The sequence below is a fragment of the Neltuma alba genome, unplaced genomic scaffold (genome assembly GCF_004799145.2).
Source record: "Neltuma alba isolate B1F8T4 unplaced genomic scaffold, ASM479914v2 tig00010614_pilon, whole genome shotgun sequence".
NCBI lineage: Eukaryota > Viridiplantae > Streptophyta > Magnoliopsida > Fabales > Fabaceae > Neltuma > Neltuma alba.
This window is the reverse complement of record NW_021635471.1, coordinates 631289-775467: the sequence shown is the minus strand read 5'-3', so window position 1 is coordinate 775467 and position 144179 is coordinate 631289. Positions and strand designations below refer to the sequence as shown.

The following is a 144179-nucleotide window of genomic DNA, read 5'->3' as shown; positions in this document are numbered from 1 at the left end:
GAAAAGATCAGGACAAGAGTCGGTGTGGCACCTATCCAAGAGAAAATGGTTGAAAATCGCTTAAAATGGTTTGGACATGTGCAAAGAAGGCCCTTGGAGGCCCCGGTGAGGAGGGTGGATAAAACAAAATGGAGTCCCATAAAAAGAGGCAGGGAAAGACCGAGAAGAACGCTGAATGAGGTCATTGAACGAGACCTTCTAATCAACAACATATCTAAGGATTGGGTAGTTGACAAAGCACGATGGCGTCGTGTGATTCATGTAGCCGACCCCACCTAGTGGGATAAGGCTTGTTGTTTGTATAATATATCAATTCACTTTGTCTCCCAAATTTATAACTTTTCCCTAAAATATTCCTATTGATTATCAGGGTTTCCCATCCAGGGGTAGTGCACATTATTAAAAAAGATAGTTTAGGAAAGTTGACATGCATTTGTTATAATTAACCAACTTAACTAATTTCTTCAATTTCACCAAATTAATCATCTAGCTCTTATATTAAAGATGAGGGGTAATGCATTATAACCACAAGCACCTAATTTCACAGCAAAACCAGGAAAGCTCTCATTTTCTAAAAACACAATGTCTACGAGGTGAGGATGTGAAAGCCATGGAATTAGAAAAGGACATTTAATCACACTCCAATTGGTATTCATCCCAGACCTGCAAACAGAAATGAGGTTGTATTTTGGAAACAAGATAAATTAAAAATGTCATGAGGATAAAGCACTGACCTATGTTTCAGTTTCACACGCGTAATGTTACAGAAATTTGCTGAGTGTTTTTTCACCTCTCTTTTTTTCCCCCCCAATTAACCAGGTATATGCATATGCACTCAGGCTTCCAAAAAGGAAAAAGACGGCAACTGTTGGTGGAAAACAAAAATAAGTAAGGCCCAATTCCAATTTATTTGCAAATAAATGAAGAACCAACCACCGTCGGATCATAAAATTGTTTTCGTCGCTTCACAAGAATAGATTGGTACATATTACAAGGGTACAACAGAAAGTTCAATTACGATATACGCAATTAAACAATCCAATTGACATGGACCCAAGTATCTAATCTTCTTTTATAGTTTTAGGAGACCCCTAGCAATCATTTCATCAAGAAGGTTCTCTGCCTTATCATGGTCACCTTTTTCCAGAAGTGCTCCAATGATTGTTTCAAAAGCTACAAAATCTGGGAGGCATCCATTCTCTCCCATTTGAAAAAATAATGCCTTTGCCTCATCAAACAAGCCCTCCTTACAAAATTCATTGATCATAGCAGTATACGCTTGGACATCCAAAGGATAGCCTTTGACTAAAAGATAGTGAAAAACCTGTCGTGCAGTATTTAACCTGCCCCCTTTGCACAAGCCATCAATAAGAATGGTATAGGTGTAAATATCAGGTTGTATTCCTAGGACACCCATTTTTTTAAATAGCATAATTGCTTCATCAAGACGCTGGCTCTTGCACAATCCATCTAATAAAACACTATAGGTAACTCTATTTGGAAAATGACCATTATCGTGCATCTCATAGATCAGGTCTTGCACCTTTGAAATTCTTCCTAATTTCAATAGGCCATTAATAAGAGAAGTGTATGTGACAATATCAGGAACCAAACCTTTGCAATGCATCTCTTGGAAGAGATCCATGGCTTCACCAACCCTATTAATTTTACATAACCCATTAATCACGATATTGTAACTGAAAACATTGGGCACCACATCATTTTTTATCATTTTATTGAGAAATTTCTTTGACTCATCAACATTATTCATCATACAGTACCCATCCATCAAAGCACTGTAACTAATAACATCAGGCTTTATGCTACTTTTCATCATCCTACCAACTATTGCCTCAGCTTTGGTTATACACCCTTTTTTACAAAATGCATCTACCAATATATTAAAGGTATAAATACAAGGAGTGATGCCTTCCAGCCCCATTTTATTTAGCAACCACGTGGCTTCTTGCCATTGATCCATGCAACAGAAACCATATATTAGAGAGTTATAGGTAATAATATCCCGAGATATTCCCCTCTCAGTCATTTCATGATATAATTTTTTTGCCTCAATTGCAAGCCCTTCTTTACAAAGACCATCGATTACTGTGTTGTATATAACTAAACCAGGCTTAACTAACCCTGTCTCCATCTTTCGAAGCAATTCAAGAGCAGCAGACGTTTTTCCAATTTTACAGAAACCGTTAATCAGGGTGCAATAGCTTACCTCATCTAACTGAAATCCTTTTGCCAATATGTCATTATGAAAGACAAGGGCTTCTCTAACGTTAGTATTAATGCATTGACCTTTCAACAGAGTATTTAACGTTATTATATCTGGCTGATAGTCCATCTTGAGAATCTTCCCTAGTATAGAGAAAGCAAAAGACATATTGCCCAAATGGCAGTAACAATTGATTAAGATGCTCAGAGTAAATAAAGAAGGCGTGAATCCCTTGCATTCTGCTTTTGCGAAAAGGGAAATAGCAGTTCGGTGATGCTTCATCTTCGCGACAGATCCTAGAATCTTATTAATACGAACTATAGAGGGTTGGGGATTCATATGAAGCAAGCTATGAAATGAAGAGATAGCCTCTTCAATGCTCTTAGGATTTGGCGAATGGGAAAGAAAACGGAAATTGGGGCTAACCGCATGAGGCAGGGAAAGAGATGATGCAGAGAAGGCGTACCTTAAAGCCCTACCGGAAAACATATTCGCTTTCAGAAACTGGGATTGCTTTGAGGAGGAAGTCAGCAACAGTGATAACGTGATTGCGAAGCTGAAGAACCGTTTTGTAGGTTTTATGAAGAGAAGAACATTTATTTTAGACAGGTTTTATTAAAATATTTATTTATTACTCCTTGCTTCAAAATATAAAATAAATTTTATCTATTTATGTTGATAAAAAATTAATTAAAATCAATTTATAATAATAAATATGCCCGGCATATATTTTTTTAAATATATTTTAATTAATAAAAAGAATAAATAAAAGATACAATAAATAAATTTAAAAAAAGGAGAACATATGTTAGGGATAAAATTGAAAAAAATTTCATTAAATATCTAGACAAAAGTGTATGTTATTTTATACAAAAAATATGCTCTTCCAACAAAATTTATCTTGTATTTTGAATCGGATGGAGTATTATTTTCACAATCTACTAAGTTTCTCAAAATAATCAGCATTTGTTTTCATAATATCACATATTACTATATCATTTAAATTTATAATTTAAAACTAACAATAGACATTTATAAATACATTTTGTTAAGCATATATTTATTAACAAGTTTTTTATATCTAAGTTAATTAAATTACTTGAACTTATGTATATTTTACATGTTTCAAGTTTAATTATTCTTCAATGTTAAAATGAAAAATAAATTTTATTTCAAATTTTTAAAAAAAATGGCAAAAAAAGTTAAAAATTACTAAATACTAAATAAGGAATTTAAATAAAAATTTGTTAACATTTGCAAATTTAGTATTGTTAATACCAAATAAAGTGTTGTTAACAAATTTAATGTGAAATTTAGTAATTTTCAACTTTTTTTGGTCATTTTTTCATTTTAAAAGAAGACTATGTTTTATAAATTTAAAAGATAAATTAAAAAATATAATAAAGGACCTATAAAAAAATAATATTTATTTAGAAAGATCTTAAAAATTGTAGTTAGTTAGTAGTAGGACTGCATATGGGTAAGGCTAGGCAGGGTAAGACCCTTGCTCGATGCCCAGCCTAAAGAATAAATGGGTTAGAAAATACAGCCTGTTACTCGACATGTTCATGAAAAGCTTTGATAAGTTAGGGTTGGGTAAATGCGGGTTGGGTTGAGCGAGTTTCTATGCCCAACAAATCAATATACTGTATTAATTAATAATTTATTTATATCCTTCTAAATAATCTAATGTAACTTTATATTAAAATAGCACTTTAAACTTAATTATACTACTAAACTACATTTTCTAGTAGCTAAGAGAAGTGGACTAGAATCAGAAAAATAGGCCAAGCCTGTCGGACTGATTTGTTTAAACTCGTTTAAGTTGCGGGTTGGGCTTATAATTTAAACTTAATTGCTTTTCTAGTTTCTAAGATTTCTTAACCAAATATGAGCATCTTTTTTCCCCCCATAACTCCCAAATACTCATAAGAGGATGGAAACATATTTAAAAAAATCTTTGTTTTGGTTTAATAAATTTTTAAAATATCTTGATCAGCTTTTAATTTTAACCAAATAAAGAGACAGCAGTTTTAGAAAAACAAGAAGCAAAACAAATTTTAAAATAACTCAATTATCCTTCCATAGGCTATCGAAGTTATGCTCAAAATAAACCATATATAATTACTTATCTACCAATATACAAATTGCCAATAGTCACAATGTTTGCAATAAAAAAACGAATAGTCATATAGATCGCAATAAATGATAAGACATCTAACTCTCAAAATTATTTAAAACTACATAAGTATAATAAACACTAAATATTGATGCAATAGTACATTTGATTTAGAAAATAAATATGAGGGGAATAAAATTATATATATTTTTCTTGATAGGGCCAACTGATGCCCAACCCTGTCCAATAATTTGCCCGACTTGAATATGTCCAATATTTCTTTCAAGGCATTTTTATAGGGCGGGCTGGGCATTTTTTTGAGTGGACATAGCCGGCAACTGGGCTCTGTGAAGACTCCTAGGTAGTAGGACCAAAATAATTTTAGAAATATAGAGAGACTAAATTGCCCCTAAGCTTCTCTGTCCTTGCTCATTTCGGACACCTATACTCTTTAATATTATACTACTTCTGGCCCTTAATATAAGAACTTATAGGCTAATTTGAATAAATTAAGAAAGTTTACTAAGTTAGTTATTTGTAATAATTAGGTATTGTCTTATTTAAAATATCCTTACTAATTATATATATTACCTAATATAATTTGATGGGATCTTTAAAATGTGCAACTATTATAAAGATTATTTTTAAAAAAATAGATAAATATAAAAAAATAAAGTGGATTGAAATTTTATATATAAAACCAAATTGAAGGAAGTACTCTCCCAATCCTTAATATAAGACCTTTTTAACTAATTTGATTAAATTAAGAAAATTATGTAAGTTAATTAATTATAATAAATATGACATGTTTTTCCTAAAACATTATAATCATCTTCCTTAATATCTTATTTTCCTCTTCTACTTGATTATAGTTGAGGAAGTATTCATAAGAATAATTTTAAAAAAATTGATAAATATAAAAAATAAATCTTATATTTAAAACGAAAACCAACTTAATAATTGGATATTAAGCAGCGCAGGAGCATTATTTTTCAACCCAAACCTCAATTTGTGTGTCTCTTCCCCCGACGTGGCTCTATTTCATCGCAATGGTTCCATCTTCTGCGCTTAAAACAACCAGAGAAACCTGGGAAAGGTAGGCACGCAAGATCGAGATCAAGTGGAACAAACCAGCAAGCATTTTGTCACATTCTCATAACGCAAATTATAGGCCTCTTCCGCAAAGCCGCCAAACTATATATCCCTTCTCTGCAATTTCTAGATCCTCGTCGTCGTCATCTTATCCCAATTCGGTGAAGTCTGCTCCTCCGGCTACCATGACCCCAACATCATCATCATCCTGCTGCCTCTTTGGTCCTCCTTCTTTTTATCGGATCCTACATCGGTTCATGATCCGGAAAGAGAATCGGCGATGTCTCCGCTTAGGCGGGATGCGAAGAGGTCATGAAGGTGCCGGAGGAAGAGAAGAAGTTGTTTTTTTTTTTTTTTAAATTTTTAAACTTGTCATTGTTTTTTTTTAATTTTTAAACTTGTCATTATAAGCTGTTTAGACTGTTATTAAGACTTTTTAGTAATTATATTTTTTTCTTTATTTAAATTCTACTTGTTGGCCCAAAAAAAAAATCCTGGCCTGTGATATCCTGAGCTAGGAACAAAAAATTGGGTCAAACACTAGACCAGTTAAAGCAATTGTTTAAGGCTTAATGGGTTAGGTTAGAACAAGGAAAAAAAAACCAGACCAGACTAACCAATTCAACCGGAAAACCAGTGAACCGGTCTCCAGTCCAATCTGGTTCAAGGAAAAAAAACCAGTTACCTATAGAACCGGTAATTAATAGGTCAAGCTGGTATTAAACCTGTCAACCTCCCGGTGTGGGGGGTCGACCGATTTAATTTTTTCCCCACCCAATGCCCAAACGACATCATCCAACTTAAAAAAAAAAAAAATTCCAGGGCTGTTGTTCAATTCCCCTGGTCCCTATCTCTTGGCCAAAATCCCATTTCCATCTTCGTTGAGCTCAACTGTTCTCCTTGCCCTAAATCCCTTGCATCACCGTTGAGTTGCCTTGGAGAGTGGAGACAGCAGTGCAGTGGTCGATTTGTAGTGGAGACGGAGGCATGGTGGTTGACAAAGATTCCCATTCCCTTCTTTGTTGAGTTCATTCTAGTCTACTGTTCTCCCTGCTCCAAATCCCTTGCAGTGCCATTGAGTTACAGTGGAGAGTGGAGACAGCGGCATGTTAGTCGACTTGTGGCAGAGACGAGGCATGGTGGTTGATTTGTCGTGCATCGTGGAGAGTGGAGACAGAGGGGGCACGGTGGTTGCCTCTCCAAATCTTGGATTTTGCTCCTCGCCTAGTTCAAATTCTTGGTTCAAATTTAATCAATCATGCAAGTTTTGGCGCATTGGGTAAGCTCAAAAAACATTCCCTCCCCTTTTAGCTAGGTTGTGATTTTAGGGATAAACTAATAAATATCTCTGATCTCTACCTTTCTCCACTGGCCGAGAGGTTTGAGAAATGGGAAGTGAGGGAAGATAAAAATCTCTAGCTAAAGTTCAGTTATTGAACACTCGAAGCTACTTGAGACTTCTGCCTTTCTGCTTTGCTTTCTTCCTTTCACCAGATTGCCCCTACCTTTCGAGTTTCTTCACTAACTGAGAGGTTTGGTTATTTAAGTACTTGTAGTGGAGACAGAGGCATAGTATTAGATGTTGGAAAGATAATTGATTATTTTTTGCTTTCTCCACTCTGTTGCTGGTTAGCTAATAATTAGAAGTGTTAGAAATTAGAATGATGAATTGATGATTGCATTAAATTATATTATTTTAATATGATCGGTCTGACCAGTGACCAGTGACCATTGACCGACTGCCTCGACCAATTTAGTTCCTGGTCCAGTTTTTTGTTCCTTAGGTCAGAATCAATTCGAAGTCAAACTGATTATATTAAAATATTAGAATTTATTTAAAATAAGTTAAAATATTAATATTTTAATTATAATAAATAATATTTAATTTCTAAATAATTACTCATATTATTTTTTCCCCTCTTATCTTCCTCTTTCTCCTCCTAGTGACCCAATAAATTCTCTCCTCTGTATTTTATTTTATTTTTTTAACTCTCTTTGTTCCTTCTTTCCACATTTTTATTCTCTCCCACGTGATCACTAGCACTTCGCCTTATGACCTTTTCTCCTCTCCCTAAGGGCCAAACATACGATTCACGAGGAGATAAAAAAAAAAATAGATAAAATTAATCACTTGTATGTCACCCTTCGAAGGAACATGAAAAATTACATTTTTTTGTTTGATTTGAGGGGAAGGTAGGGGAGAGAGGGAGAGGGAAGATTTTATCCTCACTTTGTTTGGTTTGATTAAAAAAAAAAGAGAAGAGGATATTTAATAATCTCTTGTTTGGTTTAAGGAGGAGAGAAGAAGGATAGTAATAATTAATTTATTATTTTACCCTTACATATTAGTTTATATTTTTTTATTAATATATTATAAAAATTAATTTATATTTTAATTTAAATTATATAATTTAATGAAAATTCTGTCTTATCATGTTAATATATGCATTAAAAAATTAGTACAGTAACTTTTTATTCTAATTAATACAATAATATATTTAAAATAATCAAATTGACAAATTTTATATGTTCTAAGAAAAATGAAATTTTATTCTCTTTACGCTATCCTTTTTTCAGCTTTAAAATATATTTAATAAATAATATATTTATAAAAAACAATTAATTTTATAATATTATAATTTTTTGTTTAAATAAATTTTATTTTTAAATAATTTTTTATAATATATTTTTTATTTTTTATTTACGTTAATATATTTTTTATTTGAAATAAATATTATAATAATATATTTTATGGATAGTAGTGAAATATTAAAAAAACTATAAGGGTATAATGGTCTAAAAATTTAAACCCCTCCAAAAACCCCTAATTTGAAGGAAGCTAAAATGGGGAGAGGAAGAAGAGGGAGGGGATATTTTGGCTTTTCTTCACTCTAAAAGTTTTAACCAAATGAGGGGAGGGGCTCATTTTTCCTCCTCTCTTTCCTACCCTCCCCTCAAACCAAACAGGCCTGGCACGCTCGTATCACGGGACATACATAACTTCTTGCCTCTTTCATCTTTCCTCCTTGAACGTGCAAGATGCAGATTCTTTTTCCTCCTTCAGTCCGGATCAGTCCATCACAACTTCTTTCATCCTTGAACGCACATCAATTACTCATTACACTTCTTCCTCCTTGCCTTCGACGAGCAGAGGTAGGGCATGAGTAGCTCCCATGGCTTTTCCACTAAACAATGAGCAAGAAAGAAGCTTTAATTTTTTTTTTAAATTTTTAAAAGGCCAACTCTCATGGACTAGTAGGTTTACTCGGCGCTCACCAGTTTTCCTGATTCATACCGATTTATTCCGAGTTGATCAGATCAGAGGCCTGTTTACAAGTTAAACTAGAGTGGGTTCATTGTTTTTTCAATTTGAACTGGCCGGTTGGATTTGATTTTTTCGTGCATTAGTTCCTAAGAGAGCCCATGAACACTTCATGGATAAGAGGAAAAGAGTTTTTTTTGTTCTTTCATTTAACTTTGAATAATTTTTTTATTATTTAATTTTATGAAGTATTTTTTAGTCATATAAGCCCAATATTATTAATGTTAAATGATGATTTTTTTATGTCAATTAGTGTTATTTTAAAAGAACTAAACTTATTGTACCAACAAGAAGATTAAACTTAGCTTGTCAATATTTAAAAATATTTTATTAAGAAAAAATACATATGCAGGTCCATGTACTTTTATCTCATTTTTAATCAGGTCCCTCAACTTCTTTTTTTGTTTTTTTTTTTATCGAATCCTAATTGTTTTTTCAGTTTGTGACGTCAGTCCTTCCCATTAATTTAGGACTAACAGTGCTACGACACCGTTTATTTGTAGGGAAGGTGGCTGATGGCTCTGGCGCCGCTGCGTATGGGGCACAATATTTAAAAAAAAAAAAAAACATTAAACAATCTGATTCCCTACACAACGTAGATTCTTGAGGAAGGAGGAAGGCAAGGTCGTCGATTGGTTGCCAAATTCATTGGCTTCTCATTCTTCGAACTTGCTATCGAATAGTAAGTGATCTTGTTCTTCTTCCTCCTGTTGGCTTTTGATTCTTTAAATCTAGATTCTTCTCATGCTTTAATTGACCAGCAAAAAATATTCTTCTCATTCTTTGAGAACGATTTCTGGGCACTTAAGCAAGAGATATAAATAGATTCGAGTTGCTCAAAGTTTTGATCGGCGTTGAACAGGAGGATTTTATCAGATTTGGGTCTTGTTTCTGACTCTTCTCACTCTTCCTATGTAGATAAAAAATGTTTCAAAATGAATGTGGGCGTTTACTGCTATTTAATTGGTTGATGCTTGCTCAACTGTGATAGTTTTGCTAATTCAAGATTGTTTATTGCTTCTTTTTAACTACAAAGACACTCAATTTGACAACTTAGAGTTGATTTTAGGGAAAATTATTTCGAGGAATTAAACACAATATCATTCCAATTTCTCAATTTGACCACAGTGAAGTTTTGAATTTGTAATGTGCTTTGTTTTGCTGTGTAGGAAGCTTGGTGCTTGGTTTCTGATAATTTAAGTGCAAGATCAGTGAGTTTGGTTGCTGATAATTTAAGCACAAGAGCATTGAACCTGGTGCAAGTCATGCGAAGAATAGGCTGATGTTGATTGCAGTTGAATAGGACTGTTAGTTGTAAGTTCTGAAAGTGTTAGATACTGTGTGTTGTAATTTAAGTGGTAGATGAACCTCTTTTTATCGTAATGTGCTGTATTCCAGTGCAGAAACATTGAACAACTTTACGGGTTGTGCTGTTTTGATACGTGAAAAGTGCCTTCATGTGTTTTTTTTGAACATGGCTTTAATTTATATGCCCATATTTTGCTGTTGCTTTATGAATGGGGGAATGACTATGTATTTGTTAGTTAAATTCTTTTGGATGCTATTAAATGACAACTTGCAGTTTACCTTTAGATTTACCCCATTCTTCCAAAGTGCCAATTACATATGCATCTGGGAAACAACACTTAATCTACATCAAACAGGACTTTCAAAACCTACAACTAATAATCCTATTCAATTGCAATAGCATCAGCCTATTCTTTACATGCGTTGCGCCAGATTCATGGATCTTGCACTTCAATTATCAGCAACCAAGCTCACTGACCTTGTAATTGCAAGTTTCTTGCCTAAGCTCTCTCATCTTGCACTTAAACTATCAGCAACCAAGCACCAAGCTTCCTACACAGCAAAACAGAGCACATTACGCATTCAAAACTATCTTATAATAGCAAAAGCTTCACCAAGCTTCCGACACGGCAAAACTGTGATTTTTAGTATTTTTATCTTACTCATACCAGGTACTAACATTTGGATGAAAGGCTGCAACATATATGGTCCAGTTAATCACATCTTTATGGTAGAAAAGAAGCAATAAATGATCTCGAATTAGCCAAAAAAAAACAAGAAGAAGAAGCTATCACAACCCTCAAATCAAACCCAAGCAAGCATCAATCAATTAAATAGCAATAGAACCCCACATTCAGTTTGAGACATTTTTTATCTACACAGGAAGAGTGAGAAGAGTCAGAAGCAATACCTACAATCGTATCGTCCAATCCCGACCAAAACTTTGAGCAACACAAATCTACCTAGACCTTTCGAGTAAGTACTCAGAAAGTGTGTTCAAAGAATGAGAAGAATTGAAATTTGAAGAATCAGAAGCCAATGAGAGGAAGAAGAACCACATCCCTTACCTATTCGATGACGAGTTCAAAGAATGAGAATCCAATACGAGTGTGACGACAAGTCAACGACCTTCTCTCTCCATTCTTCGCTACAGCAAATCGACGGCGTTCTCTTCCTCCTTCCTCACAATGGCAGTCCATGTCGATGTGTCTTGCTTCAAATGTTCGGCACACAGAGTCATATCAGCCACCTCCCTCCAAATAAACAATGTTAGGGCTTTGTTAGTCTTAAATTAACAGTAAGGATTAATTACACAAACGGCTAAAACAATAAGGATTTTAGAAAAAAGGGGGAAAAAAAGTTCAAGGACCTAACTAAAAATTGTGTGAAACTAAAAGTATATGCAGATTTATTTTCCCTTTTATTAACATTTAAAATTTTAACATCGACTTGTTGAGATTGATAGTGTTAAAGTTAGAAGATTGAAAAAATGTTATAAAATCACAAGGTTAAAATAAAATTATATGTAAAATTTAAAATAAAAAAAAACGTAGACTTTTGCCATCATCTTCTCTTCATGAACTTGTGTGAGAAGTTCTAATTTACTTACCAACCGTCTCTGTTTTTTTTTTTCCGGAATAATTACTGTAAATCAACTAAACACTTTTTGAGCCCTTAGCTTGGGATTTCCCCCTCTCTACTTTATTTTTACTTTCAGAAAGAGTGCTGATGTCTTGTAGCTTTTCTCCCCTTTTGTTGCCTTTTTCTTTTTCTTGTTTAAAGTCAATAAACATTTTAGCTTTATAATGTTTCCTTTTCTAGTTTCTACTTTTCTTTTTTCTTTATTTCTAGTAATTAGTCAAAAAAGCATTTGTCTCTCTCCTATCCTGCCACTCTTTCACAGTACAAGCCTTTACGATTCTCACATGTAATTTAATAGTCGATAGATGGAGAAATTATTAAATATTTATTACAATTAGTTTTTCACATGGTTCGATTATTGATTAATTTTTTTAAAAGTGAATAAATTATTTATTAAAATGATTAATTATTTGAAAATTATCCGGACTTGGTATTGAAAGAAGTCAATTTAATTTATCACAAGTTTCAAAAAAAATGTTCTATTAGTTATGTGTGTGTGACTTTGATGTGAGTATTTGCCAAGGTTCCACCACAAAATGACAAAATAGCCTCCATGGCACTAATGTTTAAAATCCTTTTTTTTGAGTAAAAACTGAATACCATTAAGAAAGCGTATAAAATCTCCATAATTAATTAATATTGAAACTCTATTTTCCTTCAAATTCAGTAATTAGTGTGTTTTCAAAGACCTCTGTTACTAATTACTATAGCCTCCTCTTCCTCCCTCCGTAGTTTTTTTTTTTTGCTCAATATTTCTATCCCATTACTTATGATAATCTGTAATTATTTATCTTATTAGTTTTTTTGTCTTTTCCGGAAAGAGGATAATTAATTTATAGATATTTAAAAAAACAGTTAATGAGTTATTTATAACAAATATATATTACTTTTCTTAAAATGCAACTCTCAATTATTTGGATTGGAAATTACCTCCTTGATAACAAAAAAGAAAAAACCCACTTAATATATGTAAACAATAAAGAGAATTCATTAAAAAAGTTTATAAATTCAAAAGGTGAAGTGAAAGTGAAAATATTACATTTGGAATCAAAGTAAGTGTCTTTACTAACTTCTACACTTAGAATCAGAAAAAAATATTTTAAAAAAAGGGTTACATGGGGGGGTCTTTATCCACGACGTTTAAATTTCTGAGCCAACGAACCTATTGTACTCTTTCGATTCTTAATATAAGATTTATTTAATTAATTTGACTAGATTAAGAAGGTAGGATAAGTTATTAACTATAAAAAATAAGATATAATTTTCCTAAAACATCATAATCATCTTCCTTAATATCCCCTCTCTTCTGTTTGATTATGGTTAAGTAAGTATCCATAACGATAATTTAGAAAATATTGATAAACATGAGAAAGATGTCTTGTATTTATGTTCAAAATCAATTCAGCAATTAAGTCTTATATTAAAGACCGGAAGCGTATATGTATATATATTAATAATTAACTTTGTTGGCAAAAAATATTAATAACTAATAAATACTAATTCATAATAAAATTTATTAAAAAAAATTTCAACAACTAATTCAACATCATATGCTCTAAGATCACATCTAACTCCCAGTACTAAATATAATATTTAGTTTATAGTATAATTTATATTGTAAACTAGATTTTATGTCAAAAGTTGATCCTCAATGAAAGACTTGTGTTTGAATAAAGCACATATACTTTACTTTATTATGAATCGTAATCAACTTTGGCATATATTCTATATATAAAACTATGAGATGTTTCTAAGATTATTTGCTTCGCACTAACTTTCTTTTGTGTGTTCTTACACAATCACATGCCTGCTTTGTTTATTTGAGGACCATATAATGCTTTTTGGTCGCTGCAAAACAACATGCAAAAGACACATAGTCTTCTTAGGTCAAAAAAAGACACATAGTCTTCCAAAGCACCTTCATACACACGTTTTGTAGTTTTAAATATATTAATTTATAGAAATTTTTTTGAAAAAATTCAAGTTACTTGTTTATTAAAAATGTGGGTTGATTTTTTCAAAATAGTCATTTTAATTATTTATGTTAAAACGTTTTTCCCGTCAATTTACATTCAAAAGTACTTCGTTATTAAAACAAACTCCTTTAGTATATATAATTAATAAGGAGAATTCAAACAAAAAACTATAATTTAAGAAAGATAACAAATTAAAATATTATATTTAGGATCAAAGTATAAAAAAAATGATGACAAAATTGAAGATGAACTTTTCCCATTCTAAAATTCTCTTGAGGATATGTTTGGCTCAAAGGAGGAGAAGGGAGGAGAGAAATTTTAATAGAAGATAAAAGACAAGAAGGGATGGGAGGGATTTTAGCATTAGTTGTTTGGATTGACGAAAGGGGCGGGAAGGAGATGTATTTTTTAGGTTACCTTGTTTAATTTAGGAGGGGCAGGAAGAAAAAAATATTTTTATTTTGACAACTTTGCTCTTATCTCATTTAAGTTGTTTCGTTGAAACTTTAAATATTTTTTTTGAATTTCTTTGGGTATATGAATTAATATTCAGAAATAGATATATGACAAAATTTAAATTAAAAAATTCCAGATGCAAACATCCATGTTATATCATTAATTTGAATTACTATTTTCTTAACCTAAATTATTTTCTAATTGCTATTTTTTTTGCCTGCTGCTAATTGCTATTATGAACACATAAGTATGCTCTAATATTAAGAAGACTAAATTGTTTCAATATATAATTTTCGGTTAAATTAAATCTTCTAGGGAGAATATCATATAAAGAAGTTTGAAATTACTAAATCCCAAATTATATTTGGTAATAATATTTTAATATATTTTGACAATACTAAATTTATAAATAACAATAATTTTTTTTAGGAATTCTTTATTTAAGATGCAGTAATTTTAAACTTTTTTTTTTCTGAATTTCCTTTTTCATTTACTACTTATTTACTACTCCTCTGATTTTTAATATACAACTTAATTAGGGAGTTAATGTTAGCCATATATGTAATATTTAGTTCATATGTTAAAGAATTTTCACTCAAAATTAACCCTATTAATATTCCCTTAAAAAGTAAGAGAGAAAATTAGAGAGATGTTTATGGTATTTTATAAAAGCCATATCATATTAACTAATTTAATGAATATTATTAATTTATTTAAATTAGTTAATTAAGTTTTATATTAATAATATGAGAAGTATTTAAAAAGTAGGAAGACTGAAAAAGCCAAGTCACCAATTATGCCAAACAAACAAAGAATATTAATGTAAATTAACGCCGCAAATTGATGGCTTTTTTTCTTTCTGCGAGCCAGGCTGGCACGAACCTTCTAAAGTCTAAACTCATCATACATCGTATTTGTAACTTTTGACCAGTTATGTGTGATTCTTCGCTGGCCAAAAAATTTAGGAAATCACTCTGAAAATGATTAAAATCACCAAAATAATCTTGGTAATAAATGAACAATGTGAAATTTAATGTTACTTTTTTTTAATTAGAAGTTATCATTTACTAATTATGGGATTTTTTTTAATAATAACACTTCTTTTTTAACACTATACCAGTATAGTGGTTTTTTCAAAACGTTTTTGCATAGTTTGGTCAAAACTTTTTTTTGCATAATTTTTAATTTAATTGAAATTTAACAAATTTGTCCATAAATATTATTTAAACACTGTATAAGCAAGGTTATTTATGATTTGCGGGGTTCAAAATTAATATCTTTTGTCAATTAAAAAAAATAAAATATACAAGAAATTACACTATAAAATATCATAAAAGGGCTATTTTTAATATCGTTACTCATCATTCAACTTATACAATATATAAGAAAACCAACTTAATGATAAAACATTTATCGAGTCTAGCAAAAAAGTAGTGATTCGTGACAAACTAATATTTAAATTAACTCCAAATTTTAAATCTTGTAATACTCCATACGTTTGAAAGTGGGTTGGATATGATATTATAAGATTTGAATATATTTAATTAATAAGATTTGAATAATATCTTGATTGATACTTGAATATATTAAATTAAATAGGGAGCATCATAATGAGATAATAAAGTGGAGGAATGAATAATTAAGTGAATCTTCTATTTAAGATAATATAATCCATTAGAATTTCAAGTTTAATCAGATATACTACTCTGTGTATTGGGAGAGAAATTTCTAATTCTCCTTATAAAATCTACTTATGTTTAGTGCTTGTCCATGGCTCGGATAGAATTGCTTTTAATAAGAAATTAAGTTTAACCCTAAAAAAAAATTTATAATGACTTATATTGCTTAAAAGAAACCAATAAAGAATGCGATACATTATTTAAATTTTATTTAACTTACGGGTTTATTTGATTTTGTATTAGAATTTCAATAATTTCAAAAAAATAATAAATTAAAATATGAAAAAAATCACATCAATAAATATAAAAATAAATAAAAAATTTATTTATTTGTTGCAATTTTATTAATATATAAAAAATTATTTTATATCACAGATGATTTACCAATTTTGATCCAAACAAGGAATTTTCAAACAACGTGAATCATATCATCAATAATTCATTGCATGGGCTCCTTGGCCCCCACATGTGGGAGAAAATCATTCTAAACTTTAAATTATTTTATTTAAATTACAGGCATTAACAGATTATGAATCTGACTTTTGTTTTTCTTTTTAAATTATATTTATTATATATAGACAGCCCAGCTAGATTGAGATGGGAGCATATTATATATTTAAAAAACATAGAAAGAAAAACATTCAGATTGAGATCTGAACAACTTTTCTGATGCACAGGTTGTTACCCTCTCAGGAGGTGTCATATTTAAGGATTTTATAATAAAAAATAATAGAAGGATTTTTTGTGTTAGGTATAGTTTTGTAATCTTTAATGTAAATATTTTTAGTTATAAAACTATAGTTCAAAAAAAATTTTGATTTAAAAAAAAGATATAAATAACAAATACTCATATTTATGAAAATATGAGTTTTTGTTATATAGGAGAGTTTGAATTGATAACTATTATATATATTTTAGTTATTTTTTGTCATTTTAATTAATTCCAAAATAATTAGTATATTTATGTTCTTTACCCAGATATTTTGGCTATTAAAAATGAATATTATTATTGTTGTTGCTGGTGCTTTGCTTTTCTTTGGTGCAACTTATTATTATTGCCTTGTTAGTTAATATGGATATGATGAGGTGGTTCAAAGTTGAAACTACCAGGGGTACAGTAAATTAATTTAATTTTATGTAAATATCTTTTCACAATTAATTTACTGGTGTTGTTAGGAAAAGAGGGTTCTAGCCATATTTGCAAAATTAAAGGATTTAAAACGTTATAAAATAGCAAAACTAAAATAAAACCTAAAATATAATTAAATGATTAAAATAACTTTTCTGCTCCTATCAAACAAGCATATAATTGTCATACTTTAAATGAAAATAAAATTAGACTTTAAATTTATTTTTAATTTCAATTTTACTCAAAACTACGTATAATGTTACACATGGATTTCAAAAATTAAATCATATTATTTGATGAGACAAAATCATAATATTTGCGGCCTGTGAATATTAATGACTATTATTATATTATGTATCAAAATTTTTTTGCCATTAATTATGTATTAAAAAATTAAATATACGATGAAAATCCACAAGAGTAATAATAATAAAAAAATAATACTATTCCGGTCCTTAATATAAAATCCTGTTTGACTTTTATTTTGGTATTAAATATAAGAACCCAATCCACTTTGTTTCTCATATTTACTCAATTTTTTTTAAATAGTCCTTCTAATAATTATAGTTCTAATCAATACACTTGATTAGCAAGGATATTTTAGAAAAGATAACACCTATTTAGGACAAATAATTAATTTAACTTACTTCTTTAATCTTCTCAAATTAGTCAACTGGCTCTTATAATTAAGATAGGAGGTAGTAATAATTTTGGAGGGTAAATACGTAATTTAATTGAGCAGTACAGACAACACAGTCAACATTAGATCGAGCTTCACATGGCTCCGTACTGTCTTCCTGCTTAGCAAGTGCGTATATGTTCTGCCTCCGTAGTTTTCTTGCGACACTGCCAAATGCTTGTGCCTTCCTTCCCTCACCCCAACGTCCATTTCCGCTCCAATAATTGAATTCTTTTTCTTACCTTCTGAGATATTCCCATCAACCCCACGAAGTTCGATTCCATGTTCTTCTATTTGTTCTTTATTCGCAGAATGGATTTTATTTTCCTGGAAAATTAAGCCAATTTTCCATCGGAACCAGCACTTTTGAGTTTTTCAGTGTTACCCAGATCCTAATTTCTGGTGTTTTCTTAACCCATTATCTGAATTCTAGATGCATCCGATCAACTTTTGTTCCACCTCACAGAGTTCTACTTCATGTTCCTCTTTTTGTCCTGTATCTGCATCTTGAATACTGGTTTCCCGGAAAATTAAGCTAATTTTCCATCGAAACAAGCTCCTTTTAGTTGTTTTAGTGATACCTATATCCTAATTTCCAAATTTTTCTTCCTCCATTGCTTAATCCTTAGATATTTTCCCCATCATCTTGCGTCCCACCTCTCAAAGTTCTAGTCTAATTTGTTTTTTTTTTTTTTTTTGGTCCTGTATTTGCTGTATGAATATTTTCTGAGGGAAATTGAACCCAGTTTTCCATGAAAACCAGCTGCTTTCTGTTATTACAAGAATACCCAGATCCCAATTTTTAGTTTTCATCAGCTTGTTGGCTTGGGTTCCGCCTTCAACAAAATTCTAATCTGTGTTCCTCTTCTTGTTTTTTTTTTCCCTTCCTCGTATTTTCGGAATGGACATTACTGTGCGGGAAAACTAAGCTCATTTTCTATCCAAACGAACTCCTTGCTGTTATTCTAACAACACCCAGATCCTAATTCCCCATTTCTTCAATTTCAATTATCTGAAATTTTCAAGTCTCTGTGAGTTCATCACTCACCACTCAAATACAAAGGGAGCAAAAAATTTTCATCTTGTGAAGATGACCCACATTGTTATATTTCTTCTTGGACTGTCTTTCGCTGCATTATTTTCAATTCTTGTTTTTTATGTCTTCTTTTACCGCAAAAGAAGAACAACCCATGAGATCAAAGACATTGAAAGCCCAGGATGCAAATATGAAGATACAGTGCAGAAAGAGGACTTGGTGATCTTCCAAGGAGGTGAGAACCTCACAATATGTGACATTCTTGAAGCTCCGGGGGAGGTAATTGGGAAATCCAATTATAGCACACTTTATAAGGCCTTGTTGCAGCGATGCAATGCAGTGAGGCTTCTGAGATTTTTGAGGCCAGTGAGCACTACAAGGGATGAAGAGTTGGTTGATGTGATTGGAATGATTGGAGGGATAAGGCATCCCAATTTGGTTCCTCTTGTCGGATTTTACACAGGGCCAAGGGGTGAGAAGCTTCTTGTTCATCCCTTTTATGGTCATGGGAATCTCACTCAGTTCGTAAGAGGTAATTGATTCACTGATTGATTCTCTCGCATTTTGTTTGATTTACTCCTTTGGATCATCGTGCTTGAATTCTCGGGAAATCCTTCTTTATCTTTCTTCTGCGAAAAGTTCCTACTTTTATCATCGTGGTCTAGATTTCTGAACATGGCATGGCTGCTTAGTCTTGAATGATTATAAAATCATTTGTTTAATTTGTGTGAGTTAATTTTGGTTAGGTTACAGAATGTTACCAGTATCTCGTGTGTGCGTATATGTGTGTGTGCGCGCGCGCGCGCGTTTGTGTGTGTGTGAAGCTACAGTACTCTTAGATTCGAGTACTCCAAAGCAAACATTGTTTACTATTTTCTTTTTTAAATGAGTTTGGTTTGGATTCATAGCTTTGCCTACAAGCTTTTAATCTAAACTTTAGAGATCTGAAAGTAAAGTCAGAAACTCAACACTATGAAAAGATGCAAAAAATCATAGATAGTTGAATGACAGCTTCAATATCAGATATTTGTCTTATTTACTGAGTTAATAAGCCTTGAGATCATCTTAAGAAGCTTGAATTAATATTTTGGTGGGATATATAGTACATATAGAAAATTCCCTATTGTTGTAACGGTTGGCCCCAGTTGGTCCATTGTATCTAAGATTCTATTTCTTGGTGCTTCCAAGAGGAACTTAAGACATGTTGCTATAAAGAGATGCCATCTCCATCGGTTTTCATATGCTGATCTAGAGAGTTGATGATGTTCTGTGTTCTTGGCCTATGATTTGTGTGGACTTAGTACTGAGTTTTCTGATTGAATGGCATATAACTGGTCCTTTTGTTGGGCATTGCTAAGTTCTATTGTCAATATAATGGCGTTGGTTTTTCTTCTTTTGTACATGTAATTCATCTGCTTTTATGTTTTGGTCTGATTCAGAAACCCTGGTGGATTTACTTTCATTGCAGTTGCATGAGATTCAAAAGTTGAAATCTGTATCAATCATGGCTAAGATTCAAACAGCTATATTAATGACTAATATGCATTTGTATTTCCTTGTCTTTTCCCCTTTCTCTTCAATGCTTAACTGTATTATCACTTTTTCTTCTCTTTTTATATATTGTTTTGTTTATGGATTTGCTTACTATGATTTGTGTAATGCATCTCATTCGCTGATCAAGAATGTTTCATGAGCAGATGGAAATGGCGAGTGTTACCACTGGGCTACGATATATCGACTAACCTTTGGCATAGCCAAAGGACTAGAGTATCTTCACACTGGACTTGAGAAGCCTGTGATCCATGGTAACCTCAAGTCAAAAAACATCCTTTTAGATCGCAATTACCAGCCCTACATCTCGGATTTCGGCCTGCATCTCCTCTTGAACCCTACTGCTGGCCAAGAAATGCTTGAAGCCTCAGCTGCTCAGGGTTACAAGGCACCTGAACTGATTAAAATGAAGGATGTTAGTGAAGAGACTGATATATTTAGCCTCGGCGTGATCATGCTTGAGATGCTTTCTAGGAAGGAGCCTATCAATGAGCATCCGACCCCTGATGAGGACTTCTATTTGCCAAATTTCATGCGAAATGCTGTGCTTGGACACAGAATATCTGACTTGTACCATCCAGACATTCTTCTCAGCAAAAGCAGAGACAATGGAGGCCCGGTTAGTGAAGAATGCATCCTCAAGTATTTTCAACTTGCTATGTCTTGTTGTTCTCCTTCTCCTTCATTGAGACCAAACATAAAGCAAGTCCTTTGGAAGCTTGAAGAGATTATCAAGTAAAATCCATGTGTGACTTTGAAGAAATTTATTTGAACACTAGAAGGCATGGACCACTTGGAGGAAAATGATGGGTAGATTTTCTGAGAAAATTTCTTCTGTGCCCTTTCGTGCCTCTACATTTGACAGCTAAAATTGCATGCTATGGCACACCCATGAATTTCTCATTCTCTTGAAAAAGAGAGAGTGAAATAGGAAACCATATAAGGATTTCAGAATTGTTGATGTTGATGTTTAGGGTGAAAGTCAAAAGGAAGATTCTTGTTTGAAACTGAAGCTGCACAATTCAAGGCATTGAATTCGGATCCCAACATTACTGATGTGAATTGGATTATGAGATTTTGGGGTTCTTCTTTTATGATAAGATCAGAGAGAGTGTGACGATGACAGGAACATGAAGATTTTCCATAAGGCTGTCAATTTTATTACTATTTTTCATACTTTAACTGGGAAGTTTTGATGGGTCATAATAAAGTTTATTTCATCTTTAAGGATGTGTTCCTCAAGCTTGTGAAAGGGCAAGCCACATCAGATTTCTTATTAGACTTGAAGTGTAAAGGAATATGAATGATTTGAACCCTCCCTCTTCTGTCCCCCTCACAAAGTCCCACATTTTCCCACCTTAGGCTAGATAGTTAAGTGATGAGAATTTAAGTTTGTTACTTTTGATTCCTTTATTGTTGTTAAAAAAACCTAAATATTTAAAAAAAAAAAAAGATCTAGTGTTTTCTTTGGTCAGATCTCACATCAATTACACATCTTATAATTTATAAAGTGATAATTTTGCTTTATATTTCTAGGCACATCTATGCTTTATATTAACTTTAATTGATTAACCGACAGGTAAAGAAATGCCCATATATAGTGCCAACAACACTTCAAACAGTGCCCCATTAGAAACATATTGGCTTAAAGTACTGTTTGGTTTAATTGAAAGTAGCTCTTAGGAAAATATTTTGGATAGATATGGGTTTTACAAATATTAGCAAGCTTAATATTCTTTAGTATGTATTCTTTTTTCCAAAAACTACCAACGCAAAACACGACTTTTTCGAAGAAATATTTAAGTTTATTACTTTTTATATTATGTATAACTTATTTGATGAACTTATCATTTAATAAACAAAACTTCTCAGTTATTATTCTTAACTCGGCATTCATAACTTGCAGTTGGAGGAGGGTGGGGGTTAGGAGGTAGGTATGGATCAGACTTTTGCTTCTCATCTGGCTAATGATCATAGAGATAAAGAATGTAATGAATAATTAATAAATTGACATATCGCATAATGATAGGGACATGGAATGAATTTTAGTTAAATTTATTTATATAAATCTCATAATTAATATTTTATATATACTTTATTTTAAATGAATTAATTGCATAAAAATTGAGAACACACACACTGGATTGAAATGTTAGCCCATTGGATTTGGAGAGGTCATTAGAGTAAGTTTATGATGAATTTCATGACTGAAAAAATTACTTATGTCATTAGTATATAGCATGGCTAATAATTTGATGAGAAACAATGCATATAATATATTTTTTATACAACAGAAAACACATAATATTTATTTTTCTGATATTATTCAAGTAAAAAATTATTACTTCTTCGGGTTCTAAATTGTAAAAGTTAGTATTAATTTTTTTCTTCTAAATATAATATTTGAATTCACTTGTTTTTATAAATTCATAATTATTTTTTAAATTCTTCTTATTGATTGCACATATATATTGATATGATTTTTTATCGAAAAAATAGTTTTCAATACAAATAATTAAAAATATAGTTTTAAAAAATAAACGTGTTTTTAAAGAATAACCAGCTTAATTATTTTTCCTAATATTTTCAAATTAATTATCAAATTCCTAATAATTTCTTTCATTAGCTTTCAAATTAAGAAAACAAAAGACCTTTTTAATTTATGAATTATTTATTATTTTCATGTTATTCTAATTCTTGGTATCCAGCAAAAAAGTCCAATTGATATAATCTTTTGAAAATTTGGGGGTGATGTTGGAAGAGGGTCCCGAGAAACCATAATTTCTTCACAAACGTTGGGGACATGTGGGATAAAAGGACACATACAGAAATCAAATTGAGTATCCTATAATGCCCTTTCTGTTATGTTTCCTAGTCATAAGTTTTCCATTGCATGCATTTCAATTTCCTTACAAGAAAATTTCTCTCTGTAGCTCTTTATTTTATTTTAAGTGGTGATATTTAAGACTTCAAAATCAAAGGGGAAATCCCTGGTCCCAAAAAAAAAATCAAAGGGAAAAAATTAAGGGAGAATCCCAAAAAAATATATATTTAAATTTAAAAATTTTAAATTAGTCTTGTTTCCTACATTTTAATAACAATTGACAAAATTTAAAAAGAAAATGATAAGAAATTTTTATAATTATTCTTGATTTGAGTTCTTAAAATTTTGGAATTTTTTCAAAAATTAATGTCCTATATAAATATAATAAAAAATTAAGTATTAAAAAATAAAGTGGGTCATATCACATATCCATTAGGAAAAATAAAATACCCCTTTCTTATTTTTTTAATGTTAAAAACATCAACCCCTCTTCAGAAATCATTGCCAATGACCCCGTTGGCTATCGTTATGGTGGTTGCCAGTAAGTTTTTTTTTTTTTCTGTGGTAGCAACTTTTTTTTGCCGTGGAAAGTTACTTGAGGAAAGGGGTAGGGGGATTTGAATTTGATCCCACCACCCCATAGTCATTTGAACCAACCAAAATGAGAGGTGACTATTAGGCCACAAATAATTTCTTAACATTGTAATGTGAATAAAACAAAAGTTAACTCCTTTATTCTAACTCTAGCTCATAAAAACAATTTATCTAGGAGTGACAAGTTTTAAATGAGAAATGATAAGTTTAAATTTGAGATTAACAAGCCGTTTTTTTTTATACATACAATGAAGTAACATGTGAATTAATTAAAAATGACAACAATTTATCTAAAAATGATAAATCTTGATAAAAAATGACAATTTTAAACTTGATAATGACAAAACTTTTTTTTTCTAATACATAACGTGAAATAATATGTGAATTAATTAAAAATGATAACAATTTATCTCTTAATGACAAGTCTTGATTAGAAAATGATAAGTCTAAACTTGAGATTAATAAGGCATTTTTTCCTTATACATAACATAAAATAACATGTGAATTAATTATAAATGACAACAATTTATTTGATAAGGACAAGTCTTGATTGAGAAATGATAAGCTTAAACTTAAGATTAACAATGTGTTTTTCTTAATACATAACAGGAAATAACATATGAATTAATTAAAAATAATATTGTTAATCCCAAATCTAGATTTATCATTTTACACTCAACTTATCATTTCAGGATAAATTGTTGTCATTTTTAATTAATTCACATGTTATTTCACATTATATATTATAAAAAAATGCCTTGTTAATTTCGAGTTTAAACTTGTCATTTCCTAATCAAGACTTATCATTCTCAGATAAATTATTGTCATGAGTTGCAAAGGAGTTAACTTATATGTGTTGTTTGCATTACAATGTGAAGAAGCTATTGGTAACCCAATGTTCGTCTAATTTTTCGGTTGGTCCAAATGACCATGAGATGGTAGGATCAAATTCCACCCCATCACTTTCCTCAAATAATTTTTATGACCAAAACAAAAATTGCTAAAAACCCCTGCCAACAACCACCATGTCGGCGGCGGTTTCCATCAAGGGGTTGAATTTTTTTTTTTTGAAAACAAAGTGACATTTTTGTCTTTTTTTTCTGAAGTTTAAAATTTTAATTTGGATTTATTTCCCTCCCTGTCATTTTCAACATTTTTCACAAAAAAATCTATTATCTTCTTTTTTTTTGGATAAAAAGGGGAAAATTCAATTCATACTACTAAAAAAGTGTTCAAGCATATTTACAAGACAAATAAGTCGAGGAGAAGGTATGTGCGTATAGATGTGCATATTATTCGTGACTTCTATGTAACATAACTTATTGTAATTCTTATATTTGTTTTTAATTTGTTCTTGAATCATTTAAAAGACTGTAAAAAATACTTTATAAAATTAAAGTACCAAAACAAAACATTATGTAAAATTAAAGGGCTAAAAATATAGTTCTAGCCAAATTTATATATGAACTAAATATAATTCAACAAAACAGAATTATTAAATGGGTTAACGTGCATATTTGCTCAAGAAATTTTTTACTTAGGAGTGCTGGGCACTCGGGAGTTTTTTTAGGGTGCAAATATGTTTCAAAAGTTTAAAATCATAACAATAATGTCTTATACTATTAGGAAACTAATATTGATTGTTAAAATAATAACCTTGATCATTAACATTTTTAGCAGTAGGAAACAATATTATTATAATGTTAAATTTTTAAGACAAATTTACATCTAAAAAGACTTTTACAGCTCCCGAATAAAAACTTATGGGGAAAGTTCCCATTATTAAATTAGCAATCTCACAAATTGCTGTTTTTTTCAACTCAAACCATCATTATTTCAGGCTGAGAGGGAAAAAAATTCAAGCATCTTGATTGCCTTGCCTAAATTGGATTTCAATACCATACTTAAAAGTTTTACATATATGTATTTATACTTTTCCGGTCTTTAATATAAGACCTAATTATTGAGTTAGTTTTAGTCCTAAATATAAGACTCATTTATCATATTTATTAATTTTCTCTAAATTACTTCTATGGATACTTCATTAATCATAACCAAGTAAAAGAGGTAAAGAGGTATTAAGAAAGATGATTATGGTGTTTTAGGAAAAATATATCACATTTTTTATAATTAACTAATTTACCTAAATTTCTTAATCAAATTAAATTAATTAAATAGGTTTACTTCGGGGTGGCTTCTCTTCATGACGCAGAATATAATGTTGAATGAATCTTATTACTGGTTTTCGCTCTCATTAGGAATTTTGTCGCCTCCAACGCAAAGGAAAAGAAAAGCAGAGCCACGTTAGCCGCACTCAAATAAGTCAAAAAGCATCCTCTTAATAATTTGCCTCTAACAAGTCACCAAAAGGAAAAAACAATTCACCTTTAACTCAAAAGATGTCGGCCGCTTTACTGTAACGCACTGTCATCTCCAAATATTGCTGTGTCAAATTATTTGGCTGAAGAGCTCTTAGCTTTCCCTTGCTTTGGCATTAGGCGCACGTCTCTCTTTGCTACCATCAATCCCTTACTGTTCTTCTTCTTCCTCATCCCTTTTCCTTCTAATTCACACCATGGCTGCGGAATTTGTTGGTGGTGCTGTTTTGTCTTCCTTCCTTCAAGTTTGGCTTCTAGTGAAACTCTTCACTACTTTCAAAGTAGAGGATTGAATGAGACTCTGGTCAAGAAGTTTTTTTCTTCAAAAAAATTCATTATCATCATCTTTTGTTTTTGGTAAAAAAGGAAAATTCACACTACTAAGAATGTGTCCAAGCATATTTAGTCGATCATAACTTTGTTTTCCATTAGTCTACTATTAAATATTAACATTTTCTCCTAAAAGTGGCATTTTCTCCCTGGCAACTTCGTGGTGCTTTCTAATTCACTTCATATGATGAAGATGTTAGATATTTTATTATAATTATTATTTAGATATATATTAGGAAATTAATAAAATACTCTGAGTGTGGCCCTTTCAGTCAAACAAGGCCCAAGCCCAGTAGGGTTAAGCTTTTCAGTCCATATATGTGTTGATAACTCTCTGATGGTGAGACACACAACAATTGAGTTGACGGCTGAATATTCTGTGAGCGAGTGAAATACCTATCTGCTCCCTTGAGGTTCCCTGACTGGTGACGGCTAATCCAGTTGCCATCACTGTGCCCTATTCCAGTCAGAAGAGACCTGAACAATTCTTTTCTTCTAACTGTTGTTCTCTTTTGCAGCTCTATTCCCCTATCTTAGATCCCGAGATAATTCAAGATAAGTCAAATGGCAAGAGGTACACAAAAATTCTTCCGCTGTATTATTTTATGAGAAGATTCACATCTCTTTATTGTTTAATTTATTTGTATTGTGAATCTGTCTTACAGAAGAAATCTTGAATTTTCTTACTCGTTTCTCTCCTTATTTCTTTCCCATGTTGATATAATTTGGAAAAGAGAAAAAGAGAAGTCGTGTGGCACAGACCAAGACACGTCTCCTTATTTCCTAATGTATTTTAGTTTGCTATAATTTGGATTATCACATTTTGGCAAATCGGCATCAAACACATGGCACTGACCCAACAAACCGCGTTATACCAAGACACATCTCCATGCTCTGTTGAGACCCTGACTTCCAGTAATTCATTCACCTTTAACTCAACAGATGACGGCCACTTTCTGTTGTGTGCATCTCATAACATTGCTGTGTATTGTTTGGCCACCTTCCTTTGTACTGGCATTAGACTCGCTTCTCTGTTTGCTGTCATCGATCCCTCACTCTTCTTGATCATTTTTTTCTTCCTACCATGTCTGGTGCAGATGTTGGCATTGCTTTTCTCTCTGCCTTCCTTCAGGTGGCTTTTGACCGGTTGGCTACTGGAGAAACCCTTCGCTACTTCCAAAACAGAGGATTGAATGAGACTCTGGTGAAGAAGTTGAAGATCATGCTGATATCCATCAATAGTGTCATTGATGATGCTGAGTATAAGCAGTTCAGTGATCCAAATGTGAGGGCCTGGCTTTTGGAGCTCAAAGATGCTGTGTACGATGCTGAGGATATCCTGGATGAGATTAACTATGAAGTCTACAAACGCAAGTTGGAAGCCGAAGCTGAAACTCAAACTAGTGTTACTAGCAAGGTACGAAAATTCTTCTTTGCTTCTGCTGCTTCATTTGACCAGGAAATTGGATCAAGGATGAAACAAATCCTTGAAAACCTTGAATTTCTCGAGAGCAGAAAGATTGGTTTGGGTTTGAAACAGGGTGTAGTAGGTGGAGCTGTTGGATTTGACAAAAAGTGGCAGACTGAGACAACATCTTTAGCGGATGAAGTTGGAATATATGGCAGAAATGAGGATAAAGAAATTATCTTTCAACAGTTGAAAAATGACCGTCACTTCTCTGTGATTTCAATAGTGGGCATGGGTGGGCTGGGTAAGACCACCCTTGCTCAGCTTGTTTATAATGATGAAAGGGTTAAGAGAGAATTTGACCATAGACTCTGGGTATGTGTCTCTGATGACTTTGATGTTTTGAGGTTGACAAAAATAATTTTCAAGAAAATCATGCCGTCTAATGATGACACAGGAGATTTAGATGCACTTCAAAATAAGTTGAAGGATTGGTCGTCTAAAAACAAATTTCTCATTGTTCTTGATGATGTTTGGTGTGCTAATTACAGATCATGGGAAGCTTTTTTAGCACCTTTCATAGTTGGGGTTGTGGGAAGTAGAATTCTTGTCACTTCACGCAATGAGAAAGTTGCGTTAGCCTCCCGCTCTGATGAAAGATATCACCCAAATCAATTGTCACATGAAGATGGTTGGCTATTATTTACAAAATATGCATTTAGCAACTGTTGTCCACCAATGAATTTTGATCATGAAGAAATTGGAAGAAGGATTGTTAAAAAGTGCAAAGGTTTGCCTTTGGCCTTGAAAACAATTGGGATTCTCTTGTATAGGAAATCATCTTTGGAGGAATGGAACAATGTTTTGAGAAGTGAGATATGGAACATTTCTTATAAAGATATTCTTCCTGCTTTGATATTGAGCTATCATTATCTCCCTTCTCATTTAAAGCGATGCTTTGCTTATTGTTCATTATTCCCGAAGGATTATGAATTTCACAAGGAGGAATTAATTCAATTGTGGATGGCTCACAATTTCTTACAAGCCTCTCAATCAAATAAGTCAATTGAAGAAGTAGGCAATGAATACTTCCAAGAACTTTTGTCAAGATCTTTTTTTCAGGAGTCTTCTGTAAATAAAGCATATTTTGTCATGCATGATATTCTCAATGATTTGGCAATTTTTGTATCGGGAGAGCTTTGTTTCAAGCAAGAGGTTAAAGAGGTGGCATATAATTTAGAAAAAACCCGTCATCTATCTTTTTTGGATGATGGACCCAGAGAATACCAATGTTTTGAGAATTTGCCAAAAATGAAAAAATTACAAACATTCTTGCCTCTTATGTTTGGGAATTGGACCTCAAGTGACCTAATATTTGATCAATTGTGTAAGTGCAAATGCTTGCGAGTTTTATCTCTAGCTTTCAATAAGATGATTAAGGATATACCTGATTCTATAGGAAATCTCGTACATCTACGGTGGCTTGATCTGTCTTATTGTGGAATTGAGAGACTTCCTGAGTCAATATGTCTTTTGTATAACCTACAAACATTGAAGTTGGACGGGACATTTTTGGTTGAGTTGCCAGCTGATTTTCATAAATTAAAAGATTTGCGGCTTCTAGATTTACGATTCACTATGTTGAAAAAGATTCCACCAAATATGGGAGAGATGAAAAATCTTCAAGTTCGTCTGACATCATTTGAAGTGGGCAAATGTAATGAGCTCAACATCAAACAATTAGGGGAACTCAATCTTCAAGGAGAGCTTTCAATTTATGAGTTGCAGAATGTAGTTCACGGAATGGATGCCTTACAGGCCAACTTGAAAGAAAAAAGGTACCTTGAGGAGTTATGCTTCGAATGGAATAAAGACACTAATGATGATTCTCAGAATGAGAGGGATGTGCTAGAGAAGCTCCAACCTCACCAAAATTTGAAGAAACTATTGGTCGATTATTATGGTGGCACAAGGTTTCCAGATTGGTTTGCTGATAAAACATTGTCCAACGTAGTGGAGCTCCAGTTAAAAAGTTGCAAGTATTGTTTTGTGCTGCCATCATTAGGCCTTTTGCCGTCTCTCAAGTCACTACTCATTGGAAAGTTGGACGGCATTGTGACTATTGGTGCTGAATTTCTCGGAAATGATTCTTCTACTGTTCCATTTAGATCTCTTGAAACCTTGAAGCTCGAGGGAATGGTGAATTGGGAGGAATGGGATTGTAGCACTGCCTCAAGGGCCTTCCCACGCCTTGAAGAACTTCGTATAAGAAACTGTCCAAGGCTGAAAGAGAATTTGCCCGAACAACTTCTTTCTTTAGATGATCTTGTTATTGAAGATTGCCCACAACTTGTAGCTTTGGTTCCACGAGCCCCAGCAATTCAACGGTTGACTCTTGGAAACTGTGGAAACGTGGGGTTGGAATATATCCCATCCACTCTAAACGAACTCTGCTTTCGTGGACCATGCACGAATGTGAGTTTGCTTGAAAAGATTGAGCAAACCATTAGTAACTCCTGTATTGAAGAGGTTGCGATTTGTGACTGTCCGGATTTGGAGTTCCCATTGAAGCAACATCATGACTCACTTCGTCAAATACGGATAGTTAGAAGTTGTGGGTCTCTTGGGACCTTCGCATTGGATCAAGTCCCTGCACTTCAGCATTTGTATTTGTGTGAGTGTAATAATCTTGAAAGGATTTCTATTTCAGAGGGGCAAAACCATGGGAATCTTACAAGTTTAAGCATTAAAAAGTGTCCAAAATTCGTATGCTTTCCGAAAAAGGGGTGTTCTGCCCCTAGGCTGGAATATTGCTGCTTTGAAGATTTGGAGAATTTGAAATCAGTACCTGAGCATATCAACATTTTTGCTCTGTCTCTTAGTAAACTAGGTATAACAGATTGTCCACAAATGGAATCATTGCCAGAGGGGGGTCTGCTATCAAAACTGACGCATCTTCATATCAATAGATGCCCGAAACTGTTTGCATGTCGAATGCATTGGGGTCTGCACAATTATGATTTTCTACGTGACTTGACCATCAACGGTGATGATGTGGTGGAGTCTCTACCTGAACCAGGACTACTCCCAGCTTCTCTTACTTCTCTTTGGATCTACAACTGTTCTAATCTCAGAATGTTGGACTGCAAGGCTCTTTGTGAATCGCCCTCCCTCAAATATTTGAATATTGTGAATTGTCCGAGACTCCAATGCTTGCCCAAGGGGGGCCTCCCCAGTTCCCTTTCTCTGTTTCGAATTGCGGGAGACTGTCCGGCGCTTAAACAAAGATGCCAGAAACCAGAAGGGGAAGATTGGGAAAAGATTGCTCACATCCCTTATGCTGAGATTTATTAGCCACCCCTCAGGTATCTTTTGCTGTGTATTTATTCCTATACACATATTCCTTTCTGTTTAACGCAATCAATAGAAAAAGTATACATTGGTGATCATACCTCTATTACTTTATATTCGCTCTCTTCTTAAGGTTGCTTCAAAGTTTCTCTTTGCTTGATTACCTGAGAACTACATTCCCATTATAAAACTAAGAACTCCTTTCACATTAACATCTATATATTTGAATTCTAAAAATTTATTCCGGTATTCTTTCTTGTTGGGGGCAATAACAAATTCTGGTATTCTTTCTTGTTAGGGGCAATAACAAATGAGATTACTGTCACTGGAGTTCCCAACCTAAAACATTGTCAATGGAATCACTGAAGATGCTTTTTTGTTCTGTGGCTTGCCGTGAAGATCTCTTCAGGGGGTAAGCACACATACTGCAAGGAGATTTGAAATGAATTATTTACAAAAGTAAATCTCCATTGCTCACAGTGTCGAATATTTTTCAAATACTGATATACGATCGCTGCACGCTTTACAGAGAGACTTAAATGAGCAGAGCTGAAAAAGGAAAGAAGCTGTTGATGATACTATCACGGAATTGTTATGCTTGATGGATCTTAATTATTTTCTGATGCCTGATAGGAAAAGACATGGGAGAGCTAAAATTTTTGAAGCAGAGATTGATTGAATTTTTTTTTTTTTTGGGGTTCTTTAAAGAAGTATTATGACTTTATGTAGTCGGATTCAATGAAAATTCTTAGAAAAATGGTTTACATGTTTTCTTTTTCAAAAATATCAGTTAATAATAAATCTTAACACCTAGAAGGTGGAATATTATAGACGATGCTATTAAAATCAATCCGCGGAAAATATTCACTTCTATTTTGGTACACATTTTTCTGATCCAAATGTGAACAAAATTTTAGTTAGTAAATGTAACCTTAGTTGATACTTTTTCCCAATCCCTGCAACTTTCTCATTATTTTTCTTTTTTCCCCCTTTTCTGCTTAGGCTATGACTACATGTATTAACAACCCTCGTTTTATTACTATTAAAAAAAAAAAAATCTCTCCATGTTGTGGCAGGTTGAAGTTTCATGCTTTCTTGGCTGGATGGAAATTACAAGATGAGAAATATTTACTTGATTGCACATTGAGCAACTTCACACTAATTTTGCAGAGATTATTTGTTTGTCAGAAATCATCTTCTAAAATCAAGAGCCAAACTTGAATGTCCAACAGCAGAATCAAACACTTTTACACTTGATGATGGATCCCACCCTACATTAGACAAACTTGGCAATTAAGGGTAATTGTCAATACACAAGAAAAATCAGTATTTAAAACACCACCAACCACCTTAAACACCGTTTTATATATATATATATATATATATATATCTATATATATATGCACTTTATTTTGAATGAATTAATTGTATGAAAATTGAGAACGCGCAAACACTGAATTGAAATGTTAGGCCATTGGATTTGGAGAGGTTATTAGAGCAAGTTTATGAACTTCACGACTGAAAAAATTACTCATGTTGTTAGTATATAACATAGATAATAATTTGTTGAGAAAAAACATATATAATATATTTTTTATACAACAGAAATTATATAATATTTATTTTCCTGATATTATTATTCAAGTCAATAATTATTGCTGCTTCGGGCTCTAAATTGCACAAGTTAGTGGATGATTCTAGTTTACTTTGTCCTCTAAATTTATAATTATTTTCTAAACTCTTCTTATTGATTACATATATATATTGGTATGATTTTTTTATGGGGAAAATAGTTTTCAATGCAAATAAATAAAAAAAGTAGTTTTGAAAAAATAAACACGTGTCTTTTTTAAGAATAACTAGCTTAATTATTTTTCTCAATATTTTTAAATTAATTATCAAACTCCTAAGAATTTTCTTTCATTAGCTTTCAAATTAAGAAAAACAAAAGACCTTTTTCAATTTATGAATTATTTACTATTTTCATGTTATTCTAATTCTTGATATCAAACAAACGAGTCCAATTGATCTCATATTTCAAAAATTTGTGGGTGATGTTGGGAGAGGGTTCCATAAAACCATAATTTCTTCATAGAAGTTGGGGACTTGCGCGTACCGAAGGCAAATTGAGCATCCTTCATAATATAATTTTGAGAGTAAAAGATATACATAAGGTGTGGATTCGAAATTTAACCATTTGCTTAAAGGATGAAATCCCCTATTATTTATGCCAATCTAAATTGGTAAATTTGTTTCCATCATTATTATTGCAATATAAAATTTAAATTTAAAAATTTGTCAGTCGTGTTCTAGTGTCTGAATCATGTGTTGGTCCCAAACATAATTCGTCCTTTATGGTTAAGAATTCCCAAAATCAATATCAATTAAAAGAAACGGCTTTTATAATATTTAAATAGAGAAGCAAAAATGGAAAATAGCTTACTTTTAAGAAAAATTCATTATTTTAATTAGTACTATTGATTATACCAATAATATAATAGTATTGTGTTGATTAATTTAATATTATTTTTTTACGTATATCTGTGCATAAGTTTAGAAATTAGTTCCCTCCAAACAAATTTCGTTATTTAGACTAACTGTCCTTTTTTTTTTTTTTTTAATTAAGCCATACAACAGGATAAAGTTAAGGAAATACATATTATCAAATTATTAGTTGAGATGGTAAGTAATCTCATGATGAGAATACAAGTTTAAATTTTGAAAAACATACTTGTTAGAAGGACTTTAACTTTAACGCTTCTGATTTGATGAAAATTAGTTTCTATACTCTGAGTTTAAACAAAAAATCTAAGAGGATATAATAGTTCCAAAACTAACAAGCAGAACTAAAATTTCAATGGTTGAAGATAGTTGTAATTTAATTTTTTTTAGTATGAATTCTTTAAATTCAGGTGTCTCATTGTCTAAACGTAATTTGCAAGGTCAATACAGTTCATTTGGGAATTTTGAAACACAATAATTATGTTGGTTGTTTGGTAAGGTTGATTTTTCTTCAACGTCTTTTTCTTTGGGCTGGTCTTCCTAAGGATCCGAAGAAAAAAGAAAAAGGATAAAAAAAATTAGTACTTCTTTTGATGATTTATTAATTATATTTTACTTAATTAAAATAATATGAACATAGAGGCGATTTTAATTTTTTTAATTATCATATATTTTATTTTTTCGGTGACAATCATATATTTTATTTTAATAACATTATATATACTATATATATTTTGAAAAAAAAAATTCTTCATTGCCTTCTTTTTTTTTTGTAAAAGGGGAAAATTCATACTACTGAAAAAGTGTTCAAGCTTATTTACAAGACAAATAAGTCGAGGAGAAGGAATGTGTGTTTTACATGGGTATATTATTCATGACTTGTACATAATATAACTTATTATAATTTTTATATTTTTTTTATTTGTGGTCGAATCATTTAAAGGACTACAAAAATTATTTTATAAAATTAAAGGACCAAAACAAAACATGATGACAATTAAAGGGTTAAGGATATAGTTCTACCATGATTTATAATTAGAAAATTTCTCCCTTGTGCAATGCACAAACTAATATATTTGATTAGATTTGAAATTCTAATAAATTGTATTATTTAACATAGCTCAAGATTCACTTCTTATAGGAATATGATTTTTTTATTCATTCAAATTGGATTTGAATTAGAGATGTGAAATTTAGAGGCAACAGATAAAATTTAAAATTATTTATTTATTTTTCATTTAAACCTCCAATCGATATAAAATTTAATTATGATGCTCCTTATTTAATTTAATATATTCAAATCCCAATTAAGATATCATTCAAATCTGAAATTAATTATTAATTTTTTTATTTGAATGAAATTCCATTTAATTATAATATTTTCCATTTAGTTCAATGTATTCAAATTGCAATCAAGATATGATTTAAATATTATTAATTAAACATATTTCTGTTTGCTTGATTGCCTGAGAACTACATTCCCATTATAAAACTCAGAACTCCTTTCACATTAACATCTATATATTTGAATTATAAAAATTTATTCTGGTATTCTTTCTTGCTAGGGGCAATAACAAATGAGATTACTCTATCCCTTCAGTACCCAATCCAAAGCATTGTCAATGGAATCACTGAAGATGCTTTTTTGTTCTGTGGCTACCGTGAAGATCTCTTCAGGGGATAAGCACACATACCGGAAGGAGATTTGAAATTAATTATTTACATAAATAAATTTCCATTACTCACTGTCAAATATTATTCAATACTGATATATGATCACTGCACGCTTTACAGAGAGACTTGAGTAAGGAGAGCTGAAAAAGGAAAGAAGCTGTTGATGTTACTATCATGGAATTGTTGGGCTTGAACATTTGGAGATTGTCTACAATTGAAATCTTTGTTTTAAATCTCTAAATTTCTTCAAGTGAAAAGAGATACTGATACGTATGCTTTAGAAGAACTGATTTAGTATAATGAGTAGAATTTTAAAGCTTTGTTTTATATTTTAAATTTTTTGATAATGAACTTTGTCTTTATATGGTCGGATTCAATGAAAATTCTTCAAAAAAAAAAAAAATGGTTTACATGTTTTCTTTTTAAGTATCAGTTAATAACAAATCCGAACACCTAGAAGGTGAAATATTATAGACGATGCTGTTAAAATCAATTCGCGCAAAGTATTCCCTTCTATATAGGCGTAATGGATTGGAACTGTTATGATTTTTATATGATGATCTTCTTTTTTTTTTTGGCCAAAAGATTTTTATATTATGATCTAAAATCACACATTTTAGTACACTTATTTCTGATTCAAATGCGATAAAATATTAATTTTGGTGTTAATCTCTCTCCATGTTTTTACAAAATTTTAATTAGTAAATGTAGCCTTAGTTGATACTTTCTCCCAACCCCTGCAACTTTCTCCTTATTTTTCTTTTTCCCCCCTTTTCTGTTTAGGCTATGACTATATGTAATAACTCCCGTTTTATTATTATAGTTGATCTTTTATTGGGAAAAAAATTATTTTCTCCAGGTTGTGGCAGGTTGAAGTTTATGGTTTCTTGGCCGGATAGAAATTGAAAAATGGGAAATATTTACTTGATTGGACAAGGAGCAACTTCACACTAGTTTTGCAGAGATTTGTTTGTCACAAATCATCCTCTAACTTGACCACTCACTACCAAGTATAGCAGCTCAAAAGAAAATAGCTTTAGTTTATTAAATACGACAGATAAACTTCCTCTAACTGACATGGGTTTTATTTTTCGCTAATGGAGGGGGAAATTAAAGGGTGTAAACTTAGAGTAAATGATGCCCCAAAAAATGAAAGAAATAAAAAAGAAATAGATTGGCTATCATTTGTTTCCTTCTACTTTCATTTCATAGAATTCTTCTCTAAAATTAAGAGCCAAACTTAAATGTGCAGCAGCAGAATCAAACACATTTGCACTTAATGATGGATCTCTCCCTACATTATACAAACTTAAAAATTAAGGGTCATTGTCAATACGCAGGAAAAATCAGTACTTAAAATACCACCAACCAGCTTAAACGCCGATTTTTTTTTTAATATATGCTTTATTTTAAATGAATTAATTGTATAAAAATTGAGAACACACACATTGGATTGAAATGTTAGGCCATGGGATTTGGAGAGGTTATTAGACTAAGTTTATGATGAATTTCACTACTGAAAAAATTACTTATGTCATTAGTATATAACATAGATAGTAATTTGTTGAGAAACAACACATATAATATATTTTTTATACAACAGAAATTATATAATATTTAGTTTACTCATATTATTATTCACGTCAATAATTATTACTCCTTCGGGCCTTCCATTGTGAAAGTTAGCAGATGATTTTTCTTCTTCTTTTAATTATAAGATTTTAGCTTATTTTCTCCTCTAAATTTATAATTATTTTCTAAACTCTTCTTATTGATTGCATATATACATTGATATGATTTTTTTATCAAGAAAATAGTTTTCAATGCAAATAATTAAAAAATAGTTTAAAAAAAAAAATAAAACACGTGTTTTTTAAAGAATAACTAGCATAATTATTTTTCTCAATATTTTTAAATTAACCGTCAAACTCCTAGTAATTTTTTTTCATTATCTTTCAAATTTAAAAAAAAAAACAAAAGAACTTTTCAATTTATGAGTTATTTATTATTTTCATGTTATTCTGATTCTTGATATCAAACAAACGACACCAATTGATATCATCTTTTGAAAATTGTGGGTGGTGTTGAGAGGAGGGGCCATCAAACCATCTTTTCTTTTCTTTTTTGCTTACGTAGGTATCCACCACTGGTAGCAGTGACTAATCCCTTCACTGCGGGAATCTCTACTTAAGGGCAAAATATAGGCTACAAGAGCATTTCCATGCCCAAGGGTGGGGGATTCGAACCCCCACCGAACTAAGTGAAGTTACCACTAGGCCACTACCGTGTGGTTAAACCATCTTTTCTTTGTAAGCGTTGGGGACATGTGGGACAAAAGGACACACAAGGAAAACAAAATAATGCCGTTTTTATTATATTTCCTAGTCACAAGTTTTCCATTGCATGATAAAGCTATGAAAATAGACACTAACAAGCCCCTGGTTAAAATAATAAACGGCAGTCTTTATACTCTGACTTATACAACCAAAAAAAAAAAACCAAGAAAAGACAACACTTTCAAAACTACCGAGCAGAACTAATGGTTGAAGATAATTGTAATTTTAATTTTTTTTATTATAAATTCTTTAAATTTAGTTGTGTCAGTGTCTAAAAGTGGTATTGTTAAAAATTTGTTAGGAAATAATATATGAATTAATTAAAAATGGTATTGTTAATCCCAAGTCTAAATTTGTCACTTCACAATCAAGATTTATCATTTTAGGATAAATTGTTGTTATTTTTAAGTAATTCACATATTATTTCATGTTATATATATAAGGAAAAAAACGTCTTATTAATCTCAAGTTTAAATTTGTCATTTCCCAATCAAGACTTATCATTTTTAAATAAATTGTTGTCATGAGCTGCAAGGGGAGTTCACTTATATATACACACACACATATATATATTGTATTATAATGTTAACAAGCTATTGGTAGCCAAATGGTCATCTATTTTTTTGGTGGTTGGCCCAAATGACCATGAAGTTGTGAGAGCAAATTCCATCCCACTACTTCCCTCAAATAATTTTCATGACAAAAAAAAAAAATTGCTAAAGAACCTTGGTGGCAACCACCATGCCGGTGGCGGCCTACGGTCGACGATGACTTCCGATGAGGGGTTGAATTTTTTTTTTAATAAAATAAAGTGGTGTTTTTGTCATTTCCTTTGTATTTTAAAATTTCAATTTTGGATTTACTTTCCTCCCTATCATTTTCAATGCCTAACTTCCTGAATTAGAAATTCACAATTTCATGATTCTTTTTTTGTCATTTTTCCTAAGAGATATGCTTAAGGTGCGGATTCCAAATTTAACCATTTGCTTAAATGATGAAATCCCCTATTATTTATGCCAATCTAAATCGGTAAATTTTTTAATTATTATTGTAATATAAATTTAAAAAATTTTTAGTCGTATTCTAGTGTCTAAAGCATGTGTTGGTCCCAGGTATAATTCATCCTTCGTGGCTAAGAATTTCCAAAATCAATATTAGTTAAAAGAAACAGCTTTTAGGAAAATATGCATTAATAAATTGTTGTTGAGATGGTAAGCAGTTTTATTTTATAAGGAGAAAAATACAAATTTAAATTCTGAAAAGTGTGCTTGTTAAATGTAATTATGATGGGTTTTTTGGTATAATTGACTTTTTTTCACTTTCTTTTTCTTTGTGTTGGTCTTCCTAGAGATCCAAAAAGGAAAGAAAAAGGATAAAGAAAATTATTGCTTCTTTTGATGATTTATTAATTATCTTTTACTTAATTAAAATAATATGAATATGGAGGCAATTTCAACTGTTTTTTTTTAAATTATCATATGTTTCATTTTTAATAACATTATCTTCTTGTGTTTTTTAAAAAAATTCATTATCTTCTTGTTTTTGTTTTGTAAAAAGGGGAAAATTCAATTCATACTACTAAAAAAGTGTTCAAGCATATTTACAAGACAAATAAGTCGAGGAGAACGTATGTGTGTGTACATGTGTACATTATTCATGACTTCTATATAATATAACTTATTATAATGCTTATATTTGTTTTTATTTGTTCTTGAATCATTTAAAAGACCGTGAAAAATACTTTATAAAATTAAAGTACCAAAAAAAATATTGTGTAAAATTAAAATACTAAAAATATAGTTGTAGCAAAACTTATATATAAACTAAATGTAATTCAACAAAACAAAATTATTAAATGGGTTAATATACAGGTTTGCTCAAGAAATTTTTTACTTAAGAGTGTTGGGCACCCGACAGTTTTTTTGAGATGCAAATATGCTCTAAAAGTTTAAAATCATGACAACAGTGTCCCATACTGTTAAAAAACTAATTTTAGCTGTTAAAATAATGACCTTGATCGTTAGCACTATGAGATAATATTGTTACGATTTTAAACTCTGGGACAAGTTTACATCCAAAAAAATTGTCAAATACCCATAGCTCTTGAGTAGAAACTTTTAAGGGCAAATTCCCATTATTAAATTAGCAATCTCACAAATTGCTATTTTTTTCAACTAAAAACATCATTATTTCAGGCTGAGAGGGAGAAAAAAAAAATCAACCATCTTGATTGCCTTGCTTAAATTGGACTTTTATACCATAGTTAAAAGTTTACATACATACATACAGATATATATATATATATATATACACACACACACTTCTGCAACTTCGGGGGGCTTCGTCTCTTCATGATGAATCTTCTCACTCGTTTTCGCTCTCTCATTAGCAATTTTGTCGAGCACTGTCCCCCCTGCACATGGGAAAAGAAAAGCAGAGCCACGTTAGCTGCACCCAAATAAGTCAAAAAGCATCCTCTTAATAATTCACCTTTAACTCAAAAGATGTCGGCCACTTTACCGTAACGCACAGTTATCTCCAAATATTGCGGTGTCAAATTATTTGGCTAAAGAGCTCTTAGCTTTCCCTTGCTTTGGCGTTAGGCGCACTTCCCTGTTTGCCACCATCGATCCCTTACTCTTCTTCTTCACCTCTTTTCCTTCTAATTTTACTCATATTTAAATAAAATTTTTTTCAGACTTATTGTATTACATTCTTTTTTCTAATTAGTCACTTCAAATCCGTGCAATATTGAACACAACGTTATTACTGTCCCATCAGATAATCTATAATAAAGCAATCATCTTTTCTGTTAAAATGTCTTATTAGGCTGAAGTAGTATATTTTAATATTCTGATTTTTAACATAAAAACTAATTGACTAATTTGAATAGGTTAAAAAATTTTTTTATGTTAATATTTATAATAAATATGTATTGTCTCTTCTAAAAGACCTATGTTAATCAATTGTTATTTGATAAAATATTTAACATGTATAACAACTACAAGTATTATCTTAAAACAAATGTATAAATATGATAAATAAAATAGATTAAGATATTTTATCTAGATTCAAATTAAAAGCCAAATTAATTTTTATACCCCGGTAACATATTAGTTGTATAATAAATTTATACACGTATGTCCTGTGCAAAGTTAGTTAATGCCAATACGTGGTCCTGTTGGGGGAAACAGAAGTTAAAAAGTCGTGATAGCTGTAAGCCAGAGAGCTTTCACCTTCCATTCAAAAGATGTCGGCAAGTATATGTATCTTGAAAGTCAAAAAATTGCACCGTGTTAAATTATTTGGCCAAAGAGCTTTTAACTTTCCCTTGTATTGGCATTAGACTCGCTTCTCTGTTGCTGTCATCGATCCCTGCCTCTTCTTGATCATTTTTTTCTTCCTACCATGTCTGGTGCAGATGTTGGCATTGCCTTTCTCTCTGCCTTCCTTCAGGTGGCTTTTGACCGGTTGGCTTCTGGAGAAACCCTTCGCTACTTCCCAAAGAGCGGATTGAATAAGACTCTGGTGAAGAAGTTGGAGATCATGCTGATATCCATCAGTAGTGTCATTGATGATGCTGAGTATAAGCAGTTCAGTGATCGAAATGTGAGGACCTGGCTTTTTGAGCTCAAAGATGCTGTGTACGATGCTGAGGATGTCTTGGATGAGATTAACTATGAAGTCCACAAACGCAAGTTGGAAGCCGAAGCGGAAACTCAAACTAGTGTTACTAGCAAGGTACGAAAATTCTTCTCTGCTTCTGATACTATGTTTGACCAGGAAATCGAATCGAGGATGAAACAAATCCTTGAAAACCTTGAATTTCTCGAGAGCAGAAAGATTGGTCTGCATTTGAAACAATTTAACAAAGGTGGAGCTGATGGATTTGAGAGAAAGTGGCAGACTGAGACAACTTCTTTAGTGGATGAAGCTGGAATATATGGCAGGAATGAGGACAAAGAAATTATATTTCAAAGGTTGAAAAACGACAGCCACTTTTCTGTCATTCCTATAGTGGGTATGGGTGGGTTGGGGAAGACCACCCTTGCTCAGCTTGTTTATAATGATGAAAGGGTTAAGAGTGAATTTGACTATAGACTTTGGGTATGTGTTTCAGATGACTTTGATGTTTTGAGGTTGTCAAAAAGAATTTTCAAGAAAGCCACGGAATCTAATAATGACATAGAAGATTTAGATGAAGTTCAAAATAAGTTGAAGGATTTCTTCTCTAAAAAAAAGTTCCTCATTATTCTTGATGATGCTTGGTGTGATGATTGCATATCGTGGGAAAATTTTTTAGCACCTTTCATATGTGGGGTTGCGGGAAGCAGAATTCTTGTCACTTCACGCAATGAGAATGTCGTGTTAGCAGCTGGCTCTAATGAAGAACATCACCTAAAGCTATTGTCACATGAAGATGGTTGGCTATTATTTAAAAAATATGCAATTCGCAACTGTTGTCCACCAAAGAATTTTGATCATGAAGAAATTGGAAGAAAGATTGTTAAAAAGTGTAAAGGTTTGCCTTTGGCCTTGAAAACAATTGGGAGTCTCTTGTACAGGAAATCATCTTGGGAGGAATGGAACAACATTTTGGGAAGTGAGATATGGGAGATTTCTTATAATAATATTCTTCCCGCTGTGATATTGAGCTATCATTATCTCCCTTCTCAGCTAAAGCAATGCTTTGCTTATTGTTCATTGTTCCCGAAGGATTATGAATTTCGCAAGGAGGAGCTGATTCTATTGTGGATGGCTCATAATTTCTTGCAAGCCTCTCAACCAAATAAGTCAATTGAAGAAGTAGGCAATGAATACTTCCAAGAGCTTGTGTCAAGATCTTTTTTTCAGGAGTCGTCTTCTATAAATGGAACATGTTTTGTCATGCATGACATTCTCAATGATCTGGCAATTCATGTATCTGGAGATCTTTGTTTCAAGCAAGAGGCTAATGGGGTGGTGGATTTTTCAGAAAAAACCCGTCACTTATCTGTTTTGTATCACGAATATGGAGAATACAAATGGTTTGAGAATTTGCAAAAAATGAAAAAATTACGAACATTCTTGCCTCTCCCAAATAGGTGGGGTTTCCTGTGGACCTCGAGCAACCTAATATTTGATGAATTATGCAAGTGCAAATGCTTGCGAGTTTTATCTCTGGCTTCCAATGGCACAATTGAGGAGATACCTGATTCTATAGGAAATCTCATACATCTACGGTGTCTTGATCTATCTAACTGTAAAATTAAGAGGCTCCCCGAGTCAATATGTCTTCTGTATAACCTACAAACATTGAAATTGGTCGACTGCGAACTTTTGGTTGAGTTGCCTGCTGATTTTCATAAATTAAAAAATTTGCATCACCTAGATTTACGATTCACTAGCTTGAAAAAGATTCCACCACATATGGGAAAGCTGAAAAATCTTCAAGTTCGCCTGACATCATTTGAAGTGGGCAAATGTAATGAGCTCAACATCAAACAATTAGGCGAACTCAATCTTCAAGGAGAGCTTTCAATTCATGAGTTGCAGAATGTAGTTCATGGAACGGATGCCTTACAAGCCAACTTGAAAGAAAAAAGGTACCTTGAGGAGTTATGCTTCAGATGGAATAAAGACACTAATGATGATTCTCAGAATGAGAGGGATGTGCTAGAGAAGCTCCGACCTCACCAAAATTTGAAGAAACTATCGGTTGAGTACTATGGTGGCACAAGGTTTCCAGATTGGTTTGCTGATAACACATTGTCCAACGTAGTGGAGCTCCGATTAGAAGGTTGCAAGTATTGTTTCGTGTTGCCATCTTTAGGCCTTTTGCCTTCTCTCAAGTCACTACTCATTGGAAAGTTGGATGGCATTGAGGCTATTGGTGCTGAATTTCTCGGAAGTGATTCTTCTACTGTTCCATTTAGATCTCTTGAAACCTTGGAGCTCGAGGGAATGGTGAATTGGGAGAAATGGGATTGTTCCACTGCTTCAAGGGCCTTCACATGCCTTAAAGTGCTTCATATAATAGATTGTCCAAAGCTGAAAGAGAATTTGCCCGAACAACTTCTTTCTTTAGATGATCTTGTTATTGAAGATTGCCCACAACTTGTAGCTTTGGTTCCACGAGCCCCAACAATTCAAGGGTTGACTCTTGAAAACTGTGGAAATGTGGGGTTGGAATATATCCCGTCCACTCTAAAAGCACTCTGCTTTTGTGGACCATGCACGAATGTGAGTTTGCTTGAAAAGATTGAGCACACCATTAATAACTCCTGTATTGGAAGGGTTGAGATTCGTGACTGTCCAGATTGGGAGTTCCCATTGAAGCAACATCATGACTCACTTCGTGATATACGGATAGAGGGAAGTTGTGGGTCGCTTGGGACCTTTGCATTGGATCAGTTCCCTGCACTTCAGGATTTGTATTTGTGTGAGTGTAATAATCTTGAAAGAATTTCCGTTTCAGAGGGCCACAACCATGGGAATCTTACACGTTTAAGCATTACAAAGTGTCCAAAATTCGTATCCTTTCCGAAAAAGGGGTATTCTGCCCCTAGGCTGGAATATTGCTGTTTTGAAGATTTGGAGAATTTGAAATCACTACCTGAGCATATCAACATTTTTTCTCCGTCTCTTGGTGAACTACATATAACAGATTGTCCACAAATGGAATCATTGCCAGAGGGGGGTCTGCTATCAAAACTGACGCATCTTGATATCAACAGATGCCCCAAACTGTTTGCATGTCGAATGCAATGGGGTTTGCACAATTATGATTTTCTACGTACATTGACCATCGACGGTGATGATGTGGTGGAGTCTCTACCTGAACCGGGACTACTCCCAACTTCTCTTATTTCTATTTGGATCATCAACTGTTCCAATCTCAGAATGTTAGACTACAAGGCTCTTTGTCAATCGCCTTCCCTCAAATATTTGACTATTGATAATTGTCCGAGACTCCAATGCTTGCCCCAGGAGGGCCTCCCCAGTTCCATTTCTTGGCTTCAAATTGGCGGACACTGTCCGGCGCTTAAACAAAGATGCCAGAAACCGGAAGGGGAAGATTGGGAAAAGATTGCTCACATCCGTGAAGTTTATATTTATTAGCCAATCCTCAGGTATCTTTTGCTGCGTATTTATTCCTATACACATATTCCTTTCTGTTTAACGCAATCAATAGAAAAAGTATGCATTGGTGATCATACCTGGATTATTTTATATTCGCTCTCTTCTTAACGTTGCTTCAAAGTTTCTCTTTGCTTGATTACCTGAGAACTACATTCCCATTATAAAACTAAGAACTCCTTTCACAATAACATCTATATATTTGAATTCTAAAAATTTATTCTGGTATTCTTTCTTGTTGGGGGCAATAACAAATTCTGGTATTCTTTCTTGTTAGGGGCAATAACAAATGAGATTACTGTTACTGGAGTTCCCAACCTAAAGCATTGTCAATGGAATCACTGAAGATGCTTTTTTGTTCTGTGGCTTGCCGTGAAGATCTCTTCAGGGGGTAAGCACACATACTGCAAGGAGATTTGAAATGAATTATTTACAAAAGTAAATTTCCATTGCTCACAGTGTCGAATATTTTTCAAATACTGATAGACGATCGCTGCACGCTTTATAGAGAGACTTAAATGAGCAGAGCTGGAAAAGGAAAGAAGCTGTTGATGATACTATCATGGAATTGTTATGCTTGAACATTTGGAGATTGTCTAAAATTGAAATCTTTGTTTTAAATCTCTAAATTTCTTCAATTATGTGTGTTAGTTTTGATGGATCTTAATTATTTTCTGATGCCTGATAGGAAAAGACATGGGAGAGCTAAAATTTTTGAAGCAGAGATTGATTGAAATTTTTTTTTTTGGGGTTCTTTAAAGAAGTATTATGACTTTGTGTAGTCGGATTCAATGAAAATTCTTAAAAAATGGTTTACATGTTTTCTTTCTCGAAAATATCAGTTAATAATAAATCTTAACACCTAGAAGATGGAATATTATAGACGATACTTTAGTTAGTAAATGTAACCTTAGTTGATACTTTCTCCCAATCCCTGCAACTTTCTCATTATTTTTCTTTTTCCCCCCTTTTCTGTTTAGGCTATGACTACATGTATTAACAACCCTCGTTTTATTACTATTAAAAAAAAAAAATCTCTCCATGTTGTGGCAGGTTGAAGTTTCATGTTTTCTTGACTGGATGGAAATTACAAAATGAGAAATATTTACTTGATTGCACAATGAGCAACTTCACACTAATTTTGCAGAGATTTGTTTGTCGGAAATCATCTTCAAAAATTAAGAGCCAAACTTGAATGTCCAACAGCAGAATCAAACACATTTGATTAAGGGTAATTGTCAATACACAAGAAAAATCAGTGTTTAAAACACAACTAACCAGCTTAAACACCGTTATATATATATGTGTGTGTGTGTGTGCGCGCCGTGCGCGCGCTTTATTTTAAATGAATTAATTGTGTGAAAATTGAGAACGCACACACACTGAATTGAAATGTTAGGCCATTGGATTTGCAGAGGTTATTAGAGCAAGTTTATGAACTTCACGACTGAAAAAATTACTTATGTTGTTAGTATTTAACATAGATAATAATTTGTTGAGAAAAAACATATATAATATATTTTTTATACAACAGAAATTATATAATATTTATTTTCCTGATATTATTATTCAAGTCAATAATTATGACTCCTTCGGGCTCTAAATCGCACAAGTTAGTAGATGATTCTAGTTTACTTTGTCCTCTAAATTTATAATTATTTTCCAAACTCTTCTTATTGATTACATATATATATTGGTATGATTTTTTATGGGGAAAATAGTTTTCAATGCAAATAAATAAAAAAAGTAGTTTTGAAAAAATAAACACGTGTTTTTTTAAGAATAACTAGCTTAATTATTTTTCTCAATATTTTTAAATTAATTATCAAACTCCTAAGAATTTTCTTTCATTAGCTTTCAAATTAAGAAAAACAAAAGACCTTTTTCAATTTATGAATTATTTATTATTTTCATGTTATTCTAATTCTTCATATCAAACAAACGAGTCCAATTGATCTCATATTTAAAAAATTTTTGGGTGATGTTGGGAGAGGGTCCCATAAAACCATAATTTCTTCATAAACGTTGGGGACTTGCGCGCAACGAAAGCAAATTGAGCATCCTTCATAATTTTGAGAGTAAAAGATATACATAAGGTGTGGATTCGAAATTTAACCATTTGCTTAAAGGATGAAATCCCCTATTATTTATGCCAATCTCAATTGGTAAATTTGTTTCCATCATTATTATTGTAATATAAAATTTAAATTTAAAAATTTGTCAGTCGTGTTCTAGTGTCTGAATCATGTGTTGGTCCCAAACATACTTCGTCCCAAATATAATTCGTCCTTTATGGTTAGGAATTCCCAAAATCAATATCAGTTAAAAGAAACGGCTTTTATAATATTTAAATAGAGAAGAAAAAATGGAAAATAGCTTACTTTTAAGAAAAATTCATTATTTTAATTAGTACTATTGATTATACCAATAATATAATAGTATTGTGTTGATTAATTTAATATTATTTTTTTACGTATATCTGTGCATAAGTTTAGAAATTAGTTCCCTCCAAACAAATTTCGTTATTTAGACTAACTTTCCTTTTTTTTTTTTTAATTAAGCCATACAACAGGATAAAGTTAAGGAAATACATATTATCAAATTATTAGTTGAGATGATAAGTAATCTCATGATGAGAATACAAGTTTAAATTTTGGAAAACGCACTTATTAAAAGGACTTTAACTTTGATGCTTTTGATTTGAAGAAAATTAGTTTCTATACTCTGACTTTAAACAAGAAATCTAAGAGGATATAATAGTTCCAAAACTACCAAGCAGAACTAAACTTTCAATGGTTGAAGATAGTTGTAATTTAATTTTTTTTTAGTATGAATTCTTTAAATTCAGGTGTCTCATTGTCTAAACGTAATTTGCAAGGTCAATACAGTTCATTTGGGAATTTTGAAACACAATAATTATGTTGGGTTGTTTGGTAAGCTTGATTTTTCTTCAACTTCTTTTTCTTTGGGCTGGTCTTCCTAAGGATCCGAAGAAAAAAGAAAAAGGATCAAAAAAATTAGTGCTTCTTTTGATGATTTATTAATTATACTTTACTTAATTAAAATAATATGAACATAGAGGACTACAAAAAATAACTTATTGTTTTTATTTGTGGTTGAATCATTTAAACGACTACAAAAAATTATTGTATCAAATTAAAGGACCAAAACAAAACATTATGACAAATTAAAGGGTTAAGGATATAGTTCTACCATGATTTATAATTAGAAACTTCTCTCTTGTGCAATGCACAAACTAATATATTTGATTAGATTTGAAATTCTAATAAATTGTATTATTTAACATAGCTCAAGATTAACTTCTTATAAGAATATGATTTTTTTTATTCATTCAAATTGGATTTGAATTAGAGATGTGAAATTTAGAGGCAATAGATAAAAATTTAAAATTATTTTTTTATTTTTTTATTTAAACCTCCAATTGATATAAAATTTAATTATGATGCTCCTTATTTAATTCAATATATTCAAATCCCAATTAAGATATTATTCAAATCTGAAATTAATTATTAATTTTTTCATTTGAATGAAATTCCATTTAATTATAATATTTTCCATTTAGTTCAATATATTCAAATTCCAATCAAGATATTATTTAAATAGTATTGATTAAATATATTTAGATTTAAAAATTAATTAATAATTTTTTTTCATTTTTAGCCACTAACGAAAATATCATTTAATAATGATGCTCTCCATTTAATTTAATATATTTAAATTTCAATCTAAGATATTATTTAAATTAAAAATTAATTATTAATTTTTAATTTAAGCTTTCGATTGAAATCCTACTTATTTAATTTAATATATTCAAATCACAATCAAAATAATATTCAAATTTTATTAGTAAAATATATTTGAATTTTATAATGTATAATGTTATACCTCACTCATTGTCAAACAGTGAAGTGTTACGAGTTTTCAAGTTGAGAGTTAATAATGATTGATGATAATTGATGTAGCAGAGCCGCGTTAGCGGTAACGTACATTCACTTCCAAATATTGCTGTGTCAAATTATTTGGCTAAAGAGCCCTTAGCTTTCCCTTGCTTTGGCATTAGGCGCACTTCTCTGTTTGCTGCCATAGATCCCTTGCTCTTCCTCTTCTTCACCTCCTTTCCTTCTAATTTTCTCATATTTAAATAAAAAATTTTCCAGACTTATTGTATCACATTCGTTTTTATAATTAATCACTTCAAATCCGTGTAATATTGAAAACAACGTTATTACTGTCCCACCAGATGATTTATAAGAAAGAATTCATCTTTTCTGTTAAAATGTCTTATTAGACGGAAGTAGTATATTTTAATACTCCGATCTTCAATAGAATTAATTTACTAATTTGAATAGATTAAGAAAATTTATTATGTTATTATTTATAATAAATAGATATTATCTTTCCTAAATGTCTATGCTAATGAAGTATTATTTAATAAAATATTTAATATGTGCAACAACTACAAATACTACCTTGAAACAAATGTATAAACATAATAAATAAAATAGAGTAGGTATTTTATTTGGAACCAAATTTAAAATCAAATTAGTCATCATATTAATTGTATAATAAATTTATACACATTTGTCCGATGCAAAGTTAATTAATGCCAATACGTGGCCCTGTTGGGGGATAAAAAGAAGCAGAATAGTCGCCATAGCTGCAAGTCAGAGAGCTTCCTCGCAATAATTCACCTTCCATTCAAAAGATGTCGGCAAGTATGTATATCTCGAAAGTCCAACAATTGCATCGTGTTAAATTATTTGGCCAAAGAGCTTTTAACTTTCCCTTGTATTGGCATTAGACTCACTTCTCTGTTGCTGTCATCGATCCCTTCCTCTTCTTGATCATTTTTTTCTTCCTACCATGTCTGGTGCAGATGTTGGCATTGCTTTTCTGTCTGCCTTCCTTCAGGTGACTTTTGTCCGGTTGGCTTCTAATGAAACTCTTCACTACTTCCAAAAGAGAGGATTGAATGAGACTCTGGTGAAGAAGTTGAAAATCATGCTGATATCCGTGAACAGTGTAATTGATGATGCTGAGTATAAGCAGTTTAGTGATCCAAATGCGAGGGCCTGGCTTTTGGAGCTCAAAGACGCTGTGTACGATGCTGAGGATGTCTTGGATGAGATTAGCTACCAACTCTGCAAACGCAAGTTGGAAGCCGAAGCTGAACCTCAAACTAGTGTTTTTTTTTTTTTTGAAATATCAGTTAATGATAAATCTTAGAGTATAATACATTTACTACCTCTTTGTTTCACTTAAATTACAGAAATTTATCCTCTATTTTGAAAATATATATAAACTGCTCTTAAAATTAAAATGTATGTCACACAAACCTTCCAACAGTTAATTAAGTTTGACTTTCAAACTTTTATTTTCACCAAAATATCTCTTTTTATCATAAACATTATTTAAATATTTATATAAGTCAAAAAAATAATTTTTGATAAAACAAAAAAATAATTATAATACATGTAGTTTCAAAGTTCTTTATGTGTTATATGAAATTTATAAATTTTGATTTTATTATAGAATCATATAATTTAATTCTTCATGACATATTGAGATTTATTTATTTTTTTTTTTTAAAATGACTAGAAAATATTTTAAAAACTTATTTGTTCATCATATAATCTAAATTATGTGAGTTTGGGACGTTATATAAATTATTTAAATTTAAAATTTAAAATTTTTAAACCAAAATTTTGTTGCAAACATTTATAACTTATTTGATTAATTATATATTTATTTAAAGAACTAATCAAATTTTTATTCAATTTTTATGGTTATATTAACTAAATTACTTAATTTTCTGTGCCAGTATGATAAAAACATTAAGCAAATAACTATTTATAAAAATAAAAATAAAATTAAGGTAAACAAAATTTTTAAAAAATTTTCAGAATAGTTTTAGCCAAAATTTAAGGATATAGTATTATGAAGGATAAATCAATAAAAAAAATAGTTCAACACCAATTTTAATTAGAAAAAGCAGATTTTTATAATATTTTTAACGAAGTTAACAGTTTGGACTTAAAAGTATATTTTCAAAATAAAAAAGAGGTTTGTGTAATTAGAACAAAATACAAGAAACACTAGAGTATTTTACTCTAAATCTTAACACCTAGAAGGTGGAAGTGGAATATTATAGAGTATGGTATTCAAATTATTATAATTAACTTGATGCATAATGGGTCATAAAGATGAGGTGTGATGATATTCAAGTCATACTACTGAAAAAGCGTTCAACCATATTTACAAGACAAATAAGTCGAGGAGAAGGTATGTGTGTATTATTCATGACTTCTATATAATATAACCTATTATAATCCTTATTTTTGTTTTTAATTTGTTCTTGAATCATTTAAAAGACTGTAAATTAAAGTAACAAAACAAAACAAAACATTATGTAAAACTAGAGGGCTAAAAATATAGTTCTAGCAAAATTTATACATGAACTAAATATAATTCAACAAAACAGAATTATTAAATGGGTTAATGTGCATACTTGCTCAAGAAATTTTTTACTTAGGAGTGATGGGCGCTCGGGAGTGTTTTTGAGTGCAAATATATCTCAAAAGTTTAAAATCATAGCAATAGTATCTCATACTATTAGGAAGCTAATATTGATTGTTAAAATAATAACCTTGATCATCAATATTTTTAACAGTAAGAGACAATATTATTGTGATGTTAAATTTTTAAGACAAATTTACATATGAAAAAGCTTTTATGTACTCACAGTCCCGAATAAAAACTTCCACGGAAAGTTCCCATTGTTAAATTAGCAATCTCACAAATTGCTATTTTTTTCCAACTTAAACCATCATTATTTCAGGCTGAGAGGGAAAAAAAATTCAAGCATCTGGATTGCCTTGCCTAAATTGGATTTCAATACAATAGTTAAAAGTTTTACAGATATATATATATATATATATATTTTCCGGCAACTTCGGGGCGGCTTCTCTTCATGATGCAGAATATAATCTTGAATGAATCTTCTTACCCGTTTTCGCTCTCTTATTAGGAATTTTGTCGCGTCCTATGCAAAGGAAAAGAAAAGCAGAGCCGCGTTAGCTGCCCTCAATTAAGTCAAAAAGCATTCTCTTAATAATTGGCCTTTAACAAGTCACCCAAAAACAAAGCACCTATAACAAAAGATGTCGGCCACTTTACTGTAATGCACAGTCGTCTCCAAATATTGCTGTCAAATTATTTGGCTAAAGAGCTCTTAGCTTTCCCTTGCTTTGGCGTTGGGCGCACTTCTCTGTTTGCTACTGTCAATCCCTTGCTTTTCTTCTTCTTCCTCATCCCTTTTGCTACTATAAAGCCGAGGATGATGAAGAAGTTTTTTTCTTCATACAAATTTATTGCCTTCGTCTTTTTTTGTTTTTTGTAAAAAGGGAAAATTCATACTACTAAAAATGTGTTCAAGCATATTTAGTCGATCATAACTTTGTTTTCTATTAGTCTACTATTAAATATTAATATTTTCTCTTAATAGCGGCATTTTCTCCCTGGCAACTTCTTGGTGCCTTCTAATTCACGTCATATATATGATGAAGAACTCTGGAATTTTCTTACCCTTTTCTCTCCTTATTTCCTTCCCGTGTTGATATAATTTGGAAAACAGAAAAAGAAAAGTCTTGTGGCACAGACCAAGAAACGTCTCCTTATTTCCTAATGTATTTTATTCTGCTATAATTTGGATTCTCACATTTTGGCAAATCGGCATCAAACACATGGCACTGACCCCACAAACCGCGTTACACTAAGACGCATCTTCATCCTACGTTGGGACCCTGACTTCCAATAATTCATTCACCTTTAAGTCAATAGATGACGGCCACTTTCTGTTATGCGCATCTCAAAACATTGCTGTGTGTTGTTTGGCCAAAGAGCTTTTAACTTTCCCTTGTATTGGCATTAGACGCGCTTCTCTGTTTGCTGTCATCGATCCCTTACTCTTCTTCATCATTTTTTTCCTTCCTACCATGTCTGGTGCAGATGTTGGCATTGCCTTTCTGTCTGCCTTCCTTCAGGTGGCTTTTGACCGGTTGGCCACTGGAGAAACCCTTCGCTACTTCCAAAACAGAGGATTGAACGAGACACTGGTGAAGAAGTTGAAGATCATGCTCATATCTGTGAACAGTGTAATTGATGATGCTGAGTATAAGCAGTTTAGTGATCCAAATGTGAGGGCCTGGCTTTTGGAGCTCAAAGATGCTGTGTACGATGCTGAGGATGTCTTGGACGAGATTAGCTATGAACTCTACAAACGCAAGTTGGACGCCGAAGCTGAATCTCAAACCAGTGTTACTAGCAAGGTACGCAAATTCTTCAATGCTTCTGCTACTTCATTTGACCAGGAAATTGAATCAAGGATGAAACAAGTCCTTGAAAATCTTGAGTTTCTTGAGAGCAGAAGGATTGGTTTGGGATTAAAAGAAGGTAAAGATGGTGCTGTTGGGTCTGTCACAAGGTTGCCGACAACTTCTTTGGTGGATGAAGTTGGAATATGTGGAAGGGATAAGGACAAAGATATCATCATTAAGCAGTTGCAAAATGACCGTGACTTTTCTGTGATCTCTATAGTCGGTATGGGTGGGCTGGGCAAGACCACCCTTGCTCAGCTTGTTTATAATGATAAAAGGATTAAGAGTGAATTTGACCTCAGACTTTGGATATGTGTTTCTGATGACTTTGATGTTTTGAGGGTGACAAAAATAATTTTCAAGAAAATCATGGAATCTAACGATGAGGCAGAAGATTTAGATGCACTTCAAAATAAGTTGAAGGATTGGTCGTCTAAAAAATAATTTCTTATTGTTCTTGATGATGTTTGGTGTGATGATTACGTATTATGGGAAGCTTTTTTAACACCTTTCATAGGTGGGGTTGCAGGAAGCAGAATTCCTGTTACTTCACGCAATGAGAAAGTTGCCTTAGCTGCCCCCTCTGATGAAATATATCACCCAAATCACTTGTCAGAGGAAGATGGTTGGTTGTTATTTACAAAGTATGCATTTCGCAACTGTTGTCCACCAACAAATTTTAATCATGAAGAAATTGGAAGAAAGATTGTTAAAAAGTGCAAAGGTTTGCCTTTGGCTTTGAAAACAATTGGGAGTCTCTTGTATAGGAAATCATCTTGGGAAGAATGGAACAACATTTTGGGAAGTGAGATATGGAACATTTCTTATAATAATATTCTTCCTGCTTTGATATTGAGCTATCATTATCTCCCTTCTCATCTAAAGCGATGTTTTGCTTATTGTTCATTATTCCCGAAAGATTATGAATTTCACAAGGAGGAATTGGTTCTATTGTGGACGGCTCACAATTTCTTACAAGCCTCTCAATTAAATAAGTCAGTTGAAGAAGTAGGCAATGAATGCTTCCAAGAGCTTTTGTCAAGATCTTTTTTTCAGGAGTCTTCTGCAGAAAAAACATGTTTTGTTATGCATGACATTCTCAATGATTTGGCAAATTTTGTATCGGGAGAGCTTTGTTTCAAGCAAGAGGTTAAAGAGGCAGCATCTAATTTAGAAAAAACCCGTCACCTATCTTTTTTGTATCATCAATATGGAGAATATAAACGGTTTGAGAATTTGGAAAAAATGAAAAAACTACAGACATTCTTGCCTCTTATTGATCCCAGTTGGTTTTCGAGGTGGACTTCGAGCGACTTAATATTTGATCAATTATGTAAGTGTAAATGCTTGCGAGTTTTATCTCTGACTTCCAATTACACAATTAAGGAGATACCTGATTCTATAGGAAATCTCATACATCTACGGCGTCTTGATATATCTTATTGTGAAATTAAGAGACTTCCTGAGTCAATATGTCTGCTATATAACCTACAAATATTGAGGTTGGTCAGTTGCAGACTCTTGGTTGAGTTGCCTGTTGATTTTCATAACCTAAACAACTTACGTCTTCTAGATTTACGATTCACTAGCTTGAAAAAGATTCCACCAAACATGAGAGAGATGAAAAATCTTCAAGTACGGTCAGCATCATTTAGAGTGGGCAAACATAATGAGCTCACTATCAAACAATTATGCGAACTCAATCTTCAAGGAGAGCTTTCAATTTATGAGTTGCAGAATGTAGTTCACGGAATGGATGCCTTACAAGCCAACTTGAAAGAAAAAAGGTACCTTGAGGAGTTACGCTTCGAATGGAATAAAGACACTAATGATGATTCTCAGAATGAGAGGGATGTGCTAGAGAAGCTCCAACCTCACCAAAATTTGAAGAAACTATCAGTCGATTATTATGGTGGCACAAGGTTTCCAGATTGGTTTGCTGATAACACATTGTCCAATGTAGTGGAGCTCCGATTAAAAAGTTGCAAGTATTGTTTTGTGCTGCCATCATTAGGCCTTTTGCCGTCTCTCAAGTCACTGTTCATTGAAAAGTTGGACGGCATTGTGGCTATTGGTGCAGAATTTCTTGGAAGTGATTTTTCTACTGTTCCGTTTAGATCTCTTGAAACCTTGGAGCTCGTGGGAATGGTGAATTGGGAGGAATGGGATTGTACCACTGCCTCAAGGGCCTTCCCATGCCTTAAAGAGCTTCGTATAAGAAACTGTCCAAGGCTGAAAGAGAATTTGCCTGAACAACTTTTTTCTTTGGGTAATCTTGTTATTGGAGATTGCCCACAACTTGTAGCTTTGGTTCCACGAGCCCCAAGGATTCAACGGTTGACTCTTGAAAACTGTGGAAACTTGCGGGTGGAGTATATCCCATCCACTCTAAAAACACTCCGCTTTCGTGGACCATGCGCGAATGTGAGTTTGCTTGAAAAGATTGAGCACACCATTAATAACTCCTGTATTGAAGAGGTTGCGATTTACGACTGTCCGGATTGGGAGTTCCCATTGAAGCAACATCATGACTCACTTCGTGATATACTGATAGAGGGAAGTTGTGGGTCTCTTGAGACCTTCGCGTTGGATCAATTCCCCGCACTTCAGAATTTGTCTCTGCATGATTGTAATAATCTTGAAATGATTTCGATTGCAGAGGGGCGCAACCATGGGAATCTTACAACTTTGAGCATTAAGAAGTGTCCAAAATTCGTATGCTTCCCGAAAGAGGGGTATTCTGCCCCTAGGCTGGAATATTGCTACTTTGAAGATTTGGAGAATTTGAAATCAGTACTTGGGCATATCAACATTTTTGCTCCGTCTCTTAGTCAACTATGTATAAGAGATTGTCCACAAATGGAATCGTTGCCAGAGGGGGGTCTGCCATCAAAACTAACGCGTCTTCATATCAACAAATGCCCGAAACTGTTTGCATGTCGAATGCAATGGGGTTTGCGCAATTATGATTTTCTACGTGAATTGCTCATCTCAGGTGACGATGTGGTGGAGTCTCTACCTGAACCAGGACTACTCCCAACTTCTCTTACTTCTCTTTGGATCAGCGACTGTTCCAATCTCAGAATGTTGGACTACAAGGCTCTTTGTCAATCGCCCTGCCTCAAACGATTGACTATTGTGAATTGTCCGAGACTCCAATGCTTGCCCAAGGAGGGCCTCCCCAATTCCATTTCTTGGCTTCAAATTGGCAGAAACTGTCCGGTGCTTAAACAAAGATGCCAGAAACCAGACGGGAAAGATTGGGGAAAGATTGCTCAAATCCCTGTGGTTGATATTTATTAGCCAACCCTCAGGTATCTTTTGCTGTGTATCTGTTCCCATACGCATATTCCGTTCTGTTTAACGCAATCAATAGAAAAAGTATGCATTGGTGATCATACCTGGATTATTTTACACTCGCTCTCTTCTTAACCTCGCTTCAAAGTTTCTCTTTGCTTGATTACCTGAGAACTACATTCCCATTATAAAACTAAGAAGTCCTTTCACAATAACATCTATATATTTGAATTCTAAAATTTTATTCTGGTATTCTTTCTTGTTAGGGGCAATAACAAATGAGATTACTGTCACTGGAGTTCCCAACCTAAAGCATTGTCAATGGAATCACTGAAGATGCTTTTTTGTTCTGTGGCTTGCCGTGAAGATCTCTTCAGGGGGTAAGCACACATACTGCAGGGAGATTTGAAGTGAATTATTTACAAAAGTAAATTTCCATTGCTCACAGTGTCGAATATCTTTCAAATACTGATATACGATCGCTGCACGCTTTACAGAGAGACTTAAATGAGCAGAGCTGAAAAAGGAAAGAAGCTGTTGATGATACTATCATGGAATTGTTATGCTTGAGCATTTGGAGATTGTCTACAATTGAAATCTTTGTTTCAAATCTCTAAATTTCTTCTAGTGAAAAGAGAGACCGATACGTATGCTTTAGAGGAACTGATTTAGTATAATGAGTAGAATTTTAAAGCTTTGTTTTATATTTTAAATTTTCTGAGACTGAACTTTGCCTCATGTAATATACTTGCATTACGCGTGTTAGTTTTGAGCAACTTCACACTAATTTTGCAGAGATTTGTTTGTCGGAAATCATCTTCAAAAATTAAGAGCCAAACTTGAATGTCCAACAGCAGAATCAAACACATTTGCACTTGATGATGGATCCCTCCCTACATTAGACAAACTTGGCACTTAAGGGTAATTGTCAAAACACAAGAAAAATCAGTATTTAGAACACAACCAACCAGCTTAAACACCGTTATATATAAATATATATATATATATATATATCTGTGCTTTATTTTAAATGAATTAATTGTATGAAAATTGAGAACGCGCACACACTGAATTGAAATGTTAGGCCATTGGATTTGGAGAGTTATTAGAGCAAGTTTATGAACTTCACGACTGAAAACATTACTTATGTTGTTAGTATATAACATAGATAATAATTTGTTGAGAAACAACATATATAATATATTTTTTATACAACAGAAATTATATAATATTTATTTTCCTGATATTATTATTCAAGTCAATAATTATTACTAGGGGTGCACATGGGCAGGGCTGGGCAGGGCTGGACCCCTGCCCGATGCCCGGCCCGAGATATGAACGGGCTGCATTTTGCAGCCCGCTGCCCGGCCCTGCCCATAGAAGCCCTAACCATTTTGGGCTAGGCGTGGGCGGGCTGGGCAGGGCGGGCTTCGTTGCCCAAATAGTGATAACCTGCCAATATCACATGTAAAAAAACTTTCGTCCATAACTAAAAATTACATTTCATAATTTTACATTTTCGCACATTGAAATTATCCAGAAATAATTTAAAACAAGTCTTAGCAAATATCTAAATAAATAATATTCATAATCCATTTAGAACAAAACAACTCTCAAGATTGTAATTAAAGCCTTGAAATTCAAACGGTTTGCGTCAATCTCCATACAGTTGAGAAAAGAATAAAACATTTAAAAAAAATTGAAGAGGGGTTGAAGCACATTGAGATATTCCATTGAGGGTTGGAGATGGCGATGTAATAGAAGCTTGATTATCCATTCAAGTGGCAAAAATTAAATGTTACCTAAAGGATTGTAAAAAGATATTAAAACTAAAGCAATGGGTTAAAAGGAATAATATAGACCATATAAAAATATGGTGAAATAATTGTAAAAAGATAAATAAAAAATCTTAAAATCTTATAATAATTTAATATAACCACTTTTAATATGCAAACACTTATTATGTGATACAATGCAGTTAGTAGTCCTTACAACTAAAAGACTTATTTCCATCATATGATTTGTTCATAAAAAATTAATACAAAATAACTAAATATAAATTAAATAAAAAATAAAACATATAATTCATATAATCAAACCCTAATTTTCTTTCTCTGCTCCTACCCCAATCTTGTTTTCTATCTTGTATAAATATTCAAAATTGTTGATTTATACAAATATGTAATGTATGAACTCCATTCTCTAACGAAGAAAGTTGTTAATGGCATATAAGGGAAGACAGGCTTATAAATAGCCAACATTACAACAGCAACACACAATAGGATGTACTCAATAAAGCTCATGAAGAACAAGTTAAAAGCAAGATACTATTGCTTTTTTAGAAAAATTAGATCCCTAAGATGGAAAACTAACAGACATGTAACAATAATAAATTAAATTGCAAAGAGGAGGGAATAACTTTTTTTTGGGGTAAAGAAATGTAATATATTAATATTATTTTATAAATTATAATATATATATAAATATAATCTGGGCAGGGCCAAATGGGCAGGGCAACATGTCCTGCTCGATGCCCAGCCCTGCCCATGAAATGCCCAGCCCAAAGATGCCCATTCTTTTTCGGGCTCCTTTTTTTCGGGCTGGGCAGGGCAATTTTTCTTCGGGCTTGGGCGGGCTTAGCGGGCATTTGGGCTTCATGCACACCCCTAATTATTACTCCTTCGGGCTCTAAATTGCACAAGTTAGTAGATGATTCTAGTTTACCTTGTCCTCTAAATTTATAATTATTTTCTAAACTCTTCTTATTGATTACATATATATATTGGTATGATTTTTATGGGGAAAATAGTTTTCAATGCAAATAAATAAAAAAAAAGTAGTTTTGAAAAAATAAACAATTGTTTTTTTATAACTAGCTTAATTATTTTTCTCAATATTTTTAAATTAATTATCAAACTCCTAAGAATTTTCTTTCATTAGCTTTCAAATTAAGAAAAACAAAAGACCTTTTTCAATTTATGAATTATTTATTATTTTCATGTTATTATTTTCAATTTATTATCTAAATTGGCAAATTTGTTTCCATCATTATTATTGTAATATAAAATTTAAATTTAAAAATTTGTCAGTCGTGTTCTAGTGTCTGAATCATGTGTTGGTCCCAAACATAATTCGTCCCAAATATAATTCGTCCTTTATGGTTAAGAATTCCCAAAATCAATATCAATTAAAAGAAACGGCTTTTATAATATTTAAATAGAGAAGCAAAAATGGAAAATAGCTTACTTCTAAGAAAAATTCATTATTTTAATTAATACGATTGATTATACCAATAATATAATAGTATCGTGTTGATTAATTTAATATTACTTTTTTACGTATATCTGTGCATAAGTTTAGAAATTAGTTCCCTCCAAACAAATTTCGTTATTTAGACTAACTTTCTTTTTTTTTTTTTTTAAAATTAAGCCATACAACAGGATAAAGTTAAGGAAATACATACTATCAAATTATTAGTTGAGATGGTAAGTAATCTCATGATGAGAATACAAGTTTAAATTTTGGAAAATATACTTGTTAGAAGCACTTTAACTTTAATGCTTCTGATTTTACGAAAATTAGTTTCTATACTCTGACTTTAAACAAGAAATCTAAGAGGATATAATAGTTCCAAAACTAACAAGAAGAACTAAACTTTCAATGGTTGAAGATAGTTGTAATTTAATTTTTTTTAGTATGAATTCTTTAAGTTCAGGTGTCTCATTGTCTAAACGTAATTTGCAAGGTCAATACAGTTCATTTGGGAATTTTGAAACACAATAATTATGCTGGGTTGTTTGGTAAGCTTGATTTTTCTTCAACTTCTTTTTCTTTGGGCTGGTCTTCCTAAGGATCCGAAGAAAAAAGAAAAAGGATCAAAAAAATTAGTGCTTCTTTTGATGATTTATTAATTATATTTTACTTAATTAAAATAATACGAACATAGAGGCGATTTTTATTTTTTAATTATCATATATTTTATTTTTTCGGTGACAATCATATATTTTATTTTAATAACATTATATATACATATATATTTTTGAAAAAAAAATCTTCATTGCCTTCTTTTTTTTGTAAAAAGGGAAAATTCATACTACTAAAAAAGTGTTCAAGCTTATTTACAAGACAAATAAGTCGAGGAGAAGGAATGTGTGTTTTACATGGGTATATTATTCATGACTTGTATATAATATAACTTATCATAATTTTTATATTTGTTTTTATTTGTGGTTGAATCATTCAAAGGGCTACAAAAAATTATTTTATAAAATTAAAGGACCAAAACAAAACATGATGACAAATTAAAGGGCTAAGGATATAGTTCTACCATGATTTATAATTAGAAATTTCTCCCTTGTACAATGCACAAACTAATATATTTGATTAGATTTGAAATTCTAATAAATTGTATTATTTAACATAGCTCAAGATTCACTTCTTATAGGAATATGATTTTTTTTTTATTCATTCAAATTGGATTTGAATTAGAGATGTGAAATTTAGCTAGAGGCAACAGATAAAAATTTAAAATTATTTATTTATTTTTTCATTTAAACCTCCAATTGATATAAAATTTAATTATGATGCTCCTTATTTAATTCAATATATTCAAATCCCAATTAAGATATTATTCAAATCTGAAATTCATTATTAATTTTTCATTTGAATGAAATTCCATTTAATTATAATATTTTCCATTTAGTTCAATATATTCAAATTTCAATCAAAATATTATTTAAATATTATTAATTAAATATATTTCTGTTTGCTTGATTACCTGAGAACTACATTCCCATTATGAAACTAAGAACTCCTTTCACATTAACATCTATATATTTGAATTCTAAAAACAAATTCTGGTATTCTTTCTTGTTGGGGGCAATAACAAATTCTGGTATTCTTTCTTGTTAGGGGCAATAACAAATGAGATTACTCTGTCACTTCAGTACCCAATCCAAAGCATTGTCAATGGAATCACTGAAGATGCTTTTTTGTTCTGTGGCTACCGTGAAGATCTCTTCAGGGGATAAGCACACATACTGGAAGGAGATTTGAAATCAATTATTTACAGAAATAAATTTCCATTACTCACAGTGTCAAATATTATTCAATACTGATATATGATCACTGCACGCTTTACAGAGAGACTTGAGTATGGAGAGCTGAAAAAGGAAAGAAGCTGTTGATGATACTAGCATGGAATTGTTGGGCTTGAACATTTGGAGATTGTCGACAAGTGAAATCTTTGTTTTAAATCTCTAAATTTCTTCAAGTGAAAATAAATACCGATACGTATGCTTTAGAGGAACTGATTTAGTATAATGAGGAGAATTTTAAAGCTTTGTTTTATATTTTAAATTTTTTGATAATGAACTTTGTCTCATGTACTCCTCCGGTTCTTAATATAAGACCCATTTAACTAATTTGATTAGATTAAGAAAGTTAGGTAAGTTAGTTAATTATAAGAAAAATGACACATTTTTTCTAAAATACCATAATCATCTTTTTTAATACCCTCTCTCCCTCCTCTATTTGATTATGGTTGAGGGAGTATCTATAGGGGTAATTTAGAGAAAATTGATAAATATGAGAAATGGGTCTTATATTTAGGACCAAAACCAACTCAAGAATTGGGTCCTATATTAAGGATCGGAGGAGTAATATACTCCTCCGGTCCTTAATGTAAGACCTATTTAATTAATTTGATTAGATTAAGGAAGTTAGGTAAGTTAGTTAATTATAAGAAAAGTGACACATTTTTCCTAAAACACCATAATCATCTTTCTTAATACCCCTTCTCCCTTTTCTACTTGATTATGGTTGAGGGAGTATTTATAGGGATAAATTAGGAAAAATTGATAAATATGAAAAATGGATCTTATATTTAGAATCAAAACCAACTCAAGAATTAGGCCCTATATTAAGAACCGGAGAGTACGTACATTACGCGGGTCAGTTTTGATGGATCGTAATTATTTTCTGATGCCTGGTAGGAAAAGACATGGGAAAGCTGAAATTTTTGAAGCAGAGATTGATTGAATTTTTTTTTTTTTGGGTTCTTTAAAGAAGTATTATGACTTTTATGTAGTCGGATTCAATGAAAATTCTTAAAAAAATGGTTTACGTGTTTTCTTTTTCGAAAATATCAGTTAATAATAAATCCGAACACCTAGAAGGTGGAATATTATAGACGATGCTATTAAAATCAATTCGCGCAAAGTCTTCACTTCTATACACGCATAATCAATTGGAACTGTAATGATTTTTATATTATGATCTTCTTTGTTTTTTTTTGGCCAAAAGATTTTTATATTATGATCTAAAACCACACATTTTAGTACACTTATTTCTGGTTCAGATGCGAACAAATATTAATTTTGGTGTTAATCTCTCTCCATGTTTTTACAAAATTTTAATTAGTAAATGTAGCCTTAGTTGATACTTTCTCCCAACCCCTGCAACTTTCTCATTATTTTTCTTTTTCCCCCCTTTCCTGTTTAGGCTATGACTATATGTAATAACGTCGTCTTATTATTATAGTTGATCTTTTATTGGGGGGAAAAAAAAAATCTCTCCATATTGTGGCAGGTTGAAGTTTAATGCTTTTTTGGCCGGATAGAAATTGAAAAATGGGAAATATTTACTCGATTGGACAATGAGCAACTTCACACTAGTTTTGCAGAGATTTGTGTGTCACAAATCATCCTCTAACTTGGCCACTCACTACCAAGTATGGCAACTCAAAAGAAAATAGCTTTAGTTTATTAAATACGACAGATAAACTTCCTCTAATTGACATGGTTTTTATTTTTCGCTAATGGAGGGGGAAAGGGTGTAAAGTTAGAGTAAATGACGCCCCAAAAAATGAAACAAATAAAAAAGAAATAGATTGGCTATCATTTGTTTCCTTCTACTTTCATTTCATAGAATTCTTCTCTAAAATTAAGAGCCAAACTTAAATGTCCAGCAGCAGAATCAAACACATTTGCACTTAATGATGGATCCCTCTCTACATTATACAAACTTAAAAATTAAGGGTCATTGTCAATACACAGGAAAAATCAGTACTTAAAATACCACCAACCAGCTTAAACCCAGATTTTTTGTTTAAATATATGCTTTATTTTAAATGAATTAATTGTATAAAAATTGAGAACACACACATTTGATTGAAATGTTAGGCCATTGGATTTGGAGAGGTTATTAGAGTAAGTTTATGATGAATTTTACTACTGAAAAAATTACTTATGTCATTAGTATATAACATAGATAGTAATTTGTTGAGAAACAAGACATATAATATAGTTTTTATACAACAGAAATTATATAATATTTAGTTTACTGATATTATTATTCACGTCAATAATTATTACTCCTTCGGGCCTTCCATTGTAAAAGTTAGCAGATGATTTTTCTTCTTCTTTTAATTATAAGATTTTAGCTTATTTTCTCCTCTAAATTTATAATTATTTTCTAAACTCTTCTTATTGATTGCATATATACATTGATATGATTTTTTTTATCAAGAAAATAGTTTTCAATGCAAATAATTAAAAAAATAGTTTTAAAAAAAAATAAAACACGTGTTTTTTTAAAGAATAGCTAGCATAATTATTTTTCTCAATATTTTTAAATTAATTATCAACTCCTAATAATTTTTTTCAATTAGCTTTCAAATTAAAAAAAAAACAAAAGACCTTTTCAATTTTTGAGTTATTTATTATCTTCATGTTATTCTAATTCTTGATATCAAACAAACGACACCAATTGATATCATCTTTTGAAAATTGTGGGTGGTGTTGAGAGGAGGGGCCATCAAACCATCTTTTCTTTTCTTTTTGCTTATGTAGGTATCCACTACCAGTAGCAGTGACTAATCCCTTCGCTGCGGGGACCTCCACTTAAAGGCAAAGTACAGGCTAATAGGGTGGGATTCGAACCCTCACCACTTGGTTAAAGGACCAAGTGAGGTTACCACTAGGCCACTACTGTGTGATTAAACCATCTTTTCTTTATAAGCGTTGGGGACATGTGGGACAAAAGGACACATAAGGAAAACAAAATAATGCCGTTTTTATTATATTTCCTAGTCACAAGTTTTCCATTGCATGTATTTCAATGTCCTTACAAGAAAATTTCTCCCTATAGCTCTTTATTTTATTTTAAGTTGTGATATTTAAAACTTCAAAACCGGAGGGGGAAAAATTAAGGAAGAATCCCAAAAAAAATCTTTGAATTTCAAAATTTTAAATACGTATTGTTTATTATATTTTAATAACAATTAACAAAATAAAAAATAAAATGATAATATATTTTTATAGTTATTCTTGATTTGGAGTTTTAAAATTTTAGAATTTTTTTAAAATTTTTTTCAAAAACAAATACCTTATATAAATATAATAAAGAATTAAGTATTAAATAAACAAAGTGGTCATATCATATATCCATTAATCAACATTATTATTATTATAGTATTAGTTATAAATATAATTTTGTAAATACTAGAGGCTGAACCCTTTCAAAATATTGAGAGTAAAAGATATACATAAGGTGTGGATTCGAAATTTAACCATTTGCTTATATGATGAAATCCCCCATTATTTATGCCAATCTATATTAGTAAATTTGTTGTTGTTATTATTATTATTATTATTGTAACATAAAATTTAAATTTAAATATTTTTAGTCGTGTTCTAGTGTCAAAAGCATGTGTTGGTCCTAAATATAATTCATCCATAGCTTACTTTTAAGACAGCTTTATTATTTTAATTAATATTATTGATTATATCAATAATATAATAGTATTATGTTGATTAATTTAATATTAGGTTTTTTAAGTTTATCTGCGTCTTCACCCCAAAAAAAATATCATTATTTAGACTAACTTTTTTTTTTTTAAAATTAAGCCATATATACAACAAGATAAAGCTAAGAAAATAGACACTAACAACCCTTAGTTGAAATAATAAATGGTAGTCTTTATACTCTGACGTATACAACCAAAAAAAAAAAAAAAGAGCCAAGAAAAGACAACAGTTTCCAAACTTAAATTTAGGTGTCTCAGTGCCTGAAAGTAATGTGCAAGGTCAATGAAGTTCATTTGAAATTTCAAAACACAATAATTATGATGGGTTGTTCGGTGTAAAAAAAAAAGAAGAAAATGGATAAAGAAAATTAGTGCTTCCTAGAGATTCAAACAGAAAAGAAAAAGGACAAAGAAAATTAGTGCCTCTTTTCATGATTTATCAATTATCTTTTACTTAATTAAAATAACATGAATATAGAGGCAATTTCAACCTTTTTTTTTTAAATTATCATATATTTTATTTTTAATAACTCCTAACTATCACCTTGTTTTTTTTTTCAATTTTTTTTCCTTTATCTTCTTGTTTTGTTTTTTTTCCCCTGTAAAAAGGGAAAATCCAATTCATACTACTGAAAAAGTGTCCAAGCATGCTAAGACAAATAAGCCGAGGAGAAGGTACGTGTGTATACATGTGTATATTATTCATGACTCCTATATAATACAACTTATTATAATTTTTATATTTGTTTTTATTTGTTCTTGAATCATTTAAAAGACTATTTCATAAATATTTTGTAAATTTAAAAGACGAAAACAAAACATTGTGCAAATCAAAGGACTAAAGATATAGTTCTAGTAAAATTTATATATAAACTAAAATAATTCAACAAAACAGAATTGTTAAATGGGTGATATATAGCGTAAATTTACTCAGGAAGTTTTTTACTGGGCACCTAAAAAATTTTTCAGTACAAATATATTCTGAAAATTTAAAATCATAACAATAATATGCTGTAACTTCATGATGGACTGTTAAAATAATAATTTTGATAGTTAAAATTTTTTTTTTGGGAGTTGGAAAGGAAATTCACTACTCAAAAGATAAGTACAGGGGGGGGGGGAGTTACAGGAAACAAAAACGGTCAGCCTTAACCAAACAGGAGCAGGCCACACTGCAAAGTCTGAGGATGTGATCCAGATCTTCAGTTCCACCGTCGCACATTTCGCAGGAGTCTCTGGTATTGCCAACCTGATAGTCAATATTTTAACCATAGGAAACACTATGATTTTAAATTTTTTGGGCAATTTACACCCAATTTACACCTACGTTTATAATATATATATACCTATATATATATCTATATACTCCTCCAGTTCTTAATATAGGACCCAATTATTGAGTTGGTTTTGGTCTTAACTATAAGACTTATTTTTCATATTTATTAATTTTCTCTAAATTACTTATATGGATACTCCATCAACTATAATCAAGTAGAAGAAGGAGAGGGTGTATTAAGAAAGATAATTATGATATTTTAAGAAAAACATGTCACATTTTTTTATAATTAACTAAGTTATCTAACTTCTTTAATCTAACTAAATTAGTTAAATAGGTTTTATATTAAAGAGTGGAAGAGTATGTATATTTTCTTTTCCCTGCAACTTCGCGGTGGCTTCTTCTTCGCGGTGGAATATAATCTTGAATGAATCTTCTTACCCGTTTTCGCTCTCTTATTAGGAATTTTGTCGCCTCCTATGCAAAGGAAAAGAAAAGCAGAGCCGCGTTAGCTGCCCTCAAATAAGTCAAAAAGCATTCTCTTAATAATTGGCCTTTAACAAGTCACCCAAAAAAAAAAAGCACCTTTAACAAAAGATGTCGGCCACTTTACTGTAATGCACAGTCGTCTCCAAATATTGCTGTCAAATTATTTGGCTAAAGAGCTCTTAGCTTTCCCTTGCTTTGGCGTTAGGCGCACTTCTCTGTTTGCTACTGTCAATCCCTTACTTTTCTTCTTCTTCCTCATCCCTTTTGCTACTATAAAGCCGAGGATGATGAAGAAGTTTTTTTCTTCATACAAATTTATTGCCTTCGTCTTTTTTTGTTTTTTGTAAAAAGGGAAAATTCATACTACTAAAAATGTGTTCAAGCATATTTAGTCGATCATAACTTTGTTTTCTATTAGTCTACTATTAAATATTAATATTTTCTCTTAATAGCGGCATTTTCTCCCTGGCAACTTCTTGGTGCCTTCTAATTCACGTAATATATATGATGAAGAACTCTTGAATTTTCTTACCCTTTTCTCTCCTTATTTCTTTCCCGTGTTGATATAATTTGGAAAAAAGAAAAAGAAAAGTCGTGTGGCACAGACCAAGACCCGTCTCCTTATTTCCTAATGTATCTTATTCTGCCATAATTTGGATTCTCACATTTTGGCAAATCGGCATCAAACACATGGCACTGACCCCACAAACCGCGTTACACTAAGACGCATCTTCATCCTACGTTGGGACCCTGACTTCCAATAATTCATTCACCTTTAAGTCAATAGATGACGGCCACTTTCTGTTATGCGCATCTCAAAACATTGCTGTGTGTTGTTTGGCCAAAGAGCTTTTAACTTTCCCTTGTATTGGCATTAGACGCGCTTCTCTGTTTGCTGTCATCGATCCCTTACTCTTCTTCATCATTTTTTTCCTTCCTACCATGTCTGGTGCAGATGTTGGCATTGCCTTTCTGTCTGCCTTCCTTCAGGTGGCTTTTGACCGGTTGGCAACTGGAGAAACCCTTCGCTACTTCCAAAAGAGAGGATTGAACGAGACACTGGTGAAGAAATTGAAGATCATGCTAATATCTGTGAACAGTGTAATTGTTGATGCTGAGTATAAGCAGTTTAGTGATCAAAATGTGAGGGCCTGGCTTTTGGAGCTCAAAGATGCTGTGTACGATGCTGAGGATGTCTTGGATGAGATTAACTATGAAGTCTACAAACGCAAGTTGGAAGCCGAAGCGGAAACTCAAACTGTGTACTAGCAAGGTACGAAAATTCTTCTTTGCTTCTTCTGCTTCATTTGACCAGGAAATTGAATCAAGGATGAAACAAGTCCTTGAAAACCTTGAATTTCTTGAGAGCAGAAGGATTGGTTTGGGATTAAAAGAAGGTAAAGATGGTGCTGTTGGGTCTGTCACAAGGTTGCCGACAACTTCTTTGGTGGATGAAGTTGGAATATGTGGAAGGGATAAGGACAAAGATATCATCATTAAGCAGTTGCAAAATGACCGTCACTTTTCTGTGATCTCTATAGTCGGTATGGGTGGGCTGGGCAAGACCACCCTTGCTCAGCTTGTTTATAATGATAAAAGGGTTAAGAGTGAATTTGACCTCAGACTTTGGATATGTTTTCTGATGACTTTGATGTTTTGAGGTTGACAAAAATAATTTTCAAAAAAATCATGGCATCTAACGATGAGGCAGAAGATTTAGATGCACTTCAAAATAAGTTGAAGGATTGGTCGTCTAAAGAAAAATTTCTTATTGTTCTTGATGATGTTTGGTGTGATGATTACGCATTATGGGAAGCTTTTTTAGCACCTTTCATAGGTGGGGTTGTGGGAAGCAGAATTCTTGTTACTTCACGCAATGAGAAAGTTGCCTTAGCTGTCCCCTCTGATGAAATATATCACCCAAATCACTTGTCAGATGAAGATGGTTGGTTGTTATTTACAAAGTATGCATTTCGCAACTGTTGTCCACCAACGAATTTTAATCATGAAGAAATTGGAAGAAAGATTGTTAAAAAGTGCAAAGGTTTGCCTTTGGCCTTGAAAACAATTGGGAGTCTCTTGTACAAGAAATCATCTTGGGAGGAATGGAACAACATTTTGGGAAGTGAGATATGGAACATTTCTTATAATAATATTCTTCCTGCTTTGATATTGAGCTATCATTATCTCCCTTCTCATCTCAAGCAATGTTTTGCTTTTTGTTCATTATTCCCGAAAGATTATGAATTTCTCAAGGAGCAATTGATTGGATTGTGGACGGCTCACAATTTCTTACAAGCCTCTCAATCAAATAAGTCAATTGAAGAAGTAGGCAATGAATACTTCCAAGAGCTTGTGTCAAGATCTTTTTTTCAGGAGTCTTCTACACTAAAATCATTTTTTGTTATGCATGACATTTTCAATGATTTGGCAAATTTTGTATCAGGAGAGCTTTGTTTCAAGCAAGAGGTTAAAGAGGCGGCATATAATGTAGAAAAAACCCGTCACTTATCTTTTTGGGGTCATCAATATAGAGAATATGGACAGTTTGAAAATTTGGAAAAAATGAAAAAATTACAAATATTCTTGCCTCTTCCTAGTTTTGGGTGGATTTCAAGCGACCTAATATTTGACCAATTATGTAAGTGCAAATGCTTGCGATTTTTATCTCTGGCTTCCAATAAAACAATTAAGGAGATACCTGATTCTATAGGAAATCTCATACATCTACGGTGTCTTGATCTATCTTTTTGTGAAGAAATTAAGAGACTTCCTGAATCAATATGTCTGCTGTATAACCTACAAATATTGTGGTTGGTCAATTGCAGACTCTTGGTTGAGTTGCCTGTTGATTTTCATAACCTAAACAATTTACGTCTTTTAGATTTACAATTCATTAGCTTGAAAAAGATTCCACCAAATATGGGAGAGATGAAAAATCTTCAAGTTCGTCTGACATCATTTGAAGTGGGCAAAAGTAATGAGTTCAACATCAAACAATTAGGCGAACTCAATCTTCAAGGACAGCTTTCAATTTATAAGTTGCAGAATGTAGTTCATGGAATGGATGCCTTGCAAGCCAACTTGAAAGAAAAATGTAACCTTGAGGAGTTACGCTTCGAATGGAATGAAGACACCAACGATGATTCTCAGAATGAGAGGGATGTGCTAGAGAAGCTCCGACCTCACCAAAATTTGAAGAAACTATCAGTCGAGTACTATGGTGGCACAAGGTTTCCAGATTGGTTTGCTGATAACACATTGTCCAACGTAGTGGAGCTCCAGTTAAACAGTTGCAAGTATTGTTTTGTGTTGCCATCGTTAGGCCTTTTGCCGTCTCTCAAGTCACTGTTCATTAGAAAGGTGGATGGCATTGTGGCTATTGGTGCTGAATTTCTCGGAAGTGATTATTCTACTGTTCCATTTAGATCTCTTGAAACCTTGAAGCTCGAGGGAATGGTGAATTGGGAGAAATGGGATTGTACCACTGCTTCAAGGGCCTTCCCATGCCTTAAAGTTCTTTGTATAATAGATTGTCCAAAGCTGAAAGAGAATTTGCCGGAACAACTTCTTTCTTTAGATGATCTTGTTATTGGAGATTGCCCACAACTTGTAGCTTTGGTTCCACGAGCCTCAACAATTCAACGGTTGACTCTTAAAAACTATGGAAACGTGCGGTTGGAATATATCCCATCCACTCTAAAAGAACTCCGCTTTCATGGACCATGCAAGAATGTGAGTTTGCTTCAAAAGATTGAGCAAACCATTAATAACTCCTGTATTGAAGAGGTTGCGATTTGTGACTGTCCGGATTGGGAGTTCCCATTGAAGCAACATCATGACTCACTTCGTCTCATACAGATAGTTAGAAGTTGTGGGTCCCTTGGGACCTTCCCATTGGATCAATTCCCTGCACTTGAGGGTTTGCATCTGTCTGAGTGTAATAATCTTGAAATGATTTCTATTTCAGAGGGGCGCAACCATGGGAATCTTGAAATTTTGCGCATTGAGAAGTGTCCAAAATTCGTATCCTTTCCGGAAGAGGGGTATTCTGCCCCTAGGCTAAACTATTGCTCGTTTGAAGATTTGGAGGATTTGAAATCAGAACCTGAGCATATCAACATTTTTGCTCCGTCTCTTAGTCGACTATCTATAAGAGATTGTGAGCAAATGGAATCGTTGCCAGAGGGGGGTCTGCCATCAAAACTGATGCAACTTTCTATCAGCAAATGCCCGAAACTGTTTGCATGTCGAATGCAATGGGGTTTGCACAAGTGTGATTTTCTACGTCACTTGAGCATCTCAGGTGATGATGTGGTGGAGTCTCTACCTGAACCAGGACTACTCCCAACTTCTCTTACTTCTCTTTGGATCTACAACTGTTCCAATCTCAGAATGTTGGACTACAAGGCTCTTTGTCAATCGCCCTCCCTCAAAGATTTGACTATTGTGAATTGTCCGAGACTCCAATGCTTGCCCAAGGAGGGCCTCCCCAGTTCCATTTATTACCTTGAAATTAGGGGAGCTTGTCCGACGCTTAAACAAAGATGCCAGAAACCAGAAGGGGAAGATTGGGAAAAGATTGCTCACATCCCTCACGTTATTATTTCTTGCAAACCCTCAGGTATCTTTTGCTGTGTATCTATTCCTATACACATATTCCTTTCTGTTTAACGCAATCAATAGAAAAAGTATGCATTGGTGATCATACCTGGAATTATTTTATATTCGCTCTCTTCTTAACGTTGCTTCAAAGTTTCTCTTTGCTTGATTACCTAAGAACTACATTCCCATTATAAAACTAAGCACTCCTTTCACATTAACATCTATATATTTGAATTCTAAAAATTTATTCTGGTATTCTTTCTTGTTAGGGGCAATAACAAATGAAGATGCTTTTTTGTTCTTTGGCTTGCCATGAAGATCTCTTCAGGGGGTAAGCACACATACTGGAAGGAGATTTGAAATGAATTATTTATACAAATAAATTTCCATTACTCACTCACATTGCCGAATATTTTTCAAATACTGTTAGATATTACATTCTTATTGATTTTTACTGATATATGATCGCCGCGCACTTTACAGAGAGACTTGAGTAAGCAGAGCTGAAAAAGGAAAGAAGCTGTTGATGATTGTATCATGGAATTGTTCTTAGGCTTGAACATTTGGAGAGTATCCACAATTTGAATCATTTTGGGCATCTGGATCGATAATCAGTTTGTGAAGGGAAAGTGACCAAATTATTGTATTTTCTGGCCACCTTCTAAGTTTCCTTTCTGTTTGCAAAATTACGTTTGTTAAACACAAGTTTAGAAATAAAACTTTGGGGAAAAACCAGAACTTCATTTGCTCAAATAAATGTGCCACGTTCTCTATTGGGTCATTCATATGATTTTTTATCAGCCAAGCTCAATAAAATTAAGCCTCTTTGTCCAAGTGAGAAGGAATGAAAGCATCATAATACATACTTAAATTTCTTCTTCTCTGTTTCTATGCTCTTGCTTTTAACTATTCTGCTGAATCATTTATTTACTTGAAGTGTGAAAATCTCTGAATTTCTTAAAGTGAAAAGAGATACCGATACATATACTTTAGAGGAACTTATTTAGATGAATGAATAGAATTTTTAAAGCTTTGTTTTATGTTTTATGTTTTTTGGAAAAGCTTTGTTTTATATTTTAAATTTGACGTTTCTATATATTTTTTAGAATGAACTTTGGCTCCGGTAACATACTTACATTACATGTATTAGTTTTGATAGATCTTAATTATATTCTGATGCTAGATAGGTAAAGACATGGAAAAGCTGAAATTTTTGAGGCAAAGATTGATTGAAAATAATTTTTTTTCCTTCTTTAAAGAAGTACTGCCTCCGGTCCTAATTATAAGACCCAGTTGACTTATTTGAGGAGATTAAGGAAATAAATTAAGTTAGTTATTTGTAATAAATAAGTGTTGTCATTCCTAAAATATCCTTGCTAATTAAGTGTATTGGCTAGAACTATCATTATTAGAAGGATTATCTTGGAAAAAAATGCATAAATATGAGAGACAAAATGGATTGGGGTCTTATAATTAGGACCAAACAAAAAGTCAAACAAGGTCTTATATTAAGGATCGGAGGTAGTATTATGACTATTATAGTCAGATTCAATGAAAATTTTTTTAAAAAAATGGTTTACATTGTTTTTTGAAATATCAGTTAATGATAAATCTTAGAGTATAATACATTTATTACCTCCTTGTTTCACCTAAATTACAGAAATATTTCCTCTATTTTGAAAATATATATAAATTGTTCTTGAAATTAAAATGTATATCACATAAACCTTCTAACTGTTAATTAAGCTTGACTTCCAAACTTTTATTTTGACCAAAATATCTCTTTTTAACGTAAATATTATTTAAATATTTATACGTCAAAAAAATAATTTTTGATAAAAAAAAGATAATTATAATACATCTAGTTTCAAGGTTCTTTATATGTTATAAAATTTATAAATTTTGATTATATTATAGAATCATATAATTTAATTCTTCATGACATATTGAAATTTATTTATTTGGTTTTTTTTAAAATGACTAGAAAATATTTTAAACACTTATTTGTTCATCATATAATCTAAATTATGTGAGTTTGGGACGTTATATAATTTATAATTTAAAATTTTTAAACCAAAATTTTGTTGCAAATATTTATAACTTATTTGATTAATTATATATTTATTTAAAGAACTAATCAAATTTTTATTCAATTTTTTATGGTTATATTAACTAAATTACTTAATTTTCTGTCCCAACATGATAAAAACATTAAGCAAATAACTATTTATAAAAATAAAAATAAAATTAAGGTAAATAAACAAATTTTCAAAATTTTCAAAATAGTTTTAGCCAAAATTTAAGGATATAGTATGAGGAAAGATAAATCAATAAATAAAAAATAGTTCAACACCAATTTTAATTAAAAAAGCAAATTTTTAGAATATTTTTAACATAGTTAACAATTTGGACTTAAGTATATATTTTCAAAATAAAAAAGAGGTTTGTGTAATTAGGACAAAATACAAGAAACGATAAAGTATTTTACTCTAAATCTTAACACCTAGAAGCTAGAAGTGGAATATTATAGACTATGGCATTCAAATTGTTATAATTGACTTGATAAGCCAATCAATTCATAAAAAGTACTCACTTCTCTATAAGCGTAATCAATTGTAACTACAATGATTTATGTCAACCAAAAATTTTGGTACACATTTTTCTGATTCAAATGTCAACAAATATTAGTTTTGATGTTAATTTCTCTTCATGTTGTGGCAGGTTAAAGTTTCATGATTTCTTGATAAGGATATATTTGTCAGAAATCATCTTCCAACTTTGCCACTCGCTAAACAGTGGCAACTCAAGAGAAAATAACTTTAGATTATTAAACAGGATAAACGTCTTGACATGTTTTAGTTTTCGCTAATGGAGGGGGAAAGTGTGTAAAATTAGAGTTAATGATACCCCAAAAAATGAAAGAAATAAAAAAGAAATAGACTGGCTATCATTTGTTTCCTTCTACTTTGATTTCATAGAATTCTCCTCTAAAATGAAGAACCAAACTTGAATCCCCATTTCATGCATTAAAATCAGTACCTAGGACACTACCAACCAGCCTAAACACCAATTTTTTTTTTCCCACTCAAATATACAAATAATGGAAAAATCAACATCGTTTTTCATACATTAGCCTTCCTCACACTCAGAACAGCATTGGCTTTGACCATGGAAACAAGATTAGCATAGTTGGCTCTCTTCGCTTCAAAAATCCTAGCGTTGCGTGCTGACCATAAAGAGCGGCTCATGAGCGAGAAGTAAACAGCCCACCGAACCCCATCAACAGAGCAACTTTGCTTGAGGTTCCAACCTGTCCATCCTTGCAGGTCCTGTATAGAGAAAAACTGTAATGCCACATTCGATGGGATGAGTCGGGACCAAGCCTCAACCGCGCTAGCACAGTCACGAATTACGTGTAACAGCGACTCAACTCTATCAGTACATTCAGGACATCCCTGAAATTAATATTTATTAGCAAACCCTCAGGTATCTTTTGCTGTGTATCTATTCCTATACACATATTCCTTTCTGTTTAACGCAATCAATAGAAAAAGTATACATTGGTGATCATACCTCGATTATTTTACATTCACTCTCTTCCTAACGTTGCTTCAAAGTTTCTGTTCGCTTGATTACCTGAGAAGTACATTCCCATTATAAAACTAAGAACTCCTTTCACATTAGCATCTATATATTTGAATTCTAAAAATTTATTCTGGTATTCTGTCTTGTTAGGGGCAATAACAAATAAGATTATTCTGTCACTTCAGTTCCCAATCTAAAGCATTGTCAATGGACTCACTGAAGATGCTTTTTGGTTCTGTGGCTTGCCGTGAAGATCTCTTCAGGGGGTAAGCACACATACAGAAATTTTTTAAGCAGAGATTGATTGAAAATTGTTTTTTGTTCTTTAAAAAAGTAATATGACCTTATATAGTCGGATTCAATGAAAATTCTTAAAAAATGGTTTACATGTTTTCTTTTTCGAAAATATCAGTTAATAATAAATCTTAACACCTAGAAGGTGGAATATTATAGATCAGAGTATTAAAATCAATTCGCACAGAGTATTTACTCCTCGATAGACATACTGTATTGATTTTTGTATTATGATCTAAAGCCACACATTTTAGTACACATTTTTCTGATTCAAATGTGAACAAATACTAATTTTGGTGTTGATTTCTCTCCATGTTTTCACAAAATTTTAGTTACTAAATGTAACCTTAGTTGATACTTTCTCCCAATCTGCAACTTTCTCGTTATTTTTCTTTTTCCCCCTTTTCTGTTTAGGCTATGACTACATGTATTAACAACCCTCGTTTTATTATTATAGTTGACCTTTTTTTTTAAAAAAAAAAATTCTCTCCATGTTGTGGCAGGTTGAAGTTTCATGCTTTCTTGGCTGGATGGAAATTACAGGATGAGAAATATTTACTTGATTGCACATTGAGCAACTTCACACTAATTTTGCAGAGATTATTTGTTTGTCAGAAATCATCTTCTAAAATCAAGAGCCAAACTTGAATGTCCAACAGCAGAATCAAACACATTTACACTTGATGCTGGATCCCACCCTACATGAATTAAGGGTAATTGTCAATACACAAGAAAAATCAGTATTTAAAACACTACCAACCAACTTAACCACCGATTCTTTTTTTATATATGCTTTATTTTAAATGAATTAATTGTATAAAAATTGAGAACACACACACACTGAATTGAAATGTTAGGCCATTGGATTTGGAGAGTTTATTAGAGCAAGTTTATGATGAACTTCACGACTGAAAAAATTACTTATCTCATTAGTATATAACATAGATAATAATTTGTTGACAAACAACACATATAATATATTTTTTATACAACAGAAATTATATAATATTTATTTTACTGGTATTATTATTCAAGTAAAAAATTATTACTCCGTCTGGCTCTAAATTATAAAAGTTAGTAGATGATTTTTTTCCTTCTAAATTTAAGATTTTAATTCACTTTATCCTCTAAATTTATAGTTCTTTGGTAAACTTTTCTTATTAATTGCATATATATATTGATATGATTTTTTGTCAAGAAAATACTTTTCAATGCAAATAATTAAAAAAGTTGTTTTAAAAAAATAAACACATGTTTTTTAAGAATAACTAGATTAATTATTTTTCTTAATATTTTCAAATTAATTATCAAACTCTTAATAATTTTGTTTCATCGGCTTTCAAATTAAGAAAATATAAGACCTTTTTAGTTTATGAATTATTTATTATTGTCATGTTATTCTAATTCTTGATATCCAATTGATACTCTCTCTTATCTTAAATATAATATTTATTTTATAATATAATTTTATATTACAAAATAAATTTTATATTTAGGACTGAAGAGTATTATTTTTTAAAAATTTTGGGTGGTATTGGAAGAGGGTCCCATCAAACCATAATTTCTTCATAAGCGCCGGGGACATGTGAGATAAGCGCTGTGGACATGTGGGACAGAGGGACACATGAGGAAAGCAAATTGAGCATCCAATAATGCCCTTTTTATTATATTTCCTAGGCACAAATTTTCCATTGCATGTATTTTAATGTCCTTACAAGAAAATTTCTCTCTATAGCTCTTTATTTTATTTTAAGTTGTGATATTTAAAACTTCAAAATCGGAGGGAAAAAATTAAGGAAAAATCTCCAAAAAAAAAATACTTTTGAATTTTAAAATTTTAAATCAGTTTTGTTTATTATATTTTAATAACAATTAACAAAATTTAAAAAGAAAATGATAACACATTTTTTTAGTTATTCTTGATTTGGAATTTTAAAATTTAGAATTTTTTTGAAATTTTTTTCAAAAATTAATACCTTATATAAATAAAGAATTAAGTCTTAAATAAATAAAGTGGCCATATCACATGTCCATTAATCAACATTATTATTATTATAGCATTAGTTAGAAATATAATTTTGTCAATAGCAGAGACTGAACCTTTCAAAATCTTGAGAGTAAAAGATATACGTAAGGTGTGGATTCGAAATTTAACCATTTGCTTAAATAATGAAATCCCCCATTATTTATGCCAATCTAAGTTGGTAAATTTGTTGTTATTACTGTAATATAAAATTTAAATTCAAAAATTTGTTAGTCGTGTTCTAGTGTCTAAAGCATGTGTTGGTCCCAAATATAATTAATCCGCAGCTTACTCTTAAAACAACTTTATTATTTTAATTAATATTATTGATGATATCAATAATATAATAGTATTGTGTTGATTAATTTAATATTAGGTTTTTTAAGTTTATCTGTGCATAAGTTTAGAAATTAGTTGCCTCCAAAAAAAAAATCCATTATTTAGACTAACTTTTTTTTTATTAAGCCGTATATACAACAAGATAAAGCTATGAAAATAGACACTAACAAGCCCTTGGTTAAAATAATAAACAGTAGTCTTTATACTCTGACTTATACAACCAAAAAAAAAAAACCAAGAAAAGACAACATTTTCAAAACTACCGAGCAGAACTAATGGTTGAAGATAATTGCAATTTTAAGTTTTTTTATTATAAATTCTTTAAATTTAGGTGTGTCAGTGTCTAAAAGTAATTTGCAAGGTCAATAAAGTTCATTTGAAATTTCGAAACACAATAATTACGATGGGTTGTTCGGTAAACAGAAAAGAAAATGGATAAAGAAAATTAGTGCTTCCTAGAGATTCAAAGAGAAAAGAAAAAGGACGAAGAACTTTATAATCCCCAAATGGTATGTTAAATTTGAAAAATCCCAATTTGGGGTTATTACGTGAAAAGAAAAGATCAAATTGCCCTTCATTTTAAATATTATTTTTAAAATATCACAGCCCTTACTAGCCGGCCGATCACCGGAGCTCCGGCAGCGGCAGTCACCAGAGCTCCGGCAACCAGCCGACAATTGGTCACCGGAGCTCCGTTGGTCGGAATTTTTTTTTTTTGAAAATTTTTACAACTTCAATATAACAGTTAACAACTTTTGCTATGCTATTAACAATTTCAGTATAACAATTAACAACAGGCTTTCTGAGAAATGCAACAAACTCCGGCAACCGGAAACAATTTTTTTGAAAATTTTACAACTTCAATATAATCGTTCATAACTTTTGTAATGCTATTAACAACTTTAATATAGCAATTAACAACAGGTTTTTTGGGAAATTCAACAAACTCCGGCGACCGGAAACAATTTTTTTGAAAATTTTTACAACTTCAATATAACCGTTAACAACTTTTGTAACGCTATTAATAACTTCAGTATAGCAATTAACAACAGGTTTTTTAGAAAATTCAACAAACTCCGGCGACTGGAAACAATTTTGTTGAAAATTCTTACAACCTCAATATAACCGTTAACAACTTTTGTAACGCTATTAATAACTTTAGTATATCAGTTAACAACAGATTTTTCAAAAAATTCAACAATTGGTTGCCGGAGGTCCGGTGGAGGAAAACAATTTTTTTTGAAAATTTTTACAACTTCAGTATAACGGTTAACAACTTTTATAATTCTATTAACAACTTCAGTATAGCAATTAACAACAGGTTTTCTGGGAAATTCAACAAACTCCGGTGACCGGAAACAATTTTTTGAAAATTTTTACAACTTCAATATAACCGTTAACAACTTTTGTAATGCTATTAACAACTTTATCATATTAGTTAACAACAGATTTTTTGAAAAACTCAACAATTGGTCGCCAGAGCTCTTGCAGAGGAAAACAATTTTTTTTGAAAATTTTTACAACTTCAGTATAACGGTTAACAACTTTTGTAACCTTATTAACAACTTTAGTATAGCGGTTAACAGCAGGTTTTTGAGTTTCTTAAAGGCATTATTGAAGTTATAAAAATGCCACTTTTTGAATTTTTTTGAAAAAACTGTTGTTAACTGCTATACTGAAGTTGTTAATAGAGTTACAAAAGTTGTTAACCGTTATACTGAAGTTGTAAAAATTTTCAAAAAAAATTATTTCCGGTCGCCGGAGCTTGTTGAATTTCCTAAAAAATCTGTTGTTAATTGTTATATTGAAGTTGTTAATACATTATAAAAGTTATTAACTGTTATACTGAACTTGTAAAAATTTTCAACTTCAGTATAACATTAACAATTACGTTTTTTGGAAAAATTTTACAACTCCAGTATAACGATTAACAACTTCGATATAACAGTTAACAACAAGTTTTTTGAAAAGTTCAAAAGTTGGCATTTTTATAACTTCAGTAATGCCTTTAACAAACTCAAAAACCTGTTGTTAACCGCTATACTGAAATTGTTAATAGGGTTACAAAAGTTGTTAACCGTTATACTGAAGTTGTAAAAATTTTCAAAAAAAATTGTTTTCCTCCATCGGAGTTCCGGCGACCAATTGTTGAATTTTTCAAAAAATCTGTTGTTAACTGATATACTAAAGTTGTTAATAGCGTTATAAAAGTTGTTAACTGTTATATTGAAGTTGTAAAAATTTTCAAAAATATTGTTTCCGATCACCGGAGTTTGTTGAATTTCCCAGAAAACCTGTTGTTAATTGCTATACTGAAGTTGTTAATAGTGTTACAAAAGTTGTTAACGGTTATATTGAAGTTGTAAAAAGCTTCAAAAAAATTGTTTCCGGTCACCGAAGTTTGTTGAATTTCCCAGAAAACCTGTTGTTAATTGCTATACTGAAGTTGTTAATAGTATTATAAAAGTTGTTAATGGTTATATTGAAATTGTAAAAATTTTCAAAAAAATTGTTTCCGATCGCCGGAGTTTGTTGAATTTCCCAAAAAACCTGTTGTTAATTGCTATATTGAAGTTGTTAATAGTATTACAAAAGTTGTTAACCATTATATTGAAGTTGTAAAAATTTTCAAAAAAAATTTTCTGATTGACGGAGCTTCGGTGACCAATTGTCGGCTGGTCACCGGAGCTCCGGTGACCGGCCGGCTAGTAGGGACTGTGATATTTTAAAAATAATATTTAAAATGAAGGGCAATTTGGTCTTTTCTTTTCACATAATAATCCCAATTTGGTGGGATTTTTCAAATTTAACATTCCATTTGGGGATTATGAAGTTTAAGTAACATTTTTTTGTCTTTTTCCCTTTATTAATTACTTAATTAAAATAATATGAATATAGAGGCAATTTCAACCTTTTTTTTAAATTATCATGTGCCTTATTTTTAATAACACTGTATACGTCCTAACTCTCACCTTTGTTTTTTTTTTTCCATTATTTTCTTGTTTTGTTTTTTTTTCCCGCCTGTAAAAAGGGAAATCCAATTCATACCACTAAAAAAGTGTTCAAGCATGTTAAGACAAATAAGCCGAGGAGAACCGACGAGAGTTAAGTCTAGCGGAAGGGGCTAGTCTCCCATAACGTCGTGAACCAATGTTCAAATCCTTGCTGAGAGAGGTGTCCACATTTAGTGTTCGACAGTGCCTCGAATGGGATTACTCTAATAGAAAAATACCTATGCTTTAGCAAAAAAAAAAAAAAAAGCCGAGGAGAAGATACGTGTGTATACATGTGTATATTATTCATGACTTCTATATAATAAAACTTATGATAATTTTTATATTTGTTTTTATTTTTTCTTGAATCATTTAAAAGACCATAAAAAATACTTTGTAAAATTAAAGGACCAAAACAAAACATTATACAAATTAAAGGACTGAAGATATAGTTCTCGTAAAAGTAATATATAAACTAAAATAATTCAACAAAACAGAATTATTAAATGGGTTATAGTGGAAATTTACTTAGGAAGTTTTTTACTGGGCACCTAGAAATTTTTTTCAGTACAAATATATTCTGAAAGTTTAAAATCATAACAATAATATCCTGTGACTCCATGATGGACTGTTAAAATAATAATTTTGATTTTTTTTTTTTTGGGAGTTGGAAAGGAAATTCACTACTCAAAAGATAAGTACAAGTGGGGGAGGGTTGCAAGAAACAAAGAAAATTATGAAACAAACGGTCAGCCTAAGCCAACAGGAGTAGGCCACATTGCGAAGTCTGAGGATGTGATCCAGATCTTCAGTTCCGCCGTCGCAAATTTCGCAGTTTCTCTGGTATTGCCACCTGATAGTCAATATTTTTAATAATAGGAAACAGTATTGCTACGATTTTAAAATTTTTGGGCAATTTACACCCAATTTACACTACGTTTATAATATATATATATATATATATATTTTTTTTTTTTCCCTGCAACTTCGCGGTGGCTTCTTCTCTTCATGATGTGGAATATAATGTTGAATGAATCTTCTCACTGGTTTTGGCGCACTTCTCTGTTTGTTACTATCAATCCCTACTCTTCTTCTTCTTCTTCCTTTTCCTTGTAATTTATGCCATGGCTGCGGAATTTGTTGGTGGTGCTGTTTTGTCTTTCTTCCTTCAAATGGCTTTCGACCGGTTGGCTTCTGGTGAAACTCTTCACTACTTTCAAAAGATTGGATTGAATGAGACTCTGGTGAAGAAGTTTTTTTCTTCATAAAAATTTATTATCTTCGTCTTTTTTTTTTTGGGTAAAAAGGGAAAATTTATATTACTAAAAATGTGTTCAAGCATATTTAGTCGACCATAACTTTGTTTTCTATTAGTCTACTATTAAATATTAATATTTTCTCTTAAAAGCGGCATTTTCTCCCTGGCAACTTCTTGATAGAAGAAATCTTGAATTTTCTTGCCCTTTTCTCTCCTTATTTCTTTCCCGTGTTGATTTTATTTTGCTATAATTTGGATTATCACATTTTGGCAAATCGGCATCAAACACATGGCACTGACCCCACAAACCGCGTTACACTAAGGCATTGCTGACTTCCAATAACTCATTCACCCTTAATTCAACGGATGACAGCCACTTTCAGTTGTCTGCATCTCAAAACATTGCTGTGTGTTATTTGGCCACTTTCCCTTGTATTGGCATTAGACTGGCTTCTCTGTTTGCTCTCATCGATCCCTTGCTCTTCTTGATCATTTTCTTCTTCCTACCATGTCTGGTGCAGATGTTGGCATTGCCTTTATGTCTGCCTTCCTTCAGGTGGCTTTTGACCGGTTGGCTACTGGAGAAACTCTTCGCTACTTCCAAAAGAGAGGATTGAATGAGACACTGGTGAAGAAATTGAAGATCATGCTAATATCTGTGAACAGTGTAATTGATGATGCTGAGTATAAGCAGTTTAGTGATCCAAATGTGAGGGCCTGGCTTTTGGAGCTCAAAGACGCTGTGTACGATGCTGAGGATGTCTTGGATGAGATTAGCTATGAACTCTACAAACGCAAGTTGGAAGCCGAAGCTGAACCTCAAACTAGTGTTACTAGCAAGGTACGCAAATTCTTCAATGCTTCTGCTACTTCATTTGACCAGGAAATTGAATCAAGGATGAAACAAGTCCTTGAAAGCCTTGAATTTCTTGAGAGCAGAAGGATTGGTTTGGGATTAAACAAAGGTAAAGATGGTGCTGTTGGGTCTGTCACAAAGCTGCCGACAACTTCTTTGGTGGATGAAGTTGGAATATGTGGAAGGGATAAAGACAAAGATATCATCATTAAGCAGTTGCAAAATGACGGTCACTTTTCTGTGATCTCTATAGTCGGTATGGGTGGATTGGGCAAGACTACCCTTGCTCAGCTTGTTTATAATGATAAAAGGGTTAAGAGTGAATTTGACCTCAGACTTTGGGTTTGTGTTTCTGATGACTTTGATGTTTTGAAGTTAACAAAAATAATTTTCAAGAAAATCATGGCATCTAACGATGGGACAGAAGATTTAGATGCACTTCAAAATAAGTTGAAGGATTGGTCGTCTAAAAAAAAAATTCTTATTGTTCTTGATGATGTTTGGTGTGATGATTACGTATTATGGGAAGCTTTTTTAGCACCTTTCATAGGTGGGATTGTGGGAAGCAGAATTCTTGTTACTTCACGCAATGAGAAAGTTGCCTTAGCCTTCCCCTCTGATGAAATATATCACCCAAATCACTTGTCAGATGAAGATGGTTGGTTGTTATTTACAAAGTATGCATTTCGCAACTATTGTCCACCAACGAATTTTAATCATGAAGAAATTGGAAGAAAGATTGTTAAAAAGTGCAAAGGTTTGCCTTTGGCCTTGAAAACAATTGGGAGTCTCTTGTACAGGAAATCATCTTGGGAAGAATGGAACAACATTTTGAGAAGTGAGATATGGAACATTTCTTATAATAATATTCTTCCTGCTTTGATATTGAGCTATCATTATCTCCCTTCTCATCTAAAGCGATGCTTTGCTTATTGTTCATTATTCCCAAAGGATTATGAATTTGGCAAGAAGGAGTTAATTCTATTGTGGATGGCTCATAATTTCTTACAAGCCTCTCAATCAAATAAGTCAATTGAAGAAGTAGGCAACGAATACTTCCAAGAGCTTGTGTCAAGATCCTTTTTTCAGAAGTCTTCTGGAAATGAAGCATATTTTGTCATGCATGACATTCTCAATGATTTGGCAAATTTTGTATCTGGTGAGCTTTGTTTCAAGCAAGAGGTTAAAGAGGTGGCATATAATTTAGAAAAAACCCGTCACTTATCTTTTTTGTGTCATGAATACAGAGAATATAGATGGTTGAGAATTTGCAAAAAATAAAAAAATTACAAACATTCTTGCCTCTTTTGAATAAGTGGGGTTTCAAGTGGACTTCGAGGGACCTAATATTTGATCAGTTGTGTAAGTGCAAATGTTTGCGAGTTTTATCTTTGACTTCCAATGACACAATTAGGGAGATACCTGAGGAAATCTCATACATCTGCAGTATCTTGATCTATCTTATTGCAAAATTAAGAGACTTCCTAAGTCAGTATGTCTTCTGTATAACCTACAAACCTTGAAGTTGCTTGAGTGCATGCTCTTGGTTGAGTTGCCTGCTGATTTTCATAAATTAAAAAATTTGCGTCTTCTAGATTTACGATTCACTTTCTTGAAAAAGATTCCATCAAATATGGGAACAATGAAAAATCTTCTAGTTCGGTTGGTATCATTTAAAGTGGGCAAGTGTAATGAGCTCAACATCAAACAATTAGGCGAACTCAATCTTCAAGGAGCACTTTTAATTTATGAGTTGCAGAATGTAGTTCATGGAATGGATGCCTTACAAGCCAACTTGAAAGAAAAGAAGTACCTTGAGGAGTTACGCTTCAGATGGAATGAAGACACCAATGATGATTCTCAAAATAAAAAGGATGTGCTAGAGAAGCTCCAACCTCACCAAAACTTGAAGAAACTATCAGTCGGGTACTATGGTGGCACAAGGTTTCCAGATTGGTTTGGTGATAACACATTATCCAACATAGCGGAGCTCCGATTAAAAAGTTGCAAGTATTGTTTCGAGTTGCCATCGTTTGGCATTTTGGCGTCTCTCAGGTCACTATTCATTAAAAAGTTGGATGGCATTGTGGCTATTGGTGCTGAATTTCTTGGAAGTGATTCTTCTATCGTTCCATTTAGATCTCTTGAAACCTTGACGCTCATCGGAATGGTGAATTGGGAGGATTGGGATTGTCCGACTGCTTCGAGGGCCTTCCCATGCCTTAAAGAGCTTCGTATAATAGATTGTCCAAAGCTGAAAGAGAATTTGCCCGAACAACTTCTTTCTTTAGATGATCTTGTTATTGAAGACTGCCCACAACTTGTAGCTTTGGTTCCACGAGCCCCAACAATTCAACGGTTGACTCTTGAAAAATGTGGAAATGTGCGGTTGGAATATATCCTATCCACTCTAAAAGAACTTCGCTTTTGTGGACCATGCACGAATGTGAGTTTGCTTGAAAAGATTGAGCAAACCATTAGTAACTCCTGTATTGAAGAGGTTGCGATTTTGACTGTCCGGATTTCGAGTTCCCATTGAAGCAACATCACGACTCACTTCGTCAAATACGGATAGTTAGAAGTTGTGGGTCTCTTGGGACCTTCGCATTGGATCAATTCCCAGCACTTCAGAATTTGTCTCTACATGGTTGTAATAATCTTGAAATGATTTCTATTTCAGAGGGGCGTAACCATGGGAATCTTACAGCTTTGAGCATTCTTAAGTGTCCAAAATTCGTATCCTTTCCGCAAGAGGGGTATTCTGCCCCTGGGCTAAATTTTTGCTTCATTCAAAACTGACAGAGGGGGGTCTGCCATCAAAACTGACGCATGTTCGTTTCAACAGATGCCCGAAACTATTTGCATGTCGAATGCAATGGTTTGCACGACTTGACCATCGAAGGTGATGATGTGGTGGAGTCTCTACCTGAACCAGGACTACTCCCAAGTTCTCTTTCTTCTCTTGACATCAGAAACTGTTCCAATCTCAGAATGTTGGACTACAAGGCTCTTTGTCAATCGCCCTCCCTCAAATATTTGATTATAATGTATTGTTCGAGACTCCAAAGCTTACCCAAGGGGAGCCTCCCCAGTTCCCTTTCTTACCTTCGAATACTGCGATCTTGTCCAACGCTTAAACAAGGATGCCAGAAACCAGAAGGGGAAGACTGGGAAGAGATTACTCACATCCCTTAATTACATTCATATTTAGCAGCCAATCCTCAGGTATCTTTTGCTGCGTATCTATTCCTATACACATATTCCTTTCTGTTTAATGCAATCAGCAGGAAAAGTAGACATTGCGAATCGTACCTAGATTATTTTATATTCACTCTCTTCTTATCATTGCTTCAAAGTTTCTCTTTGCATGACTGCCTGACAACAAGATTCCCATTATAACACTAAGGACTTATTTAACAGTAAGATTTATATATTTGATTTCTTAAAATTTATTCTGATATTCTTTCTTGTTAGGGGCAATAACAAATGAGATCACTCTGTCACTCACAGTGTCAAATATTTTACAAATACTGTTAGGTATTACATACTTATTTATACTGATAGATGATCGCTGCGCACTTTACAAAGAGACTTGAGTAAGCAGAGCTGAAAAAGGAAAGAAGCTGTTGATGATCCCATCATGGAATTGTTCTTAGGCTTGAACATTTGGAGAGTGTCGCCACAATTTCTGAGTTGAAACTGTTTCTTTCTGTTTGCAAAATTATGTTTGTCAAACACAAGTGTAGAAATAAAACTCTGGGGGAAAAACCAGAACTTCATTTGCTCAAATAAATGTGCCACGTTCTCTATTTGGTCATTCATATCATTTATAGAAAATTTTACTGTTTTGTAATTATGTATAATTTCTTGATATATATTGTCCTTTTTAATTGTTTTGCTGATCATCATAAAATGCCAGTTATATATCATGATTTTTTTTATCAGCCAAGCTCAATATAATTAAGCCTCTTTGTCCAAGTGAGAAGGAATGAAAGCATCATAATACATACTCCTCCAGTCCTTAATATAGGACCTAATTTTTGAGTTGGTTTTGATTCTAAATATAAGACCCATTTCTCATATTTATTAATTTTCTCTAAATTACTCCTATAGATACTCCCTCAACCATAATCAAATAGAAGAGGAAGATGGGATATTAAAAAAAGATGATTATGGTATTTTAGGAAAAACGTGTCACATTTCTTATAATTAACTAACTTACCTAACTTCTGTAGTCTAATCAAATTAGTTAAATGGGTCTTACGTTAAGGACCGGAGGAGTACTTAAATTTCTTCTTCTCTGTTTCTATGCTCTTGCTTTTAACTATTCTGCTGAATCATTTATTTACCTGAAAACCTCCGAATTTCTTAAAGTGAAAAGAGATACCGATACATATACTTTAGAGGAACTTATTTAGATGAATGAATAGAATTTTTAAAGCTTTGTTTTATTTTTTTTTTTTGGTAAAGCTTTGTTTTATATTTTAAATTTGACGTTTCTATATATTTTTTAGAATGAACTTTGGCTCCGGTAACATGCTTACGTTACATGTATTCGTTTTGATAGATCTTAATTATATTCTGATGCTAAATAGGAAAAGACATGGAAAAGCTGAAAATTTTGAGGCAAAGATTGATTGAAAATAATTTTTTTTCCTTCTTTAAAGAAGTATTATGACTTTAATAGTCAGATTCAATGAAAATTCTTTAAAAAAATAGTTTACATTTTTTTTTGAAAGATCAGTTAATGATAAATCTTAGAGTATAATACATTTACTACCTCTTTGTTTCACCTAAATTACAGAAATTTTTTCTCTTTTTTGAAAATATATATAAAATGTTCTTAAAATTAAAATGTATGTCACACAAATCTTCTAACTGTTAATTAAGTTTGACTTTCAAACTTTTATTTTGACCAAAATGTCTCTTTTTAACATAAACATTATTTAAATATTTATATACGTCAAAAAATAATTTTTGATAAAACAAAAAAATAATTATAATACATGTAGTTTCAAAGTTCTTCATGTGTTATAAAATTTATAAATTTTGATTATATTATAGAATCATATAATTTAATTCTTCATGACATACTGAAATTTATTTATTTAGTTTTTTTAAAAATGACTAGAAAATATTTTAAACACTTATTTGTTCATCATATAATCTAAATTATGTGAGTTTGGGACGTTATATAAATTATTTAAATTTAAAATTTAAAATTTTTAAACCAAAATTTTGTTGCAAACATTTATAAGTTATTTGATTAATTATATATTTATTTAAAGAACTAATCAAATTTTTATTCAATTTTTTATGGTTATATTAACTAAATTACTTAATTTTCTGTCCCAATATGATAAAAACATTAAGCAAATAACTATTATAAAAATAAAAATAAAATTAAGGTAAATAAAAATTTTTAAAATTTTTCAAAATAGTTTTAGGCAAAATTTAAGGATATAGTATTATGAAGGATAAATCAATAAATAAAAAATAGTTCAACACCAATTTTAATTAAAAGAAGCATATTTTTATAATATTTTTAACGGAGTTAACAGTTTGAACTTAAGAGCATATTTTCAAAATAAATAAGAGGTCTGTGTAATTAGAACAAAATACAAGAAACACTAGAGTATTTTACTCTAAATCTTAACACCTAGAAGGTGGAAGTGGAATATTATAGACTATGGTATTCAAATTGTTATAATTAACTTGATAAGCCAATCAATTCGCACAAATTACTCACTTCTCTATAAGTGTAATCAATTGTAACTACAATGATTTATATGTCAACCACAAATTTTGGCACATATTTTTCCGATTCAAATGTCAACAAATAGTAGTTTTGATGTTAATTTCTCTTCATGTTGTGGCAGGTTAAAGTTTCATGTTTTCTTGATAGGGATATGTTTGTCAAAAATCATCTTCCAACTTTGCCACTCACTAACCAGTGGCAACTCAAAAGAAAATAGCTTTAGATTATTAGACAAGATAAACTTCTTAACATGGTTTTAGTTTTCGCTAATGGAAGGGGAAAGAGTGTAAAATTAGAGTCAATGATACCCCAAAAAATGAAAAAAAAAATAAAAAAGAAATAGATTGGTTATCATGTGTTTCCTTCTACTTCCATTTCATAGAATTCTCCTCTAAAATTAAGAACCAAATTTGAATGCCTATTTCATGCATTAAAATCAGTACTTAAGACACTACCAATTAGCCTAAACACCAATTTTTTTTCCCCACCAAAAGATACAAATAATGGAAAAATCAACATCATTTTTCATACATTTCAAAAACTGCAGTCCTGATTAAGAAGAATGATAGAAAGTGATATTTAGAAAGCAAAATAACTGAAAAACATTGAAAATGCCATTGAACTATTAATCTAAACATGTTCTGTAACAAATAATCTATTCACATATATAGACACTACTATCCAACATAACAACATTGAAACTGACAATTAAGTTCGTTTGTATCAGTTTTCTTTGGATTTCCACTCCATAATAGCAGATAGAAGCGTGTAATTCGGAATCAGATTCTTATGAGGCAATGGCATATTTGTCATTGGTGATTTGTCATTTCTTTGCAGCCATGTTACAATTGCTTTGTAATCATAAGTATAACCATCAGCAGCAACACAAGGATTATCCATCACGTCCTGCACCAATCACAATATGGCATGCCATTTCAATATGATATAGAAAAAGCAAAGGAAAAGGAAGGACCAGACTTGGGTTGAATAAAAATTAGTCTTCATCTTGTTAAAGTCGTTTTCAGGATATAAAACATCTTTTATGAAGAATATGCTATCTTAGCAAAGAAACAGCTGACCCATATGAGCAAAGTGAAATATTTCAGTACCTGAAGTATTGGGCAGATAAAGTGATTAGGAGGTCTCGATTTAACAGTAATAATTGTGGCAGAATGCTGAGCCTTATCAGCGACTTCTTTTAATCTCTCCAGCATGGGGAGTACATGATCTTTCAAATCAGGCCTGTCTCTACGCCGAAGTTCTGCGCAGCTTAGGCCTAATCGAGCTAAGTCCAAAGTCTCCTGAAGTGGCCAACTCCCTGCTTTGGGATCCAACACTTCTGCTAAGTTTCCCTTGTCAATTGCTGTTTCTACTAAATGAGCCAGTGCTCTAGCTGGTTTTGCAGTTAACAATTGGAGGATCACCATTCCAAAAGCATAAACATCAGATTTGGGAGATATTGACCCTGTCCTTTGGTACTCAGGATCTATGTAGGAGAGCGTCCCAACAGGGTCTGTGTCCTTGAATGTTGTAGACAAAGTATCTGAATGGAGTAATGTAGAAAGGCCAATATCGCCAATCTTGCTCACAAGATTTTCATCTAGCAAGATGTTCGCAGGTTTCAGATCACGATGGATGATAGGTTTGGGCTTCGAGCTATGAAGAAAGGCAAGAACAGAGGCTATTTCCCATGCAATTTTGTACCTCTTGAACCATGGAATCGAGATATTACATCTATTTCCGAGTAAATTGTCCTCTAAGCTACCATTCTCCATGTATTCATACACAAGGCATCCATGATCAGGGCATGCCCCAAGAAGGAGAAGTAAATTTGGATGACGAATTCTGCTCAGTATTTCTAGCTGAAGCAAACAGAAGAATAAAGAACATCATGTGGCTTATTAGTCTCATAATTATTAGCTGGGATGGTGGAGTAATTTGCATCTTGTAGATAAGAAGAACAAAAAAGGAAAAAGGGTAATCAATGAAAGTTCATCTTAAGAATACTATTTTGGCGAATAAAAAACCTCTGACCTAACCAAAACAGAAAAACAAAAGGTGTCAGTTAAAGGCCAATGAATAGTTTTTCATATAAATGGTAGCATAGACTAGGTTTGCATATCCTATGTGTCCATAAAGATTCCATACCTCTTGCTGGAGTTGCTTGATAATGTGGTCCTCATTAGAGTGGAGAATTTTTACCGCCACAGAAGTATGATACAGATGGCACCTGTACACTGTTCCACAAGCTCCCTTTCCAATTCTAAGCTCTTCAGAAAATGATGAGGTGGCTGAAACTATTTCATCCCATGCAATCTTCTTATAATGAGGCGTGGAACCACTGAGAGCATCCTCTAGATTTTCATTCCTTTTGGCAGCTTCGACAGCTTTTTTCTCTGCTTCTATTCTTTCAATGGCTTCCTCTTCAGCACTTCTTTTCAAATAAGCAGCTTCTCTTTCTGCTGCCTCACATTTCTCTCTCTCCTTTATTATTAATTTTTTGGCCATGTTCTCCTTAGCAATAATTCCCTTCAATTTCATAGATTCCCCTGTTCTCTTCTTACTGAGATTGTTCAGCTGCTTAAAAATTTTCAATATTTACTCAAACTGACAATTTAACTCTAGAAAATGCATTCCATGCCAATTATGGGAATATTTGTTTCTACTCCAATTGCTATAGACTTAATTTTGCTAAGCTACGCATGAACGCAAGCATCGGGTGTATCAAGTAAGGTAGGTGATTTTTAGTGAGCGTTGAGACATTTAAGATTAATGCATGAACTGTCATATGCATAACAAATATGTTAATCCTGCCTCAACAGTTTTCTCTTAATCATGACAATATCTTTTTCTCTGTAAGTGGTTTCAAACTTCTCTCACCTAAAGTCAGCAAAGTATTTAAGGTGAGAACAGTAAAATGGCCAAAAATTGATACGTCAAGTTGGTCACAAATAAAAGCATGATATATTCTTTGACTTTGCACTATTAGTTTGTGACCACACAATGATTACTTACTCCACTAGTCAATTTTCATATAATATCACATCTCTCACTTTATCCATGTCATAGATTTGACTAGTTTTCTACATTTGTAGTTGGACAAAAAAGTCCTCATTTTTTAAGACAAATTACGATGCCAGTTGTGCAAGATTATGAGAGGAGACGACCTAAAGGACGTGTAATTTCTGATTAGCATTCCCCAATTACAGAAAGATGCAAGCAATTGGATAATACCATTTGTGATGCATAAATATTCTGACTTTGAGCCACCACGTGCATTCCTTGGGCATTCCTTAGTTCAATTCTCAACTTTTCCAGCTCAAGGTAAAAATTTTCCTGCTCATATAAATGACAAAAAAGGGAGGCATGATTATTTCCAAATTCAAGCTTCACACAAATGGCAGTTGTTAAAACAATAGTTTAACAATGCATGCACGCGCGTGCGCGTACACACACAGACACATATATTTTCCCAGAATTTGCATGCTCCAGTATAGTGTACTTTATAATTACAATGCTGCCATTAAAAATATGAATTATCTCAGAGAGCCACTGTTGCTTGAAGTAAAACGGCAGCAGTATACAAGTACCATTTGTTAAAAGAAAGAAAAAAGGTACCTGCTTATCAGGCGACACCGTTGCCAGTGGTGCATCCATGGTGGGATTTTGATAATAATTCCAAGATTCACCATCTGACAGATTGCTTTTGCAGCTAGAGGCCCGGCTCAAAGCATTGTCAATATCTGAGTTTTTGGAAGAAGAATATATAGCAGTTTGCTCTATGCCAAGGTCTAGAGAATGGCTTCTAGAGTGGTTATTTTCAATTGAACCAGATTTTGCGCTCTGACGGGTCAGATTAATGGTTGAAAGAGCTTGATATCTCTGTGCCGCTAGGGAAGAGGAATGTGTCGGAGCATATGATCTGACTGAGCCATAGTCTGCATATTAGAAATCACAGATCCTTAAAATACTATTCTAAGGATAGACTCCATTAGAATCCATGTTGAAGCAGCAAGTGCTGCCAAACTCTTCATTAAGTAGGGTCATAAGATGCAAATGATCTATTATTTTAGTCTCAGAATTGTATAACACGTGAAATACATTGACTGAAGTATGAGAAGGCTCATAAAAATCCACAATGTACTAACAATGCTGCAATATGGGAAAAATTGTGTGACAAAAATTTTAGCATGACCATCAGGATTTTCAACAAGATATTAGAAAAAGAAAATATCAATGAATTTGTATATGAGAATGAACTAATAATAATGCTAAGGCACATCATTCTCCCAGTAATATTGTACGCTCATAATATACTCATTCTTTAGTAAGCCCTGGCATCTTAAATGTACTAACTAGAATACCTATCTGAGAGGTGGATGCAGAGTTCAATGAGCTATTGGTTGAACAACTGGTTTCACTGCTGTCATCTATTAAGCTTCCATCAATCTCTATGTCTGATGGCCGTGAAGAAAACAGTCTACCTTTGGAAACAGCATAAACTGTGCAAAATCTTGGAGCGCATGACGAGATTTTTGCAGACAAACCCTTCAGTTTACTGAAAAGAAAAACATCAAGAAAACTATCATAATCAGATGGAGATCAATAAAGTTCATCCTAAACAAGGAAACCACTGTGTCCCAAGAGAGATTGGAAGAATGGAAAGAAGTGAGAGAGTCCAAGAGAAAGAGAGAAACAGAGGGCAGAAAGAGGGGAAAAGAACAGAGAACAGAGAGACAGAGATGGGTGGACCGAATGCTTCTGTGTGGTACTCAAAACACAGGCTAACCCAGTTTAATAAATTCTACATGTATACATAGGCTTAGGAAACTAATTCCAATACCTACCATTCCATATTACAATTACATAACATATCATGTTTAAAATGCTACAATAAACAGATTTTTCCCAATCAACTTGACAGTGCTGATGAACATTTATGAAAGGGTATGCTATACTTGCAACCTTTTAACAGGATCAGGATAACAGACAAGAAATAACTAACTTCAAGATGTGAATTACATTTAGATTCTGTTCCATATGCAATGTACAGTTTTCATGGCAACAGTATAAATAATTTGTTATCGCCTTCCTATCAGAAGTTATATAGAGGCAGATACCTTTTAAACCAGAAACACTATTGCATTGGAGACTAATCTGCAAGTGCAAAGTAAATACCTAGTAAATATGGCATGAGATGAAGCCCCTATAACCAGGTCGGTTATAGAACCTCTAGCAACTTCCTCTGCTATTGCAGTTTCTATATCATCAGATTGAATCACTACAACATCAACATGAACCTGCAGCAACCGAAGAAGCATATAAATCTTACTTTGCTGAAGTAATTCCAACTAAGTTTTAATGAGAAATGATATATGACCTTTCTCTGCTCACACATTTTCTTGTAAGGTAGGAGCATTACACTTGTCTGCCACTCCATTTCCTTCTTAAAAGCAGCTGCTTCATCATTACCCAATTGTCATATAGGAATGGTATTTACCACAGAAAGGACGAAGATTTTGAATTGGCATGAAAATAAAATGAGGTTATTTTTTAAGATATTAGACTCTAATGTATATAACCACTATGCAAATATTGTAAAATGTTAGACAAATTCTAACTATCAATCATGAAGTTACTCGCTACATTGAAAATGCAAAACTTTGTCCTTATGAAGTAATCCACATTAATCACTCTCTCCTTTTCATGTCATCAAAATAGTGGGAAAATTTAATGAGACACAGCAAATACTTTACAAGCCTCCTTTACTGGCTGTGGAAGTGAAAAGAACAGCATTTTCAAGGGGGTTGGGGGAAGCGGCTCCTACGTTTGTTTTATTTCCCTGTTTCACCAATACATTATATATTTCTAAATGACAGAAAAATATAGATTTGTACAGTAAGAGAGAGTGAGTATGTTGAAGCTTCTCTTACGATGTAAAAGTTGGTTTTCTCCTGGACAAAGTCACCCTCAATCAATTTAAAAAAATCATAAATATTAAGCAACATTCATTTATGATCATTCATCTAATATATCTCTTAGTGCTCTTTTGGAAGGCTGGTCAAACATTGACACATGTCAGATTATTTAACCAAAGTCTTCAAGGTAAAAAGTACGACTTATAGCAATTTTTTCTGGGCAGAAGTGCCAATATGATTGTAGAAGCATATAAGAAACCATTTGAGACTTTTCTACTGCATAAAGATGCTTCTCTCCCTTAAACATAATGAACAGAAAAGCATATATTGTTGTGTTGGAACAACATTTTTACCAGAATGGACATGTATCAGCTTAAACATAATTCTTCCCTCGGGAACAAATTTATCCAGTGCCCATTGTACCACATGCTTGCTTTTCTTGTTACCCCTGATGGCTACAGCAACAGCTGAAGGTGAGGAATGCAGCGATGGAGACTTCTTGAATTCATCTCGTTCACCTCGGACTCCGTCCATCATCACTCTTTCTGACAGGAGACAGTAAATTCTCGGTCAGATTGCACAACAAACGTCATTGTTAGGAGCTGTTTGGTACAATTTCATCAGACATGCCTTTGCATCTTGGAACACCAAATTGAAAGTTGTCATAGACGCTGCAAAGCTAAGAGAGCAGAAATGTATGATCTTATGGATTTCGGATGCTACTTGATATCTAAAAAGCTTCTAACGAATGCTTCGTAATCAGTGAACTGTTTCCAAGCAAAGTAAATTATGATGATCACTGATGGAAAAACATGTCATAATATTGCAGCTTGCACGCACAGCAAATTGTGATGATCACTTATCTACAAGAAAATATTTATTGCAACAACATATTTAAAACATATTTCAAGCTTACCATGCAAATAACCGAAGTCCTAAATCTCACAAGAATTTAGTTTATAAACTGAGTGAACAAAACTGCCAAAGACCTTAGAAAGATCATTTTGGGCCAATTTCCATATTTGATAAGTTGAAAGGAAGCTCGGTTGAGTTCATAAATTTAAAAGAACATGAACTTTCTTAGATCCGGAGCACAGACACGGAAAAAGATGGGGGGAAGATTCAAAAACTCAACTGATTAAAGATTCAAAATTCATGAAAATCTAAACATTTTCCCACCCAAACAAGAAGCCAGCTCTGTTGAACCCAGAAACCATGAACATCCCGAACCGAATGTTCCTTCGCTCAAAAGGACCAACCTCAGAAACAGCGCGTATGCCAAAGTCCCAGAGAAAATAACCTTAAAAGAAGCAACACGTTGAAGCAGAAAAGTTCCGGAACAAAGACAACATCATGCTTCGAGACGCTTTAACTTGCTTTGCCCTCTGGTAACGTCCTCTCCAAAAATCTGGGTAAACGAATGTCAGAATCGCATGGGGGTTTCCTTTATGTTAAGGTAACAACTTTTAATATTCAACTAACCCCAAACACATCAGCATTGAAACGAAACAGAGTGACATATAAATATATATATATATATATATATATATGTAATGGTTTTTAAACCAATCTGTGAGCTTGAAAGCGGCGGGTCCGTGCTTAGTCAAACTGAATGGTGGAATTTGATACCAAAACGAGATGGAAATGTTAAAACCTGCCTTCGCCTCTACAAGACATTGTGATCAGTACTGTGACTATCAAATCTTGGACTCGGAAGATTCTTTGGAACTCAGACTCAAATTTTGTTCTCTCTGGTTCGGATTTTTCATTTGCCTCTGTCCTTATTTGCAAATTTACAGTTTGAACTGTGTCATCATTTGGATTGGTAATAGATTTAGAAAGGTCAGCGCAAACTGATCTAGAAAGGTCAGCGCATTATAATGGGGCGTTTGGACTGCATAATCAAATAAAACAGATCAGTATGGAAACAGAATTAAAAATTAGTTCTACTAGTAGGGCCTGTTTGGGTGCTCTCCAAAACCATAGTTTGGGAGACAAAACCATAGTTTGCGTGGAATGTCACCCAAATAGTATTAATTTTGGAGAAATAATCCGAAATCATGATTTTGGACTAAAATTATAACTAAGACAGTAATGATCAGATTACAAAAAAACTAAAAGTTCATTAAAACTAGTTTTTTTTAAATACAATTTAACATAAGCACAAAACATGCCAAATGCAAACCTATAAGTGGGGTTGCCACGAGAAGTCGAGAACAATTAACCGTTAAAAAATTAAAATTAATTAAAAATAATGAATATTTCAAAAATATAATCCTTTTTTATGGAGTGATCCAATAAGGATGACAAAGAGATATGCCTATATGAAAAATATAACATACTACCTTCAATTGTTAATATAAGATTCATTTTTGTAATAAAGATTACATTAATAAAGTAAATCTAATATTAAAGGCTAGACATAATATAATTAATTGGATAAAAATAAAAAAATTTGCTAAAATTATAAACATCTTTCAAATATATCTTACAAATGGAAATAGTTCATCCAAAAATTGTCTCCTTCAATCCTTAATATAAAACCTAATTATTAACTTGGTATTGGTGTTTGGCATTCTCAAAACCGCGGTTTCAGAAGCACTTTTCCGCAAAACAAGGTAACAATCCTCCACATATTTACTTCATAATCTGTAAAAGCACTTCTGAAACCATGGTTTGGTTTCTATCCAAACACCCCCTAGTCTTAAATGTAATACCTATTTTTATATTTATTAATTTTTTAAATTATCCTTATTGATACTTCTTCAACCATAATCAAACAGAAAAAGGAAAAAGGATGTAATGAAGATAATTATAGTATTTTAGGAAAAACATATCATATTTTTTATAATTAGATGACTTACATAACTTTTTCAATCTAATCAGATTAGTTAAATAGGTCTTATATTAACGATTGGAGGAGTATTTTATAAATAGAATAGAGAAGAGTAAATTTTATTAGATAAAAATTAATAAAAATATTGCACGCTCACGTGCACTATTCTAGATATCACATGATGAAATTTGGCTTGGTTTTTATCTCGGTGTTTTCTTTTTTGCCATACTCTTTTTAACAACGACTCATAATTTGAATTGTAGCTACTTCACAATTATTTTTTCATATTAAAACTTCGATAGATGAGAAGTAAATATAACTGTTAAAAAGAAGTTCATATTTATTATTATCCTCTAGCAGAAATACCCCTCATAAAAAAATGAAAAGACTATAAGGTTATGATTTCATGAAACATTAATAATAATAATAATAATTTGCTCTAAGAATTTTAGAAAATAATTTTTAAATTTTAAATATTAATTTTATTATTTTTAATTTTTATAAATGAATGATAGCAGGAAAAAAAGTTATGGATAAAAATTATTCAGTTAGTCTTTATAATTAACAACTAGTTTTGATAAGAACTATAACATCAAAACTAACCCATGGGAAAGTAAAATAGAAAATGAAACTGTAAGCTCCCAAGTAATAGGAGGAGCTTGGGGCTCTGACCGCGTGTCTGTTGAAAAATGAGCTGGTGACTCATAGGCAATGACAAGGGGATTAATTTATTGAAAAATATTTTCACATGTAATATCTGAAAATATTTTAAATGAAATTATTTCTAATAGAAAAATTCTTGTGTTTATTAACAAAAACAGAAAAAAGAACGACTAGAACATGAATTTTCCCTATTCAATAACCAAAAACTTATTGACCTTTCAACGCATGCCTTTAGTCAACCTACCTCTGAATTGAATAATAACCCATAAAAAAGTGATTATTTTAATACTGATATCGAAAGTTAAATTAAAATGATTCAAGTTTTAAAATAAAAGGATGATAGAATATAAATCATTAATATATGATATAATTTATTCTGCAAGTCTTTACTTACAAACATCTCGTAAGAGTTATTCTTAATATTTTTAAAATGTGTGACTTACTTTTTCTTTTTCTTTTTCTTTTTTTTTTCTTTTTTTTTTGCCTAAGATGGCTAGAATATATATCATAGAAGTAAATAAGGATTAGGGAGACAAGCAATTTCCATGCACATTATGATTATTCAACATATTATGTTTGGTTTAATAAAGATTTAGATAATCTTTTATTACAATTCTCTTAGAATTTAAAATACTTAATATACTCTTATTATTCCAAAATTTAACCATGCCCTCTTAATATTATCCAAATATAAGGATAAGTCACACAAGTGGGACGGATTTGGTTGATCTCGATTTCTTTTTCCGTCTACTTTTTCTTCACTATCCACTTCAACTTTTAATCAAATTTTGAATGGTTAGGGTTAAATATTATTTAGTCCATGGCCTAAAAGGGGAAAAAGGGGCTCAAATATTCAATATAAATTAGGATTAAATGTCTATATATATATATATTTTGGAGCAAACAATTAGTACTCCTCCGGTTCTAATTATAAGACCTAATTGACTTATTTGAGGAGATTAAGAAAGTTAAGTTGGTTATTTATAATAAATAAGTGTTATCATTCCTAAAATATCCTTGCTAATTAAGTATATTGGCTAAAACTATCATTATTAGAAGGATTATCTTGGAAAAAAATGCATAAATATAAGAGACAAAATGGATTGGGATCTTATAATTAGGACCAAATAAAAAGTCAAATGGGGTCTTATAATAAGGACCGGAGGAGTATATCACTAACTCGTAACTCCTTGAATGACAATCAAATTTATAAAACTTTTCAAATTTGTACTTATTAAAAATTTTTCTTTCTCTTTCTATATTTACAAATCATTCTCAAATTTCTCTCATATTTTTCCCTTTTCAACAGAAATTAAATGGGGATAAAATATTTGGGACTAAAGTTTTACCCTACAAGTGACTTATAATGAGAATGAGAAATATCTACTATTATGAATTACTTACTTGCACTTTTCTTTTGTTACAAAATATTTAGCCAAGTTGGGTTTTAGAATTTATTAGAGTCATAAAAAGTCTCATATCTTGAAGAGAGCTAAAAAATTACTTACAGATCATCTGTCCATGAAATTATGTTACTATTGTCAATTTGATTTGTCTTCAATTTTATTTGTGTGTATGGGCACGCACAGACACATTTATTTGAGTTTTTTTTTTTTGCCAGATTTTACTTGAGGGTTAGTACAATCAAATCTGATTTAAATGTTGTCAAACTCAATTATAAATAATTTACATTATATGACAATTGATTATTATGGTGGCCTGATGACTTAATCAATTTTCTAAATGACCACAAGACCGTGATAATCACTGCTATTTAAAATACAGTTAATTTTACAAATTCTATGTTTTTTTATGAGATCTGAAAAATACATTAATCAAGATTAATACATCTTATATGTATGTATGCACTTGAATAGTCTTTCTTTTATTCATGTAATTGAGTTTACAAACGTAAGGGTAAAACCAGCAAAACCATGACTGTTTCTTTCTTTCTTTGCTTTTTTTGTTTTTAATTGTTGCTTCCGTAATCTTCTTTTTTTTTTTTTTTTTGGGGTTCAAATCGGCTAGATAGTTTATTCACTCCAGACAAAAAAGTAGGAACCCGAAGAACATGGCAGGCAAACAAAACTTAGCTTACATATTTATCTTGTAAAATATAAAATCATTTAAAATAAGTAATTTAAACACACACAAATACTAATGAAAAGAAATAAAAGAAAGTCACAAGCTCGTCCATGGAAATTCACCACCCTGGGAATAGATTTTATGTCACCCCAAAAAAATGAGAAAAAAAAAACTACTGAAATAGAAAACTTGCACACAGGGACCAAGTTGTTAAAATTGTTGTCAAAACCTATACTATTGTTGTAAAAACCCATATTAATATTGTCATGAGTCTTTATTTGCAATTTTTCTAATCCGGTAGTCCTTTTTCACTATATTTCCAAAAAAAAAAAAAAAAACACATTTCACTTATCACCTGAGGGGATGTCATGTGCTTGCTTTGCTATTCTTCTTTTTACTGAGCAAATTCCAGCATTATCAGACCCCATTTAGGATAATTCTCTCAAAAGTGTTTCCTAACTCCAGATCTCATACTTGAGTTGTCAAAACTTTGTCCATTAGGATCAATGCCCATTGTTAAGCTGAAGTTGTCACTGATTGTATTTGTCTTCATGAATGTAATTGTCATTGGTTGCGGGCATTTAGGTAATTCCCCCCCCCCCAAAAAAAAAGGAGTTAATTCCTTACTAATCCCAGGAATTTTCAAATGATTGAGCTATTTCGGATTCATAATTTGTGTTTTGCATACTTTAGGGAGATTTTTCTGTCATTCTCCCTAAGTTGTCTCATCAGTGAGTTACCTCAAAAGTAAATTAAACTCCATATTTTCATACTTATATTTAGAGAGAGTAAAATTTGTGCTGCTTTAAAAGGCCTTTTTGGCAACTTTCAAGTGAAAGTCTCAATCTAAGAAAATAAAAATAAGATGTGAACACCATTTAAATTAACATTTAAATGATTCACTAAAATCCCTACAACATCAGAATGCGAGACCTCACCCTATCATTAACAATGCCAACCAGGTCTGCCCTGAATACTTGGATTTATTCAGTATCAGGATTCCAATTATAAATACAGAGAGAATCCTGAGGAGTTAACAAGAAAAATACCGTGTACTCGTATGCTAAAAAATCTTCCTTCCATGCTTACAGTTATGGTCCTAAACATGATTTTAAATATACAGAGCAAGTTTTTCTGTAATACATGTTGCAAAGAGATACAATAAATTTATTATGGGTTCTTCCTGCTCATGGCTGGCTTAGCCAAAACAAGTTGAAGCAAAAAGCCATGCCAGACACTAAACCTCAGGACCAGATGCAAACAACGAAACAAGGCCACAGAACACTTGTGCTGAGAGTTGGTGTGCCGGGAAGAGCTCGCCGTCCACATTCCATATGCTCTCATTGCCCGAGGATGTAAAAGTAAATGCCGGGGTCTGTAGATGCTAAACTAAGTTAGGAAGTCATTCATGAGGGATTGAGTAAATGGAGAAGAGGAGAAAACTGACCTTATGATGCTCTACAAACTTAAAATTAAAGGGATTTCCACCTCTTCGTGCAAGTTGAGTGAGGTGCCTGTAGTGTTCATCGATTGTCATACAAGGGAAATGTTTATTACTAGATGTTCAAGTTATTTGATACTCAGTAAAAAAATTAAAAAAACAGAAAAAACACAGAAAAGCATAGTGGCATTAACTAAATTAAAATATCCGCGTGTATGATTAAAAAAAAAAAAAAGCAGAATAGATTATCAGAAGCATAAACACATAAAAACAGAATGTGTATCAAACATGTTTAAGGAACATCAGGTAGAGAAAAATAATTCGAGATAAGGGGGAAAAATCACAGAAGAATATGGAGAGTTTGATTTGTTTGCTATATGCAATGCTCAACTTGTTTACCAAAGCCAGAACATTACAGAGACCTTAATCTTATGGGCATTTTATTGTAAGTGATATATTCCCAATTCAAACAAATCCAAACGTTAGGTAAATATATGATATCGCATTAGTAAATTGCCCTTAAAAAACATAGGAAAATCAATCCTTCAAGGCACAAGATTTTGGATACACAAGATTTTCAAGAGATTTCACTGAGGAGCCATCAAGCAACAATAGCACTCCCACCCATAATTTAACCATTCAAACCCTATGTTTTCCAGAGTCACTTTCTCAATAGTTCATGTGCCAAGTATCATACCAACATAAATAGGTTATGATAATTTGAAAAGAGAGGGAGGCGGTATGTACCATAGATAATAGGCATGAGGGCAGTCTTTAATTAATATAAGATGAAGGAAACCATCTGAAAGATGTGCATCAGCCACCAAACCATCGGGTGCTTTTTCATTTCTGCAAGAGATTACAGCAGCTCCAACACTGAGAAAACGTCCTCTGCATCTCTTCCATTTGGCATTCTCTGTCCTCAAATAAGGGTTTGGGCCAGAAATTCCGGGGGTCACATGACTTGGCATACAAACTTCGCAATTGACACGGCAGATACGTCTTTCTGGTTTACATGGACTACTCTTTTCTTGTACCCTACTTCCTTGATTGTTGCCCTTGAAAGTCAGATTGGATCTATCTGAATCAACTTCCAGATAGCCTACCTCAGCCTCATATGACCTGTAAGAATATCCACAGTCAGAAAATGAAAATAATTTTCAGGAGAGGCGGCTAGCTTAAGCATGAGTAGCAATATAAGAAAACATATCAAACAAGTACATTTGCCGTATGAGCTTAGCACTGAAAAAAAACCCTTGAAGCTTAGAGAACCTAATAAATGTTTTGAAACTTAGCATAGATACTGCAACAAGTTGGCAGCTTCATCAGCAAAAGAAAAGGGGGTTTAATTCGAAAGTTTTGACCACAGACTACTCATGTAACTTTCCATTTATCGTCTCTGTCAGTTACTGATGAAAACTGATCCATTTCTAAGAGGGATTCCATTAAGTTGATTGCTAAAAATGGGGGAGGGGATTCCGTTGATCAATAGCTAATGATCTGTTATAAAAAATTTGATCTGTCAGAAAGGGCATAGGAGTATATCAAAAAGAAGATAGAATTGAGTCTTATCAAAAAGAAGACGAGAAAGAAGATAGAATTGAGATGCAAAGAGCAAAAATTCAAGAAATCGCACTTGGTTCACCTGTGCCTTAAAAACACCATTGTACCAGCATAATCATAGCGTTTGGGGCCCATCCAGCGATATTTCTCGCTCTCTGTGATAACATCACCGTAGAATCCATACCTAATGTCATAAGAAAGAATAAAAGATTATTGAAGAAACATTCATAAAAACTCAAGGGGTCAATATACAGTAGATGCAAGAATATGAATCAATGCGTCAGAACAAGTGTGAGGCTTTGGATGGGGTACAGGAGTATATTCCAATTAAAATAATAGGCTTCAAAATAATATCCTCAGGAACAACAACAGCCACATGAAATCTTAAATTGACAAAGCTGAAAGCAATTTAATGATTAGCATGGAAATGCACAATCAAAGACGCATGGGGAAAATTTTCATTAGTTTTAAGCGTGTTGTTAAAGTGAACTGCATTCAAGGCAAGAGCTAGTAGCTATCCCTTTATGATGATTTCAAAAATTTATTCTCTATTCTCACCCTCTCCGTTTAAAGTTTTAAGGGAATCTGAGATTAGCAAGCCACTTAGCCAAAAAGTTTTTAAGAAAGCTAGCGTCAGTTGTTTTCCTCCATTGCCATAAAACAACTACTCGTAGTACTTATTTTACATCATGGCATTTGAACATGTGTAATTTTTCATCCATGCACCAGGCATGTTCTCCATCAAAAAGAGAGAAACAAGGAAGAAAAAGAGAGAGCAAGCTTCTTAATACAAATAATTGTTTTTCTAACACAAAAGAAAGCATTGAATGTTTAAAAAAGGAAAAAGAACAATCTAAAATCAACCAAATTCCAGAAAGTACGCCAAAAGAAGACACTTGAAAACAACAACATTAAATAAACTAGTCTGAACCACAAACTATAGCTTGAACTGAATCCTCTCGCTAATGTGATCAAAATACATTGACAGAGGCATTACCCAGCAAACGAAGCTGCATAGCGCACACAAGGTTCAACTGCGGATTTAGGTGTTTCTTTCCACCTTACAACTTGAGCTATGTCAAGGTGCACCCTTTTGCCAAGAACAATATGCAGTGCCGATGTTATAGGATCTCGACTTCCAGTTGTACTAGAAAAGATACAAATGAGATTGTTGTATTCAGACAAGTCACATATGTGTATTAGAAAACTACAAGGGACATTAAAAATTGTTTCGTCAGGGAGGCATGATGTAAGCAACTTCATAGACAGATTATCATACAATCACAATGCCTCTAGCCCGCAATTGTGGAATCTATGCACCATGAATGAGCAGCATGGAGAGTATACGTTAAGGTAGTCTCAATAATTAGCTGATAGATATGTGCCATACAGAGCATAATACTACGGAGGCTTCTTTATTTTAACAATATACTCATGAAGCATCAATGCAAGCACTAATGCGTGAGCCCATTGCAAAAAGGGAGATAGTCTTAATCCTTGCAAAATAAAATCTGATACAATTGCACAAACATAGATCTTTTGCTTTCATATATATGAAGCTAATGTCAATGTAAAGTCAAATATACAATTGGAAGGGAGAAAGTCATATACCACATGACAATGGCGTCAGTTGAACCAGCAGGGATGATTCCAAATCTAAACCGTTCCTTAAGGATTTGAAAGTCAGGATCTCGAGCTGCCGAATCTTCAAAAAAATGATCCCCATAAGTTTCCTTCTGATCTTGTTCCCTTTCTCTTTTTCTTTTGTGGCGGTGAGACTGAGAGTCTAAAATAATAAAACATAAAATGGAAAATGGAAAAGATAGGGGATGGAAAACTAATATATAACATAACTACATAAAGTAAGGAAAAATTAACATACTTAAATAGTTGTTTCAGTTATTATAAATTCAAAGACAACCACTAACCAAATGAATGCATGAATCAACAAGCAAACCAACAATTACAACCGGGAAGCAATTGCAGAGAGATTGGTAAGCAATTATAGGCAAGCCACTAACCGGAATTTGAGATTCTGGATCCATTTTGTTCTGGACATGAGATAAGAGGAGATTGTTCTTCACTTTGATCAGTACTCTCCTCAGCTGCTTCATTTCCATCGTGAACCAAGGAACCATAACTATCTTTGACCAAATGAACCAAATCTGATGGGGCGGGTGGCATGGGAGCTTTTAGCCTGGGAGAAAGAAACCCATTAAGGATTTCATTGAAAAATCCATCACCACCCTGGAACCACCTCAATTAGAATGCATCATGTAATTGGCATATAAGAAAGAAAATTGCTTGCAAACAGGAGGTAAATCAAAACGCAGTAAATTGATGCATTTAAATTACCATGTCTTTGAACTTCCACCAACATTTAGCCTCATTTTGAAGAATGAAAATATGAGTGCATGAGTTTCAATCATGCTTGGCTAAAAGCCTCACTCTACTGCTTATATGGCTTAATTTGTGTAGTTCAAAACATAGATTCAATATTGAAAATGAATATGATGATGAATTCCCAAGTCAAATCCCACAAAGTTTGATTCCAAAATAATTTTTTCCTTGGTTGAAAAGGAATGCAAACCCTACATGACCATTGAATAACAATTACTGAACTCATAACATTAACGTGGATGTAAGGTTGTTAGCATATTGTAATGTTTCACTTGAGACATTTCACATTGTAAGATGCTGCACCTTTTGATAGTTTGCAAGACCACAAAAGGTAAAATCACCATACTATAATGAGCTTTCAAATTATTGATAAACCAAGAAAAGGAAAAGTTATTTCCTCCTTCACAATTTATGCATCTTTTGCTTTTTTGTTATTGAGGGAAGGGAGGCTAACTAAGAAGTTAGCTAAAGAGATCATTTAGCAGCATGAAGCAACTAACAGCACATTATGTCAACATGAAACCAAGCACGCAAACTGCTCACTGCGCTTAAGGGGAAGTATTCCATTCTATTATAACCAGACATGCTTCTGTAACTTTATCAGTGTAATAGCAGTATGGTAATTGTTCACAAAATTTAAGAAAGCATGAAAAGATATGCATGTTCTTACAACAGCAACAACACCGTCATAAGAGTTGAGCTCCCTGTCTGTTATAGAGGACATCACATCAAAGGCCTGTCCGGGTCTCTCCGTTACAACTACCTGTTGAAGGGAAGCAAGATGGTTACCAAGACATCAGTCAGCAACAAAATTATATTAGCTGTTGGCACCTAAAAATATACAGTAGTAGTAACTTATTTGTTCCCATTTGCAAATCAAACACTGAAATGTCATGATATCATTACTGCTCCTCAAAGTACGTAATGGGGCTAACATAAACTTCCTTCAGAAGGGTATGGATTCATAATTCACACATACTTTCATATGAACCCAAGAAAGTTCAAACATTAAGTCAAAACATAAATCATTGCTCAAGTTCATTAAATACACATGTAGAGCCCAATTTAAGTCTAGTCAAGTTCAAGAACAAGATTAAAAACATGTAAAAGATATACAACTAAGCAGTTGTGAAGGGTTTTTTTTTTTTTTTTTTTGGGGGGGGGGGGTTCATTGATATTACTTCTATTATGTAAATGTAAGATGTTATTTGCGGTCTGTATTTTGTATTTGAGAATTCGGGTCAAGTTGTAGGGCATATTTAGTACTGACTCCAGTATTCATCAAGATGCTTCGTTTTAAGAATAGAGATATCATTCACTAGAATCTTGGTAGATAACCAGTAGTCTGTTTTAGCTCAATGCAAACGTAGTAGGATTGACTGGCCAGGAAAAGTAAAATGAAAGCAATCAACATGTTATCATTGCTAGATGTAACAGAGGATCAGGCACAGCTTTCATCCAGTTTTTCCTCGTCAGCCATATATAGTGGATGAAAGGGTCTTAAACTTCAGAGGCTTGCAACATTATATGAACAGAAAGTTATCTCTAGCTCAACCGCCATAACAGAGTACAAAAGTTAAGGGTCGGAAAATGCTATTACATGTGTCAGCATGAGCTTCTTAAATAAGGTATAATAGCATAATAGAAGTTAAATGACAAGCATTTGATGCTTAGAAGATGTGAACATTCAGAAAACCACTGCATAAATATGCTGAAAACATTTACCTTTGTTTTCACTTTAGCATGGGAGAATATAGGAGCCACAGCTTCCCAGGTTCTGCAGCCAAGTCCTTTCCCACTCCTTGGATGAACAAAAACCTAGCGAATCAGAAATAATCTCCGGGCAATGTTCATTTCAACTAATCGATGGAAGTTAAAGGAAAGTACAAAACCCAGTGTTTAACCAGTATCAGAACATACCATGAGATTTTGTGGTCTTTCAACTTTGAGGTTCAAGGAAGAATTAAGCCGATTTACCCACATCTGACATGTTTGCAGATTATTATGGCCAAAAGTATATTTAACAGGGACCAGCCGAGAAGGCTGAATCTCATTCCTTTGGACACCGTACACCGAAAAACGATACATCTGTGCCATTGTAAGAAATACATTCACCTTATTTGATTTGCCTATGAAAGAATATAAGCAAATAAGCAAGAAAAAGAACAAGAACAAACCTTGACGTCATGCCCAATAAGAAGATGTTTCATGGAACGAGAGATACGTGATGAATGCAGCAGACCATAATCAATAAACTCAGCAGCATATATATCGGAAAGTTTAATCTCCGTAGCAGCATTAGAAAGGTATTTTATCCCCAAACAGGTCGAAGTGTCCTGCTCAATCGGAAGTTTAGGATAAATATTAGAAGATGAAACATGGATTAACTGTTCATTAGTAATTAACAGCTTTGAGAATGAGAACTATCTCAATAATCCATGATAAAACAAACCTTCTTGTTTTAAAAATTCGCAATCAGAAAAGCAGGGCACGGGGAAAGAAAACCAAACATGATCAGACAAGCCCAGTAAGACTCATTCAGACCACATGGAAGTCTTTTAAAACACAAATGAAGCATGACTAAACTTAATCATACCATAATATATACAATTCAGGTTCGAAAATTTAATCATATGATTGTAATGTAGAAAATTTTCAATAAATACTTGATCAGGGTTAATCTCCAAATGGCCCATACCACGACCAATTGAACACGATTACTATTTTATAGTTATCAAAGAGCACTTACATTAACCAACGGTTCAACCGCTTCCCAAGATAACCCGTCTGAATTAAAAGTGAGGGTGACTTCACCAACATGATCCAAGAATAGGTTGCAGCTCGAGGTAGCTGGCTCGCCACCTAACAGAGAATCAGGTTGACATTTATCTCCTGCGATGTCATAATTCCCATCTCTTTCCATTTAAAATGGAAGAGTCAAGGAAACATAAATTTCACCCGAATTTGTTCAAATTCTGGAGGGATCCAAAAGAAAAGGAACCAAAAGAATAGGGTTTTAGCTCAGCAAGAGCAGAAACACAGAGAAAATGAAAATGATGGGGAAAAAAAGCCGTCTTGGCTAATTGGCTTTTTTATTTGCGTTGCTAAGAGAAAGATGCAATGCAAGATTCGCGCTTTTGATTCGAACTTTGGTAGGCGAGATTAGCTCCAGGTATAGGCTGGATCAATTTAGCTTGACCGGTGAATTAACCAGAGAAAAAAATAGTAATGTGATAAAATTTTGAACGGAATATTTTTTTAACAAAACAATCAAAAGTGAAGATGAGATTTTGTTTTCTTTCTTGAGAAAAAAAAGAACTGTTTTAAATTAATTTTAAGAGGTTCAATTCTCCCACCATAGAGAATTAGAGATATGTATGATTGGAATATAGTTTACAAGTTTGGGAGTCATTTCTTCTCTTAACAAAAATTCATGAATTTATTTTGTCAGCGTCGCATGGCCAAAACAAAAGTTCCTTAGCTCTCAGAAATAATGGCTATAAATAAACCCGACCGATAGATTCAACGCAGTGCTGCCTTTGAATAGTGAATATGGAAAGAGGTTAGATTAGCCACCAAACATCGCCATTGAAGTTGATGCAATGGAGCCTCTTTTCGAGATATAATACGATGACGAAAATGCATTCCTATAGCATTTATGCTTGGCAAGAGATGTAGCCCTTCCGCAATGTAATGATTCATTACTTGGGATTATACCGCGAATGAGATGTGATTATAAACTTCTGTTAGACGTGAGAAGAGAAAGCTAGGCTTAATAAGTTGATCATGCCTTTTACACCCTTTATACTTGCGCTCGGAGACAATAATCTTTCCTCTGTGTACAGATATACATGCTTCTCTTAAGCCAAACGGTGTTTCATGAGAATGATGGTTCCATATAGAAGATCATTCCTGCCATCTTTGTGCAGCAACCAAACCAAGAGGGGTGTTTGGGAATGGTTGGAAGTACTTTTTAAAAGCACTTTTTTATAAATTGAGATAAATTTCTTTATATATTTATTTTGTATATCGTAAAATCACTTCTGAAATTATGATTTGGGGGTGTTTGGATAAACCCAAACCATGGTTTGGAGAATAGCTTCTGGAAAATAGATTTTGGGAAGAATAGATTTTGAAAAAATAGATTTTCTGAAAAAGTGATTCTAATAAAGTGAGAGTGTTCAGATAGTTATTGTCAGAAGTGTTTTTTTATATGTAGAAATTACTAAAAAGGACATCAGTTTAAATGATAATTACATATAAGATATATTTCATAATATATGTTAATTTGAAATAATAAATTTGTTAATAATATATATTTTGGCAACACAATAAATAAGACATAAATAATATAAATAATTAATAATTAATGTGTGTGTGTATATTTATAAAATAATTAAATATGTTTATAGAAAAATTATTTATTTTGCCAATAAAAAATATTATGATTTCTTAAAAATTTTAAACATGAAGTCCCAAAATTTTTTTGACCGTTGGGAGCTACTGAGGAGTAATTATTACTCCAACAACATTTTTTATTGCTCAGAAGCTAGTGTCAGGTAGCTTATTTCAAAACCATGGTTTCCATGGCCAAAACCTTGGTTTTGCCTGAAACCATGGTTTCAAAAAAAAAAGGTGGGTATTTGGCTGATTTTTTTCCCAAACCATGGTTTGGGGAGATAGCCAAACACCCTTTTGGTTTTCATCCAAACACCCTCTACAGGGCTTTAACATAAAGACACTGAATAAATAAGTGTTCTAGATATTCTTCAGTCATACAGCCAAAAGGGCCAAGATTAAATATACTCCTCCAGTCCTAAATGTAAGACCTATTTTGCAGTGTAATTTACACTGCAAAATGGGTCTTATATTTAGAATAGAAGGAATATTTTTTAAAAATATCATTTGTCAATAGAATTTGATTTAATAATTTTCACACAATAAGAAGATTCTTACAGGGAAGAGAAATTGACTAAAGGAATTTTCAAAATTGGTCAGCATTCTGGTTGAGTAGAACGTACTTTTTTTTTTGGCAGAAAAATGTTTAGGTGAGTTGGGTCTCGATGACTCATTAGGACCAGAGCATACCTTCAGAGTCAAAGAGTGTTTATAGAAGTACTTATAGATTATCCATCAACAAGGTTTTTACATCAGACATAGGATTCAAACTTACAATCTTATAAGTTATAAATTGATTTCTTAACAATTCAACTTACTCTTGTTGGTGAGAGTAAGGTCCTCTTGGAGGCAAAGAATGAACTCTTCGGTGATGGCACAAGACAATACAGTCTAGAATGAACTTTCTGATGAATATAGGGGGTGTTTGAATAAAACCAAACCATGGTTTGGATAATAGCTTATGGAGAATAGATTCTGGAAAAAATAGATTTTGTGAAGAATAGATTTTGTGAAAAAGTGATTCTGATAAATGAGAGTGTTTGGATAGTTGTTATCAGAAGAACTTTTTATATGTACAAATTTTACTAAAAAAGTTATAAGTTAATATGATAATTACATAAAAGATAGATTTTATAATATATTTTAATTTGAAAAAATAAAATTTTTAATAATATATTTTTTACCAACATAATTAATAATATATAAAATAATATAATTAATATGTATATATATTTATAAAATATAAGATTAGATATGTTTATAAAAAAATAATTGAGAAATGTTAAAATCATATTATCGTTAAGATCTACTCTACAGACACAATCATACTCTCCCATTTGAGCCAGAAGTAGAATGAATTCACTTCTTCTTCTTCTTCTTTTTTTTTTGGTTGCCCACCCAGTTCACCGGAGCTTTGTTCCGATTACATCTGGATCCGACCCGCGTCGCGCACCTGGCTTTGGTGGGTGAGTCTCCCAACGAGCATTTCTGCATACGCTGAGGCTCAAACTCGAGACCTTGTTTAAGCAGTACCAAGCCGCTTACCACTTGGACCAACCCCTGTTGGTTGAATTCACTTCTTCTAAAACCATGGTTTTGAGCTCCAAACCATGGTTTTGACCCAAAACCATAGGGGGTGTTTGGCTATCTCTCCAAACCATGGTTTGGAGACCCAAACCATAGTTTGGAAAAAAATTAGCAAAACACCCTAATATTTTCAAAAACCATGGTTTAGATTGAAACCACGCTTTCAGTTTCCGAAACCATGGTCCCGGAAAAAGCTAAAACATTTCGCTTATGAGGCTCCAATTGTGGGTGCTGGTATAATTATTATGGGTGTCAGGGTGTGTTTGGATGAAACCAAACCATGGTTTGGAGAATAGCTTCTGAAAAAAATAGATTTTGGGAAGAATAGATTTTGTGAAAAAGTGATTTTGAGAAGTGTGAGTGTTTGGATAGTTGTTATTAGAAGTACTTTTTATATATACAAATTGGCATAAATTAATATGATAATTATAGAAAAAATATATTTTATGATATATTTTAATTTGAAGGAATAAAATTGTTAATAATATATTTTTTATTAACATATATTAATAATATATAAGATAATATAATTAATAAATAATTAATATGTATATATATATTTATAAGATATAAGATTAAATATGTTTATAAAAAATATGTTTATAAAAAAAAAACAAAATACATATCTTATAGGCTCTCACACTCTTCCTTTTTTCTCCAAAAGTAAAAAATTTCTGTTTTTCCCAAAACCATGGTTTTGGAGTCAAAACCATGGTTTTGAACCTAAACCATGGTTTTGATTTTTTTAAGGGTGTTTGGCTAACATTTTTCCCAAACCATGGTTTAGGTCCCAAAACCATGGTTTGGGGTGCTTGCCAAACACACTCTCAGAAGAAAGCAACGGTCCAGACAAGAATGACCCTCTATTGAAATCAAATCCTCTTTTTCTTTTCTTTTTTCCTCCTTGCTCGTTCAATAGATGTCGTGGTGGTGGTGCAATTATATCCTCAGCTAGTAAGAAGAGGCGCTGGTGAGGTGTTTTTCTATCGGCAAGAAAATAATTATTTTTATAAAAAAACATATTTAATCTTATGTTTTATAAATATATATAAATATTAATTATTTTTAATTACATTTTCTTATATATTATTAATTATGTTGGTAAAAAATATATTATAACAAATTTATTTCTTGAAATTAAATTATATTATAAAATTTATTTTTTTATGTAATTATCATATTAACTTATATCCTTTTTAGTAATTTGCACATATAAAAAGTACTTCTGATAATAACTATCCAAACACTCTCATTTAATCAGAATCTCTTTTTCAGAAAATCCATTCTTTCAAAATCTATTCTCTCCAGAATCTATTTTCCAGAAGCTATTCTTTAAACCATGATTTGGCTTCATCCAAACACCTCCATAGTTTCTGTTTTTTCCTGGGTGTTTGGCAAGTTTGGGACCCAAACCATGGTTTGGATGGTTTGGGTCCCAAAACCATGATTTTCTATGTTATCCAAACAGGCCCTTAATTCCAGTGCGGTCCCAAATTACCCATCTAAGAACACCCAAATTTCAGATGGCTAAGCGCCTTTTTTGGCCCTGATGCCCAACTAAAACTTCGGCGTCCAAAAAAAAAAATCTCTGCCCCTCTTCGCAAGCCAAACTAGGGTTTTGAAACTCGAAGACACTCGCCTAAAACCCTCTCTCTTTCCCTCTTCCTAGTCCTCTCATACCTTCTTCATTTTCACCGATCACTTTCAGTGCTCTTTCATGGGTAGCCAAGCAGCTGTTTCGTTCCTCACGAACGTCGCACGCGCCGCCTTCGGGCTCGGCGCCGCCGCGACCGTCCTGAACTCGAGTCTCTACACCGTTGACGGTGGCCAACGTGCCGTCCTCTTCGATCGTTTCCGGGGTATTCTTGACGATACTGTGGGGGAGGGTACTCATTTCCTCATCCCCTGGGTACAAAAGCCTTACATTTTCGACATTCGCACTCGCCCTCACACCTTCTCTTCCGTCTCTGGAACCAAGGACTTGCAGATGGTCAACCTCACCCTCCGAGTGCTCTCTCGTCCTGACACTGGTCGCCTCCCCGTGATTGTACAGAACCTGGGGCTCGAGTATGATGAGAAGGTTCTTCCGTCCATTGGAAATGAAGTTCTCAAAGCCGTGGTCGCGCAATTCAATGCTGATCAGCTCTTGACTGAGCGTCCCCATGTTTCGGCGCTAGTTCGTGAGAGTTTGATCCGGCGAGCTAAGGATTTCAACATTGTTCTTGATGATGTATGATGAATGGATTTTCATTTGATTTCTGTTTACGTTGGTATTCAATGGAAGATTGCAGTTCACTTACAAATGCAATGCGACTCATTTGTGATATTTGCACAGGTTGCTATCACTCATTTGTCATATGGACATGAATTTTCAAGGGCTGTGGAGCAGAAGCAGGTGGCGCAACAAGAGGCAGAGAGGTCCAAGTTCGTGGTGATGAAGGCGGAGCAGGAAAGGAGGGCTGCCATTATTAGAGCAGAGGGAGAGAGTGAGTCTGCCAAGCTAATTTCAGATGCCACGGCGTCTGCTGGTACGGGGCTGATTGAACTTCGTAGGATTGAGGCATCAAGGGAAGTGGCGTCTACACTGGCCAAGTCGCCTAACGTAGCTTACCTGCCCGGTGGGAAGAACTTGCTCATGGCTCTTAACGCTGCACGTTGATGCTGGTAATCTTGCTTGCTTATCTTATCATTTTGTTTATGACCTGATTTATCATTTGTGGCTAATTGTTTGTATCTTGATTAACTATTTCTTGGGTCACAGTATGCATGAGGTAACGTCAATGTGCTCTAGGATATGTTTAGTTACAATGCTAACCTCACTGGGTAAAGTTCAAATGCTGATTGGGCTGTATTATATTGGCAGGCTTACCCCTAGCCTTTATTGAATAAATGCCTACCCTTTAATGTATCAGTTTGTGTTAGCTTAGGGACTTGATTGGTTGCTGTCTTCTTTTTGGTGGAACTTGGAGGAATGTTGGATTATATTTATTTGTTTGAGCATTGAACAGATCAATAGCTCAAGTTCTCAGATTATGGGTTGTTATTCCTGTGAGCTACTCCCTCTGGTCCAAGATATAGAGGAAACATTTATTGATTTTTATCTTATATGCCTTTAATTAATACCAGGATAAAAGAAAAAGCGTTAATATGGGGGTAGATTTTACCTGTATCAAATAGGAGTGATATTCAAATCTTACCATCTTTTTAAATTTTTTAGCAAATCAACATTTCCAACCCCTCTAAACTTTTTTTCATAATTTTTGTAATACACTCAAACATGTTCTATTGGGTAAATTCCAACCTTCCATTCCTGATACCTGGAAAGTGAATTCCATCTTTTGTCACTAGAATTGTATTACTTCTGCATCATACTACTATTTCTCAGTAAAGTGAAAGGTTTATGCTTTCTTTGAACCACTGCGGCTGAGGAATACCAGATTGCTTTTGTTCCTTTTTCATGTTGGCAATTTCTTCTTTAGTTGCTTGACTTTTTCATTTGCCGTCAATTGGTTCAAATTCAGTTCCCAGTTGTGCATATATCCATTTCACATGTGGGGCGGGTATTATATGTAGATTTCAGGTTTAACGGGTACAATTCAAGCAATGTTATTTCGGGCAATGGGGGATCTGCACTCCAACTGAACTGTATCATGTAGTTTGAGTGGTCTTTGAAGATTGGGAATTTCTCATGTGCGATTGATCTAATATAATCCCTCCAAATTTACAGAAATAGAACATAATTCAATGCTTCTGGAAAGTCGACAATTAAAATTTTTTAACATGAATTATTAGTGTTATTGTGAATATCTCTATTGCACCTTGGTAGTTTGTAATGGTACGCAACCATTGTTCTTGCTTGCTTTGCGCCCTTAAATATTTTCTTCTGATTGCAGGATTCAATGATGTGGTTAGTGGCAAGCTTGGATTATTGTTTTCCTTGTTGTCCTTCATCGAAAGAAAAATTTGCTCCCTCCCTCATTTTTTAAGTGACTCACGCGGCCCTACATCGTGGAGACTGTCCATGAAAATAAGTCAATCTTGTTTAGGAAAGATTAGGAATGAGTATGATATGAGTTTCATGTTTTGATGAATGGGTTCCCTTAACTACAGAACCATGGCTATATGCGACCATACGCTAAATATGTCGCGTAAAGGTAGGAGATCAATTTGAATATTTGCTTCTGTGCCTTACGCAAGTACTTATTTGAGCCTGAGATGGGTAAACTATAGGGGTTGTTTAGATAGAAACCAAACCATGGTTTCAGAAGTGTTTTTATGGTTTACAAAGTAAATATGTGGAGGAATTTGTTTCGTTTTGCAGAGAAGTGTTTCTGAAACCATGGTTTGGAGGTTGCCAAACACTCCCAAAAGCTGCAAAGTTCTTTCGAAGTTTTTAACGCATCTACATACTCAAAACTTGAAGCCAAAAACATTAGTTAAATTAGCACGACTTCTTAGTTATGTGCGATGCATACAAGCTATGCATTAACTTGTATATGTCTCGAAATCAAGGCCTCTATTATGGTTGCATTCAATGACCAATCATACATGAGAAAGTTAAATTAGTGAAGTTATGCTTTCTTGGTCTAACTCTGACTTAGAACATAAGCTTTGAATTTGCATGTTGATTTTGCAAGTACTCATGAAACATAATCCAGATATATATCATATCTCTTCTGGTGAAGTTCATCCCAGGTTTAGTTTTTTAGATGTAATTTTAACGTGAGAAGAACTGTCTTGATTGGTGTGAGGACCTTTTGTTAAAGTGCTTTTAGGGGAAAACAAATTCTCCTTTAGTCAGACGTTACATCTTCTCATCACCAAAAAAGCAAAAGAAGATATTACAGCTCCTAATCATGCAGCACAAAAGGGACTAAAGGGACTAGGCATCTTCTAATTTTGCAACGTTTCTTGCTCAAACCCCATCAAGGATTTTTGGTCCTGGCATAATGGATTGCTTCTTTGATAAAGGCTGAAGAGAGAAAAACAATTATTCTTCCGATCTTTAATATAGGATTTAGTTTTTGAATTGGTTTTGGTCTTAAATATAAGATCTATTTTTCATATTTATCAATTTTCTCTAATTTACCTTTATGGATACTTTTTTAACCATAATCAAATAAAAGAGGAATAAGAGGTATTAAGAAAGATAATTATGGTATTTTAAGAAAAACATATCACATTTTTTATAATTGACTAACTTACCTAACTTCCTTAATCTAATCAAATTAATTAAATGGATCTTATATTAAGGACAGGAGGAGTATTTGTTTAAAATTAAAAAAAATATCAAATTAGAGGTGCTTATATTTTTTTAATTTTTAATTTAGCACTTATTTGTTTATTACTTTAATTAAATCATTTAATTTTACTTTTTTTTTAGTAACATTAGTTCTTATAACTTTATTCTATTAGTTTTTTTAGTCTCTATGCAAGAACTAACAATGTTAATAAAGTAAAAATAAAAATTTAATTAATAGAAAAAACATATGAGCATTAAATTGAAAATTTAAAAGAAAAATGTAGATACTTCCAATATGGTTTTTCTAAAAATCGATGTAATATGGCCATGCAAATCATGGTACTCTTCCGGTCCTTAATATAGGACTCAATTTTTGAGTTGATTTTGGTCTTAAATATAAAACTCATTTTTCATATTTATTAATTTTCTCTAAATTACCCCTATGGATACTCCTTCAACCATAATCAAGTAGAAGAGGGAGAGAGGGTATTAAGAAATATGATTATGGTATTTTAGGAAAAATGTGTCACTTTTCTTATAATTAACTAACTTATCTAACTTCCTTAATTTAATCAAATTAGTTAAATGGGTATTATATTAAGGACCGGAAGAGTACTTCGGTACGTAATCGTTATTCTTATGTCACGTTGGCCAGAATGTAGCAATATTACGAAGATATCGATCTGTTTGTTTTTTTTTTTTTTTTTTTTTAAGTGTGTTTTCTAATTTTAAGTGCGAAACTGAAACTTACACGCCAAACGAAGGTTCTTGAAAAGTAAGACAAGAAATCTTCTTTGCTGGAAAAATTGGAATATAGTATGTGATTCTCCGTATATGCCCTCTTAATCAATAAAGCATTAAGGGCTGTTGGTATCATGTTCAAAATCATTTATAAACAAGTTTTATGTAAGTTGAAACAAAATTCCTTTCATCTATAAAACTGTTTATAAATTATTTATAAGTTATTTCAAACTGATCCTAAATTAATTGAACTGAATAAATATGTACATCAATAAGCACACACAAAGATGCGAGCCAAACTGTACATTGCCACCACGTTGCAGGCGTTCTTGCTCTAGTAAAATAATAACAACTCGTGAAACCTCAGGTGGAGCATAGCGGCCGCTGATGTCCCCAGAAACATCCAAAGTTCCAAGAGGTGGTGAATGCAAAAGAGGACAAAGAGTGCTGACACAAATGTTGAGAACTCAAAAAGAGCTGATTGGGAGGATTTGAAGCAGCGGCGGCGAGGGAAAGGACTGTCATAATTCATAAAGAGGACTCCATTGATTGTTCGTTCTTCTTCTGCTTCTCACTCAAAACTCTTTTGTCTTTAGACTTCAAAGTGATCAATGGCAACGAGGTTTAGGTCTTTGCTTGAATTTTCTGTGTGTTGAAACGGGAGATCTTTAACGGAACTCTCAATCATTTTGGACCAGTTAGTGATTTATCTAGACATTTGGAATTATTTTATGAATATTGATAAATAGTATGTTAATTTCAATGTTTGAAAGTCACCTATAAATATATTGATTATGATATAGGTAAATCTCTCTTTTACCCCTAACTAAAAAGGAGTCCCTATTTCTGAATCTTTATAAGATTAAGATCTTGCGAGCAATTTTGACTTTTTACCATCTGGGCTACTTAGATCCTCACTAGTCATATTAGGATCTCAATCTCATAATATCATAACTACGTTTCAATCATTGAAATAAGAAGATTACTCTACGTAAAATACTTTATAAGAGGCAAGTGCAAGCATGGTGGAATCTAAAAACAAAAATAAGATATTACTCCTCTCGTCTTAAATATAAGACTCTTATACACACTCCTAAATATATAAGGATCTTATATTTAGGAGTGTGTATAATGGTTTTGTATTTAGAACCAAAGAAGTACAAAATTGAGTTTCTAGGATGAAGGAAAAATCCTAAAGAGAATTCATTGAAAACACATTAATGTTATTCATAGGCAATTTCATTCTTGATATCACAACTAACAAGACCTGTGAGGTGTTTGGGAAGTCTAATAAATACTTTTCAGAAGTATTTTTTTATAAATCGAGACAAATTCCTCCATTTAATTATTTCGTATACCGTAAAAATACTTCTAAAACTATAGTGTTGATTTTACCAAAATATCTTTTTGGACTTATAAATCTCAGGGTTTGGATTGGAAACAGACAATGCGCATGATCCATTACAACTTGGAAAGTAGGATTATGACTCATCAAAGCACGCAATAATACAAGCACTTCTATAAAAGTTGCCTGAATGCATAGAACAAGGACAAACCAAAAGTAAAGGCTAAGTGGAATGTTTCAATAAAAATCTCTTGATAATCATTAAATGAATCAACCTATTACATGAGAAGCGTCAAAACAGTAGTTCTATAAAACAATTTTTTTTTTTTGCTTAATATAAAACAATTACTACTTCCTGTTGTTAACATAAAAATTAGTTTAATTTTTAGATTTTAAATATAACATCTTAATTTATTTTATTTCTTATATTTATCTATTTTTTAAAAATAATTCTTATACTAATACATATATTAAATATTCTATCATATCAAACAGTAGTTTTAATTAACATATTCCTCTGTTCCTATTTATAAGGCACTTCTAATATGTTTCACACAGATCAAGAAAAACCTTAAAGTGCATTAACTCTTCATTAAAATATAACAACTTTTTAACTTTACCCCTATTTAATATATATATTTCAAAAAAAAAACTATCTACACTATAATAAATGAAGGACAATATAGTACATTCATAGTAAAAATTTAATGAAGTGACTTATAAATAGGATAAAAAAAACATTCTCTCTCTGCCCTATAAATAGGACCAGAGGAGTACATTATTAGTAAAGATATTTTAATAAAAATAATACTTATTTGTTACAAATAACTAAATTAATTAATTTTTTAATATATTTAAATTAAGGTAATTATTCACCAAAAATGAAATTTTTTTTAAAACAAGAGTACCTAACCCAATGCCCAAATAACCTGAGCGGCTATCCAGACTGCCCAGATCCAAATCATTACATTGCGTTTCAATTTCTTCGTAGCAGTCTCTTTTTCTTCCGGAATCTTCGGCACACGTTATACTATTACTAGCCGAAGTGATTAAAAAGAAGGCAAAACATAAGACAAGGGGCCAATAAGACATTTAATAGACAGTCCAACATTATCAAAGAGCCAAATCATGTGAAGAACTAACCAAAGCTTCATTGCAAAATCATGGAACCCTGAAGATGAAATCTGCACAAAAAAGACAAAATTTTCTGACACCTCCAAGCAAGAAACTACAATTTTCTGTTAGCCCCACAACCCATATAATTACAAAAAGCATTCAAGTCAGGTTAGATCATCTAAATCTCACAAAAAGTTTCAGTCTTGATCATTTGGCTGACTAGTATAAGCAGACAGATTCAGATACATATGCTGATCATAATCTTCATTCTCCTTCTTCCATGGAGCTCTACAAATCACACAACTAACCATTCCATTTACATTACGTCCCTTCCACCTCACAAAGCACTGTTCATGAATCGGATTCCGGCAAGTCCCACAAGCCACAATCTTGTCTTCCTTCTTCATCTCATCAAGACAAATCGGACATGAAGTCCCATCTTCAACCTCCGTATTACAATCGGAATGTTCCTGCTTCTGGTTAAAGAACAACTGGTAAAACCTCTGGCGGAGTGCGGCGTCTGCGAGGGCGTCCGGCGGTGTCGGCTGGTCCAGAATCCGGCGGAGCTCGGAGGGAAAGAGAGTGTTTTCACTGCTTTGGAAGAGGAAGACGTCGTCCGGAGAGACGCCGAGGACTCGAATGAGGACGAAGAGAATGTGCTTGCAAGGAGTTACAGGGTCAGGACATGAACAGGAGGGGAAAGTTGAGAGGGTGACTGTGTAGACGTTTCCGGTGGCGCCGATGACGAAGAAGGTGGAGTAAAAGCGGTGGAGGAGGTGGAGGTCTTGACGGAGTGATCGGTAAACTCGATCGGAGATGGGACGGCGATGGAGTCCAGGATTGGAGTAAAAAGACGCCATGGATAGAGGAAAAAAAGGTTTAGACTTTTTAACAGAACAAGTCCTGGGACTTTGATAAATTGGGGTAAAGGTTTGAATTAAAAAAGTTCTAAACTCTTTTTTGAGTCTGCTGAAAAAAGCAACACGCTTTGATGGCTCTGCAACAACAGGTGAGGTAGAAACGCGACGTGGAAGTCACACGGTGGTGGCGGAGCAAAAGTATGGTAGAGGGGAGCCTGCCTCTCTTCTGCAAGTAGCCTTTGAAGAAAAGGAGGAAATCATTACTATAGACAAGGGGTGAAGCAAGGTGACAGCAGAGCAATATGTGCACTGTAGGACGAGTGATTGAAATAAATGCGAGAGAAAAGTCGTCTTAAAATATTAAAAAAAAAATTATTAAATTGATTTTGATTTTAAATATAATATCTATTTTTTATATTTATTAATTTTTTACAATTATTTTTATAAATACTTTGTCAACCTTAATCAAGTAAAAAAATAAAAAAAAATATTAAGAAAGATGATTATAATATTTTAGAAAAAATATTTTATATTTTTTATAATTAATTAACTTACTTAATTTTTTTAATTTAATTAAATTAGTTAAATAAATCTTATATTAAAAATCAGAATAGTAATATTTTTGTAAGAAATTACAAGGATTTCCCAGACTCCCCGTCAAATTAAACAGTATAGTTTTGCTTGGATTCCTAAGGCTTTGTTTGGTTCAACGAAGGGGAAGGGAGTGGAGGAAAGGGAAGGGTATGAGTTTTGTTTTGTTGGAGGGAAAGAGAGGGGAGAGAAGATTTCTTGTTTGGTTTAGGAGGAGAAGGAAATGGAGCTAATTATAAGTTGACAAATATATCCTTACTTCTTTATTTAGACTTCTTTATTATTTTATTATGATATTTATATCATAATTATTATTTTCTAATTTGTGAATATAAAAAAAAACCAAATACCTTGAGACATAACAAATAGATTATAATCAGGAAAAATAGAAGGATGGCGAGTGGTGAGGAGGAGCGACGGCCATTGACGAAAGAAGAAATTGATGCCATGGATCGGAGTCAGAAGAAGGTGAGGAAGGTGGAGGGCGAGTTTTCTAGCGATCTGTCGATGGTTCCTAGGGTTGAGGAGTGGATGGCGGGGGAGATGATGGGTGTGGAGGAAGGTGACCTGGAGCCGTTAGCGGCGGAGGCTGATGAGGGTAGCGGGAAGAAACAAAAAAAGTTGTCTTACAAAGAAGCATGTGTAAATGAGATAGGAGGAGACACTGAAGGAGGGGACGAGAGTGAGGAAGAAGAATGGTGGGATGGGAAGAAGTGGGAATCAATGATACGGGTGGAGGAGACGGAGCGAGGCCCGAACGTTATTATTCTACCAGAAGCCAAGGACCGTTTGAGAAAGAAGTGGAGGAGATCTGTTATTGTGAAGTTGCTTGGCCGAATGATCAAGGAAGACTATTTAGTTGAGAGATTGCAGAAGATTTGGGGGGTGTGTGAGGAGAATATCGATGTAATCGATGTGGGTTCGGGATTCTATACGGTTCGCTTCAAACGTAAGAACGATTATGATTATGTGTTAACGGGAGGACCTTGGCTAATTTTCGACCATTACCTTGCTGTGTTACTGTGGAAGGAGGATTTCGACTCCGAGAGCGAGGTTATTGAGAGGATCCTTGCATGGGTTCGTATTTCCCGCCTGCCCGTAGACTACTATGATGAGGGTCTACTACATGTCCTGGGTTGTCAGATAGGGAAGGTGATTAAAGTTGACAAAACCACTGCTAAGCAATCAAAAGGGTGGTTTGCAAGGCTATGTGTCGAACTGGACTTAAAGAAACCACTTTTGCCTGTTATCCTTGTGAACAGAAAGGAAAAGAAGGTGGAGTACGAGGGAATCCACCTTATCTGCTTTGCCTGTGGGAGGTATGGCCATGACAAAAACCATTGCCAGCGTCGCCACCTAGCTCAATCGACGTCAGTCGATGGGAAGACCTCGCACGATGGAGACAGGCATGACGTGACGAGCGAGAACGGGGTGGGAGGAAGTGAGAAAGAAGGTGGAGGGCCGGCCAGATCGCAACCGGCAACAGACGGCCACCCATACGGTGATTGGATGACCGTGCAACGGTTCAGAGGAAGAAAGGGGAATAACCGAGATTTTGGGGGAAATAATGGCAGGCGAGATACTAGGAGGAATATCGAGGAGAAGAATTTGGGATCCCGATTTGCAATATTAAACCAAGATTCTATGATGGGCAATGATACTGAACCGGTCACAGAGAATGCACGATCATCACTTGGGGAAATTACCAACACAGTCACAAATGGAGGACGCAATGTAACAAAGGGTAGTAGGTTAAGGAGTAAAGCAGTGGAAGTAAGGTTGGGCCCAAAAACGAACATCACTAGAAGGGCGGATCCTCAACCAGGAGGAATGGATCACTACTTATCGGTCAAAGAAAATTTGGGCCTAAATGAGAACTTGCAAGGAGGGCAGAGATTGGGCAGTGGGCTAGAACATGGGGACATAAATGGAGAGGACGGCACGATGGGAGACCTCGTTGAAGGATCTCCAGTACAGCCTAGTACGCCTACCCATAACGCCATTATGGTGGCACTGGGGGCGTCAATTCCTGATGACCCAGGAGATCAGGGGAGGGAAATAGGAAGAAGTTTCATGATCAGGCAGAACCCGTTATCTACGACGGATGAAAATGATGCTCTGGGCATTAACCATGAGGTCTCGATTGAGGCCATGGATTGTTGAGGTTTAGAGTTTGGCTTATAAGTCCCATGATGAGCGATTTTATGGATTGTGTTGTGTGGAACGTAAGAGGGGCTGGGGGTCAAGTTCTCCCTCGGCTACTACAAAATTTCAAGAAGCAGTATGGGGTTGCGTTTATGGCACTTTTGGAACCAAGACAACAGGGCTCTAAAGCAAGGACATTGGCAAGACGCTTGAAGATGGAACATTGCGAAGTGGTTGAGGCCCAGGGATACAATGGCGGTATTTGGTGTTTCTGGGACGCTACTATTAACTTTCAAGTACTGGCTAGGACAGAGCAGGCGTTGCATGGAATCTTTAACGCTGGGTCGTCGAATGAAGTATGCCTAACGATTGTGTATGGGAAACCGAACAGATGTATACGGGATAGGCTTTGGAGTGATCTTCGGTCTTTCTCCACTCATATCACTAAGCCGTGGTGCATTATCGGGGACTTTAATGCAACGTTACATGTCGGGGATCAGGTCTCGAAAAACATAAACACCATGGGAGTAGATCTACAATTCCAAAGGTTAGTGGATGACTTGGATTTAGCGGAGATGGAGTTCTATGGCCCACGGTTCACATGGAGTAATAACGGATGTTTTAGCAGAATTGATATGGCATTAATGAACGAAGAATGGAGGCGGAAGTTCCCGAACTCAAGTGTCATGCATTTACCGAAGTTCAAATCGGACCATACGCCACTGCTGTTACGAACTTTGGAGAAGGTAAACGACAGAAGAAGTAGATCAAATATATTTAGATTCTTTGCCCCTTGGGTCACCCACGAGGAGTTTTCAAAATTCGTGAAAGGAGCTTGGAACACCAGTTTGAGTTAGAATGAGGTAGTAGCGGAATTTACCACTAAGGTGAAACAGTGGGGGAAGAAAGTATTCGGGCATATTGGCTACCAAAAGGAGAAGCTTACCCGTATGATGGGAAGGTTGGAGCTGGACATTGCCCGTGACCCTTTTAACAGTAGGTTGCTTGCTGAACGTGAGGAGAAGTGGAAACAACTAGAGACGCTGCTTATACAGGAGGAACTTATGTGGTTGCAGAAATCTAGGTGTAATTGGTACTCATTTGGCAACCGTAATACACGTTATTTCCACTCTATGGCTAACAGTAGAAGGAAGATAAATAGAGTGGAGGCAATTCGGCTTGAAAACGGAGAGTGGTGCTATGATGTAGAAAAGATTATGAACGTGGGGATCGAGTACTTTAAGAAGTTGTATCAGCAGGAAGGGAGCCCTTCTCACTCCTTGAGGTTCGAGTTCACCTACCCTAACATAGGTGAGACTTCACTGCGGAGATTGGAAGCTGACGTCACAGAGCTGGAAATAAAGCATGCCTTGTTTGATATGGGGCCACTTAAATCTCCAGGGCCTGATGGGTTGAATCCTTTGTTCTTCCAAAGTCAATGGAGTACAATTAAAAACTCTATGGTTCGTATGGTACAACTAGTGATGACTCAACCTGAACAGGTAAGAAGCATTAATGATACTGCGATCGTCGTCATACCTAAAGTCGAAGCACCTAAGACCTTTAGGGAGTTCTGTCCTATTAGCTTGTGTAATGTGGTCTATAAGGTTGTTACGAAGACTTTGGCGAATAGATTGAAGGCAATTATGCCAGAGATTATATCCCCAAACCAAAGCAGCTTCGTGAAGGGACGCCAGAGTACTGATAATATTATCCTATCACAAGAGATTATTCACTCAATGCGTAGCAGAAGGAAGAAGAAAGGTTTCATGGCTTTGAAGATTGACCTTGAAAAGGCCTATGATCGCCTTAATTGGAATTTCATTATGCAATGCTTGCAAGAATTATGTCTCCCCACTTGGATGATCAGCGTGATACATGAGTGTATTTCATCACCCACCATGCAACTCAGGTGGAATGGTGAATTGACCACTAAATTCAAACCATCACATGGTTTGAGACAAGGAGACCCGCTATCTCCGTATTTATTTGTCATTGCAGTCGAGAGACTGGCCCACCTCATTCAGGCGGAAGTGGTTAATGGGAACTGGCGGCCGTTCAAGTTGAGCAAGAGGGGTACGGGTATCTCTCATTTATTCTTTGCTGACGATCTGGTACTGTTCGCCGAGGCTAATATGGAACAGGCGGGGACTATCAAGGCGTGTCTGGACGACTTTTGTGATGTGTCGGGGGAGATGGTAAACGCCTCAAAATCACGCATCTTCTTTTCAGATAATGTTAACCACGTAAGAAAGCGTGAAATAAGTGAATTCTTGGGTTTTACCCTTACATCAGATCTAGGAAGGTGTATTTGGGGGTACCTTTGCACCATAAACGGGTGACGAAGCGCACTTATCAGTACATATTAGATCGCATGGACCAAAGGCTCACCAGTTGGAAGGCCTCGTCTCTCTCCCTTGCAGGGCGAAGTACTCTTATCTCCTCGGTGGCCTCCTCAATCCCTTCTTATATCATGCAAACAAATCCCCTTCCCCCTTCTGTTTGTCAGGAAATCGACAAGAAGTGTCGGTCTTTCTTGTGGGGACACCATAGTCAAACCCGAAAACCTCATCTAGTGTCATGGGAAGATATTTGCAAGAGAAGAGATGAGGGAGGCCTTGGGTTCAGGATGGCACGAGAACAGAACAACGCCTACATAATGAAGTTAGGATGGAGCTTGATACAGAAACGTGACTCGTTATGGGTACGTTTCATGTGCGAGAAATACAAATGTGGGAACGATACCATACCGGTGATTAACGAAAGAAAAAACGGATCTCAGGCCTGGCGGGGAATTAAAAAGAACTGGACTAATGTCTTGCGTGGGCTAGGCTGGAAGATTGGCAACGGAAACTCAGTCAAGTTCTGGACTGACTGCTGGTTACCTAACTACGAGAAGCTCCAAACGTATGCAGTGGACAGAATCCCAGAGGAAATGTTAGACTTGAAGATTACGAGTTTCATATCCCCGTCGGGGGATTGGAGATGGTCTGAGATACAAGAGCTGCTGCCACCTCAGGTGTTGGGGGCGATAAGGAGAGTGTTGACTAATCAGGTATCGACATCTGACATACCTATCTGGCGTTGGTCCAGTCATGGGGGTTTTACGGTTAAGACGGCCTATGAGAACTCGGTACCCCATGGCAATAAGAGCTTGAGGGGCCTCTGGAGACAAGTTTGGAAGATGAAAGTGCCTCAGCGATACCGATCATTCTTGTGGCTCGTGGTTAGAGGCAGGTTGTTGACTAATGCTTACCGTAACGATTGTGGAATGGTGGCGTCTGATCTATGCCCAATCTGCAAGAAAGAGAGGGAGACGGTCCATCACGTGTTATGTCTGTGTGAGCATGCTCAGCAACGGTGGCAATTGATTCTGCCCGCGGATCTCTCGAGTAGCTTTTACCATATTAGGGACGTTCCACGATGGGTTGAGTGGAATCTAAGAAGAAAGGACAGGGTTGGCGAATGTGAATGGAGGTGGCTGTTCACTATAGCATGCAGAAACTTGTGGCTAAGTAGAAATGTGACGGTGTTTGAATCGAGGACGGAGGAGCCACTGGTCTTTAAAGCTCGTATGATGGCTTGTACGAGATGGGCGGATACACGAATGAGTATTCTACAGGGAATCCAAAGCAGCATGGACTCATGGCAAGCACCAAGGATGGGGTCGTTAAAGGTCAACGTGGATGGTGCATGGAGCAGTGATAAAGGGATGGCAGCATGTGGAGGTGTGGTTCGAGATTTCCAAGGCAGTTGGGTAAGCGGCTTTATGGTGAACTTGGGAAGAGGGAGCAGCGTGAATGCTGAGTTGTGGGCTATTTACTGGGGATTGAAAATCACTTGGGATACTGGGTTCAGAGTCATTGAGCTGGAAAGTGACTGTGAGGAGGTGGTACAATGGGTTAAACAGGGCGATACCATCAGCAACGAAAACTTGGAGATCTTATATGAAGTGCAACAGCTACTGGAAAGAGAGTGGGAAGTCTCCATTAATACCTGTAGGCGGGACACGAACAACGTGGCAGATCGCCTGGCCAAGAAAGCATTGAGCTCTCCGTTGGGAGTGACTCCCTTGCTGTTGACACCAGATTTTCTAAAGGCTACGCTACGTAATGAAGCTGCTCAACTCGCGACGGGCGTGGGATAGGAGATGTTGTGCTGGTTTTGTCTTTTTGTTTTTTTTTGTCTTTTTGTTTTTTTTGTTTTCTTTTTTCTTTCTTTCGTCCTTTTGTTCTGTTTGCCTTTAATAAAAAAAAAACAAATAGATTATAAATAATCATATATCAAAATAAATGTCAATAAAAAAATTATAATCTTTAGCATATTATATAAATTATAAATAAATTTATGCTACAAGTTTTGAATTATTCTATCAATAATTACATAACGTACGTAAGCTCACATTATTAATTAGATAATATACAGAGTTTTGTGTAAAAAAATAAAATTGAGGTGAAAAATCAGACAAGAAGAAAAGATATGAAAAATTAATGGCAGAGAACATGAGAAATGATGAAATTAGAGAAAGAAAATATGCAGGAAAAAAAAACCTTTGATGAGTTAAAAAAAAAATCCGTAGAAGAATAATAGGGGTTGAAAAGAAAAAGAGTAAAAAAAAAAAGCAAAGAGTTAAAAAAAATTTTTACTGAAAAGGATAAACTTGAAATGTTAAAAAATTAACATGAGTAATTTATTCAATATAAGGTATAATATTTCTCTCCTATCTAAAAAAACCCCAATTTTGAAGGGGAGGGGAGCACTAAATGAAAAAAAAAATTTCCTCTCCTCCCTTTCATTTTTCTAAACCAAATACAATTTTTCCTCCCTTCCCATCCCCTACCCTCTCTCCAAAAACCTTCCAACCAAACAATGCCCTAGAAAAGAGGCAGAGAAAGCAAGAGAGAAAGAGGGGGCCAAGGGGGTAGCCAAACAAGTAGTGAAATAGAGAAAATGAGAAATTCAATAATCAAATTTAAATGATGGAATATTTAAGCATACAATTATAATAAATTAGATTAAAAAAAAAAGAAGAATGATTGAAGATCCTAAAATGTTTAAATAGTACTAAAAAAGATTTGAAAATTAAATGAAGAGATTGTCAATTAACTAGCTATCTTATTTTTATTGTGAACCTTTATGATTAATTGTAATTGCATTTTAGAATGTTAATCCCTAAAATTATAGTTGAGGTTACACATAGCATCTCAATACATCTTAAATTATATTGGAATGATAATTGAAAAATTGCATTAAGGTTTCACCTAAGAGAAATAAATACAAAAAGTCCCTTGAAATTATCAAATTAATCTACAGTTTCAAGATCTAAGGGATATTATTGTAAGAGATTTCACTTGTTCAATTACTAAACTGTCCTCGTCTATTTTTTTAAGTAAGGATTTATGAGCTGAAAAAATATGTTGTTAATACTTATCGCGATGATTATTAACTGTTATATATTAAATTGTTAACGAATATTTTTTTAATCGTCAACACATACTGCTAAGTGTTAAGAAAATGTGTTGTTAATATTTGCTAAGATAACTGTTAATTGTTATGCCATGAGTTGTTTACAACTGCTCACACATACTTTTAAAAAAACTTGATAATTTGGAGGAAAAAAGATAATGTTAATTTAGTAATCAAACAATTAAAATCTCTTGAGATTTTATATTAATTTAATAATTTAATATTTTTGTATTTTTTTAGATGGGAATTTAATGTAATTTTCTAATTAATAATTGTCTTTGACTCTTGGGGGACACTGTCACTCACTCGGAAGAGTTTGCTTTCGGGGTTGTTCACTTAAATGGGAAACTGGACGGGTGACTTTGCTGTAGGCCCATAGTGACATCCCCATGGGTGAATTTGCTGTTGGGCCACAGTGATATCTCCGAAAAGAAAAAATCCAACACAAACAGATTCGTAATGTTTGTGTTTTTTAAATTTTATTTTATTTTTTTGGGCCCGCTAAACCCTCCTTAATCCTTCATTCCTTCCGGAACCGTGAGTTCAGTTTCGCGAGCAATTACCCCAGACCCGTCGCACCGTCCACCCACCGGCCGTCCACCGTCCATCGGCTCCCGTTGACGGCTGCCTATCTGTCAAATCGATGCTGTCTTCTGCAGAAACACTCCATGTCTGATGGAGCTTTCTTGCAAATAAATTCGCCGTATTTCTGGCTGAATCCGCTCTTGTCTGCCACATTGGGTGCTTGTAATACGTATTTTGGAATCGTTGTTTTTCTTCTGCTGTCTTATATTCGCTACTTATATATGAACAAATCATTGCATATTCTCCGATTCCATCTACAAGTTTGAAATCGAGCTCCGTTCAATGGCAACATGTTGTCCAAGTTGCTCCAAGTTCACACCAAGTTCTTTTCTTCCACACTCTTCTCTCTTCAGTGTTCCTTCTAGTTCTGTGAGGCCTGTTAGTCTCCATTGTTTCTATAATTGTCAAAGACTTTGGCTTCGATCAAGCCGTCGTTGTGGTCCTCTACTAGCTACGTCGTGCAGTAATTTTGAGTCTGGAGAACTGCCAGAAGCTCAGAATGCTCTTTCAAAACTTCTTCAAGAATTCGGAGTTTCTGAGGAGGACTCTAATTCTATTGCGTCTGATTCACCAAAGTATTTGAGGATGTTGGTTGATGAAGTTCGGGAAAGGGACGAACTTTCAATGTGGGAGAAGCAAACTGATGGGTTCCAGGATAAAGTGGTTCACATTGCCAGGGAGAAAGGTGATAATGGCAAAGTTGCATACTTGGAGAGTCTCGGTTTGAGCCTCTCTTCAGCTATGAATGTGGCCAGATATCTTTCTGCAGAAACACTTACAACACTCATTCTTAAGGTAAGCTACTTTTCTTTGTGCTGATAACTTCAGACTCTAAAGTTGTTTCGATCAACCTTTTCAACTTCAATCTCTTCAAAACTATCAGTTTTTACTTAATGGTGCTATTAACATTATATGCCAACCCTAATTGTTCCTGCTTATAGGTCAAGTGTATGAAGGAACTGTTCTTTTCTGGCAGTGAAAGTTATGAATTCCCGGTCAGAAGAGTTCGCAATATGATGATGCAGATATCAATTCCTATTGATGAAGATCTGCAGCAGACTTTGTCCTTTTTTGAGAAGGTTGAATATGTGTTTGTCTTTCAGCAATGTTCTGTTGTGTTTTGCTCTTCAAACATTTTTGTTTTTCGTAATCCCTACTCCCCCATTTGTTGGTTCTGTATTAATTTTTAATTTAGATGTTATTTTTTAAAGATTTTGTCTCTTATAAAATTTTCAGCTGAATTTTTGTCTCCTGCTGTAGGTTGAAGCAAGGCGAGGAGGTTTAAATATGTTAAATTCCAGCGATGCTGCTTTTGATTTTTTAATTGAATCATTTCCCCGTCTACTTTTGTTATCTGTAAAATTTCACATGAAACCATTAGCGGAGTTTCTTGAGAGTGTTGGAATCCAAAGAGGTCTCATCAGAAATATACTGTTGACTTTTCCTCCCTCTTTGCTATGGAACATTGAAGTATTTAAAACTCGAGTACTAGCCTTGAAAGAGGTATTTCAATTTTATTTTGGATTTTTATGTTTGTTTTTAATTCACAAAATCTAGTTTTCTTTTATTTATAATCAAAATCCAGGTCATTTTTAATAATTTTTAACAGCGAAGGTTATATTATTTCTGGGAATTAGCATTCTTTTCTCGTGTACTTCTCAAATGAGCTTGGTGTGATCTCATCTCAGTTTCTCTTTCATTGTCATTAAATTTTGACCTCCACGTTCTTTACGTGGAACTTCGAAATCTTTGTCATGCGGGTGATTAATCAATCAAATTTGTCATTCTGGAAATCATTTAATTCCATCCTCATGCAACATTCTTTGCAACTATGCACTCTTATGTTGCTTAAAGTAGCTAAAGCAATGACTAGTGCATAAAGAATGCTTTTCTTTTTTAACTGGTATTTATTCTGTTAAACTGAGAATTAAAATGCTACACTTAAACCTAATTCTTAATGTCATTACCGTTCTGTGATTGAGAATTGATTAGCTGTTTATTTTGTAGATTGGTGGTGTAAGCGACAATTATGCTAAGTTGCTGTTAAAATATCCATGGATACCATCTAAAAGCATTCAAGACAATTATCAAGAGGTTGTCTCTTTGTTTGATTCAGAGAAGGTACGGGCTTCTGTTTACATGTGTTAATTTTGTGTGCTTATATGCCTAGGTCATGTCATATGTAGATTATAAGATGAGTTTGAAAACAAAGACACAGGATCAATTTTGGTGATGGTTCTGCTAGAAAAGTTATTTCTTCCCTAATTACTGGTTGTAAAGTGAGTTGAGTGGTTTGGTTTCTGATGGGACCCTCTTATACACAAACTTACAATAAAACTAAAAGTCAAAAATAAACAAGGGAACACTTGAGATTGATAATGGTTTTACTGAATAACAAGGGAATAGATGACTTTTACACTCTGATACAAAAGCTATATAAGCTACAGTGGAAGTGACGATTACAAGCTAACAAGGAACAGAACAAAATACACAAAGAGAACAAGATACAACACAATGGACTGATAGACTTGCCAAACTTTTGAGAGGTTGGCTCTCTCCACCCCAAGGGCCAAGATCACAGTTCAAATTCTCCACACCCCCCCGCTGAAACCCGAAGAGATGGTTTATAGACCTGAACAAAAAGTAATTTTCCCTTTTTATGCATCTTCCTAAACGTGATCCTATCAGTTTCTTATGAAAAAAGAGCAAGCTAGTAGTTGTATGATGCATTATATTCAATGAGTTCGGTATCATCAAGGTAGAAAGACCTGGTTAGCTTCCCTGATATTTATTACTCAAGGAACATTTTGCTGTTTTCCTCCATATACCTGTATAACATATAGTAAATGAATGGAGTGAAGACTTTAAACAAATGGGAACAATCGATGTTGTTATAATGCTATTTTAAAATGTCGAATGAAATAATGCTAAAGTATACTTTCTGACTCTCGATTATGCATGAGTTCAGTCTAGTAGAACAAAAAGTTGCAACTGATTCTGAAAACTTACAAGGGGCAGTTTTTAGTGCCCCATGATGTTTCATTCTCTGAAAGCGTTGCATTATTAACATAGTACAATCGTATCTCTATCAATATAATAGTGATTAACTATTTAATCATCCACCAATCTCCCATCTCATTACATGTCAATTCTTTGAATTCAATACAATGGTGATTAATTATTTAATCATCCACCAATCTCCCATCTCATTACATGTCAATTCTTTGAATTCTATGCAAACATAACGATAGTCAAAAGTCAAAACTCTTGCAACTTCAGGGGCAAGTACAATAATGTATGGAAATACTGAGCTATTAACAGAATGCTTCATGATAGGTTCCCAGGGCATTTGTGGGTCGTGCAATCAAAAGCTGGCCCCATATATTGGGCTGTTCACCTAGCAAGCTAAAACAGATGGTTGATCAGTTTCGTGAACTAGGAGTTCAACACAAGAAGTTGGGTAAAGTCATTGCTAAAAGTCCTCAGCTACTGCTACAGAAGCCGCAAGACTTTCTCGAGGTAGTCCTGTTTTCATCCTGATGTATCCTCTGCTTTGCATACTTCTTTAGCCATTGCTAGTTAAAGTAGCTTGATGCATTTAAAGCATTTTCCATATTTTGTTAAGATAAAAATGCTTATTCATTTTTATAACGATTCCGAATTTCTACTCTCTAGTATATTGTACACATTTTTTGCCCTTCAATGTCTTTATTTTTTGGGTATCCATATGGAAATTAGTTTGCACATGCACTTAAATATCCATTAAAGGAAATATCCATTAAAGGATTACACTGATGTTTTTGAGGTATCTAATGTGAATCCTCGTAAGAAAATGTTTTTCTTTCTTGTGCTGAATTTTTTTGCTTTCGAAGATATGCATATTCCTCAATTCAGAATACAACTTCTTTGCTTTACTGTTCTTGTTCAAAGCCATGGACCCACTATATTAGCAAATTGGCTTGAAAAAAAGAGCATTGGCTTGAAAGCTTCAGATAATCAGTTTGATCCCCTTTCTCCTTCAATACATTCAGGGTCTCAGTCACTGTTACCGTATTCCCAACTATTATGATGACTATGAGCTTATTTGCTTTCATTATGGAACCTCTTGCAAATGATTTCAGCTGATTATATGTCTGTTGGTGGACCTTAAGACTAGAGAGTTATCTGATGATGTGACCTACTGAATTGACATTCAGCAGTGCATTTTGTTGATGCAGGATCCAGTAAAGAACATGCCTTGACCCCTCAGTTTCTTGGCTTTAAACCATTTCAACTGCTCTGTTTATTTAACCATTTACGGGTTAACCACTCATTCAACATGGCTTAAGTTTCCCATGCTCCGTATTCATTGTCAAAACTGAAAAAAAATTGTGGAATCATGTTAGAACTTCAGATTACGGAGTGTGAGTGGTGTGTTTTTCTTAGGAAGGGAATGTGCAGCGGTTTAAAACAGTGCTCCCTTGAACTGCCTTCTGGTTCAACAACTTAGAACTTTTTGGCACTTGATTGTTGAATTTCTCTTGCTTTATCTTTTAGTGGTTAGTTCTTCTTGCCTTGGCAGAAGCACACTTCTTGGTGCAACTGGTACATCTAAGACTGTTTTTTGAGCTGTATAAAATTGCTCTGTTGTTATTGTTTAATTGTAGAGTAATCTCCCTGTTCATTGTTGTTCATAGGTTGTTCTGTTCTTTGAAAACATGGGGTTTGATAGACAAACAATCGGGACAATATTGGCTCGCTGTCCTGAAATCTTTGCTGCCTGCCCTATCAAAACTCTCAAGAGAAAGGTTGAGTTCCTACATCGTATTGGTGTTTCTGAAGCTCACCTTCCACGGGTTATAAAAAAGTATCCAGAACTTCTTGTGTCTGACCCCGACAGAACTATGCTACCTAGGTATTGTTCTGACTCATTTTACAACTGAGTTCATTCTTTAATTCATAAACTTGTATCTTCTGGTTTTCTATTCATATCATGGTTGCGTTTTTACTTTAACCTGGTCAATGTTTTGCTAATAACCAGTATGCCTCTGGGTATCCTTGCAGTTAGTGATTGTTTACTGATTTGAACGTTCTTGGTCCTTTTGAATTGCCTTAAATCTGAGCCTTGTATGAATTGCTACTCTCGTTCCTGGTTTCTCTTTTATTCATCAACAAGTGTTTTGGGAAGATACCCGATAATCGTGCACTGCTTAGATGCAAGATCCAGATTTCTTTGATCGTTAAATATGACATGACAAGTAAAGAAAAAAGAGAAGGTGTTTTTGGGGGAGGTGCAGGAAGACCTTGTCTGATACACTAAACGAAATGGCAAATGAAATGACAAAAATATCTTATGATAGAAAACGACCTCCATGTCCATACTTTAGGATTAAAGGAAAAAAAAAAAAAAGTGGCCTAGTGCATACAAGGCTTTCACCCGGTGAGGTCTTGGGAGGGATAAATATATATACAGCCATACTTTCAGTTAATAGAAGTTAAAAACAAAGAGTATTCGTGATATTTCAGAACAAGAAAAGAAAGGTAATGTCTTTCCCTTCTTTTAATTGCCTCTGTGATTTAAGCTTGTGGCGTCATTGTGCAGGTTGATGTACTTGATGAAATTAGGACTATCTGAAAGAGACGTGGCATTCATGGTACGATCATTTTCTCCTCTGCTTGGATACAGCATTGAAGAGGTTTTGAGACCCAAAGTAGAATTCCTGGTGAACGCCATGGAGAGGCCAGTGAGGGACGTGGTGGGGTACCCCAGGTACTTTAGCTATTCTCTAGAGAAGAAGATAAAACCAAGATATTGGGTGCTTAAAGGAAGGGATATTGAGTGTAGTTTGAAGGATATGCTCTCAAAAAATGACGAAGAATTTGCTGCTGAATATATGAATCTTCCATTAACTCATTCCTGAAGAATGGACTTTTGTCATGTTAGGCTGTAAATATCATACCTTAGGCTTCCAAGTGTATGTTTATTTTCATAGGTTTGAAGAGATCATAAGTCGAGAGAAGAGTTGAGAGAAGGCCGCTCGTTTGTTTTCCCGATTCCTTTTGCATAGCTATAAGAAGATGGACATGTTATGGTGTTGCTGTGTACACATGCGCATGCATGTGTGCGCATGGGCCTGAATGAATGCAGAGTAGCTATCTTAGGATTTTTTTTTTAATCCATAAAATTCAGACTGAAATTATTTTGTAAAATTGAGTCCTTTAACTAGTCATAAGAGAGAACTAAAACCCCTGCTACGCACACGCACACACGCATATATATAACAGAGAGGCCAAGGCAAATTACATGCACCCTCTTATCTTAAATATAAGAGTTAGAAAATTTTATTTTGATTTTAAATATAAGATTTCAATTAATTAAAAAAATTTAATTTTATCTTTTAAATATGTAATTTTTCCCCCCTCCAAATATTCATATTTGATTACACATATTAAGCAAAATTTTTATCTTAGAGCAGTCTAATTCATATGATTAAAGGGGATATCTTAAAAAAAAAAAAGCACATATTTGTTATAAGTAATTTACTTAACTAATTCTTTTAATATCTACAAATTAGTCATTTAGATTTTATGTTAAGAACAAGAACTAAATGAGAACCAAACGAAATAAGAAGTGCAGGGATAAAGATCCCAAGACGCAGTCGTTTCACATTGCACCCTTAATATAATCCGGAGCTAGCTTAAGGTAGACATATCCATTTCTCTTACAAAGACGTTGTTTTGAAATAATATCAACAATCATATTTGATTTTCTAGAAATACAGTAAATGCAAACAAGTCAGTCACATCTCATCATCTCTAATGCAAACTCAAATTGTGAAAAATACATATGACCTCTGCTTCTAAGTTTTAAATATAAGATTTAATTTGTAATGTAAAATAATACTATAAACTAAGGGCCTATTTATAATAACTGGTAAGCAGATTTTCAATCGTGATTTATGGAATACAGGTATGTAAAATGAGTTTTATTTCGATTTACGTAAAATATGTTTATAATTACTTTTTAAATGTGATTCCAAACATACTCTAGCTTTTATATTTAGAACGAAGATAATATTTGGATGTCGTGTAATTAGCGAGTTTATTCATTGTGACTCAAAAATACTGCATTGAGTCTCAAATTACTTATAGGAGAAAAGTTTGGTTACTTTTAGGATTACTGATGGCAATTTTTTAATTTTATACATATTTAACTTTTGTTGGAGAGAGAGAAAGGATAGAGAGGTAAGAATAATTTGTAAGGAAAAAATTTAGTAAGAATAAATTTGAAAAATTGCATCAATGTAATGCATTTTATAGTAAGTGAGAATGAATTAAAAGTAATTTATAATAGGAATTACAGTAATAATATTCTTCAAGTCAAGATAAGATAGCCTATTCTTTAGCTTCAGCAAACATTAATAGTGACTTGAAATTAAAGGAAGAAAAAGAAGTCATCAGTTGCTTAACATCTCTATACCAAGTACGAGTTTGTTTGGAGCTATTCTTATTAAGTGCTTGAAAGCATGTTTACCTAAATTGAGGCAAAACTATCCTTTTTCATGACTGTATTTGCTGCTGATAATTCTAGAGCAAAAAATATAGAATTATGAATTCCTCGACCTTTTCCGTCTGATGAGTTGCAACTCTTCATTATATTAGATTGTGTTGTACATTGATTTAAAAATTTTTAACTAATTTTCTTAGTCTGTAAATAATTGTCAAAAGTAACTTGCATAATATTAGATTGTGTTGTTCGTTAATTTTGGGTTGATTGCATAGATTGAATATCACTAATCGATAAGGAGCTGTTGCCAATTTTTAAGCAGCCATCTCATTGTAATTTTTTTAAACGGTAAATTTCTTAAGAGAAATATTATCAAAATTGTAATCATTTGGTCTAACCAGCTTAGGCGTGACATAATTTCTTGGTAATTATAGGAAACTTAAGTACATTAAATAACATAATCGTTATGCTTATTATGGCATGGGATATAACTTTAGATGCAAGGAAGGAATAAAATAACCATATCTATTGACCCCACACAAAAAAATTCTGAACACGAGCTAATATATATTTATCGATCTGCCTTTGAGGAGAAGAAAACCTCTTGTGAAAATTATTGTTAATAAACTTACTAATTATTGTGGAATGCTATGTAATTGAGATTTTTTTTTTTTTAGTATTTATGTGCACTTTCAGCTAGTTTCATATACATTTTAAATTCTTCCCAACAAATAGAGGATGATAATATAGGTCCAGAGACATATCATAACAATTGGTTTAAGGTTTGTTTGGAATAACTTATAAGTAGTTTGTAAATAGTTTTTCAATCGTGATTAACAAAATACAAAATAAATATATGAGAGTAGTTTTATCTTAATTTATATAAACATGCTTATTGATCATAAATCCAACAAAGCCTTTAGTGGTTTGGTGCGTTGTTGGTTATAAAGTGATTAAAAATTAGTTAAGAGTCTTATGTAAAAACAAAAATTATTATCAAGCGACTGGCTATTATTATTAATAGTACTAACAAAGTAAAATTAAATGATTTAATAAAAATTTACGGATACCAAATTAAAAATTATGAACAATATAAAAACATGCAAAATATTTTTCTTAAAATAAATACATGTTAGCTGAAATAAATAAATAATCAAATAAATGTACGGATAGCCATAATACAGGAGCATACTAAATGAAACATTATGATTCTTTTGAATGAAAAACTGATATACATTTGATCAAACTAGACTGTACATCAAAAGCAACCAAAAAAAAAAAATCTTAACCAAGTAGTACAAGTTTTTTCCTCTCATCAAATATCCATCAAACTATGGTTTTGAAGGGAACATATGAACAAAATTTAAACTATGGATTAACATGATGATTTTCTTCATCCCATAGAAGTTAATTAATTCCTTCTTCTTTTTCTTGACAGGAAGGAGGGCAACCCTTTGGCATCAGCTCCACATGAACAAAGAGTATTAGAATAAGAGATGAATTCCAATCTCAAACTATGTTCGCCATTGTGTTCACAAATTCTTTCAAGTTTGTTCTCTCTTCCACCAATTAGATCATACCTATACACATATCCTGTTGTAGCAAAAACAAAAGAATTCCCATTCAATATTGCAAATTCATAGATCAAGGAAAACCTATCCAACCCCATTTCTTTCAAATTCAATGTCAAAAACCTTGACCAAGAAGACGATTTATGATCAGTCAAAAGCCAGAAAGTGAAGACAAGATCATCCATTTCCAAAACCACCAAACATATCTCATCCATATCCATATTTGATCCTCTAACTTTGTCCCACTTGAAGAACTTTCTTCCATCAAACCCATTTTGAACAACTTCTTTTGGATAAAGAACCCTTCTTGTCTCACCACTCTCAAAATTGTATGTCAATATGTACTTTTTAAATGGAGCACCATGATAATATAACTTTTGACCCATAAACGAGCTTTTCTCTCTCTCTTTCCACACACCTTCTCTCGGCATGTAACCTTTACAAACAAAATACTCTGATCCTTCCTGGTCTTCATTATATTCCAATAGAATTAACTGATACTCCCCATGATCGTCAACTCCTTTATTATTATGGTTGTATCCAAAGGCAAAGGATAGACGATGAGGATTTTCTAACAAACCAGGTGGTGTAGCAATGGAGGAGTATGTTTTTGTTGTGGGGTTACAAATAAATAATTCCACTTCTTGTGGTTTTCTCTGTCTTGTGATTTTACATAGAAGCAGTCCATTGCTAGAGAAGAGGATTCTTACTTTCTTTTTATTAAGAAAGTGAAGAAAGTTTGGAGGAATCCCGGAAGATGAAGATGATGATGCTTTGTTTACAAATAATTCATGCATTTCAGTTTTGATATTATTCAATCTAAAGAATGCTTGAATGAAAAATGAAGAATCATCTTGTAGGGTCATATTTTGAGTTTGCTTGGCTGTGAAATTTTTCTCCTTTGAGAATTCACATATAAATTTAGAACATGACTTGAACTTTAAGATGGATTTTGCCGGTAACCATGAGAATATCTCATATATGATATCTTCACGTAGCTGATCCATAGTTATGAGCTGCTATAACACATATATAGAAATTTTTCTCAGAATGAATATTTAAAACAAAGTAGAAATTTTGTATTGCAATTTTGTGACTGAAACAAAGATATATTATGCACTTCATCTTACAGAACCATGAAATCTCTAATCAACTCAATTAATAGTGGTTAATTGAACAAAGATATATTATGCTAATCTTGAAGTAGTACAAGATAGATATGATTGACACCAAAAACATAAACTAATCCTGCATCAAAGTCAAGTCGAATTAAGGTAAGGCTCTTCAAGCAAAAAGGTTATTTGTAAGACAAATTATTCTTTATTACAAGACTATTTGTAGAACTTATGTAGTAATTAATACTCTGTTCTCCCTCTCTCAAATACTTCTTAAAATTATCACTAGAATTATTGTGACTCCATAAAACCTCTTTACTATGTGCACTCAATAAGAATAGTTTGACAAAATAGTTATAAATATGAGAGATTTATGGAATATAAAGTGAGTATATTACGAGTATGTAAACATCTAAAAAAAACCGATCCAAATGAGCCAAAAGCATACAGGGAGTGTTTGAAGGGAAATCAAAATATGATTTTAAAAGTAATTTTATAGAATTCGAGATAAATATGTGAGAGAAATTTGATCGTGATTTACATAAAAATATTTTTTCTAGAGGATCCATAGATTGAGTCCTTATAAACCCTAAACTAGCTCCTCCTGTATTTAGGAGAGGGGAGGGAGTATAAATCCACTTTTAGCTTTGTATCAAATCACAAGTGCTTGTTTGGCAAGCTCCTATATAATCAATAAGCCATAGGTTTTCTTATAATATGGAAATTATAATACTGCACAAATCCAGCAGAAGAAAATAAACAGAGGTTGGACGTACAGAAGATACCTTGTTGTCTGTAGCTATGTCGCTCTTCTCGCCGTCAGTCACCGTGCCACGTCGGGGGAGCCTGAGGGAGTAATATATGCAGGGAATGTCCCGATGTGAGAATGGATTGTTCAATTAAATATATATATATATATATATATATTCATAACAAAGAAACATAAAAATTCAATAACGTGCATCTATCTTTGTATTTGTGAAAATAGATAATCAAAATAACCGAACAGGATTTCTTCGGATATATAAATATCACTAAAAATATAGCAAAGAAATATTTAAAAAATAGTTTATCCGAAGGTAGATAATTTTGTTGTGCTGCTTGGTTGGCGTGTACATAGTTTTAGTCTTATTAAATAATACACTAGGCTTAGAAATAATAGAATAGAATAAGGATTTATAATTGAATTAGCTTTCAAATAATAAATATTAAAAAATAATTATATGAAGTAATTATGTTCTAAAATCTGTAATATATCTAATAGAATATCTATTAGTATTCTACAATATCTAAATAATTTATCTCAATTAGATTTTAAATTTCAAACTCCCTCATCTTTTTCACTATTATTCCGTGTTAATTAATTAACTAATTCGTTTTCTTATTACTCCTTAGTATTATCCCGAACGATCTTCTAGCGCAGGAACATCTATGGGTATTCAGAAATTTTTGTTGGATTAATTAATATTATTATAAAGCGTTAAAAAAGGAGCAATATTATAATCTCTGTAACCTTTAAAAAAATACCATTGACTATTGGAAAAGAAAAACTACCGTTGACTGTTAATATTTTCAATAGTTAAGACGATATTTTTTTTTAAAACACTTTTGGAGCAATATTATGTTAATCCAGTAAAAAATTTTGATGCAAAATTACACTTTAACCCTCACACACATTTATATGTATTCTATTGATAAGAACAGAATGGCCATTCATTATTTTTATATCTGTTATAAACATGTTTAGTTGATGTCCATGAGATTTTCATATGTGCATTACTCTTAATGCCACCACTTCAAATCTTACAAGTTGATCTGGTGCCGGTTTCATAGTGTGTTGCTTTGAGGTATATACATTTTAATTTATCTCATTTGGTATTTCTAAACAAAGGAAGTACTGGTGAATTGACCATATTAAGGAATGGAGATAAGTAATTCTAATATTTTTAAGGACATCTTTTGGGGACAAATTTAATTGCTCTTAAGAAATTTTTAAATGTCTTGCATATTGAAACTTGATGAAGATCAAATCCAGATTTCTCTATCTAGTATCCACATAAGGACTTTGTTCATAGGTAATTGTTAAATATTTATACATATGAAATTTAATTTTCTTCAGCTGTTTATAATAATATCGTCACTTATCTATGTTTAATTGGGAAGGTGTGACTTGAATCCAAACAAGGAATAGAGATAGAGATAGTGATAGGATAAAAATTAAAAATTTAAATATTTGAAGACTTTGGCTATGGGTAAGTCACTTAAAACACTATATATGCTCTTTGTGAAAAAAGTTGTGCGTAACTTACTTTTTCTTCAACACAATTTGTTATTTATTCCAATCATAAATAAAAACACAAACGAAAAAACTTGTTTAGGAAAAGTTCAATCCGATATTTACAGTCATCATAGCAAAATTTTATTTAAATAATTTGAAAGGCCATATAGTTTCACATACTTAATTTTTAATTTGGTCATTATTAGAGCTGGTAATATGGGTTGCACTCGTGAGTCCAACCTACCAACCCACAAAAAATGACAGGTTAGGGTTGGCTAAAAGTCAACCCGTCAATAAACAACGTTTTTTAACCTGCACCGCTTAACTAACAACCCACCGTGGGTTAGCCTGCCAACCAGCAGGCTAACCGGCATTTATTTTTTTTATTTTTTAAATTTTATTAATCATTATATGTATATTATTATATTACATATTCTATCTAAAAAATTAAAAAAATACCTATATTATTTATTTATTTGGTGTTTTTAATTAAGTATTTAAAGAAAAGATAAAAATTTTATTATATTTTTATATTGTATAAGAAAAAATATTTTTAAAAAAATAAAAAAATTTTAAAAAAAATTGGTGAGCCAATCCATTAACTCATCATGGGGAGTTAGAGTTGGCTAAAAGCTAACCTGCCATTATATGATACCTCTTTAGCCTACACCACCTAACCGTAACCCGCCACGGGTTGGCCCGTATTACCATCTCTAGTCATTATATATAGTTGTTTTATGTTTATCATGTTCTTATAATATTATCTATTTTTAAATAGGCGTCTATAGTTTTTTTTATTAGGTCCTTATAATTTTACTTATTTTTAATCCAGTTTTTGTAGTTTTTTTTTAATCGGTAAGTAACATTTTCAAATCACATAATATAGAATTGTCAACCATGGCTATGACAGAATTTAAGAAAAACATTCAACATGTTCAAGCCAAAATAATTATTCAACTTATGGAAAGCTAACAAACATAACGAAAACATAAACACAACTTAAATGGAAAAATGAATAAAGTTGTTAGTGAGATTTTTATTTTTCATTTTATCAGTCATCTAAAACTATCAGGGTAAAATTATGAAGACATGATAAAAAGAAAAGAAAAACTATAGAGACCTAATTAAAATTTAATTGAAACTATAGGGACTTATATATACGTTATCCCAATTGAAAAAAACAACTCATCAGAATTTGAGCACGTAGAAATAATGGGATGTTCACCCCTAAATTCCCAACAAAATCTAAATTAGGATTCATTCATATCACCACCCTTTTTTTCAGCTCCCATTACACATGCAAGCGCCTCTTTCTGCATCAATGATATTGGAATCTGACTCTGAAATTCCTGGCATGACTAAGAAGAGCTTCTCATGATAACACCTGCAATCAATCAAAACACAATATGTTGGAAATCAAAGTTCAACTGTACAGTACCCCCGGTATTTAATACAAGAACTAGTTTATCATTTAATTTTGTCCTAACTAAATATAATACCTCAATCCACTTTATATCTCATAATTATCTATTTATTCCCGAGGTAGCCCTTATAGTGGTTGTACGTATTAAAGTTTTTATCGAATGCTGTAGTTCTAACTAATATATATTATTAGCAAAAATATTTTAGGGAAGATAACATTTATTTATTACAAATAATTAATTTAATTAGTTTTTTAAATCTATTTAAATTAGTTCACTATGACTATTTGGTTAAGGTGAGACTACTTACTATTTGCTGCTCATTTCTCAGATTTTTCATATATGAAATATTTTGTCCCAGCTCCGCATGAACGAAGGGTCTTAGAATAAGGAATGAAGCTTAAAAATCGGTCAAATTAATGTGTGCTCAGCAATCTTTTCAAGTCTCTCTCTCTCTCTCTCGTACCAATCAAATCGTACTTATATACATCCTTAGTATTTGTAACAAACACTAAATAATCTGCATTCGTTATCGTAAACTCATCAATGTCGCCAGAATCATCCTTCATTCCTATTTCTTCAAATCTTAATAAAAACTTTGACCAGGAAGACGATTCAAAATC

General features: G+C 33.0%; 14 protein-coding genes and 3 long non-coding RNA genes across 25 annotated transcripts; 12 read left to right on the top strand and 5 right to left on the bottom strand.

Moving 5' to 3' along the window:
• Positions 1-808: 808 nt before the first annotated feature.
• Positions 809-2713, bottom strand: LOC114757647 (pentatricopeptide repeat-containing protein At1g63130, mitochondrial-like). Its single transcript, XM_028946732.1, has one exon. The coding sequence runs from the start codon at positions 2711-2713 to the stop codon at positions 1073-1075; it is 1641 nt and encodes a 546-aa protein (XP_028802565.1). The 3' UTR covers positions 809-1072.
• A 6628-nt stretch (positions 2714-9341) lies between these two features.
• Positions 9342-10343, top strand: LOC114757600 (uncharacterized). Its single transcript, XR_003741588.1, has 2 exons — positions 9342-9439; positions 9927-10343. It is a non-coding gene; the product is annotated as an uncharacterized LOC114757600 (long non-coding RNA).
• Positions 10344-17929: 7586 nt separating this feature from the next.
• Positions 17930-21480, top strand: LOC114757666 (putative kinase-like protein TMKL1). The gene is made up of 2 exons (XM_028946752.1): positions 17930-19193; positions 20359-21480. Exons 1-2 carry the CDS (start codon positions 18716-18718, stop codon positions 20949-20951), a joined length of 1071 nt encoding a protein of 356 aa, XP_028802585.1. The 5' UTR covers positions 17930-18715; the 3' UTR covers positions 20952-21480.
• Positions 21481-27422: 5942 nt separating this feature from the next.
• Positions 27423-31100, top strand: LOC114757646 (putative disease resistance RPP13-like protein 1). Its single transcript, XM_028946731.1, has one exon. It carries the CDS (start codon positions 27423-27425, stop codon positions 31098-31100), a length of 3678 nt encoding a protein of 1225 aa, XP_028802564.1.
• Positions 31101-41017: 9917 nt separating this feature from the next.
• LOC114757645 (putative disease resistance RPP13-like protein 1) lies at positions 41018-43473 on the top strand. Its single transcript, XM_028946730.1, has 2 exons — positions 41018-43341; positions 43422-43473. Exons 1-2 carry the CDS (start codon positions 41018-41020, stop codon positions 43471-43473), a joined length of 2376 nt encoding a protein of 791 aa, XP_028802563.1.
• Positions 43474-44554: 1081 nt separating this feature from the next.
• Positions 44555-45257, top strand: LOC114757603 (uncharacterized). The gene is made up of 3 exons (XR_003741589.1): positions 44555-44721; positions 45006-45119; positions 45237-45257. It is a non-coding gene; the product is annotated as an uncharacterized LOC114757603 (long non-coding RNA).
• A 23424-nt stretch (positions 45258-68681) lies between these two features.
• Positions 68682-71913, top strand: LOC114757644 (putative disease resistance RPP13-like protein 1). The gene is made up of 3 exons (XM_028946728.1): positions 68682-68956; positions 69821-71616; positions 71867-71913. The coding sequence occupies exons 1-3, from the start codon at positions 68682-68684 to the stop codon at positions 71911-71913; spliced, it is 2118 nt and encodes a 705-aa protein (XP_028802561.1).
• Positions 71914-81955: 10042 nt separating this feature from the next.
• Positions 81956-84331, top strand: LOC114757643 (putative disease resistance RPP13-like protein 1). The gene is made up of 2 exons (XM_028946727.1): positions 81956-82075; positions 82535-84331. The coding sequence occupies exons 1-2, from the start codon at positions 81956-81958 to the stop codon at positions 84224-84226; spliced, it is 1812 nt and encodes a 603-aa protein (XP_028802560.1). The 3' UTR covers positions 84227-84331.
• A 1146-nt stretch (positions 84332-85477) lies between these two features.
• Positions 85478-86616, top strand: LOC114757599 (uncharacterized). The gene is made up of 3 exons (XR_003741587.1): positions 85478-86170; positions 86302-86364; positions 86483-86616. It is a non-coding gene; the product is annotated as an uncharacterized LOC114757599 (long non-coding RNA).
• A 2666-nt stretch (positions 86617-89282) lies between these two features.
• LOC114757617 (U-box domain-containing protein 35) lies at positions 89283-96398 on the bottom strand. Of its 8 annotated transcripts, none has more exons than XM_028946699.1 (11): positions 95801-96398; positions 95252-95292; positions 94975-95166; positions 94084-94163; positions 93882-94003; positions 93068-93261; positions 92322-92641; positions 91938-92039; positions 90852-91280; positions 89813-90565; positions 89283-89609 (listed from the first exon to the last, which is right to left on the bottom strand). In XM_028946699.1, exons 1-11 carry the CDS (start codon positions 95842-95844, stop codon positions 89427-89429), a joined length of 2460 nt encoding a protein of 819 aa, XP_028802532.1. In that variant the 5' UTR covers positions 95845-96398; the 3' UTR covers positions 89283-89426. The 8 variants fall into 8 exon arrangements, with proteins under 8 accessions (XP_028802532.1, XP_028802535.1, XP_028802536.1 ...); XM_028946702.1 differs by having other exon boundaries at positions 95252-95388; positions 95801-96397; XM_028946703.1 differs by having other exon boundaries at positions 95252-95300; positions 95801-96397.
• A 4767-nt stretch (positions 96399-101165) lies between these two features.
• On the bottom strand, positions 101166-108837 carry LOC114757612 (ceramide kinase). Of its 2 annotated transcripts, none has more exons than XM_028946692.1 (12): positions 108359-108837; positions 107787-107945; positions 107530-107697; positions 107335-107427; positions 106280-106372; positions 105231-105456; positions 104821-104995; positions 104207-104356; positions 103292-103393; positions 102394-102768; positions 101653-101719; positions 101166-101580 (listed from the first exon to the last, which is right to left on the bottom strand). In XM_028946692.1, the coding sequence occupies exons 1-12, from the start codon at positions 108530-108532 to the stop codon at positions 101443-101445; spliced, it is 1920 nt and encodes a 639-aa protein (XP_028802525.1). In that variant the 5' UTR covers positions 108533-108837; the 3' UTR covers positions 101166-101442. The 2 variants fall into 2 exon arrangements, with proteins under 2 accessions (XP_028802525.1, XP_028802526.1); XM_028946693.1 differs by having other exon boundaries at positions 104821-104914.
• A 4319-nt stretch (positions 108838-113156) lies between these two features.
• On the top strand, positions 113157-115793 carry LOC114757613 (prohibitin-3, mitochondrial). The gene is made up of 3 exons (XM_028946694.1): positions 113157-113824; positions 113930-114258; positions 115488-115793. Exons 1-2 carry the CDS (start codon positions 113312-113314, stop codon positions 114251-114253), a joined length of 837 nt encoding a protein of 278 aa, XP_028802527.1. The 5' UTR covers positions 113157-113311; the 3' UTR covers positions 114254-114258; positions 115488-115793.
• Positions 115794-120013: 4220 nt separating this feature from the next.
• On the bottom strand, positions 120014-121097 carry LOC114757665 (RING-H2 finger protein ATL28-like). The gene has a single exon (XM_028946750.1). The coding sequence runs from the start codon at positions 120896-120898 to the stop codon at positions 120236-120238; it is 663 nt and encodes a 220-aa protein (XP_028802583.1). The 5' UTR covers positions 120899-121097; the 3' UTR covers positions 120014-120235.
• Positions 121098-121882: 785 nt separating this feature from the next.
• Positions 121883-123652, top strand: LOC114757642 (uncharacterized). Its single transcript, XM_028946726.1, has one exon. It carries the CDS (start codon positions 121883-121885, stop codon positions 123650-123652), a length of 1770 nt encoding a protein of 589 aa, XP_028802559.1.
• Positions 123653-123678: 26 nt separating this feature from the next.
• On the top strand, positions 123679-124491 carry LOC114757640 (uncharacterized). Its single transcript, XM_028946725.1, has one exon. It carries the CDS (start codon positions 123679-123681, stop codon positions 124489-124491), a length of 813 nt encoding a protein of 270 aa, XP_028802558.1.
• Positions 124492-129967: 5476 nt separating this feature from the next.
• Positions 129968-135759, top strand: LOC114757639 (transcription termination factor MTERF2, chloroplastic). Its single transcript, XM_028946724.1, has 7 exons — positions 129968-130480; positions 130627-130764; positions 130946-131188; positions 131693-131806; positions 133022-133204; positions 134362-134579; positions 135267-135759. The coding sequence occupies exons 1-7, from the start codon at positions 129968-129970 to the stop codon at positions 135583-135585; spliced, it is 1728 nt and encodes a 575-aa protein (XP_028802557.1). The 3' UTR covers positions 135586-135759.
• A 2823-nt stretch (positions 135760-138582) lies between these two features.
• LOC114757638 (uncharacterized) lies at positions 138583-139539 on the bottom strand. Its single transcript, XM_028946723.1, has one exon. It carries the CDS (start codon positions 139537-139539, stop codon positions 138583-138585), a length of 957 nt encoding a protein of 318 aa, XP_028802556.1.
• Between the last annotated feature and the right edge of the window lie 4640 nt (positions 139540-144179).

Excerpts from the sequence above, each read along its gene's own strand:
- LOC114757644 (XM_028946728.1), top strand. The coding sequence starts at position 68,682 with ATGGCATCTAACGATGAGGCAGAAGATTTAGATGCACTTCAAAATAAG. Across the intron at positions 68,957-69,820 it reads GGTTGGTTGTTATTTACAAA|ACTCTTGGTTGAGTTGCCTG; the intron begins GTATGCATTTCG and ends GGTCAATTGCAG. Across the intron at positions 71,617-71,866 it reads TATTTCTTGCAAACCCTCAG|GGGCAATAACAAATGAAGAT; the intron begins GTATCTTTTGCT and ends CTTTCTTGTTAG.
- LOC114757642 (XM_028946726.1), top strand. The coding sequence starts at position 121,883 with ATGGCGAGTGGTGAGGAGGAGCGACGGCCATTGACGAAAGAAGAAATT.
- LOC114757666 (XM_028946752.1), top strand. The coding sequence starts at position 18,716 with ATGACCCACATTGTTATATTTCTTCTTGGACTGTCTTTCGCTGCATTA. Across the intron at positions 19,194-20,358 it reads TCTCACTCAGTTCGTAAGAG|ATGGAAATGGCGAGTGTTAC; the intron begins GTAATTGATTCA and ends TTTCATGAGCAG.
- LOC114757617 (XM_028946699.1), bottom strand. The coding sequence starts at position 95,844 with ATGTTCATGGTTTCTGGGTTCAACAGAGCTGGCTTCTTGTTTGG. Across the intron at positions 95,293-95,800 it reads AGAGCTGGCTTCTTGTTTGG|CGTCTATGACAACTTTCAAT; the intron begins GTGGGAAAATGT and ends TTAGCTTTGCAG. Across the intron at positions 93,262-93,881 it reads TCTCATGCCATATTTACTAG|TAAACTGAAGGGTTTGTCTG; the intron begins GTATTTACTTTG and ends TTTTCTTTTCAG.
- LOC114757647 (XM_028946732.1), bottom strand. The coding sequence starts at position 2,713 with ATGTTTTCCGGTAGGGCTTTAAGGTACGCCTTCTCTGCATCATCTCTT.
- LOC114757640 (XM_028946725.1), top strand. The coding sequence starts at position 123,679 with ATGATGAGCGATTTTATGGATTGTGTTGTGTGGAACGTAAGAGGGGCT.
- LOC114757612 (XM_028946692.1), bottom strand. The coding sequence starts at position 108,532 with ATGGAAAGAGATGGGAATTATGACATCGCAGGAGATAAATGTCAACCT. Across the intron at positions 104,357-104,820 it reads ACTGACGCCATTGTCATGTG|TACAACTGGAAGTCGAGATC; the intron begins GTATATGACTTT and ends TATCTTTTCTAG. Across the intron at positions 103,394-104,206 it reads TATGCAGCTTCGTTTGCTGG|GTATGGATTCTACGGTGATG; the intron begins GTAATGCCTCTG and ends TTATGACATTAG.
- LOC114757639 (XM_028946724.1), top strand. The coding sequence starts at position 129,968 with ATGGCAACATGTTGTCCAAGTTGCTCCAAGTTCACACCAAGTTCTTTT. Across the intron at positions 130,765-130,945 it reads CTTTGTCCTTTTTTGAGAAG|GTTGAAGCAAGGCGAGGAGG; the intron begins GTTGAATATGTG and ends CTCCTGCTGTAG. Across the intron at positions 133,205-134,361 it reads AGCCGCAAGACTTTCTCGAG|GTTGTTCTGTTCTTTGAAAA; the intron begins GTAGTCCTGTTT and ends TGTTGTTCATAG.
- LOC114757646 (XM_028946731.1), top strand. The coding sequence starts at position 27,423 with ATGTCTGGTGCAGATGTTGGCATTGCTTTTCTCTCTGCCTTCCTTCAG.
- LOC114757665 (XM_028946750.1), bottom strand. The coding sequence starts at position 120,898 with ATGGCGTCTTTTTACTCCAATCCTGGACTCCATCGCCGTCCCATCTCC.
- LOC114757613 (XM_028946694.1), top strand. The coding sequence starts at position 113,312 with ATGGGTAGCCAAGCAGCTGTTTCGTTCCTCACGAACGTCGCACGCGCC. Across the intron at positions 113,825-113,929 it reads TCAACATTGTTCTTGATGAT|GTTGCTATCACTCATTTGTC; the intron begins GTATGATGAATG and ends ATATTTGCACAG.
- LOC114757638 (XM_028946723.1), bottom strand. The coding sequence starts at position 139,539 with ATGCATGAATTATTTGTAAACAAAGCATCATCATCTTCATCTTCCGGG.
- LOC114757643 (XM_028946727.1), top strand. The coding sequence starts at position 81,956 with ATGGCTGCGGAATTTGTTGGTGGTGCTGTTTTGTCTTTCTTCCTTCAA. Across the intron at positions 82,076-82,534 it reads TTGGATTGAATGAGACTCTG|ACTGGCTTCTCTGTTTGCTC; the intron begins GTGAAGAAGTTT and ends TATTGGCATTAG.
- LOC114757645 (XM_028946730.1), top strand. The coding sequence starts at position 41,018 with ATGTCTGGTGCAGATGTTGGCATTGCCTTTCTCTCTGCCTTCCTTCAG. Across the intron at positions 43,342-43,421 it reads GGCACAAGGTTTCCAGATTG|GCCTTTTGCCTTCTCTCAAG; the intron begins GTTTGCTGATAA and ends TGCCATCTTTAG.